Below are 144,179 nucleotides of genomic sequence, written 5' to 3'. Positions count from 1 at the left end.
TCTATACATACCGGCTCCCTGTATTAGGATTATTTTCAAATGACTTGGCTGCACACGTGGTTAAAGCAACCACATGCAGCATTGTTGTTTGTTTTTCTCATCCTGAAAAAATGTGTGGTTTTGTGGGACCATTAACTGCTTAAGAGAAGGAGACCTTTGGAAAGAGACAATGGTCTACTCCAGCAGCTGAGAACGAGCATCAATTTCACATCTTGAAACCCAGATTTTGAATCTCAAGCAAATATTTCCTACACAACCTTTTTTTAAAAAAAATACTTACCCTAAAGTCTGTTTTGGTTCTACTTTCAGAAGGACACATGTTTGGACCCTAATGATGCTAAGGGCCATAGCTCAGTGGTAGTGCAACTACTTCGCCTGCAGAAGGTCCCTGACATCTCTAGATAGGGCAGGGGGAAATGCCTTTCTGAACTCCAGGACAGCCACTTTCAGTCAGTGTGTAGACAATACTGAGTTAGATGTACAAATGGTCCGATTCAGTCAAAATCAGCTTCCATTGTGCCTGTGCTTCCTACATTATGCAAGTAAGGCTGGAATCCTCCACTTGCTTAGGGAGGAAGCCCAATGGGATGTATAAGATTGTGTTGTACCTTACACAGAGTTGTTTTGTAGCGCAGTTTTATACATGCCTACTTAGAAGTAAGCCCCATTGACTTCAATGGGACTCACTCTCTTGTAAGTATGTATAGGATTGTAGCCTAAGACATTTGACCATTACATGAAATATACAAATATGGAAGAGAATAAATACCACTTGATCTTTTGAATGTCTGAATGGCTAGACAGGAGTTTGACATCTACTCTACTACAGTACTGTCTTCTTGGTACTAGGTTTAGACTTTTCTGTTCTCCCAGACCTTTTTAACATCCTCCCATTCTTAATTAACATTCACTAATAGGCAAAAAATCCTTGCAGTTTAAGAATGTACCTATAGCCGACAGATATTTCTATCAAACTTTAAAAAGGAGGGAAATTGGGCAGCTATAGTGAATGCACCAGGGGAGCAGGAGACCTGACTTCCTTTCTGAGATATTGCTCTGCCCTACAATTTTGTAAAAATGCAAATACAAAGACTTTTTTATTCCGACAGGCTTTTGGACTAGAAGATATTTAAGATAGGGCCTCATAAGGTCTGTTGTATTGTTCTATGGTCCTATTCTTAATCTTTTAAATTGTCTTAGTATCTTAAGTGTATGCTTCATGGTTTTAATGTCACGAATAGTTTAATTCTATTTTAATTGTATATTTTTGTATGGTTTTTTTACCTATGTGTAGTTTTTATTTGTAAGCCGCCCTGAGTTCCAGTTTTGGAAAAAGGGTGGGGTAAAAATAAAGATTCATTCATTCATTCATTCAATTAGGCTTGGTTTTCACAGTCCAATCCACGTCCTGTGTAGCTTGGAAGAATTTGGTAACGTGCCTCTGAGCACATGTTTTCCCTCACAAAAAATATTTATATTTATATTTTAAAGCAAATATATCTTAATATGTCTTAAAGGAAATATCAATAATTTTAAAGAAAATGACAATATTTTTAAAGGAAATGTCAATAAAATTCTTAATATTGATCCTGAAGAGGCAGATTTAAAAAAAAAATTAAATAGCTGCAGAAAATGGCTACATAAAAATCCAGTCCACAGTGATAGAGAATAAGTGAATTAATGGAAAATTCAGTACCAAATCCAAATTGGGTGGAATTCCAGCACATGTGCATGTGAACGCACACACACAACAAATGCTGTTGCTGTCTAATAAGAGAGAACATTCCCCAGTACCAGGAAAAATATACAAAGTGGTCACATCACACATTCAGATCGCATTTCAAGCCAAATCAAATTCACACTTTCTGAATCAATGTGAGAAGTGAAACACAGGTATCCTTCAAAATTCACAGTTATTTGAAATTCGCAATGCAGTTTGCCAACCAAACAGTGTTTACAAGCATGCATATGTTAGGAGAAAGTATGCATTAAAATGAATATATTAGTGAAAATAACTTTAAAATGCATTATATGATGAGAAATTGTTTGCAAAAATGTATACATTTGTCAAAACTGCCTACAAAGTGTGTTTATCAGGAAAAATTTGCACTAAAACACTGGAGTATTTTTGTGAGGGTTTTTCTTTTAAAAAAATTGCAAATTGCTGCAGAAATGTGGAAAACTGAATTTGAGATTGGAAAAATGAGAAACGGAGAGAACTGAAATTGACGGATCTTTCCATCCCTACAATACACTCATCCTCCCTTGCATACGCAGCACATGCACATACTCACCACATGCAAACCACAGACACACATGCATCTCTCTCACACACACTCGTATACTTCATATATACACAGCAACACATACATATCTGCCTCATTCTGCCCAAGTGCCTCTCTCTCGCAGACCACACATAAAGACAGACCACACTTATACATCCCCCTCTCTCACACACATACCTTCTCTCTCTCTCTCTCTCTCTCTCTCTCTCTCTCTCTCTCTCTCTCTCATACCCACACACACACTCACACACTCTCACACACTCTCTCACACACACTCGCACACCCCTTCCACTCTCCCAAGTGTAGGGCTGGGTGTGGCATGGGGTAAGAAAATGTACTCTTTATATGTACATTGTTGGGTTATTTTTAAAGAATGCTAAATACTCAGTCTGGTGTTCTGGGAATCAAACAACAGAAAACAGACTAGCAAATTATTAATAAATTAGTATCAGTGGCTCCCCCAAATCCATGTTCAATGTAGCTCAAGCAAGGTGAGAACAATGCCTCAGATGCTTTCCAGACTTTACTACCTTTGGTGTGGAGGTGCATTCTTCTACTCTGACATACTTTTGCTTGTAGTAAGTCTTGTCCACCCTTACTGAATCTTGTCTTCTCTTGTGAAGCCATTACAAGTAGCACAGGAAAGCAGTAAAAAGTCACTGTCAAAATGGCCCTGCCACAAAAGCTCACTATTCTCACATGCAGCAAATTACAGGCATGCAAATAGTTGTGGTCTAAATATCAAGGGATGATCTAGTTGCTGAGTCAGCCAGAAACTACAGAGTCTCTGCAAAGTTTTAGTGCAAGTGGGCTTCCTCCTAAGAATTGGAATGGGTGATACATATATTATTATTTTTCTGCTTCCAGAAATTTGTGGAACACTATCTGCATTCTACTTTCAAATAATCAAAATAAATTTTAAAGGGTTTATTATTACTAAGATATATTTTTGTCCTCAATCGTCTGTTTTGAATTTTGGCACTCTTAAAATCAATTTTCTGCTTTAAATGGCAGCTGTAATTGCCAGACATTTTGCCTCCTGTAAGACAACATGGCAAAATATGTGGCCACTGTAGCATGCTAGATTTAGAATTTAATACCATATATTCCATCATGACAGCTCCATCATAATAAACAATAGACAGAAAGCTTGGAAAGAATTGGAAACTACATCTAGGCCAGTTGGGGGAGCGTGCAGCCTTACTGAACTCATGCCGTAAGTTTCCATAATGACCTTGGCTCTGCCAAAATGCAACACCTTTCTGGAGGCACTAATTCTCAGGATATACATCTGAAAGGAGATTAAAGTGGACTAGACTGCTACTTGGTTTGTGTGAAAGAGGGCATGTGGGGAAGCCAAGTGGAAAACTTGTTTGGATGCCGTTTGATGTTCTCTTGCCCTATGCAGAAAAGATGGTGCTTGTGTGGCATAACGGTTAGAGTGTTGAACTAGAAGTAGAGAGACCTGGGTTCAAATCCCCACTTAGCCATGAAGCTTACTGAGTGAACCTGGGCTGGCCACTTCCTCTCAGCCTCACCTACCTCACAGGGTTGTTGTGAAGACAAATCTGGGGTGGAGGGAAGAGAGTACCATGTATGCTGACTTGAAATCTGTGGAGGAAAGTTGGGATAGAAATGTTACACAATGGATCAGGCCAGAGTACTAGCACTGAAGCAAGCAGCCTGAAGCTTTGAGAAGGGAACATGGACACTGACTAGGAAAACCTAGTGCATCTGATTGCTGTCTTCAGCTAAAACTGAGGCAGGGAATGACCTGGCAAGCAAAGATATTCTAGGGAGCAAAACAAAAAGCAAGAGGGAAGGGAAAGCTGAATGCAGCACCTGCCCTGCTAGTGGCTTGGGATATAAAGGGGCAGACAAAGAGCTCAACAGTGGGGCGGGGGGGAGTGGTGAGAGGCACTGCTCTTTTGGAGCAATTTTGATCCCGGAGGTTGATCATAGGAACTGTTACTGAGGTCCTTAATTTGCCCTAGTGGGTGAGGGGGTTATGACCAGATGCAGAAATTAGTTTGATAAATGTATTTAAAATTTATCAGCAGAAAACTCCAGCTTTTGAGAGATGTAGGCATAATCCACGTAGAATCTCAAAGGAAAATCAAAAGTACATTATACATGAATTAATCTTAGGGAAGAGAAAATATAAGAACAGTGTAGGTGGAGGGATTAGGATACAATTAATACATGGGAAAATAAACTATGCCATAATTTGTATGAAAGCATCAGATAAAGTGGCAATTACAGGCAAGATTTACAGCATGCAAGTTTAAAATTATCTATGATTTAACCATTGCTAAACCTTACATTGGCCCACCCAATTCCACCAGCCCCCAAATTCCAAGCCAGCTAAATTTGCAATCCTAAACACACTACCAGAGAGTAATCTTCACTGAACACAGTAGAAGTTACTTCTGGGGAAGCCTTCAAAGGACTGCACTATAAATTCCCAATTAAACTAAAATGCTATACGTTTAGGTCCTAAACATCCTAAACTTTAGGACAAGAGAAGATTATACCTACCACTTCAGAGCGGAATTCTAGGAAATAGGCTCTGTTTTGGATATAGGATCCAGAAACATCCAAACAGAAAATTAAAGTTAAAGTGAGCATTAAAGAAAAATGTTTAACAATAAAACAGTGAACCGTGAGTCTTACCAGGGAATAAATAAAAAAAAAGTATAGGAGAAAGGAAAAGTAACATATAACAACTAAATCTGTTCAAAACTGTATGTAGGCAAACGTCCAAGAGAAGCTAGCTCTGTGTGTGTAACAATTGATCAGAATTGTTAAAAATCTAACACACAAAAAGCTAGCTTTGTTTAAAAATCACCGGGAACAGTTCTGATAAGAGAGACGAAAGGAATAATAAAGATTAATCAGAGATATTATTTATTTATTTATTTATTTAATTTGTATCCCGCCCTTCCTCCCAGCAGGAGCTCAGGGCAGCAAACAAGACACTGAAAACACTTTAAAACATAAAAATAAAAAATACATTAAGACGAAACAGCGTTAAAAGCATTTAAAAACTTTTTTAAAGGGTTAAAAACATTATTAAAAAACATATTAAGCAATTCTGACACAGACACAGATATACAAAAATTCTGTGGAAACCAAACCCAGTGTAAAATTACTACATGTAGAAAGAATGAAATCTAAAAGCAAAGTTTTCTTTATTGTGTGTATTCTCCAGAAAAGACATTAATTTGCAGCACAAAAAAGCATGGGGGGGGCCAAAGTTCTGTGAAAAAGAAATGAAGCTAAGAGGGAGTTCAGTGATGAAACTGAATCTTCTCTCCCAACACCCCAAAACATCTTCTTACTCACTGATTGTTTTTTCTCTCTCTCTCTGCCCCCAATCCCTGATAACTAAAATTTTGTTTTGCATTGGTCAGAGAGAAAAATGTTAATCACACCATTTTTCTTTATGGCCCAGAAACAGCTTCCTTTTGGCTTGGGGCAACTGACTTGATCCCAGGGTCTCTTCAGGACAGCCCAGAGCTATGGGAAGTATCCAGCTTCATACCTTCATCACACTATGGCCCACTGTGGCATACCTTGGCCAAGTCTTAGTCATGATAGAAACCACTTATCAGACTTTTTCCTCATTTCAGAATGCAGAGGTCCACCCGCCCACACACACACCCCTCTACCCTCTCTTGTAACAAGGAACAGATAGCCAAGTTGTGTATGAGCTACAGTTTTGACCCAAAGCTCCATTCCAGGCTGTTGCTCTGGAGGCCATGTCTTCAGTACTTTTGGGGGGCCCAAATAAGAGCAGAGCTCCAGGAATATAGGATGCTGTCTTATACTGAGGCCACATCCACACCACAGATTTTAAGCAGTATCACACCAACTTTAACACTCATGGCGTCTCCCCATGAATCCTTGGAACTAGTTTGTTAAGGGTGCTAAGAGTTGACTCCTGTTCTGCCCTGTAGCCAGCCAGTCTTGTTAGGTGGAGCAGCCACATTTCTAGATGGGCATTGTTGGGGGGAGGAGGGGGCATAGCGCCAGCCAATCCCCCCCTTCAGTGGTGGAGAGAATGTGAGGGCCAGCCAAGGGAAAGGAACGGCCTTTCCCCTCACTCCTCATCCATCCAGAGACTGTGTTAACTTACATAATGGGCTTTGTAAAGATCAAGTTAACAGAAAATTTACACCAGGAATTAAATGACTGGCATTTTTTTTTGTTTCATAAAGAAAAAGTATGTTAAGGGTACAGTGAACAAGGGAATACTAAAAGATGTTAACTTCTCCTTGGGGGTCCCTCCTTTTAGTCTTGTTCCTGACCTTAAGATTTTCCCTCCTGCTGGACAATCATGGGGGAAAAAATTAACTGGTTGCATTTGCTACCTAAAGGGCTAACTCAGCAACTAGAAACTAGTGTGGAAAGCATTTGGAACTTTTTTTACTGTTTGCTGGGTTGATTTTTTCTCTCTCCAGAAACCCTGAAAAGCCTTACACTGAGCTGCACACATTGGAAAAATCAGAAAATTAGTTACAGCCTAGGTGGTAGCCTGCCTGCCAGGTAACTGTAGTGGGCGCAGCAATGTTTCTATTCCTCAGGCTGTTTTCATCCTTCACCATCATGAAAAAGAAGAAAGAAGGAGCCACTATGATTGTGAGTATAAAAAGGTAAAGGTAAATGTGTCCCCACGCTTATAGTGCGAGTCGTTTCCGACTCTTAGGGTGACGTCTTGCAACGTTTACTAGGCAGACCGTATATATGGGGTGGGATTGCCAGTTCCTTCCCCTGCCTTTCTTTACCCCCCAGCATATGCCGGGTACTCATTTTACCGACCACGGATGGATGGAAGGCTGAGTGGACCTCGACCCCTTTTACCAGAGATTCGACTTCCTCCTTCCATTGGAATCGAACTCCGGCCATGAGCAGAGCTTCAGCTGCGTTACCACCACTTACCACTCTGCGCCACGGAGGAGTATAGTGAGTGCTTTAAAAGAGTAAAGGGTAACTTAGGGTAGATTTTTTTTCAGATCACTTTAAGTTATCTCTTTATTTCACAATTTAGCAATAAGCACTCAACCCTGCTCTACTCATCATAACTGCAGAATAAACAAAGTCTTACTTCTAACTGCAGGCAAACAAACCTTTTTTTATAGCTGTCTGGGGAAAGAACACAACTGAAACTGAAAAGCAGAGCAAAGAAAGTCCAAGGGTGGAGTCTAGATCTAGTTCTAATAATACAAAGTTCTGATATTTAACTCTTCAAGGGTCATGATGCTATACAGGCTGTTTTTTAAGGCTCACTTAGGTAATTATACGGTAATTGTGATTATGAAAAATCCACCCTCAGTCAGGGAAAGTTTTTGGGGGGCTGTTCTAGACAAAGCTTTTGTTGTACACTTGCCCTGCCTTGTTCACTGAATTTTTCAGAGAGTGCTATTCTTAAATTGCTCCTGTTCTTAAAACAAGCTGGCATTCTTTAAATGGAGGTTGTCATTGTCAGTTAAAAAGACAATTTTCCAAAAACAACAACAACAAGGGAGGAAGCACAGCTCTAAGGGGGACAGGGCACCCATTTGTGTCACCCTCACTATTCCCCTCACAGAACTACAATTCCCAGTGTAGTTTAACTGCATAAACTGACTCAGACATCAATCTGTTGAAGGGAACTCTGGAAACACTGACAAAGTTATGGCAATATCAAGAAATTTCCAAAATTTTAATAGAATAGTGATTGTTTTTTAGTGTGCACAGCTGTCTGTAAACTGTGGAAGGTTGGTTTCATGGATATGAAGCGGCGGCCACCTCTTAATTTTTGAAGTTACACTTAACTAATTAACAGTGCAATCTTATGCATGTTACTTGGAAATAAATTGCACTGCGTCTTATGGGGCTTGCTCCCTAGTAACTGACAGGATTGCTGCAGCCTTCACAAATATCAGGTTTGCACAATGCAAGTCCTAAGCACATATGATTAAAAAGAGGGTAGATCAACCTATGTGTTATGAGGTTGCAAGAGCTTTTATGAGGGGAAAGAGATCTGATTTGCCTTTTTAAAAAGTCTGTGAGAGTGTTAACCACACAGAAATATAAAACAGAATTTACTTTCTTACAATTGTATACATTGCTTCTCTTGTCAACTTTTGATTTATTGGAACTTATTATGGAGCTAAACTTTATTGTCTTTGCTTACGATACCACGGTAATCTTTTCCTAGGCTTTCACTTCATTTTGTTACACTTACCTAGCAAGCCAGATTCACACTCCCACAGTAACCATATGGAGAAAAAGCCACAAAAGCTGTTAAGTACATTTAATTGCTGTTTTGATGAGCTCATATTTTAATTATGTTTATTGACTGCATGTGTTGAAATGGTCTTAGCATTTCAAGGGGGGAATGGAATCAATATGCTGTAATTACTGGACAGTTTTATGATTCTCTCCCCCCTCCCATGTAATTAAAACTCTCATATAATATTTTAAAATACTTTAAAACTAATCTTTTGGTTTGGGTTGTCTATATTACCTACTGTGCTTAGGTAGAATTTCATTTTCATTCAAAAATGCTATACAGTTAAGCTTTGAAATTACATATTCATCCTTTCCCTCCCCCCCAGTAGAAGACTGAAGATAGCAAGCATACAATATTTACTAACACAATACTAATTGTGGTGCAAAGATAATAGTAGTTTAAGCTTTACTGCACATGCTCAACTGCCAACACAGGCTAGCATTCTGACTCAGACATCAATCTGTTGAAGGGTAACAGGTCTTCCTAAGAGATCTGTCACCATCTTATTTCACTCAGTTATAGGCATCTGGTACAGTGCAACAAGAAAGTGTTCTTAGCTGTAAGGAAACACACACAAAGAGGCACTGGTTTCCAAGCATATTTAAAGCCATATCTCAGTTCTTAAATCTTTTAACTGCTTCTTACCATAAAATCCAAATAGATGCGCTATGATGCAAACCCTATTCAAATGGGTGGTGGTGATGGTCAGGCTGCAGAATAGGATTGGTGTTACATACATACTAAATAGCCTGCTCTTTTGAGCTTGCTGAAAGAAAGGATCCTAAACTGGAACTGACATAATCACATGCCAACAAGGTGCTGAGTAACTGCTGAGGCACCACAAGTGCACTGCAGTAAATTGGTAAGTGGTGTTAAAACCGCTGTTATCAACACAGGTTCTCTAACACTTGAAATAGTTATTGAGTCCTTCAACTCAGTACTATTACATAGCCAGTTTTATTAAAAGTGCAAAGTGACCTCTGCACTGTTCATGTGTCTGTCACATATTTCCCTACTCTCCCCGCCAACACATGCTATGGGGGTGTGGAAGATGGGAAAACTCCCTTCATCACTTCAGTGGCTACCAATCCAAACAGTGTTTTGTAAAGCAATTTCATCCTGTCAACTGTAAATGGGAACAAAAATAGAGTAGGATAACAACTAGGGCTGTTTGCCAGTAAACGTTTTTGGGCTCCAATAAAATAAAATAAAAAGTGTATTTTTAGTTATACAAAAAATCCCTGAAAACCCCCTAAAGTTGTCTTGGGCGCAGTTTTTCACATCTGTAAGCAGTTGTTTCCTTCCTGATAGTCTGTTGTTTGGGCACCATTTCTGAAAACTTGATAGGACTTCTTTCTCCTTTATGACATATTTTCCAGCTGACATCACTAATGACAAGGGCAAATGAAACTAGTCACTTTGCCTTCATCCTGAATGGATAGTGGGGAGGGAACACTGATGAGGTAACTAGGCTGACTCTTCTACGTCTGAGGCAGTGCAAACCAGTGGCTTTAGCACAGTACAACAAAACAGGGAGGGCTGCTTCAATGGTGATGCCTATGTGACCATTTTTGCATCCACTGAAGCGCTCCACCCAAATTTGTTTGAAGGAATCTTCAAGAGATGCAGAAATGCATTCAGGAAAATCAGTTCCACATATCAGTTCAGCTCTAATTAAAACAGAAGCACAAATAAAATTTTAACAGAAATAATTATGCCATGTATATGATCATGGGGGGGAAGAAGAATGCAAGCTTACTTCACCTACTTGGAGTAAGTCAGAGAAAAATCTATGGAATTTTCTGAATTCTATTCTGAATTTTATTTTCTAAATTTTATGCAATATACATAAGGGCCAAAAAGTAGCTAAACATAATATGAAACTCATTTCCCACTGGCTGCTTATTGAATCTGAGCCAATCAATGTTAAAACAAATTATGTCTGCAATCCCATGCATACTTATTTAGGTGAAAGTCCCACTGACCTCAGGGAAACAAATTTCTGGACAAACATTCACAGTGTTGGGGTGCATGCCCTAAATTATTTTAATGGGTCTTTTGTTTCACAGTGGTTCCAGGCAACCTGTTTATTGAGCATTCGTTCTTATTTGTTTGCAGGGAGATTAGATGACATTGGCTATTTATAGAGCATTGATTCTGATTTGTATGCAGGGAGACTAGACCATGTTGTATCAAAGCAAATGTTATTCCACATTTTCCAGTGCATTTTTCCGTTACTTTCCTTACCACAGAAAGACCCACAAGACCTCCCAATCAACTAAAATTTCATAAACTGAATTTCCCAGAATGTGATTGAATCCCACCTGAAAATAGTGACAGTCTGGATGCACCCTTACATTCAAATACTCAAGCTTAGATGGCATGTCAGTTACAACCACAGTTACTTGTCTGCTTTGTTTTCTTCTGTGTATAGCTTGTGGCCTGAATTTAGCACCTCCTCATTTAATATAAGATGTGAAGCATTTTTCCTTAGCTTTCGCCCCCAGAAGAGCAGGCATAAAGTGAAATCAAATTAGCAACAATTAGAACAATCAGAGATGAACTAGTTAAATATTTCTGTCATCAGCTAAATTGCTGTTGGTAGACACAAATAACTATTAATATTACCTGGTGGTCACTCATCTCTTCCTCTTGATTCCGCCCCCACCCCCGTCAAGGCTCAGAGTAGGTCATTTAGAGGAAGGGGAAATAAGAGTGTTCATGATGATAGGAGGAAATCAGAGAGGTTACAAAGTTTCACTTAGCTGTAGATTAGTCTAAATTAAATAGAGTGGCCTGGTGAGGGGTCTCAGTCTTCAGGGCAACCTGATAGCATGTCTAGAATCGCAGTCTATCTGTGTACTAAATTGATGGCAATGAAAATAATACTCCCTAGACACAAAAGTACACTTGTTTTCAGATTAATGCATCCTGAATGTGAGCTTTTCAGCCCCTCTTTGAATGAGTCAACGTGTGCGTGCTCACCTGAGCTAAGAGCTGTCTTTGAGCCTCATTATTAGAAAATATCTTTGTCATGAAACTGGCTGTTTGGAAAGCTTTTCTGGAGGTTGGGGGAGAGGTTCTTTAAAGTATAAAGATACATGAAAAGTTGAATTCAGTGTTATAAAAAATCTGACATTGCTTACAGCCAATTCACACAACCACATTTAAAAGTGTCCCACCCCCAGTATGGGAAAGCATTTTTGTCTTCCTAGATTGAATGTGCTAGCGTGGCAAACAGGTAGGAATTTGGCTTATCCATTCAAATAGGGTATGCCAGTGCACTCATGATTTTAGGGTTAAGAAACAGCTGGTTCCTACCTTTTTTCTGTATAATTGCAGTTGTACTCATATTTGTTCCTAAAGCCTGGTTTGGGGTTGGTATTACATGAATTCTAAATGAGTCGCAATTTTCATATGAGAAACATTTCTGTTTTCTATTTAAGTGTTTTTAAATTTGGATATTTGTATATTTGTTTTTAATGATTTTAATTGTTGTAAACCGCTCAGAGAGCTTCAGCTATGGGGTGGTATACAAATGTAATAATAATAATAATAATAATAATAATAATGATGATGATGATGATGATGATGATGAGCCATGTGGAAAATAATAAGCAGAGATGTCTTTGCTCTTTCTCTTTGTAGCCATTCTCTGAAGGTGGATTCATGAAATGACTTGGGCCTGTGGGGCTTTTTTTTATATATAAAAAGGGTGTTGACACAAGGAAAATGGGGAACTTCTTCCCGCAGCTATTTGAGGAAGACATTCCCTTTGTCTACCACACGCTGTAAAAAAAAAAAAAACTGGATACAGGGGAACACAAATTAGAGGCAGACCAGAGTGAGAAATTGTGATGCATATTTGCCTCACAGGACAGCCAATTTAAGATACACTCTGAGGCAGAACTGTGGGGGAAGGCCACCTGAAAAAGCTGTTTGCCCACTCCACCTGACCTCACAGTAATTTAGGGTGGCCAGGTAGGTTTACACTGAGATATGGCTATCCATTTGTGTTCTGGTTTGGACTTAACTCAAAGGGAGAGATTATTACTGTTTGGTTATTAAAGATATGGCCTCTGGACCCATACTGATGTTTAATGCATTCTTTTCATTTGCATCTGCAATTCTACAATGAATAGTCCCCCAATATGGAAGAGAAATTAGCACCAATAAATGAAAAGTCTGTATGGTTTCACACCTTGCCTTAATCTGGTTTTAATAGGGATTTAATCAATATATTAGCTGCCGTGGCTCTACCAGATGCAGCTCTGTGACCTGTCATGTTTAAAACCATCCTAAATATTACAGCAGTCAAATTAAACTGTTTCAATATGCAGTGCAACAAAACTGGTGAAAGTGGATCCTGTGAGCCCTTATGGTTGCAAAAAGACTTATTTCAAGGCTGAAAGGATAAGTACCCACTATCCACTACTCAGTGTTCTGAAGATCTCAGTGACGTTTCTACATTTGAATATATATCCTATAATCGTTGATCTTGTTTGGATATCTATTTGGACATATGGACTGCATATATTAAAATATATGTTTAAATCAGGATTGATGGATTATTTTTATTGTAAATGTAAGCTGCTGATGTTTCTTTCTTATTTCTTTTAGTCCATCCATCTGTCCGTCCGTCCATTATCTATCTATCTATCTATCTATCTATCTATCTATCTATCTATCTATCTATCTATCTATCTATCTATCTATCTATCTATCTATCTATCTATCTATCTATCTATCTATCTATCTATCTATCTATCTATCTATCTATCTATCTATCTATCTATCTATCTATCTATCTATCTATCTATCTATCTATCTATCTATCTATCTATCTATCTATCTATCTATCTATCTATTTAGACCATAAGAACATAAGAAGAGCCTGCTAGATCAGGCCAGTGGCCATCTAGCCCAGCATCCTGTTCTCACAGTGGCTGACCGGGTGCCTGGGGGAAGCCCGCAAGCAGGACCTGAGTGCAAGAACACTCTCCCCTCCTGACGCTTCCGGCAACTGGTTTTCAGAAACATACTGCCTCTGACTAGGGTGGCAGAGCACAGCCATCATGGCTAGTAGCCATTGATAGCCCTGTCTGTCTGTCTGTCTATCTACACACACATACAGTCCCTTTCCATGTGTCCCTGATTACCTGGTCATCAAGGAAGGGTTTGGTTGTCACATTAGATTTTCATGGAGATTAGGATTGTGTGTGTGTAACTCGTGACAGAGATGTCATGATGATTGGATCACTATTGGAGTTGCAAATGGAACATACAGCTGAAACAGTATTTATGCAGAGATAGCCTGATTCATTTTAAATGATTATAGTGACTACTCTCAGTGTCTTGGTTGGGACATCACACAAAGCCACACTGTGTCTTAATATGTACACACAAGCATGCAGATTCCAGGAGAGGAAATAACAGCAGCTTAGCTCCTCTCCAGTTGTTTTGCTGCTGTGCCATTCTTAGTTAATACATAGTTTTGATTAGTGTGCCATAAACCATAAGACAAATCTTGGTTACAGCTCATGGTTCGTCTGGAGAGAACTGAACGACAAGCCTGAGTTCAGATGACATGCTAAGCCAAACAATGTCTTAGTTCAGCACAGCACAGCAGCAAAATAACAGGGGAAGGAATGAAGCAGCTGCAAGTTGCACCCCGGGAGCTCGTACACTTGTGTGTTTAGTTAGGTTAGCATGGCATGCAAACAAGGCCACTGACTATTTGTTAATTCATACTTGTAAAAGATACAGCATTGTGCATTGGGATGGCAGCAGAAGCTAAGCATTATAGAATGAAATAAGAAACCACACAGGGAATGTATATGAACCTCATGGAAGCAATCCCATTTGTAGTTCATTCATTTACTTTCTCTCTACTGTGATAAAGTCTATAAACATTTTCCCCCAGTTAATGAAAAAGTTTATTTCCCCAAAGCACTTGCTTCAGTTCTGTGCAAGGAACTTACAGGACATGCATGGGTTCATGGGCTTATGATCTTCCATGCATTAGATACTATTTAATTTTCCAGTCAGGTCCATTAAAATAATTACAACTGGATAATAATTACAACACTAAAGCCTTAAAATGCCATAATGATATGACATGCTATAATTATACAGGGTAGAGTCAGAGTATAAATATCCTAAACAAACGAATGTTTATCTGTCAGCCTGTAGACCATAGCCCTGAACTGATCCCATTTGGGAGACAGACCCTGAATAATGGGCCATTATATTTTCATAAGATACACAATTGCCTTGAACTTGCCAGGAGTTCAGGTGTGGGTATATCTGTACCTTGAGTGGCTACAAGAATGTCAGACTCTGCACCCTTGTGTTCATGCATCTGCCTAGCATAGCCCTTGTAGAGCCCCAGCTCTATTTCACTTGAATAACTTAGCTATTCATGAACAATGAGGTTCAAATTGTACTTTTCTTCAACACAACATTAACTCTCAAAGAGCTGGAAACTCAGTATTCTGTTCCTTGAGCGTAGATTCCAAATCAGTCACAGAGAACATTATATGAGCCGTAATCCCATTAAATATATCATCTTGCAAATATCTAAATCCAGTTAATTAACTTGTATTGCAAAAGAGCACCAAGATAGAGGGGTTTTGGTGAGTAGCCATAGTTTTTAGCTCTCAGGTTATACTCCAGGTAAAATGTCAGTGTGCCCCTCCTCCTTTATTTCATAACTGGAATAGGACAAAGTTACAAAACAATGATACTCTGTATATTATTTTAAGTAATGAAGCAGAGGTACTTAAAAAGCCTGCTCTAATTGATAAAATCTAAATGAGATAAACTGGAAAATCAGGACAATTGCGGTACAAGTCTATGGATGTCTACTCAAACATAACACTTATTGAGTTCAATGGGCCTTACTCTCAGGTAAGTATGTATGTAATTGCAGCCTTGTCTTTAAAAGCTTGTTATCATACTGGTAAGCCACAGTCTCTAGAAAGAATCTAAATACAACTTATAGGAGAGGGAACCATAATTATTTAATTATGGCACAATTATTTAATTAACAGCACAATTTAAACATTTCTGTGACTAATTGTTTTGGCCTTCTCTTCCAGATTTTAGTTTTATTTTTAGTCGCATTTGTGGCACTCTCTCTAAATTAGATAATAAAGCCCAGTGGGCAGGGCCTACTTTTGATGTGTGTTTGTATTAGGGTTGCCAGGTTCAGGGCCTGAGACTAATTCTGTATCTTTAGGAGAAGAGAAAGTCAGCCAAGTGCAGGTGTTCTTGCAATACAGTAATGGGAAAAACACAAGGTGGAATTCTCCCTTCCCCCTGCACAACTTTTAAAGATACAGAAGACAGAAGAACTCTTGGTTGCCAGGCCTGGTTTCAAGAACACCTGCAAGCTGGCAACCTTACTTGATACATCTTTGTAGTAGTAAAACTTAGGTTTCTTTATTTTTTCAACTACCAGTCTTAGTAGAACAGCTATTTCTGCATTCTGCTGAGATATATACATATACATACACTAATAGGCAAAAATCCTTGCGGTTTAAGAATGTACCTATAGCCCACAGATATTTCTATCAAACTTTAAAAAGCAGGGAAATTGGGCAGCTATAGTGAATGCACCAGGGGAGCAGGAGACCTGACCTCCTCTCTGAGATATTGGACTGCCCTACAAATTTGTCAGAATGCAAACACTATTTGGGTTGGTCTTTCACAGTCCAATCCACTTGCTGTGTAGCTTGCAAGAATTTGGTAACATGTGCCTCTGAGCATATGGTGAGTGGTGGCAACACCTACAATCAGCCCAAATAATAGAAAGAAGACATGTGCTGTGTGTGACATTCCCACCTTTGGCTCCCCCTGTCAGGTTCCCACCTGCTTGTGGCTACCACCTTTCACTAGGAACCACCTCAGGACACCACCAGTCAGGATTGTTGTTTTTATTTTTTCTCACTCTGCTCTAGCACAGATCTCACAAGATCCCACTGCTAGGCAGCACCACCAGTCACTCCCTGTAAACAATACTGCTAGAGACTTCACCTTAGTCTTCCTATGGCTTGCTACTTTGTGTCTGGGTGCCCTTGCTGTCAACAACCCCCTTGTATCTTTGCCTATAAAGCATACAATCCTGGGTTGCTCTGGATACTTGATGTTGTTACAATATCTCCCTTCACCGCTGCCACCATATGATACAGTTTCCCTTCAGCCTTGGTAATTACCCTGCCCTCCCTTCTGGTCTGTGTATTCCCAGCCAAGGATCAGACGTTTGGTAAACCAATAAAAGTATTTATTTGATAACACCAGGAAATAACAAGATTACTTTAGGAATGTTTAACAACTGTATGGTTTCATATAGTGTCACTCTTTATGTTTCTGGTCATATATACACTGTCTAAATATCAGCCAAATATAATCCAACCCTCCCTCAGAACTCTGCCAACCAACCCATCCAAATAACTCTCCACTAACGACTCTCCAGCAACTCTCACCAACTGCCCTCCTCTCAACTGCCCTCCTCTCAACTGTCATCCTCCCATTTATACCTTCAGCCATTCAAACACTCAGCCAATCATCATCCAGCATTCTCCAGCCTTCCAATCCATGCTCTCCTCCCTCTCATTCAATTCACTTACCACATATCCCTTAATAAACCCACACTTACCATATTTACAGGTTTTAACATATAAGGACATCACACTGTGCTGATCTTGTTTTAGCACAGAGGAAGCAACATTATTAAGACAGTTGATATAGTTCAGATGAGAGGGGGAGGGTGAGGGGGGGAGAGCGAGGGGGGAGGGGATTGGGTGGGTGGGTACTGGGCAGAAGGGAAGCCCCTTTCCTTTATTTATTTTTTAGTATTTGATTTATATCCCACCTTTCCTTCCAGCAGTAGCCCAGGGCGGCAAACAGAAACGATAAAAACACTTTAAAACATCATAAAATGACCTTAAAATACATTAAAACAAACCATTAAAAACATTTTTAAAAGCTTTAAAAACATCTTAAAAAGGGGGGGTTAAAAACATTATTAAAGAAAACATATTAAAAGCAATTCCAACACAGACGCAGACTGGGATAGGTGTCAACTTAAAAGGCTTGTTAAAAGAGGAAAAGTCTTCAAAAGGCGCCAAAAAGATAGCAGAGAGCAAAAGGAAAACATTGTGAACAGTATCATTGCTTTTCAGCGTTTCCCTCACCTTTTTATTCTACAGCAGGCACATGTAGCCTCCCACCCAAATTTAAACCAAAGCTGTCTGTGATGTTCCTATATTAATGTATATATGGTAAGTGTTGGTTGTTTAGAAGATACATGGTAAGTGGAGTGAAAGGGCAGTAGAATGTGAGATGATTGGCTGAGTGTTTAAAATGGCTGAATGTATAAAAGGAAGAGTGAGAGTGGAATCTGGGGGGGAGAAGAGAACTGAGTGGGTTGCTTGGTGGGGTTTAGAGAGTTGTTTGCCAGGAGGGAGGTGGAGTTCGGATTAGTATTGAGTAAAACCATATGCTTATGTGCCTTAAGAAGAAATCTTGTTAATCTTGTTAGCTTTGTTATCTGTAATAAATACTTAATTTGGTTTACCAAAGGCCTGATCTGTTGGCTATCATAGAGCCAGCAGTTGCCCTCACAAACAAGGTAGAAAAGGGTTAAGCTACTCTTGGGCAGAGCCAGGGAGATAATGAGACTCAGGTTACTGCTATCAGGCAGCTGTAACCACTAATGAGCCCAAGGCCCTATAAATCCAGCAGGAGGGAATGTGTTGAGTGTGGGGGGAAAGTTGGATGGAGTTAACAGTGAGCTACGTATAGGAAGACTGTATGCTGTCGGGGACTGATGCTGCTGCCGTGTATGCTGAATGCACAAGTAAAGTATTCTTGCACATAGACTGCTGTATATTATTGCTACCTCCCTCTGTGTCTTACACGACTACATTTTTGCCAGCTTCCAACAAAGGGTTATGGGCCCAGAGCTCACACTGTAGTCTGTGCATGCTCAGAGGTGAAAGTGTAAGCAAGTGCAGTGTGCTAGAACGAAGGCAGTAAGAAGCAATGATGTCATCATATGCATCTTTGTTGCCCCTGGAGAGGCTCAATGACTCCAATTATGCCACCTGGAAGGTCTGAATGGAGATGTACCTACGCAGAGAAAGAGTGTGGTGTGTTACAGAAAGTTTTCCTCCCACAGCTCCACCCTCCGCTGAATGGCTTCATATGGATGAGAAAGCCAAAGCCTGCGTTATCTTAGGACTACAGGACAGCCAGCTGCTCCACGTAAGAAATCAACAAACTGCGAAAAATGTTTGGGAAACCCTCAAGGACGTTCATGTTAAGAAAACAGCAGGGAGCAAGATAAGAATTGCTAGAAGGCTGTTTCAATTGCGTCTCGAGAAAGGGGTTTCAATGCATGAACATTTACATACCTTAAGTAGCCTGTTTTCGGAGTTGCAGGAGAGGGATGTTATTTACTCTCCCCAGCAACAGGTGTACTTATTATTGTCAACACTGAATGACTCCTGGAATTCGTTGGTCTGCACATTAGATACTATTGATGAGACTACTCTTACTCTAGAGTATGTAAAAGGAAAACTTCTTGAAGAATGGGAAAGGAGAGAAGAAAAGAACCAGAAGCAAGACACCAGCTATCCAGAGCCAAAAGAAGCAAGTGGGAAAGTGCCTGCTGTGAGACTATGCTACACATGCGGCTCAAGTCAACATCTACGTAAAGATTGCACCCGGAAGAAGAACAGACAGCCAAAGGAACTCAACCAAGTGCGTGTAGTAAGAGCAGGAAAGGACTCCAATCACGCTGAAGAAGAAACGTTATGGGCGATAGACTCTGGAGCAAGCCATTGTATTGCAACACGAAAGACTCTTTCAAACGTTAACTCCTGCAAGTGAAAGTGTCACCTTGGCAGATGGGAAAACTATAGAGGTAAAAGGGAGGGGCACATTGTATATGCCATGTCTAAATACTTTGTTAACAAACGTTCTATTCGTGCCTCAGCTTGACTCAAATATATTATCTGTTATAAGGTTAAACAACATGGGCTATGATGTAAACTTTTCTAAAGGGATTTGTGAAATAAGGAAATGTGGGAATATTGTTGCTAGAGGCACTATAAGAAATTCCTTGTATGTAATTGCTAAAACCCCAGAGAGAACTGCTAATGTTATAACTAACAAGCCACCCCATAATGGATGCATTCACATGTACCATAAAAGACTGGGGCATGCATGCTATGCAACCTTACAAGCAACGCCCAAGCACAGCTTAGACGTAACCTACAAAAGCTGTAACCATTATGTAGACTGCCATGTATGTAGAGAACATAAATTTGTTGCAGCGCCTGTAGAGAAAACAAGTAATATAAAAGTGTCAAGGGAGTTTGAGTTACTCCACATGGATTTAGCCGGTCCGTTCCGGAAATCAAAAGGCGGAGCCAGGTTTTATTTAATACTGGTTGACGCATATACAAGATATGGTTTTGTATATTTATTGAAAAACAAAGCAGAAGCTGCTGCTCAAATTAAATATTTCGTTAAATGGGTTGAAAACAAGTTTGGGAAAAAGATAGCACAGCTATACTCAGACCGAGGAGGTGAATTCTTATCTCAAGGGCTGCAAAACTTCTTTAAAGAACAAGGGATAAAACATTCCCTGACAGCCCCCTTTTCACCCTCTCAGAACGGCTTGGCGGAACGCCGAAATCGATACCTGCAGGACATGTCACGTGCTATGCTTAAAGACTCTGTATTACCCTCAATGTTCTGGGCAGAAAGCCTAATGTATGCGAACTATGTTCAGAATAGGCTTTATGCAAAGGCAGTAAATTGCAGCCCATATGAAATGTTGTATAAATGTAAGCCAAAGCTAAACCACATTCGAACATTTGGAACCACCTATTGGGCTAATATAGCTAAAGCGCAAAGGAAGGGTAAATTAGCTGCAAGAGCATTAAAGGGAAACCTTTTAGGTTATGAATGCGGTTCGTATAGAATATGGGTGCCTGGCAAACAAAGAGTTATTATCAGTAGGAGTGTTTATGCAAATGATAAAGCATGGGAAGACACAGAGCACGTTGACATGGTAGAGTTAGAAAGCACAGCTTCACAAGATAGCGCAGTGCTCAGTGATGCAGGAAAAGAAAGCAAACCTGCTGTCATTAAACAGAAATGTGCAGAGTCGGACTCAGCTGATAATAAAGAGCCGACAAACAGCACAGTAGCAAGAGCAGAACAGAGCAGTGAAGAGCCAGAAAGCTCAGAGCAAGAAACTGGACCACGCCGGTCACAAAGGTCCAATTTCGGACAACCACCAGAAAGATTTACTGTGTCTATTATTAAAGAGAGTGAGGGAAATATAGAACCCAAGACCTATGACGAAATGCTAACATTATCCGATACAGAAAAGAGGAAATGGTTTGCTGCCATGCAAGAAGAAATGGCTGCTATGCATAGAAACCACACTTGGGTGCTTACAGAACCACCAGTGCATAAAAGAGCCATTGGGTGTAAATGGGTCTATAAAATAAAAAGAGCAAACACAGGAGAAGTAAGATATAAAGCACGTCTGGTAGCGAAAGGGTTTCTCCAGCAACAGGGAGAGGATTATGACGCTGTTTTTGCACCAGTTGTGAGACATGAGTCAGTGAGGCTCATGTTAAAGGTTGCTGCCATGAAGCAACTGTTAGCCTTCCACTATGATATTAACACGGCATTCTTGTATGGGGACCTAGCCGAGGATATTTATATGGAGCAACCAAAGGGGTGCCAGGATACAACAGGACGTGTGTGTAAACTACAAAAATCGTTGTATGGGTTAAAACAGAGCGCTCGCTGCTGGAACACCAAACTGAATGATGTTTTATGTGCTATGGGCTTCAGTAGCGGGGCTGCTGACCCATGTCTGTATGTGAAAACAGTAGGCAGTACAACTATGTATTGTTTAGTTTTTGTAGATGACCTATTGTTTATATGTGAAAACAGAACGCAAGAGGAAGCATTCAGTAGAGAGTTGGAATGCTCTGTTGATATTAAGCGTATGGGGCCAGTGGCACAATACCTGGGCGTGGAGATTTGTAGACGTGATGATGGCAGTTTCTCGTTAAAGCAGGAAGGTATGATTAAACAACTGCTGTCTGAGCATGGCATGGCTGAGAGCAAACCAGCTAAAACTCCCATGGCTGTGGGGTTCCAAACGGAACACCATGGAAACGTGCCAATTGACCAACAACAATATAGGTGTATTATCGGCAAACTCCTGTATCACACCAACACAACGCGACCAGATATATGTAACGCTACTAGCATTCTCAGTAGATGTGTGTTGTGTCCAACCCAACAAGACTGGATGGGGTTAAAATGGACACTTAGGTATTTAAAGGGCTCAATGCAAAAGCAGCTGATACTATCATCCCAAAAGGATGGTGAGCTAGTCTGTTACACAGACGCAGACCATGCTTCTGATCCTACCACCCGAAAATCCACCTCAGGCGTGGTTATTATGTATCATGGGTCCCCCATAATATGGCACAGCAAGAAACAAAGTATGGTAGCTGTGTCTAGTACAGAGGTGGAATATATTAGCCTCTCACTAGCGTGTTCCGAACTAGAATGGCTTGAACACCTGTTCAAGGATGCATCCCTGCCTATACGCAAACCCTATACTGTCTACGAGGACAACCAGTCCTGTATACAGCTTGCCCTCTCAGAGGCACGTTCGAAGCGAACAAAACACATTAGTGTGCGTTACCAACATGTGTGCGACTGCGCAAAACGGGGCTTAATCCAGTTATATTATTGTGAGACTGAACGTATGGTAGCGGATGTGTTCACCAAACCCTTGCCTGAGGAAAGGTTCAAAATGCTTATAGAAAACCTAAGCATGACAATGTGAACGTAAGGAATTGGTTCATAATGTTGGATGGGGGAAGGGATTGGATTGACCACTTAGAATATGATGAAACCTAATGTACTTGAACCTGAATATATAGATATGTAAACCTGTATATTAATGTATGTGAAAATGTACCCCATGTTATAAAAATATATCATGTATTTTGTATAGCATAGTAACCACACCCTGCAAAAATATGGATTGTTATGTTTGTGATGCCAAGTGGGGAATGTTGGCTATCATAGAGCCAGCAGTTGCCCTCACAAACAAGGTAGAAAAGGGTTAAGCTACTCTTGGGCAGAGCCAGGGAGATAACGAGACTCAGGTTACTGCTATCAGGCAGCTGTAACCACTAATGAGCCCAAGGCCCTATAAATCCAGCAAGAGGGAATGTGTTGAGTGTGGGGGGAAAGTTGGATGGAGTTAACAGTGAGCTACGTATATCAAGACTGTATGCTGTCGGGGACTGATGCTGCTGCCGTGTATGCTGTAATCTGTAACCTGTATGCTGTATGCTGAATGCACAAGTAAAGTATTCTTGCACATAGACTGCTGTATATTATTGCTACCTCCCTCTGTGTCTTACACGACTACATCCTTGGCTGGGGTTTCACAGACCAGAAGGGAGGGTAAGGTAATGACCAAGGCTGAAGGGGAACTGTAACAAATGGTGGCAGCGGTGAAGAGAATAACAATACCAGTATTCAGAGTCTCTGGGAATACTAGTATTGGGATGTTACTGGTGGTTGCCTAGCAGGGGGATCTGTTGAGATCTGTGCTAGAGCGGGGAGAGAAACCATAAGAGAGAGCGGTCTGGACTGGTGGAGTCCCTGGTGGTGCCTAGTGACAGGCAGTAGCCACGCGCAGGTAGGAACCTGACAGGGAGAGCCAGAGAAGGGCGTCACACTGTCCCTGGCCACATCCACACCAGGCCTTTATTTCACTTTGGACAGTCATGGCTTCTCTCAAAGAATCCTGGGAAGTGTAGTTAGTGAAGGGTGCTGAGAGTTGCTAGGAGACGCCCTGTTCCTCTCACAGACTTTCAATCAGAGTGGCTGACTGTTAACCCTTCTCTCAGGGTAATATGAGTCTCCTCTCAGCACTCTTCACAAACTACACTTCTCAGGATTCTCTGAGGGAAGCCATGACTGTCTCAAGTGAAATCAAAGTCTGGTGTGGGTGTGGCCCCCTGATTAGCCAAGCCCAGCAGCTATGAGTCTGGCTTTTATAAAACTGACAGTTGGTTCTTACTGAGCATGCCCCGAGTTATCATTGGCTTCAAGCCAAAATTTCTTAAATTAATTAAAAATCAGCCAGGCATTTTTTTAACTTTTAAACTGCAGAAGATGAAGGTCAGAGTATGGGGCATGTCAGTAGTAGGATTACAGGTACTCTGTGAACATGGCTGATTTTTAATGAATTTCAACAGATTATGAGAACGCTCAGAGAAAGAAGTCCAAAAGAGCTCTCAGGTTTTTTTCTCTCTTTTTAGACTTTGAACTCTCGATTCTCTCTGACTGTTCTGTGTATCACTATGAAAATTGAGAGGGTTGTTAAGCAAGCATTTCTGAGTTCAGTATTATATGTTTTGTAAGGTTTTGTTTTGAAATGAGCTTATGGGAAACATCAGAATGGCATGGGGTATTTTCAATTTAACATTGCGGAATGTGAAAAATCCATGCTGGCTATAGTATACAGCCATTCTTGTGGCTGTATAATTAACAAACAGCTGTTGGGATCAGCACAAATTACGAGTCATAGCATGGAGGGTGTATTTGCTCCACCCTCTCAGATCTACTTGGCTTGAGGAACAGGGACCAGAAACCTCTTAGGTCCTCCAGTCTCACCTACTCAGGGCTTATTGGCTTGCGTGCGTGCGTGCGTGTGTGCGTGTGTGTGTGTGTGTGTGTGTGAGATAAATCAGTCAGGGTTCATCCTTATCTTACATCTGCTTATATCTGCTAGGGGCTCTCAGCTAGGGTGGGGATCACTCAAACGTTGGGATGAAGATTTTTACTGTTTACTGAACATAAGAGGCAAGAGAGTTACCCACACTGGCAGTAAGTAATAAATAAAATACATTTAAACAATCACAGATCCTTTGTTTCCATAAATAAAACTTGCGGGCCTCTGTTTATGAAAAATTTGTCATGAAAACCCTATTCATAGTCTCACTATAAGTCAGAATCGACTTGAAGGCAGTCAATTTCCATTTCATTCATTAGGCAAAGTGCATGGGTTATTGTGTAGCAATATTGTGTTGTATTTAGGCTCAGGACAGACAAACATTTGTTTTATGTTTTATGTAAGGAGCATATAGTGTGGTGGTGTTAGTGAGCAAGTCAAGTTACTCCAATGGGGTCTGGAAAAATGCTCCACCAAAATTGTTTTGAAATTGTAGCTCAAAAAATATTAGCTCCCTGTAGTCTGATATGTTATATGCATGTCTACATTTAGCTGTCCCAAATCAGAACCTATCTAATGTGGTACAACATCTCAGTTCCTCAAAATACTATTTGTAGAATTTCAGACTCAGTGCATATTCCACTCAATCCAGTTAAGAAAGCAGCATAACCTAATTTTAAAAGATGCAACATCAAACAAGAGCTAACTGGTTAGAATGGGCAGTCAGTTTGTTTACTACAAAACAGTTATTTTTTTTATTATTATTTATTTAAAACATTTCTATGCCGCTCTATCTTCCTGGAAAGCTCAGAGCGGCAGACAACTCTATAATAAAAGAACATAGACCGAGAATACCTTATAAAAGCAAGACATACACCATAGATACAAACTTATAAGATAAGATTAAAATAGTAAAAACTGTATACAATACAATAAACACATAATTACTCCATAATCTCTCATGGTCAAGAGATTTCCTATTCCTCAGTCCAGGTTAAATGCAAGACGGAAAAGGAATGTCTTGACCTAATACTTCTGCATGCTACATTCTGTCATGTTGTCTAAGAGAGCCGGCTATATGCACTGCAGTTGTGCCCCAATGACAGTATAATAAGGAGTATCATTGTGGTAATGGCATTTTTCATCTGGAAAAAAGACTGCAAAAGAAAAACGCCTCTTATTTGGCTAGTTTCATCTGCCTATCTCTGATACCTCAGCTTCATTCTGAGATCATAAAGGTAATGTGGGGTGTTTGACAAGGCCTCTGATTCAGTGGTCATCTAATTAAAGAGAAACGCATCCAAAATTCTAGTGAATTATTTTTCTTTTAAAAAATAGTGCCCATTCATCTTGCTTAAAGATTTACCTGCCTCTGTGAGTTCAATTAATGAAAGGGACAATGGGTCTCTTGTTAGCACAGTCTACAGTCACTTGGTTCAGGGTCAGCAGGCTCAGCGAGAGGCAGTGATGGCTAAATTTAGTCTCCCTCCCCTCCCCATTTTATTTAAAAATCCTAAAGAGTGACAAGTTTCTGATTGTTATCAGCTAGTCTTAGACTAGAAAGTAAAGACAAAACTTGTCTCGATTTGCAAACTTTATTCAGCAGTTATTGCTTTGTTTAAGTTAAATGCTACATGGCAAATGTCACATGATGTCGCAGCAAGAGATGAAGGAGAATAACAACCACCTATTTATTTATTTATTTAAAAGGGCTTTCCAAAATTTAAAGGTGCATTTTTAAAATGTTTTTACTGTGCAATCGCTTCAAGTTACGTTATGGGAAGAGTCTTATAAATGGAATCAAATTATACTAAAATGTTATTCATTGAAAACAGATTCATTGCAATGATGGCTGGGAAAAATAACACACTTGTGGAAAATATATTTCTACCAATATAGGACATAATCAGACCTGCTGCTTTTGAAAATCCAAATGGGGATGCTATGGATGTGTATCTCTGACCATGATGTCCCTACTTACTCAACCCATGATAAAAGTAAAGCAGTAAATATCAAGAGTACAGATTTTAATATCTGGGTTCTTTCAGGCTGTGTTTTTAAAGGTATGCTGAGAATAAAGATATTTTGTTTTTTCATACTGTGGGTTTTAAAACTAAACTGGAGATTTAAGTCCTTAATATTTTCTGAAGTCTGCTTGCAAAACCTTAGATCTGAGCTACCTAGTTGAGTTTTTAGGAAAAATGCATCTACTTAACTTTCAAATGGCCTCAGGTTTTGTAAAGGGTTTTTGCTTTGATCTGGCAGTTTTTATGATGATATATTTCAATTTACTCCTGCTCAAAATACTGTGCTTTGATCACACCAGTGCATCTCCTCACCTTATCTTCCAATAATATTCAGGAAATCTCATGGAACATGAAACAGATTACAATGAAGTCAACTTAGGTAGATTAAATTTCAAAACAGGTGAAAGGAAGGTGAGCCTCTAAACTGAATATCCTGCTGAAAGTTAGGAGGTTGTGGCAAAAAGGCAATTCTGTTTAACCATAAAAGCCCAACAATTTTTCTCCCCAAATGTGTGGGATCAATCATGCTATTGCTATAACTCAGCAGGGACATGACCACCTGTTCCCATTCCAGCCTTCTTTTTTTGCATAGGTTCTTATGCCTGTTTATAACCAGTTTTCCCCAACCATATCTATTATTAGGGGTGGGGGGAGAAAGATCACACGCACGCATACCTACAACTAGACCAATGTTCACTACCTTATCACACACAATACTAGCAGCTTCAAGACTTTTGCTCTGACCCAGCTTTCCTTAGGGTAGTTAGGGTGGAATGTGGATGAGGAAGCACATTCAACTGAAAGCAATGCAATATGGATGGACAACATCTACACTTGACTACACATTGGGGCAAGGATGTACGATCAGCTGATGTGCAAAGCCTGGTGCACAACAATTTGCAACCCCAATGGTCAACCGGTTATCAGGGCGTGAAATGTTTTGCTAGCCCTGATGTTCAGCCGATCATCAGAGCTTGCAAAGCCAGGTGTACAGTACTTTGCACAGCTGCTCACAACCTCCCATTTGGCTCAGCCGCATCTTTACCTGCCCCACAATTGATATATAGAGCATCATACATGATGTCAGGTGTAGGGAAGTGGACATGGCTTGGCTGACAGCTTTGTGGGCCAAATGGGGAGGGTTGGAGGGTCTATTTAGGCCTGTGGGCCAGAGGTTCACCACTGCTGACCTTGAGAAATAGCACAGTACCAAGACGGAAACTATCTATTTTAGTCTAAGTCCATAATAGTCAGATCGAGAGACATGTAATCTCATGTTTAATCGTATCAACAAAACTTTGTAGAAAAACATCCATTTGTTGGAAAATATATGAGAAGCCCATTATTGCTTATAAACAGCCTCAGAATACCAAGGACTGATTAGTTCAGAGCAACACACAAGTCCATTTGCCATCAGAACAACCAATGTTACTGGGGTTACATTATCACAAGATCTTTTCCCTTGTATGTTTCTTCTAAGTTAATTTTCACAATCCAACTGAGAACAGGAAAAATGCTTTAGACAATTTACCACTTGCAGCAGTTTTCACATTTTTTACATCATTGATTCCTGTGCAATAAATTGTATGCAGGTGAGGCCACAAGAAAAGCCTTTCAAAACAACAGAAGTTGGTGAATGGATGAGGATGTATAAACATATATGTTAACATATTTTAATATAACAGTCATAGAGGCTGCTTGGGATGTTTTAGGATGTTCTAGACATGCACAATCCAAGGTGTGAAAGTTAAATGAAGCAACAAACAATATATTACCATGTGTTCATTTTATTTGTTACTTTTAAATATTTTGATACTTACCTATGAGCAATATGTTACAGAAGTGCAGCCCTATCCTATTTTGATTTCAGTGGGCTTATTCCCATGTAAGTCTGAGAGAAAGTCACATTCAGCTACAGGTTCCAGGATTACTTCTCAGTAAACATGTATAAGGGTGTGCTCTCAGTCTGCAATGCTGGAATATATATAAGGATTGCAACAGATTGTATTTTAGTTTAAACAGTGTACACAGGAAGCTGCCTTATTCCACATGGAATAATTATTATTCATCCACCTGGGTTGGAATTCAGTGCTTTGACTGACAGCAGGTCTCCGGCAGAGGACTTTCCCATCACCTGCTAGCTGATTTTTTCAACTGGAGATTCCAGGGATTAAACCTGGGATTTAATACATGCAATGCCAACCTCTACCACTGAGCTACAACTTCTACCCACTGCATCTTAAGAATTACTGAATACATGTTTAATTTAGTTGCCCTTGAAGAAAGGTTTCATGTCTGAAAAGCACTGGGCTTACCACAATGAATTGTTTTCATACTAGCAGGGTTCCTCCTCTCTCCCACTCCCCTGCTTTTTGGTGCTGCCCTCTTCCCCCCCTCCCCCCAGTATAAAAATCTTCAACCTAATCCCAAGGAAACATTGTCAGCCTTTAAATCATTATTTTCCAAGGAACACGTTGTGCAAGGCCACATACTCTCAGGGCTGTCAAGGATGTTCACTTAATTGTTGCTAGAGGGCAGAACACAGCCTTGTAAGCACTGCACCTGGGACACCCAAACTTCATGAACAGTGTGTTCCAAAAGTCGGTTGGCAGAGACCATCCTGTCAAAAGAAATGATTCACTTAAACTGGATGGCAGATTGCGTGTGCAACCTTCCTAGAATTTATGGCTGTGTAAGAATAATTGACATGTCCCCTCCTTTATGACTAGCATCTATATGGCCACAGCCCGCTACTGTGCATCTGCAGCTACTGATACAACAGCTTCAGTTTTGGAAATACCCTAATGCAGAATTTGCTGCAGGTCTATCTGCTGATTTGTAAAGCACGCCAGATGCCTGAAGGACTACCTTTAGCCTTGCTTCACTTTCCTTCCTGAGGACTTCTGTGCCCCACCTGCCGTGATGCTGAAGAGCCGGTTTCTCTCTTTCCAGAGAAAGAAATCACAGATCTGAATTCTCTCCTGAACCTTCTCACCTCAGGGGCTATAATATTCCCCTCCATTATCTCTTGAAAGAAGCTGCCAGGTCAAGCTAGTGCTCCTCTGGGCACAACAGGGGGCCCTCGCAGGGAGTGTTTCATAGTTTGCCTGGCCGAGCTATGCAGGCAGGGCTGCAAGGGAATGAAGCATAGACTTTATTACCAAAATTAGGAAGGCCAGAAATCTTCACAATATGCTGGAGGACTGATCTCACATCTAATTGTCAATGTTTATTGCCTAAGAACAAGTTGGTATTTGGGTCCAAATCACAACTGAGGTTGTGCTCCATAGGATGCAGAAGTTGGTAGAAATCTATTAAGCATAGCCAGGAGACAGAACTGAAGGAGGAAGTTTCCTACTTCCTCTCTTACCTCTATGTGCTTTTCAAGGCTCAGGATGATTATTTGACCCTTGGAAAAGCGACGCATGAGTGTGTGTGTGCATGCACTTTTTCTCTTTCTGTCACTTGTGTGTGTGTGTCATTCAGGGGAGGGGGAGAGAAGAAATGAGAGGGGAGGCAGGGAAAGAATGCCCACGGCACTTGCTCAAACATCCATATGTGCCCACTGGTCTAAAAAACTTGGTGACCCCTGCATTGGAATATAGTTAGAGAAATGTAATCTTTGAAAGAGTGTCTTGGTGATGACAAAGTACGCTAACAGTCAACTGTTGTCTGCCTCTTGCCTACAGGGCACCTGCCCCATTGGTTGAGCAGTTGTGACATTATGGAATGTTCTCAAAGGATTCTAAATGGTCAGGGAAAAGGAGTCAGCAATAGAATCTTGACAATCCAGGGACCCATTGCATGGTCTGGGAGAACCTGTTACTGCAACATAACGGACAGAGCAGGAAAGATGGATGAGAGGTATCAAGTGGTGGGATGGTATGTGAGAATCCCCTCTAACAGAAATGAGAATACAAAACCTGATAGCTATAGATTGTTTTATGCCAGGGTGGCTAAGCTTTGGTTCTCTAGATGTGGATGGACTCCAAATCCCATCAGCCCCAACTTGCATGGCTAGGTATGATGGTAGCTGTAATCTGACAGCCACCCCTATGTGCAGGGGTGTAGTCGTCCATGGTCCTGGTGGGTCTTAGACCCCTTACTGAGCAGGGTCCCAGAAGGGTTTCTTTGTTTCCAGGATCCTGCGAGGCAATCTGCATAAAAGGGGAGTGTGTTAGCCATTGAGAAGAGGCTTCTGACATGCTTCCTTGTCCTTTCCTGAGGATTGGAGCCAATCAAGAGTGAAAGAAGGTGAGTCAGCCACTGAGAAGACTCTTCTCAATATCTAACACAGTCCTCTTTCATGCAGATTGGCCCCTAGGGATGTCTGTTGTTGTGGGAGAAGGCATTAACAAGGATCTCATTCTGAACCCAGCAGCAAAAAGCAGGACAGGGGAGTGGCTGTGACTATCATGAAAGGACCCTACACTTCTGAATTTGCCACTACGCTATTGCCTATGTGCCTTTCTCAGTAGTGCCTTCTCACTGTGCAACACTAGAAAAAGACAGCTACACTTCCTAGCTCCAACCTGCCTTTAATATTTAGAATTTTATGAAAGGCCCTCCACCCAACTTTTTTCCTTGAACTCATTTATGCTCCTGCTTAGCTTCAGAAAAGCGACTGTAACAAGCATCCTGAGACCAGTTGTGCCTGTCCCAATTTCTCCACTGGCTATTTTATAAAGCCCATGTGTGCCACTGAAACACACATGGGCCCGCAGGAAACCCAGAGGTACCTTTTTAGCTTTTTTTTTTAATGCACAGATAACATTTCAGTGAGAAAAAGAGAGGTGATTTCATCATCCTCATAATCATTTTTTTAAAAGAACATATTAGCAAAAGCACTTTCTCTTTTAAAGGTCTGCCCTGCTTCTGAGAGGTCAAAGACAGGAAGCACAGCCGATTAAAGAGAAAAGTGTGTGGCACATGTGTTTGGCATCGGGAGCACATGTGACTTGCACCCACACCGGAGCCGGCTTGGTGCAAGCAGCTGCTGCCCTTGCAAAGGGAAGCAAGCAAAGCAATGAAGCTCTGCCAGGCACCGTGCAAAAGGTGGCCTTGGGAGCAGCGTGTGCAGCCCCGGGCCCGCCAAACACCACAGCAGAGCTGCATGCAGCTGGCCGGGATCTGTTTGCTGCTGCTGCTGCTGTTGCGGCTGCTCTCGCTCTTTCTCCCACCCACTTTGCATCCTATTGCACATTCTTTCCTGGCGGCAGCGCTCTACTTTGCAGCTGCACAGCCGGCTAAGCAGGGAACATGGTGCCAGGCCCTGGGTGTCACCCCCTCTGATGGTGTCACCCGGTGCGGTCCGCACCCCCCTAGTGATACTGCTGCTGTGTAGTCTCTAGGAGGTGCTTCTGAATATAGGTAATATCTCAGTTAATGAAGTACATGCATTCCTGGACATTATATCTTTAACAGAAACTTGGTTCCAGAAGTAGGATTAACATGGAAATAATAGGGACACCACAAAAAAGAAGAGCAGTTCAACATACTTCAGCAAACTTTTTATTCAAAACTAACAATACTCATGTCTGAAATGAAACAACCAGGTCGGGTAAGCCTTGCATACAGACCACTTGAAGGCTTCTTCCAAAATGCATCCAGGGATGCCTGCTGTGCCGTTTTTATTTTTTATCATGTAGCATCTTGCTATAGCAATCTAAAGCTCTGAGCACAGTTCTCTCCGTACACCCAAGCAGGCAGACAAGGGGCAGCCATCACCACCACCCTGTGCTCTCTCTCTCTCTCTCTCTCTCTCTCTCTCTCTGCCTTCTTCCCCTACACTTGAGCAGATGTGTCTGCAGTAAACTGTGCTCCCAGGGGACCCGAAGCACTATTTACTGCGGAGGCACGTGCACCACCTAGCAAGGAGCACCATTGCAGCCATGAGTGAGAGAGCTGCCTGCAACAGCTGCAATACAGTAGAGAAGGAGCCAGAATGTGTGCCCACTCACGCCCCCTGCACCCTAAAAAGTCTTTGTTAAAAGGAGCTTCTTTTCGGAGGATTTGTTAACTGTGAGGTATTACTGTAAAACAACACTGTGTTGATCACTAGGGTGCCTCCCCCCATCTCCCCCTTACCAGTGGAAAAAAAGAAAAAAATAAGTTGAGTGTGCTGCTTTTCCACAGTGAACTGTGTCCAAAGCAGCTCACAACAAACATTAATTTATTATTCTTTCCCCCCTTTTGCTGTCCACAGCAACCTTTTTGTGCTAGCACCCATGGCATTTTTGTCAATACCAGCATACATAACATAACTAGTTCTGGTGTTACTGGACTTCAACGGCCATAGTTGTGGGGGGAGGCAGGATCTTTTCACCAACCTTGATGATTCACAGCTGGCTCCCTCATTTCTCACAGAACAATCAAAATTGCAAGTGGCACAGATACAGCTGTTATTGCACCTTCCCAGTACTTCAGTTTTTTACCTCCCCCCCCCGCACACATAACACCTAAGATGCATAGGAGAAACCTGCAGTCCATATATGGTCTTTAGAGATCTTCAGTGCAGCCTGCTAGAATACCCAAGCTACCCTCTACAGCAGATTTCCTCCGCCACTGAGTGCCATTGCCTCCTCCAAGACTGTCCACTGTCCTGGGCTCTCTGCAGTGCACCAGACAGCTTTTGGGTGGGCTGGGTGAATGGAATTGTGTCGGAAGAGCAGTGCAAGAGAGTCATCCCTGTGCACAGCCTCCCATACAGCTCTCCTAAGCCAGAGAGAAGGGGAAAAAGGAAACTCCACTGATACATACAGGGAGAGAGTCAGCTCAGTCCTTGCTAAAAAGGGCAGCTTGAGCCTTCCTGAAACACAACCACAAGCTCTGTTTCCCTAGGTTAAAGAAAGGTCAGGCTGTTCTAGGTGGGAAAACAACAAACAAAAAAGACTTGCCTGGAAGTCGCAGCCCCTTGCTTAGATTAAAAGCAGCCAAAAGCTTAAACAGCCCCGCCCCTCGCTCAGGAAGGAAGCCTGCCTTCCTGCCTTCAAAGGAAGGAAGCCTGAGATAATCCTAAAGAGTTAAGCCCCAGCTGATAGTTGAGCCATCAGCCTCAAGTAACACATCTTGGCTGGCAGCAGTAGCTGGGAGGAACCAGCCACACATATAAAGTCAGAGCACCCTAGCGAGGGAGCCTGCTCCTCGAGCTAGAGGGAGCCCCAGCTGACAAAGCGTCAAGGTCCCAGCTGACAAAGCATCAAGGCAAAGGTCCCAGCTGACAAAGCGTCAAGGCGAAGGTCCCAGCTGACAAAGCATCAAGGCGAAGGCCCCAGCTGACAAAGCGTCAAGGCGAGTTAAGCAGCAGAGCGAGTTCAGCAGTAGGGCGAGGAGGCCAGGGCCCCCCACTCTGCCTATCTGTTCCCTGACCTCAACTAAACTGCAGTCTCCAACCCATTGACGTAATAAACCTTAAACAAAACTATGCAGGTAAGAAGCCAGCAGGGGTGTGGGGGCTTTCCAGTGTTTTGCACCGCCTGCAGCACGTACAACTATCTGCCTGTTGGACAGAAGTCGTGGGTGTGCTCTCGGTGCAATGAGCTCCTGGCTCTCCGGGAACGACTTCATTTCCTTGAGGCCAAGGTGGCGGACCTGGAAAAGCTGAGAGAGGCAGAGAGGTGTGTGGAGGAGGCCTTCAGGGACGTTATAGCTGTGTCCCACTCCAATGATTATAGCTCTCCTGCTATCATGGAGAACGATGGTCTCGGGGAAGGACAGCATCCAGCTGAGGAAGAGGGAAACGTTCCCTTAGAAGGGACCCATTCCTTGGGGGATGAGCAGCTGTCCTCTCGTGCCGAGGATATATCTCCAGGGGGTGGAGGGATCCTTGTAGTGGGTGATTCGATCATTAGGAACATAGACAGTGGGGTGTGTGATGGGCGTGTAGACCACAAGGTGTTTTGCCTGCCTGGTGTGAAGGTTGCGGATATTGCCCGTCGTTTAGATAGTTTGGTAGACAGTGCTGGGGAGGAGTCAGTGGTCGTGGTGCATGTTGGCACCAACGACATGGGGAAATGTAGCCGTGAGGTCCTGGAAGCAAAATTTAGGTTGCTAGGTAGGATGCTGAAAGCCAGGACCTCCAAGGTGGCTTTCTCTGAAATGCTACCGGTTCCATGCGCAGGACCAGCCAGACAGGCCCAACTTTGCAGTCTCAATGTGTGGATGAGACGATGGTGTCGGGTGGAAGGGTTTGGATTTGTTAGGCACTGGGGAACATTTTGGGACAAGCTGGGCCTGTACAAAAGGGACGGGCTCCACTTGAACCAGAATGGAACCAGACTGCTGGCACTTAAAATTAAAAAGGTAGCAGAGCAGCTTTTAAACTGACTGAGGGGGGAAACCCGACAGGAGCTGAGGAAAGTCCGGTTTGGAATAAACCTCCCCCCTGGGATAAAAACCAAAGAAATGATGAAATTTTAAAAGGGGTAGGCCTAGAAGTAGGCATTGTGAGAGCAGGGGCACAGGATATAAATTCAGAAGAGCAAAATTACCACAGGCCAAACCACAAGTGCCAAAGACACTTGAAGAGAGACACTGCTTACAAGTGCCTGTACGCTAATGCTAGGAGCCTCCGAACCAAGATGGGAGAACTGGAGTGCTTGGTCTTAGAGGAGAGCATTGATATAGTGAGCATAACGGAGACCTGGTGGAATGGAGAAAACCAGTGGGATACGGTTATCCCTAGATATAAACTATATCAGAAGGACAGGGCAGGACGTATTGGTGGCGGAGTCGCTCTATACGTAAAAAAAGGCATTGAATCCAGCAAGCTTGAAACCCCAAAAGAGGCAGACTCCTGCACAGAATCGTGGGTGGTGATACCATGCCCCAGGAGGGACTTAATACTGGGAACGATCTATCGTCCCCCTGATCAAAATGCTCAGGGAGACCTTGAGATGAGATATGAAATTGAGGAAGCATCCAAACTAGGAAATGTGGTAGTAATGGGTGACTTCAACTACCCGGACATAGACTGGCCGCATATGTGTTCCAGTCATGACAAAGAAGCAAAGTTTCTAGATATTCTAAATGACTATTCCCTAGACCAGTTGGTCATGGAACCGAGCAGAGGGACGGCAACCCTGGACTTAATCCTCAGTGGGGACCAGGACCTGGTGCAAGATGTAAGTGTCATTGAACCGATTGGGAGCAGTGACCACAGTGCTATTAAATTAAACATACATGTAAATGGCCAATTGCCAAGAAAATCCAACACGGTCACATTTGACTTCAAAAGAGGAAACTTCACAAAAATGAGGGGATTGGTAAAAAGAAAGCTGAAAAACAAAGTCCAGAGGGTCACATCACTCGAAAATGCTTGGAAGTTGTTTAAAAACACTATATTAGAAGCTCAACTGGAGTGCATACCGCAGATCAGAAAAGGTACCGCCAGGGCCAAGAAGATGCCAGCATGGTTAACGAGCAAAGTCAAGGAAGCTCTTAGAGGCAAAAAGTCTTCCTTCAGAAAATGGAAGTCTTGTCCGAACGAAGAAAATAAAAAAGAACACAAACTCTGGCAAAAGAAATGCAAGAAGACAATAAGGGATGCTAAAAAAGAATTTGAGGAGCACATTGCTAAGAACATAAAAACCAACAACAAAAAATTCTATCAATACATTCAAAGCAGGAGACCATCTAGGGAGGCGATTGGACCCTTGGATGATAAGGGAGTCAAAGGTGTACTAAAGAACGATAAGGAGATTGCAGAGAAGCTAAATGAATTCTTTGCATCTGTCTTCACAGTGGAAGATATAGGGCAGATCCCTGAACCTGAACTAACATTTGCAGGAAGGGATTCTGAGGAACTGAGACAAATAGTGGTAACGAGAGAGGAAGTTCTAGGCTTAATGGACAATATAAAAACTGACAAATCACCAGGCCCGGATGGCATCCACCCGAGAGTTCTCAAAGAACTCAAATGTGAAATTGCTGATCTGCTAACTAAAATATGTAACTTGTCCCTCGGGTCCTCCTCCATGCCTGAGGACTGGAAAGTGGCAAATGTAACGCCAATATTCAAAAAGGGATCCAGAGGGGATCCCGGAAATTACAGGCCAGTTAGCTTAACTTCTGTCCCTGGAAAACTGGTAGAAAATATTATTAAAGCTAGATTAACTAAGCACATAGAAGAACAAGCCTTGCTGAAGCAGAGCCAGCATGGCTTCTGTAAGGGAAAGTCCTGTCTCAGTAACCTATTAGAATTCTTTGAGAGTGTCAACAAGCATATAGATAGAGGTGATCCAGTGGACATAGTGTACTTAGACTTTCAAAAAGCGTACCTCACCAAAGACTTCTGAGGAAGCTTAGCAGTCATGGAATAAGAGGAGAGGTCCTCTTGTGGATAAGGAATTGGTTAAGAAGCAGAAAGCAGAGAGTAGGAATAAACGGACAGTTCTCCCAATGGAGGGCTGTAGAAAGTGGAGTCCCTCAAGGATCGGTATTGGGACCTGTACTTTTCAACTTGTTCATTAATGACCTAGAATTAGGAGTGAGCAGTGAAGTGGCCAAGTTTGCTGACGACACTAAATTGTTCAGGGTTGTTAAAACAAAACGGGATTGCAAAGAGCTCCAAAAAGACCTCTCCAAACTGAGTGAATGGGCGGAAAAATGGCAAATGCAATTCAATATAAACAAGTGTAAAATTATGCATATTGGAGCAAAAAATCTGAATTTCACATATATGCTCATGGGGTCTGAACTGGCGGTGACTGACCAGGAGAGAGACCTCGGGGTTGTACTGGACAGCACGATGAAAATGTCGACCCAGTGTGCGGCAGCTGTGAAAAAGGCAAATTCCATGCTAGCGATAATTAGGAAAGGTATTGAAAATAAAACAGCCGATATCATAATGCCGTTGTATAAATCTATGGTGCGGCCGCATTTGGAATACTGTGTACAGTTCTGGTCGCCTCATCTCAAAAAGGATATTCTAGAGTTGGAAAAGGTTCAGAACAGGGCAACCAGAATGATCAAGGGGATGGAGCGACTCCCTTACGAGGAAAGGTTGCAGCATTTGGGGCTTTTTAGTTTAGAGAAAAGGCGGGTCAGAGGAGACATGATAGAAGTGTATAAAATTATGCATGGCATTGAGAAAGTGGATAGAGAAAAGTTCTTCTCCCTCTCTCATAATACTAGAACCCGTGGACATTCAAAGAAGCTGAATGTTGGAAGATTCAGGACAGACAAAAGGAAGTACTTCTTTACTCAGTGCATAGTTAAACTATGGAATTTGCTCCCACAAGATGCAGTAATGGCCACCAGCTTGGATGGCTTTAAAAGAAGATTAGACAAATTCATGGAGGACAGGGCTATCAATGGCTACTAGCCATGATGGCTGTGCTGTGCCACCCTAGTCAGAGGCAGGATGCTTCTGAAAACCAGTTGCCGGAAGCCTCAGGAGGGGAGAGTGTTCTTGCACTCGGGTCCTGCTTGCGGGCTTCCCCCAGGAAGTTGGTTGGCCACTGTGAGAACAGGATGCTGGACTAGATGGGCCACTGGCCTGATCCAGCAGGCTCTTCTTATGTTCTTATGTTCTTAAGCCATTCACACAAGTGATCATGCACATTAAACACATTTGTTTTGTTTTTGAGCATGTGATTAGTTTAACATCAAAACCCCTTGGTAGTTTCCATTCTAACTGATCTTTCTATTGACAGACCTACTAGCGCTCCTTTATCCATTCTAAGCCCTTTCAAGTTTGTTGGGACTTATCAGATCCGTAGCTGGAGCACTCTCCAGTTGCTCATCGTGGATGCCCATCTCCATTACTATTCACTAGCTGGACAGAGCTCTTGCCCCATTCAGACAAGTCTTTAAATGTTTTTCCCCACAAAGGATGTGCTCATATATGAAATAAGGACTGCTAAGGAGTATATCTCTAGACTCACTATATGCTATAGGTCTTCATTATATGCTAGAGATAAAATAGGAAGATAAGAGAGAGGAATTTTCTCTCTCTCTCCTCACTGAGCCGCCTAATAAAAAATATAGTGGGATATCCATCCAGTAGTGGAATGGACTTCCACTCATGCAACAAGACTTCCCCTTCCTCTCTTTTCCCTTGCAGCCCTCCTGTACACCTTCCAAATCTGTTTTTGAGGGTTGGGGGGCCTGTCTGGAACATATTTGAGGGGTCATGGGGGGCTATAGGGAGAACAGCAAGGGGAAATCCATTTATGTAGTGTTAGATGTCACCTATATATTTTTTTTATCGGGCCTGGAGTATAATAGTTTAAGATACTACATTTTGTGCCACTTGTTTGTTTTAACTCTTCTTTCCCAACCTCTAACATTCTTAATAAAGTCTTAAAATTAAGATATATCTTGCCTACAAAAACTTGCAGTGTTTCCAGACATTATTATTTTTTATGGAAACACAACTAAAACTCATGATCTCTGACTTAAAATACAATATTTGGTTTTTTACAACATTTATGTGCTATCCTGCTTGGGTTTGAAGTCATTGTGCAATCAAAGTATAACATTATAACAGAACATTATAACAGAACAGTAATTAAAACTCCTTTAAGGTAGAACTAGAAATCACAACAGTTTAAAATGTTTGGGTGAATAAAAATGTTTGCACCCAGACCCACCTAAAATGATGAGGCAGACACAAGCGTATGGGTTAAGAACGGGCAACATTTATTAATACCAATTAACGAATTAAACCACATTAGACCAATTAAAACAAATGATAGAAAATGAAAAGTGGATTAAGCCAAGCCTCGACATTGAGATCTGCGGAGGGGACCTGGATAATTTTAAAAGATCAGTGCGGGCCCCTATAAATCTGAGTGCTACGGAACATAATTCCAGCAGCTCAGATTTTTGAGCAAGTAACATTGGCTCTAGGCCGCAGAGTAGTGAGCTAGCTACTCCTGGCCTTTCATTGCCGGCACATTATCTGTGCCTAGGGAATCATGTCCATCTCATCCCCAACTCCAGCCTTGAGGCATTGAGTCTGTGATCTGGGCAGTCCTCAAGGAGGGCTCCTGTCCCCAGCATCTGGCCTTGAGGCTTTGATGGATAGGTCTGAGGAAGCCCCCTTTTCACCTTCTAGAAGGTGCCTCAAGGTTCTCACCGAATTATTTCCACTTACCCCCTTTTCCCCCTAATCCAACACTGGCACAAGGTGAGGGCATTTCATAATTCACACTTTCAGGGAAGGAAAACAGAACCCATCAACTTGGAGGTACCATGTTGGTCAATCAAAATACTAGCTAAAACAGAAGTTGCCAAGGAATGTTGATGCAACTGTTGTACAATTAAACAGTGTTGTTTTAATAATCATGATCGCTTGGATGTATGAGGAAAGCCCAATGAATGGAAGAAATGGAAAGTTGGGACAAGAGCAATGAGCACATTTTGGAAACAAGAATGCCAGAAACCAGATGTGCCCATGGCACTCCATGGCCAGGACATGGTAAATTGGAACCACTATATATGATGAGTGGAATTCTGATTGTCATCTCTCTCCATGTCTGCTATTTGCAATGGAAAGATGAATATTCCCCCCCCCCATGGTGAATAACAGGTGTGGAGAAAGGGATTCTGATCAAAACTCTATTTGCGAGGTGTGGCGGGTTGAAACTCACCTCTCTGCAGGCCATGGTCCCAGTCTGCCCCCCCCGCTAGCTATTTGTTTAACAAAATCAGCTCAGCAATGCCAAACTATGTGACATACTTCATATCTGGTTCGGTCCAACAGAAAGGAATATAGTAGCACAGTTGCTGTATCTTATCAAGGTAATTATAGGAAAAGTCAGCAATACAGCAAACTAAAGAAACTTTCAGCTAAAGCAACTCAAAACCACTAAGTTTCAAAATGTTATTCCATCATATGTACTAGTAATTCTCCATGTAAACGTCCCACATGCACACAATAGCGTCTTTCAGTAAAGGACATATTTGCTATTCAAAATGTCTCCTAATTATTAATTCAAAAATAACAGATTTGGGTAGTTTTAATTTTCAGCAATGATGTCACTTTTAGGGAATTGGTGGGCAAACCATAACCCTTTCCAGAAACCTGCAATTACCTCTCGGAATAAAGACATCAGTGTCGTGATTCAAGAAATAATGGTTAATGATATGTCTACCAGAAGGAAATGGTGTTATTAATTACCTCACTGTGAACACACCATTTATTGACAGCTTTGAGGGCCATTCGTCCAATTAAGGAGACTGAGTAAAGCTTCAATTAGCCCATCTGTACAGCCTTGCCAAGCAAAAACATGAGAGCATTGTCTCCCAACAGGTGCAAAAGTACATCTGAAGTATCACTATTGATTCTAATGATGTTACTCCATGTTACATGAGTAATATTAACTAACAACGATCAGAATTTGAACTGATATGAAAGATGAATTTCTTGCATTAATTTGAGCATTTTAAGAGAATCTGTCATGTTTGATTGCTACTAAATATTCTTTAAAATCATATATTTAATAAGTTCAAAAGAAAAGCGCAAATCTTGCTCCAGATGTGGACAACATCATGTTGGGCAGGATTTGGCAACACTGATCCAAGAAAAGCAAATCTGTGCCATCTTGGCTGAAGCTGATGGAAGATAAAGGCCAGATCAGGGTGTGGCATCCAATGGGGCTTGAAATAGAATAAAAGGAAGAACTTCTTCACACAGTGAATAATTAAACTATGGAATTTGCTCCCACAAGATGTGGTAATGGCCATCAACACAGATGGCTTTAAAAGAGAATCAGGCAAATTCATGGAGGACAGGATTATCAATGGCTGCCAGCCAGGATGGCTATGATTTACTTCCACTGTCAAAGACAGCATGCCTCTGGATACAAGTTGCTGAGAATCACAGGCAGGGAGAGTGCTTTTGTGCTCAGGTTATGCTTGTGGGCTTCTCATAAGTGTATGGTTGGCCATTGTGAGAAAAGGATGCTGGACTAGATGGGCCTTTGGGCCTGATCCAGGGGGGCTCTTCTTCTGTTCATAGCCTTCAGGAATGTAGTAGCATCAGGGGACTGTAGTATCATTTGACTACTGCTTGCCTATATTTTAAAAAAAGACCTGAAAGTTATCAAGGCAGCTTTCTCTTCATAAGAACAGTATTGTATATATACCTCTTGTCTATCACAAGACAACAGCAACAACAAGGCAAAGCCTCTACCAGTCTTTCTCTATGCGCTGCTGATGCCATTAAATTTGGCTTCTACACAGTGAGTTGGAATCTACTCTTAGAAATTCCTAACAAGGTTTGCTTGGTGCAAAGAGTATTTCCCCAGTACCTTATTATAATATATTCATATCAGTTTTCCAGAGGACATTATCAAGACATCATTTGCTCTTCAGATTTCTGTACATATCATAAGTCCCCATTTCAGATTAGATGTTGCTCCTTTTGTATAACATTGGAAGGCCTGGGATATGACTCCCCCTCGTGTGGCTGCTGCAATATTTTAGTAGTTTTTGTAGATCATTGGATATATTCAGGAATCTGGTTGCTGGTTAGGGTTGCCAGGTTAAGGGCCAGGCCTGGCAACCAAGAGGTCTTTAAAAGTTGTGCAAGGGGAAAGGAGAATTCCACCTTGTGGATTTTCCCATTACAGGGTTGCAAGAACACCTGCACTTGGCTGACTTTCTCTTCTAAAGATATAGGATCAGTCTCAGGTCCTGAACCTGGCAACCCTACTAGGGCATCATGTTAGCTGCCCTTGTGCTATTACGCCAAGAAACGTTCCCCATTCAGCTTGTCCTGGCTAGCTAATTAAAGCTCACTGCAGCTGCAAACTACAAACTAAAAGTGCAGTGGGCATAGTTGGAGAAGCAAAGTTGTCACTAGCAGGAATTTGAAACTTGAGCACCATTTACTGCAGTGAGGTGGCCAAGTTTACTGGTGTTCAGGATAATTAAAACAAAAAGGGAATGCAAAGAACTCCAAATGGACCTCTTCCAATTGAGTGAACGGGCAATAAAATGGCAAGTGCAATTCAATGTAAACAAATGTAAAGTGATGCATGTTGGGGCAAAAAAATCTAATTTTCACATATACGCTCATGGGATCTGAACTGGCAGTGAGTAACCAGGAATGGGATCTTGGAGTCATAGTGGATAGCTCAATGAAGATGTCACCCAGTGTGCAGCAGCTGTCAAAAAGGCAAAATTCCATTCTAGAAATCATTAGGAAAAGAACTAAAAAAAAAAGTGGTGATATCATGCTGTTACACAAATCTATGGTGTGGCAGCCACATTTGGAATACTGTGTACAATTCTGGTCTCCTCATCTCAAAAAAGATATTGTAGAGTTATAAAAGTTTTAGAAAAGGGCAACCAAAATGATCAAGGGAATGGAGCAACTCTACAAGGAAACATTGCAGCTCTTTAGTTTAGAGAAAAGGTGAGGAAGAGGCAACATGCTAGAAATGTTTAAATTTATCTATGGCATGGAGATAATGGACAGTGAAAAGTTTTTCTCTCTCTCTCATAACACTAGAACTTGTGAACATCCAGTGAAGCTGAACACTGGAGGATTCAGGACAGGCGAAAGATAGGCCAGTTGCCTGTTCTGGAAGGGGTTGCACTTCCTCTAAAGGAGCAGGTATATATATACCTTGGGTTACTCCTCAATACATCTTTGTCATTAGAGGCCCAAGTGTACCTTTTACAAACTTTGTTTGGCATGCCAGTTACGGCTGGATCTGGATTGGGAAACCTTGGCCACTCTAGTCCATACATTGGTAGCCTCAAGATTGGATTACTGCAAGGTACTTTATGTGGGGCTGCCCTTGGGCTTAGTCCAGAAGCTCCAGCTGATCCAGAATACAGTGGCTTATGGATGCCAGACCTCCGTTTTTCAGCTGGAGACTCAGGCATCTGAGGACCCTCTCCAGTCTCCGGTCAAATCACCACCAAATACCTGGATTTCCAGCTTTCCAGGCTCCCGCCCAGCCACACATGCGTGATTCACACATACCTTTCCCAGAGGAGCCATCCTTGCTCTCTGCTTGCTGGGAAGGGGTCTGGGCAGGCCACTCCTTCCTGCCCGCCTGTTTGCACGCTTACACTCACTCACTCACTCAGCAACCAGCCACCACAGCTGCATCCCTCCCTCCCTGGTAACGCTTCGCCCTGCCCCCTCTTCTTGCTCAGCACCTGACACAACCTTTAGTCTGGGAGTTTTCTTTCTCCCCAAAGCTCAAAGCTTTTGGTGAAGTGCAGCAGGCAGGAGGATCGTGGCCAAAAGGCAGGCAGTCAGGCTTCCTTACTCCTAAGGGGAGGGGGCCATGCAGGAGGGGCGCATCTTGGAAGGCTCCTCCTCGCTACAGACGCCGGGGAAGTGAGCGTGGTGCCCCCTAAGCTCACGGGGTGGCTGGTGAAGTGTGTGGCCTTTCCTGGGCACACTCAGCCCCTTATGTGGGGCAGGGAGGGATTGTGACAGGGTGGTGCAGGAGGGGGCAGCCCCATCGGGAGGTCCACCAGTCGCTGGAGCCGGGTGGGATGCAGCGCAAAGAGCAACATCGGGGTGGGAGCCCGGCAGGCAAGGGCCGGCAGTCCGAGGCCCGTGATGAGGCGTGCGAGGGCAAGCTCAGGTCCGTGGTGCAGCGCACACAGGTCCTGATTGCATAAAAGATAATTTTTGCAAATATATTTTGATGTGCCTTTCATCACTTTTAAAATATGGTTCCACAAAAGCCTTCTGTTTGATTTTATCTTGTTGTGGTTGGTATGGTATTGAATTTAGGAAAGCATCACTGTCTTTTGTTTTTCATTTTTTGTTTGCATTTCATTTACCTTTAACCTCTCTCCCTTATATCCATAGAAGCAACAGCAGTGGTTGCATGTGCTCAGCTCAACCCTCTAAAACCCACTGATGATGCACCTTGTTGGTTGCATGGCAGTTTGTTTCTTGCCCAACAGTGGTAACAGAGAATTCACGTACTGGGAAGTGTGGCTGCAATTGTTGTTCCCAAGCTGCTGCCTGTGAAGGTAGATCAAACCATGTGTGTTTTCTCTCTGTCAATTATTACTCAATGGCATTGGGTTGGCTGTCAAAGTGAGTTTATAGCAGCCTACAGGGTAGACAGAAAAGAGTAGAGAATCTTCTTACCCTTACTCATTTCTCAGACCTCTTTCTGAAGTGAAGGGTCAAATCTGTAAAGAAGTTTGGAGCAGCCACATTAATAAATAAGGGCAGGGCATTCCAGGCAGGGGGTTGCCAACCCTGCTTGGATATGGATGTCTTTGCAGAGGATCCCTAGTCAAGCTTTACCAACAGCACAATCCAAACTATATCTACTCAGATATCTACTCAGAAGTAAGTCCTGTTGAGTTCTGTGGGGCTTAGTCCCTTAGTAATTGTGTTTATAATTGCAGCCAGGGGCATCCATCTTTACTCCCGAATGCTCCCATCTAACACCAGAGCTTGGAAAAGTTACTTTTTTGAACTACAACTCCCATCAGCCCAATCCAGTGGCCATTCTGGCTAGGGCTGATGGGAGTTATAGTTCAAAAAAGTAACTTTTCCAAGCTCTGTCTAACACCTCCACAACACTAGGCTCCTTTCTTCCTGCAATGGCCTTCTGGTGACTGGCCTGGCCTGAAGGCACTTAAACCATTCTTGCTGAAAGCAAGTAGGCTAGATTAAATGTTCCCAGGCTCCATCTTTTAGCTAAGATTTCTATCTTAATTTCCAATCAGATTGTTTTTTAATTGTATGCTCCAAGCAACTGTGATTGATGCTTAATGTATCATGCTTAATGTCATCACTCGGGCCCACCCCGAAATCTCAGGTTTTGGGATGCTTCGGACCTGGCAACCCTACAGTGGCTAGACTGCTGATGGGGCAGATAGCCAAAGCTAGTGATACCTCTGCTTAAACATCTGCACTTGCTGCCCATATCCTACCAGGCCAGGTTCAAGGCTGTTGTGTTGATACACAAAGCCCTGAACAACTTGGGTCCAGGATGCCTGAAGGACTGTCTGAGCCCTTACATCCCAGCCTGATCACCCAGATCATCCAGAGGAGTGCTGTTAGTTGTCCTCCATGTTACAGAGGCCCCAATGGCCTCAAACAGAAGTTGGGCATTTAACGTCACTAGTCCCACACTTTCAGCAACGATTTGGCAGGCATCATCACTTTTGACTTTCAGACATTTCTTGAAAGCGTTTTTGTACCAACAGGCCTCTGCACCTATTTACAGTGTCTTCTGAGTAACCGGTCATTTTAATGAATGTTCTGTATTGCTTTTAAATGATTTTATGTTGCTGCTGTTTTGCAATTTATTTTATAAATGAATAAAAATAGATAAAAGTACTTCTTCACACAGGAGCACATAATTAAGCTGTGGAACTCATTCCCACAAGAGGCAGTGATGGTCACTGACTTGGATGGCTTTAAAAGAGGGTTAGACAAATTCATGGAGGAAAAGGCTATCAGTGGTTACCAACCGCAATGGTTATGCTCTTCCTCCATGGTTGGAGGCAGTATGCTTTTAAATACCAGATGCTGAAAACCATGGAGGAGAGTGTGCTCTTACACTTATATCCTGCTTGTGGCCTTCCCATAGGCATCTGGCTGGCCACTGTGAGAACAGGATGCTGGACTAATTGGGCCACTGGCCTGATCCAGCAGACTCTTCTTATGTTCTTAAGTGGATTGTGAAGTGAAAATGTCTGGCCTAATGCTATATTCCTTATTAGATCTGAGTACTGTAGATATTCACCTCGGAGCCAAAACAAACTGTGCACCATAGCTATAGAATGTGATGACTAACCAACCCCAAAACAAATACCATCCTGCCCTCTCCCAGTTCCCAATCTGTCTGAGGCAATATTGCGGCTGAAAAATTGCCTTTGTCACTTTTGTTGTTAAGGCCTTTTGTTTTGTTTGAACAGAAGCAGATCATTATTAACATGTCTTGAACCTTGAAAATCCTGCCGCATTTCAAACCCCAATGGGATAGAGAAAGAGCAGCAACATTTGCAAACACACTGAACGGCATCAAAAGGGTATGAACACTTTCGGCATGTGCCCCTGGGAACAAACTTTTTGCATTCACCTGCAACCTAAGGGTTGATCACACTCCGAAATTCAATATTATTGCCACATGAAATGTGAGAAACGCTTTCACTCCAGCAGAAAGTGACATTCCTGCCAAATGGCAGGTGATCACAAGGGCTCTCTTTCAACACAGCACCACATACCAACAGACTCTCAGCTGTGTAACATCCAAGACTGTAGAATATATTATAATTATTGCATCTAATTGCACATAAATACTACCAAGCGAAACATTTTCAAATGACAGCTTCTGCAGAACAGCAATGAGCACAAAGATTCCTCTTAATACAGAGGTCAGCCAAGATATAACTCACCCATGGAAGAATGGTCTTGGCAGTAATGGTTCATTTAAGCATTTCATATTAATAGCTATAAGAAGGCTAAGGGCCAAACCCGATAAGACACCATTCATGCAATTAGCAACTGCATCTTAAATTAGTAGTAGTAGTAGTAGTAGTAGTAGTAGTAGTAGTAGTAGTAGTCATCGTCATCATCATCGTCGTCATACTACCAGTCCCTGACCTGGACCAGGATCTTGGCTGGGAGAATAGGTGGATTTTAACCCTTTCTTCCATGTTTATGTCTCAGTCCAGACTGGTGCCTCTGCTAGTTGCATGGGAAGAAAAGCTTCCATTGGCACATATGGGAGCTTTAATTACAATGCAAATAGCAAGCATAAGGGGCCAACCCAGACTGGGACCATTGTGGGGAAGCAGAGGGTTAAAGTTCCCTTTTTCTCTTGCCAGAGTCCTGATCCAAGTCAGCTTCCCCACGGTTCCTATGTACCTTGGGGTGTGGGCATCCACATGGGTAATAGCATGAATGGCATCTCATGTAGCTTGGCCCTAAGGTCCTAAATACAATTGCACTGGATTTTAGCTTCACAAGTAGCATAAGGCTGCTGCTTCTGCATTCTTGGATCCCCATGCTGCAGCAGAACAGTTATATACCACACAAGTATCTTTGGCTCCTGAAAACGCAGTGCTGGAACACATGATAACGGAGTTTGTGTCAAAGAGCATTCAGACATGCAGACCCCGCAGTTTAAAGTAGTACAGGGCCAGGAAGTTTCTACCATATGAAAACTGTGAATGTGAAGTGTAGCTGTAATCATATCATGCAAAAAAACAGAAAGAAAGAAAACAGGGGGAGGGGGAAGGTTAAGCTAATCAACCTATAGAAGCCTTTATGAAGTTTATCTGACCATCTAATGATTTCCCGTTATCCATCTTTACATTTGTCCTTTTAAAAGTATCTCCACGTACACAACATTTTAGTTAGTTATTCTTTTTAACTGCCTATAGTTCTTATCTCTATAAAACTAAGATTGCATTGCATATTATCTTAGTTCTAATTCCATATATCTATTATTCAGAGCTAAGCAATACATATTATTGGGTCATATTACAAATCAGGCACTCACATCTGATTGTCTCCTCTCATATTTACCTGTCCAGACTCTTAAGAATATCTTCTGAGACCCCTCTCCTTTCCAGGTGTGGCTGCCAAATGAAGTGAGTGACTGGCTAACTTTTAAGTGTTGGTGTCTGGATTGTGGAATGCCCTTCCTAGAAATGATCGCCTGGCAAAGATGCTGTGGTCTTTGAAGCGCTGGGTGATGACCATTTTATTCCCCCTGGATTTTTGGAAGTGTTTTAATATTTCTTAGATCATTTCCACTGCTGTCATCCTCTGCTGTTCTGGCTTTGTATTGTGCTGTTTTATTCTGTTTTGGTTTTTAGGCATTGTTGTATTTCATGGTTTTAACCTTTATTGGAACCTGCACAGTTATTGGGTGATGTAACAGGGCAGTAAATAAATAAATATTCAGGTGTTCTCCTCCTCCTGCAATGAAGGGGGAAGAGGGACTCACTAACGATCTCTGCCCTTCCCCCCCCAGTTGCCACCCCATTGCCATCTATGAGTTGGAGGGTGACTCCTGCAACAGGAAGCCTGCTACAGCTGTAAGAGCTCCCCACACAGTTTAGGATCCTGCACCAACAGAATTCTAAATTGAACAGGGAGCCTCCTTGAGCATGACAGGCTTGTCATTGCAAATGTTTGCCCTCCGACATGTGGATGACAGGGCTGGAAGTCAGGGACGTGACAGAGCAGCAGAACTAGCTAGTGCGTCGCTGCTCTCCCTCATGTGATTCTAATCACGATGCCTGTATAGGACTATGGCAGCAGCGGGGAGCCTCTGACATGCCAATTAGGGCTGCCAGGCCTCCCCATTTTGGCCAAGCCACACTCATGTCAGGTGTGAGGCATGTAAAGACGCAGCTGGGGCATAAAGGGGTTACTTGGCAGGCACTGTTGATCAGCTGATCGACAGCATCTACAAAACTCTATACAAAGTGCTTTGCAAGTGCCAACAATCAAGCAGTCATTGGGGATTGTGAAATGCTGTGCACCAGTGTCACTGGAGGCAGGAAGGTATTTTACTACAGATGCAATCTATAAAAAAAATGTTTTAGCCAGGACACAAACACAAATATCTTCAGTATACTAACACGTGGAGTGCTTGACTTTTGTGTTTGTGATCACAAGGAGAATTTATGTGAAACAGAGCTGAATATTCTCTGTGGCATGATTTTAGAACTTCCTCTAAATATGATTAAGAAGCATGTTTCTCAGATGGCACTGCTTTCATCGTATCACATGCTGAGCTGCTAATGAAACCATGGAGACTGCAGAATTTTAATCATTCACTATGTCCTACATAGAGTTGTGTAATGCATCTCCTACATGAAAATGTTTGCATTGTACCTGTCTCAAAGAGAAAGTCAAAAGAATAGGCTTAAAATGGAAAACGTACATGTCAGTAAAAAAAAAAAAGCCATTTGCTACCCAAGCAATCTTACTTACAGTTTATTACGGTCATAGACCCGAAATACAAAATATCACAATACAACACTCAGTACACCTTACAAATCATTAAAAAGTTTTTCAAACATTTAGATTAAATTACTGTTACTGCAACAAAACCAGAATTCAATCTAAACTTAAACAGCATAACAATACATACAATCAATTGAACTGGAATATAAGCAAATTAAAAAACCCATAGAGCAGGTTTGAATTTGAATAAATCCTAAACTTTAAATCGACAACCTTTTACGAATGGACTGTAAAAGAATTTGGCTACATGCAGAGTTACATAATTGTGTTTATCAGATAAAAGGTAGTGCGTTTTCCAGGTTAAAGATCTACCTGGAAGACCAGTAAATAAAGGTAGAATAAGATTTTTTCTTGCATCAGAGTATAAGTCACAGAAAAAGAGAACATGGCAAATTGTTTCGGGTAGGTTCATCTTACAGATACAAAATCGGTTTTCTGTGGGAATACCATGAAAGCGACCCTCTAGGATAGCAGAAGGGAAGCAATTGAATCTTGCTCGGGTAAACAAGAATCTATATTGCGGGAAGGTTAAATCTTCTAACTATGAAGCTTGATTTGGAAAGCAAAAACTCAGGCCAAAATGCGATGGAGAACAAGAAGTTTTTGCTTTGGACATTAGAAACTGACGATCTAGATCTTTTATCCGTTGGCCAATTGTATGCATTGCAGCCTTAAGATCCCAAGAAGCCAGTAGCTCTTTAGATAAGCCTAAATAGTTTAACTTTTCGTTTAGAATTTTGGACCAGGAACTGACAAACGGATCCCCCCATAGTAGATGAAGGTAACCCAGGGAAGGACCCGTATACGCCATTTTAGTCCAAAAACTAAAAGTTTGCATCCAAGCTGAGCACTCTACAGAATTGATTCCAGCCTCTAAACGAAGATCAGCAGGAGAGGCGCAATTTGGTAACCCGAATATAGCCCTCAAGAAATCCCAAAGAACTTGTTCTATTTTGGGATTAACATTTGTAACCCAAACAGGTATACCATAGAGGAGGTGCGGTAATATTTTGATTTTAAAAATATTTAGGGCTGCAGGGATGTATCTGCCTCTTCTGGAGTAGAAGAATCTAATAATAGTTTTGGAAATATTTTGTGCAGATGCGGTGACCGCACAAATCTGGGAAGACCAAGATAGTGAAGAACTAAAAATTATACCGAGGTACTTAAATTTATTTACTTGACTAAAATGTTGGCCTTTAATTTTCCAATGATATTTCCGTTTGTTTCGCGAGAAAACCATTTTTTGGGATTTGGAAAAATTTATACTGAGAAAACTTTTTTTGCAATAAACCATGAAGATTCTCAGAAGACGCTTTAATCCTATTTCCGAAAAGGACAGTAAAACAGAGGCATCGGCATACAACAGAGGACAATTAACCTCTGCTATTTTAGGGGAGTGTAGATTGCTTGAGCAGCAATTTTCTTTTAGATCATTAAGGAAAAGATTGAATAAGGTTGGAGCCAACACACACCCTTGTCGGACACCTACTGTTGCTGGAATGGAATTTGTTAAGTTTCCATTTGGGTCATATCGTACCCTTATTGACGTAGATTGATATAAACGACTAATTAAGAACAAAAGACGTTTGTCGATCGAGGTTTCATATAATTTGGCCCATAGTAGTTTTCTAGGGACAGAATCAAAAGCCATCCTGAGATCCATAAAAGCTGCATAGAGGCCCCTGTTCAACCCATTCATATATTTTTCTGCTAGATGTCTGAGTACTAAGCAGTGAGCTAATGTAGATCTCTTTTTACAGAAGCCCGCTTGTTCTTGACCTATAATGGAGTTTTCTACTATCCAAGACTGTAATTTCACATTAAGATAGCTCGCATAGACCTTACCAACAACTGAAAGAAGGCTGATAGGCCTATCATTTGCTGGAGTTTCTTTATCTCCTTTTTTGAAAAGGGGAATAACTATTGCCTCCAACCATATTGCAGGGATGTTTCCAGACCGATTTATTCGGGTAAAAAGTGAGGATAGCAGTGGAGCCCACCATTCTACATTTGCTTTTAGCATTTCTGGTAGGATTAAATCAATTCCAGGGGCCTTACCATTTTTAAGATTTTGGATCAACGGAACTACTTCTGATTGATCAACTGGGGGCCATTCAGACACAGCGTTAAGACTCAGTTGGGAGAAAGACCCGGGGGACTCTTGATTATAATTTGGAAAAATAAGAGAAAAATGTTGCTCCCAAATAGCTGGGGGTATAGAGCATTTGGTGGAAGCGGGCGAACTTAGGGCATTGGTGACTAACGCCCAAAAAAGTTTAGAATCATTATTTAATGAGGCGTTTATTAGGATTTTCCAGTTTTCCTGACAGGCCAATTTCTTTTTCTGAACAATTAGTTTTTTGTAGGACTTCTTTGCTTGAAAGTAATTTAAGGGAAGAGTGAGTACCCCAGAGTTTCTATATGCGGAGTAAATTTCTAATAAATTTTGTTTAGACTCTCTGCATTCCTTATCAAACCATCTGGGATACAACTCTTTGGATTTGCAGTTAAGTTTCTGTTAGAGCAGAAGATAGAGAGTGATACTCCGATAAGGTTTCTAAAGTTTCCTTGGATTTGATAATACGGAGTCTAGAAGAAGACCCCGAATAAGAGCCAAGGAATTCGTTCACCTTTGCGTCAACTCGTTCATTCCAGCGAGGTCTCTTATAGTATGAATCCGATATAAAATTTGTGTATACGTACTTAGAGGCAGAGGAGATTGGTCTAAAAATAAATAAACTAAATAATAAGGGGAGATGATCACTCTCAGACCTAAGTCCAACTGAAAAATTTCAAAAATTGGAAAATAAGGAAGAAGATATCAAAACATAGTCAATCACACTGCATCCGAGCCCTGAAGCAAAAGTAAATTCCGCTTGATCATCGGCCTTGTTATGTCCATTAATGATTTCCAAACTTAGACGTGCCGCAAATTGAATCAAACATAAACCCGCAAAGTTAATCTTATGATCCTTAGATTTCCTAGCATAAATCCCCCCATAGATTAGATGAGGCCAATTCTTCATTATTTGGTCCTATTCTAGCATTTAGGTCCCCTGTAATTAAGAGTTTGGCCTTAGGATAGAGAATCTCTAATTTTATTACATAGTTTTCCAATTTTTCCCAGGTAGAAACTATACTGCTCCTTAAAGATAGAGGGGGGATATAAACATTTATTAGCACAATACATAAGGAGTTTATTTCTATTAAGGCTGAAATAGCCATAATATAGCCATAATATCACATGGTGTTAATTTTTTAACTTTCGCCCCCAATGTCTTTGAGATCAAAATTGCTAATGCCTGTTATTCCCATTTTGTGCCCCAAGGACATTTACTGAACAAGATTTGGGTATTTTCAATTGATATTTGCACCTAACACATATAAAATGGTGGGATTCTCACAAAAAGAGCATGGGCAATAAGTATAGAACCATTTCTCTCCCTCCCTTATCACCCCATCACTGTGCTCAATTCAGAGATAGGGATGGGGGAGAATTTCGATTCAGTTTGCATACCTAATTTGCACTTTCGGAAACAATACGCAAACTGGAACACAGACATCCTCTGAAATGTGCACTTCTCCAAATGTGGCAGTCCAGTTCTCCAGCTAAGTGATGTGAGCCAAAATGCATTTACTCAGATCAGGTGTTCATAGAAATGCATATATAGTGAAAATAACATACAAACATCCACTGTATTAGGGGAAATTGCTTCTAAAAGTGTGTATATTAGCGGAAATTCACACTGAAGCGCTGATGAATTTTCATGAGGACTTAAAAAAAAATATTGCAAACTGATGTGGAAATGTGGAGAACTGAAGTTAAGAGTGGAAAAATGAGAAACTGACAGAAGCCAAAATGGACAGATTTGGCCACTCCTAATCTGAGCCCAACAGTGCTGGTGGGGACAGCCTGCCAGGAGTTGGCTATGAGTGGGAGGAAGACTCAGCCATTTGATCTTAAAATTAGAACCCTCTGTCTGCTTTATATACATTGGGGCAGACCTGGGTTTAAAGACTGCTGCTGGGAGGAAGGGCGGGATATAAATCAAATTATAAATAAATAAAGACCCGAGTCTACTGTCCATCATGCATTGTTTGTGCCTCTGATGGCAAAATCTAATATCCTTCATAAAATATCAGAATTGTATAGCTATGTTGGCCTCATAGAACTGCACAATCATTGAAATTCTAGTTTTGGGGGCCAAGTATTTCTTTTAAAACTTTGCAAGCTTCCATACTGTGACACGGTATGTTTGAACTACCAGATATGTAGCAGCATCAAAAGCAGTAGACTATGCAATTCCAAGTTGAAAGATAAATGCAAGCAGATTGAAGCAGGATAATCGCCAGAGAGTTCCCATCTAGACTATCACACATACTCCCATATCCAATATTTTGTGCTTGCTCTTCTATACATTTTACACTTATTACTGAAAAGTAATTTATTAAAATGTGCACTGTGATTTATTTATTTATTTATTTATTTGCAGAAGTTCATGTGTAGCCCCTCGGCAGGCTTACAAAGTTTAAGCAAATGCAATGCTTGTTCTTGTCATCTTGACTTTTCCAGGTAGGATCTTCCATTTATTTAAATTTTTTGAACTGTACCACAAGAATGTTGCAGAACTTCACATTCAGGATGCTGATCCATATGTCCATGAATGGAAGATGACTTTCAGGAATGACACACTCAGTTCTGCAAACAAGCAGGCTCCAACAGCAACAAGAAATACAGGTGTAAAGATCCATTTTTCTCTCTCTCTGAAATGTACCGCTGCAGACAAGATGCCTGAAAGACAAATATACTGCATGCCAGATCATGCATATCACTGCTATAGAAACAGGGCTTCCCAAATTATGTTTCATGAGATCGTTGCCTAGCTGCCAAGCATACTGACACCTTGATGTGGGATTTTCAACACTGACATATACTGTCTTAATTCCTCCACAACATACACAGACAATCAGGCAGCCATGAACAATCACATCAGTTACTAAAGATCACACAACCAAGACTGGGTAAATTAATCAAATTTAGTGCAGGGGGTGGGAGAAAGTGACATTTATAAACATTTGTTTTGAAGAGTTTTGGCAGTGCAAGGGATATGAAGGTAACATTATTCAAATGTTTGGAGGCACCTTCTGCACTCAAAGCTAAGGTAAGTCTGGCAGACTATCATGAAAATCAGAATGAACCTTTAGGCATCACTCTTCAACACTAAACCTTTGTACAGGCAAGTTAAAATATCACATAAGTATATGGTGGTAGTGCCAGCCCCTGTAGGCAGCTTCACAACCATATGGCTGGGCAGAGGAGGAAAGTGGAGTGCAATTCATTGGAAAAGTCAAATTAACTTGGCCACAAGAGCTAAGACTTTTCCAGTCTATGTCGATTTTGCATGTGCTCATTTACAAATCCGTTCCAGCCTGCATTAATCTGCATATTGTTTTCAGAATTCTCATGAAAATTAGTATGCAAATGTGTACTTAGATACGTAGAGCTAGTGTGGTGCAGTGGTTTGAGTGTTGGACTAGGCCCTGAGAGGCCAAGGTTCAAATCCTAACCCAAACATGAAGCACACTGAGTGATCTTGAGAGTTACCATATCTTAGCCTCACCTGCCTCACAGGGCTGTTATGAGGATAAAATGGTGAGGGGAAAACCATGTATGCTGCCTTGAGCCCCTTGGAGGAAAGATAGGATAAGAATGTAATAATGAATATTGTATTACAAAATAGTTATTTAAATACATATTTTATTTCAATGTATAAATTTCTAAATGTATTTTATTCTAAATTACACATTTTAACACATTTTATATGTTTTTGAGCTGAGAACTATATTGTAAAGCTTGGAGAAGTTCTATCTCTGAAGGTTAATTACATTCTGATACGTACTATAGTCTGGAAATTGTGGAATTTTGCACTGTAATTCACAGAAATCAATTTTTGAAGCAAGAAAACATTTTTACATTCTATTACATTCAGAGATCTTCCCCAGTGACTAATCTTTAACTTGGCTTCACTTAGGCACTTTTGGATGCCAGCCGTATAATTATTTAATTGATGACTAGATCAAAAACATGCTTCAGCTCAACAGAGCAACATATTTCTTCCAGCATCTCAAAATGAAAGGAAGCGCTCCTGCAATCCTAGTCTTTTAACCCATACAGATGGCCAGAGCTTGGAAAAGTTACTTTTTTTGAACTACAACTCCCATCAGCCCCAGCCAGCATGGCCACTGGATTGGGCTGATGGGAGTTGTAGTTCAAAAAATTAACTTTTCCAAGCTTTGCAGATGGCCAAAGGACCTCAGGCTAAGTCCTCTCACTCCAGGATGGTTTGGCCATGTATCATCCTGCCAAAGACTAAGGAGAATGTTATTGTACACTAGGAGCAGATGCATGGAGAAATGAATGGGAAAAAATATCATCTGCATCCACTTGTTCTTCCGCTGCTCATCTCCATTTCTTTAAGCAATTTGGAAAGCAGTGAAGTCTCCAACTTTGATAGATAGCTTATAACCCGAGCCTTGATGGACCAGAGCAGCACCTAAAACTATGACTAGCCACTTTTCAAAGTTCCTTGTAGCTTGTTGCACACATATGCTGGAGCACCTTACAAACCATTTCACCTACTCAGTTGGTATAATCAAAACACATCATTTACAAACCCCGCAATAATAAACAAAATGCTTTATAGTTCTATTTAAAAACTTGATCTAATGTCAGCAGACCACACATTTCCAACCAACATCAGTGTCAACTATCTTGAGTGCTTGTTGCGAAATTGAACCATTTCCACAGTGAGGGACCTGAGTTTGTTCCTTTGACTCTCATTAAACTCCGCACTCCATTCCCTGCAAGTTTTCCTTTCAACAGCTGTATCAATTCAACTGCACATGATAAATTCCATACAAAAGAATGCATGTTGGAGATCAAATGGGAATCCCCAACCAGTTCCATTACCTTTCAAGCTGCAACATTAACTGTGGGAGGAACTCTAAGTGAACATCTGAGACAAAGTTCCAGCTGCTCCCAACTTTGTTCTTGATTATCTGGCAGGCCGAACTTTGGTTTTTGGTTCCCAAATATTCAGCAACATGCTCTATTGATAAAAGACTTCTATGATCCCAATTCCCTTCTTCTAACATTCTTACCATAATATATTTTTCAACTTGATATCCCCATGAGTAAGGCATGGTTTCAAAAGTTCCAGGAATGGGCTACTTAACTTAGGATATTGCATCCAGATCTGTTATTGAATTGTAGCAAGCTTTGCTCAGTATATTTCTTGGAAGCATCTAATGGTGGATGTTCTCTCAAAAAATAGCAAACAAAAAGATGCAGCTCTCTCCACAACTGTGTGATCAATCTTACGTGATAACGTAACCTTTTAAATATCTAAACAATACTTTTCCATATAGTTACTTCTACAAAGTTTGTTTTGTTTATTATGATTGTTTATTGTTTATTATTATTGTTATTGTTATTATTATTACTATATTTTATTTATACCCTGCCTTTCGGCCAAAAGCCCTCAAGGCAGCTTACAAAGAAAAATAAACACAGGTATAAAAGTACAATATAAAAATACAATAAGAGCAATACAATTTACAAAAATTAAATTAAATAACATTATAATAACAAATAAAATTAAATAACAAATAACATCATTATCAGCAGGGCCAGCTCCAGGAATGCCAGGGCCCTTGGGCATCAGCTTGCCCTGGGCCCCGGCGTGTGTGTGCGCACGCACACACACATGCATGCATGCAGCCCCCCATGCCCCCCACCTACCTGTCTGCCATCTTAACAAAGATTGCCCTTAACAAAGATGGTGGCTGCGGTTTCCCTAAGGGGATGACGCATCCACCACCATCTTTGTTGATGGCACGCGTGCGTGCTACATGCACGCATCTCTGCCATCAATTAAGATGGTGGCAGGGGCTTCAGTACCTTAGGGAAACCGTGGCCACCATCTTCGTTAAGGGCAATGGTAAAAGACAGCAGACAGGTAGGTGGGGGGGCCTGGGGGGCCCACGGATCATGGAAGGGGAGCAGAGGGGCGGCTGATGGGCCCCCTGTAGCTCCAGGGGCCATCGGACCAGTCCCTACCTGTGACTTTTTAAAGAATTTTGGCTCATTAAGTAATTTTTGGGCTGCTTAGGTTGCATTTATTTTAGTGTCTGCTGGATTTGTTAATTTGTATTCATCTATTGGACTTAGTTTGGAATGTTATTTGTTTTATATTGTATTATTATTTAATCTGTTTGCCACCTTGTGCTTCCTTGGAATTAAGGTGAGGTAGATTTTTCAAAAAAATTAATGAAGTAATAAGTGATTAGAATCAGCAATAATTTGGGAATTGTTAAAAGAACTGTGTTTTATAATGAGATATTAATTAGAAAGTAAACTTTGGAACCACCATAATTTCAAGGAGATGTACAAAAATTAAAGCACAGCAGATTTTTATTTAACAAAAACATCCATATACAGGGTTATAGTCAACTAAGACCTACTCAGAATAGACTCACTGAAATTAGCGAACCTAAGTTAGCCGTGGCTATTAACAGGGCCGGTTCTAAAGGGCAGCCAGGTTGGGCACTGGCCTGAGGGCCCCGGAGCTACAGCAGCCCCTGAGGGGGCCCTGAGGGGCCCTCCACTCCCCTTCCGTGATCCACACACCCCACGCCCCCCACTTACCTGTCAGCCGGCTTTTTAGCATTGCCTTTAATGAAGATGGTGGCTGCAGCTTCCCTAAGGTAGTGAAGCCGCTGCCGCCATCTTAGTTGATGGCAGAGATGTGCGCGCGTAGCATGCACATGTGCCATCAACAAAGATGGTGGCGGAGGCTTCATTCCCCTTAGGGAAACTGCAGCCGCCATCTTCATTAAGGGCAATGGTAAAGACTAGACAGGTGGGGGGGCGCACGGGGGACCTGCATGCATGTGCGTACACGTGTGCACACCCATCCACCCACTGGGGGACCAGGGCAAGCTGATGCCCAAGGGCCCCCACATGCCTGGAGCCGGCCCTGGCTATTAACTTCAGTGAGTCTATTCTGACTAGGCCTAGCGCTAAAAACCTGCCATTGCTTATATTTGAATTTGGTACATTGAGTTATTGTGCTTCCAACATCATAATTGTAGCAGTATTAATACACAATTTGTGATATGATTTGTTTAATATATAGCAGGAATGGTTTGTCAGTCTTACAACAATCAGCAATATTGGATAGAGGCCCTGGGTGGAATCTAGTTGATGTCCTTTTATTCAAGGAAGAGGCTTCCAGTACTGGAAGAAGAGGTGATTTTTGCTGATTTCCCCCTGCAGCCCCCAGTGCCCCCTCAAAGAAAGCAGTTCCAGAGAGTTAGGAGACCTTCCAGAACAGGGTAGAAGGTAGCATGAGGTGCTGCAGAGGGAAGAGCGAATGGGAAAAAATCACCTCCCTTCAATTAGTGAAGATATCTGCTCCATCAAATTCCCTTTCATGAATGCAAGAGCACCAATTGGATTCCACATCTTTTTTTCCAGGGAAAAAAATGGGGGAGTATGGATGGAGGAGAAATTTGATTCGGTTTGCATTTCAACATTTCTCTTTCTGAAACAACAGGAGAACTTAAAACACAGCCATCCTTTGACATTCACATTTCTCCAAATGTTGCAATGCAGTTTTCCAACCAATGTTTACAAAAAATGCTTATATAAAGGGAAAATGTGCTTAAAAATGAATATGCTAGTGAAAACAACATACAATGCATTATATTACAAGGAATTGCTTGCAAAAATGTGTGCATTATGCAAAACTACATATAAAATGTATTTATTAGAGGAAATTCACACTAAAATGCTGAAGAATTTTCATGAGGATTTATATAGATAGATAGATAGATAGATAGATAGATAGATAGATAGATAGATAGATAGATAGATAGATAGATAGATAGATAGATAGATAGATAGATAGATAGATAGATAGATAGATAGATAGATAGATAGATAGATAGATAGATAGATAGATAGATAGATAAAACCTCACAAATTGATGCAGAAATGTGGAGAACCAAATTTAAGACTGGAAAAATGAGAAACCAAGAGAACAAAAATGGACAGATCCTTCCATCCCTATTTGGGAGTCGGAATGACCCTGCCTTCCCTCTAAAGTGCATGCCCAGATTTTCCCGACAGAATCCTTCATTCATATTCTAAAGCAGGTGTGAGGAACGTCAGGCCTGAGGGCCAAACACAGCTCTCCAGGCCTCTCTATGTGGTCCCCCAGACTCTCCCGAAGTCATACGCCTTTCCCAGGCGACACCGCTCACTCTGTGCTTTTATTTGCCTGGAATGTATTATTGGACTGTGATCATTGATCTTGCATGTTTGAATGGGGAGTAAAGTACAGGAGGAGGTATTACCTGAGGGTGGCCTAGGGTGCTTAGATTGTTAAAGGTAAGAACAAGCACCTCAAAATGTATTTATTTACTTATTCATAAAAGTACTTACATATACTCCTCTCAGAAGCCACCAGGGTGGTGTACAGCAACATAAAAAGCCTTTAAAAGCAGTACAAAACAATCATTAAATTTTACTCAATAAAATTTTAAATGACTGCACAGGCCTGTTGGCATAAACAAGTATTTAAGAGACACCTGAAAGTCAAAAGCAAGTCTGCCAGCTGAATTTCTGCTAACACTAAATGCCCAACTTCTGGTTGAGGCCAGTCGGGCCTCTGTAACATTGAGGACAACTAACAACGGGCACTCCTCCAGCTGATCTCAGGGATCAGGCCAGAATACATGGGCTCAGGCAGTCCTTAAGGTATCCTAGACTCAAGTTGTTCAGGGGATTGGGGCCACAAGCAGATCAGAGTGAGTGCAGATGTGCTAAATGGGTGTGCTGTGCCCCTCCTATTGGTTAGTTCTGTGTTGGCTGGACAGAACATTTCAGTAATCCAGTCTGGAAGATATCAATGAGTGGACAACAATGGCTAGATTCAAAATCTGAGAGGAAGGGTCACAACCAGATCACTTATAGTGGAATCCTCTATATGTCTATTTAAAAGTAAGCTACACTGAGTTCAACTTGGCTTTTCCCCAGGTAAGTGTGCATAGGATTGCAGCCTTACTAAAGGCAATAGTATGCTATCTGAAAATCAAGGAGCAAAAGCATTCTTTTAGATAAAAATGACTGTTTTGCATCACACTCTTTTCTAGACATGAAACAAAAGATTTTAACCATGCACATATTTTGAACTATGTGAAAGTGAACAGTTATGCAAATTTCTCTTAATGAAAATGAAAGTGTAACTCACAGGTAGGATTCCTTTAGATATGGATATTTATGTTGTTTCCATAATTAAATCCAAATCCCGTTTTCTTTTTATGAAGTGGTCTTGAGAAGTTTCAAAAGTGGTTTGTTTTGTTTTTGTTGGGGGCATTGCTGAAAACAGTCCATTGTTGATGCCTATAAAGCCAAGTTGTTTGAAATCCACCTCTCTTTATTTCAGCATCTCCTTTACCCAGAGATATGCTATATATACTATATATATACAGAGAGGTTTACTATATAGAGATATATAGAGATATATCTAGATTTACTATATATATACAGAGAGAGTAGGGAGAGAGAGCATTATTTCAGCAGGGTTGGTGAGATTTACTTTGGTTTCAGCTTTCTAATCAAGGCTACAATTTGCTTTTAGACCGCTTGGTTTCCCCTTCAGATCTCTCAACTGCAGAGCTGCTCCTAACACTGAGCAGAATGAGGCTTATATCTGTTTTGACAGGGCTGTGCCATCTGTTTCTCCAGCCCCCCTCCCCAAAACATTTTGTAACTGTCATACTTCTCGTATTTCACTGGGCGGCAAGGATAGTATTACTATTAAATCCCTCATGTTCTCATATAACTGACTTAATGAGGTTATGATGTTTTAGCAACACCATTATGACATCATACCTTTCACTTGATGTAAGTCCTGGACCTTTGTAACTATGCTTGAGGGAAAGAAATGGAAGATATGTGTGCTAATGGGGGATGAGAGGAGCAGCCAGCATAGTCCAGATATATCCTTCCCTAGGACAAGGGCCTGCTTTCCTTATCAGCATAAATTTAAGGCAGCAAAATACATGTCATTAGTAAAGATCTGTAACAGTTAAAAATTGGCCAGCCAGAGCCCCAAAAAGAAAACTTTGCCTTGTGGAGCCTGATTTTTTATCTCCCTAGGGTGGGAGTCAACCCCTTTTCTCCTGTTTCCTACCGTAGCTCCTGGAGGTACACTCTGTGATCCTGTCGTAGCTTCCATTTTCCCTAGTCTATTTGGCATCCTTCCCTCTTCCTCACCAAAAAGTTTTTTAAAAAAACAGTTCTCACATGGGCAAAAAGTCAGAGCTTGGAAAAGTTACTTTTTTTGAACTACAACTCCCATCAGCCCAATCCAGTGGCCATGCTGGCTGGGGCTGATGGGAGTTGTAGTTCAAAAAAGTAACTTTTCCAAGCTCTGCAAAAAGTGGAACTGTTTCCTGTTTCTCCAAGTGTACCTCCAATTAACTGAGTAATTAAAATGGCAGTCCTTCTCTGTATGGCCCTAGTGTTTTCATTGGCAAAAGTATGGCTGTATTGGTATTGCTAAATGATTGTGTTATCCCTCTTTGGGAGAACTGTGGTGCTCATACATGTAGTTGCTGCTCTCCTAGCTAAAGTATTAATTAATTACATTTATATCCCACCTTTCCTCCAAGGAGTTAAAGGTGGTGTGCACAGTCCTTATCCCACACCAAGCCTGTGAGGTAGGTTGGGCTGAGAGATGGTAACTAGCTCAAAGTCATGGCTGGGTTGAGATCTGAACCCTGATCAACATCCTAGTTCAACACTCCAATAACTACACCATGCTGGTTTAGCTCCTATTTATATAGTATTAGCTAAAGTGGAGAAAGAACCAAAGACTTTTTCCTGGTGGTGTGCTTGTTGCTTGTGGGAGAAGGCCAGTTTAAGTAACATTATCATGGCGTTACTATAGTTGTCATGTATTGATTTGGGCCTTCCATATATAGCTAATAATGCGATGGAGCCAGGAGCCAGGATCTCGTGATTGTTCCTTGTTGATAATATTGCTTGGGACTCAGTGGAAGTGCCCATGCCTATTGGCATGATCACTCTCTTTTCCACTTGAATTATTGTTTGATTTGATGCTGCTGTTGAGAGTGCACAGGTTATACTGATGTAAGCACTGGCCATCTTAGCTGGACTATCAGCTTCTCCTGCTCTGTCGCTTCCACCACTCTAATGTCTGAAAGCAGGGTGTGTGCGCACATGTGTGTCTTTAAAACCATGCTTTAGACTTTTCTTTAAAATTTTGACATTCTAAGAATGTGTGCCCTATAATCCAATAACTGTTGAAATTGTACAAATCCCCTTTAATTTGTTGAAAAGCTTCATTGATGTAATGGTTTTATAAGTCACTTAACTAGAAAAGACTTTGCTCTTTAAGCCAGCTGTAACTTGCCCTGAGCATTGTATGAATTCTTCAGCAGAACAGAGAGCTTTTTATATGGTTGAAAGTGATGTTCAGTAGTTTTGTTTATCAATGGAGAAAAACATGTCTCAACACAGTCAGTACTGTACTTGTCTTCATGAAAACCAGCCTCCTGTTTACCATATTAATAATCCAGATAGACTGAAATTTCTCAAACTGTAATGCTCAAACCAATATTTAACTGGAACCGAAATACCGCCACTTCCTAAACATAAGTTTCTCTTGCAGTGCAGCATAGTGTGTGTGCGCGTGTGTGTGTATGTACAAAAACATTGTACTGCTTGTGGTTAGGGCTTTTATGCCATGTAGATAAAGCCATTAAGACAGGTGACATTCTAATTAATCCTAGGTTTTGCGATAGCTCTAGGTTTGTGGTTTTCTTTCAGCCTAGCTGCTCCTGGCATTTAATGGAAGCTCAGGGCAGAATCAAAAAAAGTGTTACAAGAAACACTGAGCTGCCAACAAAACAGATAATCCAAAGTCAGATGCTTCTTCCCGGCATTGTCACGTAACAAGACTTAGCTCTTTGTCAAACAGGATCATGCCCTTCCTTGCATGGTGCAGCTCTGCACTGCACGTCGGTATGCATATAGGGCCCCCACTCATGCATGGCGTAAGCATAGCCAATATAGCCCATGCTGACCCCACCTCAAATGTTCTTTTCATACATAGGGGGGGCTTGAGGGTTTCTTGTATAGAGGAAACACGTTACAGAGAAGCAGAATGTAAGTGCTTTCCCCTCACCACTACTGCCAGACACTTTTGGGGAGCGATCATGCATCATGCTGCTCGGACGTATTTCAGTCCAGGGAGGGGGAAGATGTGGCCCTCCAGATTGTATTTATTTATTAAATTTATATCCCATCCTTCCTCCCAAAGGGAGCCTAAGGCGGTAAACAGATGATAAAGCATTAAGGGCATCTTAAAAACAAAACATTTTATTTATTTATTATTTGATTTATATCCTGCCCTTCCTCCCAGTAGGAGCCCAGGTTTGGAATCTTCAAAACAATTCCAATATAGATGCAAACTGGGATAAGGTTAGGTATTGTTGGGCTCCATCAGCCCCAGCCAATATGGTCAATGGTCAGGTTCCCCACCCTTGCTCTCGTTTAACTGTTGCCCCATTTGGGAACCCCCCCTTATCCAAGTAACAGTCATGCAAGGAAGAGAATATGGCTATGCCTGCTTGCTCCATCCCTCACATCCCCTGCCAAACCCGCTGTTGAGACATTGTGGGAGAGTATCTGCAGAGAGAAGCCTACTCTAAACAAGCAGGCTCCCCCCCCCCAATGTGGAAGCCTGTGCAATCCAGGTTCCACATCACAGGAGGAACCTCCATGCATACAGCAGCCTCCCCGCATACAGCAGCCTCTCCTCTCCAGTCGTTATTCTATGATGGGAGGCAGAGCCAGGGACAATTGCTCCTCCCCATGTGTATTTGTTGATCCTGTAATGGTAACATCCAAACAGGGTTTGCGTGTCTCAAAGAGGCAGGAATTCTATAATAGGCTGCCATTTTTGGAAGAAGCCCCATGCTTTTTGTAACATATAGTCCCACCCATATAGAACTGTGTGCAATCTCAGTTTTCTTCTTGGGAGAGCCCATCATGTCCTTTCAAGCAGCCTTCCCCATTAAATTAGTGAGATCACAAGGTTTGCCGGGAGCCTAACAGATACACTCAAGTATATCCATATTAATCTGTGCTACAGAAAATAAGAGACCTGAGAATTGCATTGTGATCTTGGTTTGGAAGCCATAGCAGTGGCACTTCTCCCTGAGGCATCAGGGGAGGATGAGAAGCTCCAGACTGCACTGGAGAATATCCTATGGTTTCTGCTCATACCAGCATCAGCTCACTTTCGCAAGGAGTAATGCTTGTGCGAGAAGCCACAGTATGGTTGCCTACTGTGTATTCTGGGAAAGAATATGGGAAAAAAGGGAGCTGCTGTGACCTTCCACCTGCTGGCAGAACATGAGTAATGCATTAAAGAGTGCTAGGAAATTACATAACCCGAACATCTTGGGGAAGCAGCCTAGGAGAAAAGGGTGGATTCTTCCTCAACCCAGCACCTGGGGAGAAGCAAGAGAGGGCTATTAACCTTTCTGCCATGCTTATGGCCTTCTCAGACCATCTGCTTGGCCACTGTGAGAAATGGAGTACTGGACTAGCTGGACTTTTGGTCTGATCTGGTAGGCTCATCTTATGTTTACCCTAATAGCATCCATACATTGGTTTCCAAACTAGCCATAAGAAATGTGTGCTTTTATCATGAAGACTTAAATTTGCAAAGGCTTTTCCTGCTTACTGATGTGTCTTTAAATTACTTCATGTACTCTTTACTGGAGCAGAAAAACATCTATCAAATAATCCTTCAGAAGAATTAGAAATGAAATTATGTTCTTGCCTACAAACTACTTTGGAAAGTAGCCAGCCAGTCTCTGGGCAGTCCACACCAGACATTTAAAGCACATCCAACACACATTTAAAGCACAGACTTCCCCCAAAGAATCAGAGGAAATATAGTTTATTAAGGATGTTGGGAATTTGTAGTTCTGCGAGAAAACCACAGCTGCCAGAATTCATTGGGGGATGTCATGTGTTTTAATTGTGCGTCGGGTGTGCTTAAATGTTAAATGGGATGTTGTAAAGTGTTTTTAGTGTTTTTGTTTGCCACCCTGGGCTCCTACCGGGAGAAAGGATGGGATATAAATATAATAATAATATGGTGTTGCTCCTCCCTCCACGGTATGCTCTCTAGGTGAATTCTATCAACTAGCTGCTTGCTAATTGTGCTATTTTAGTAGTAAAAGATCACTGCCACAGAACAGCAAAACTACTGATCTGGCCCACATCTGGTTAAAGCAAATTTCTGCTTTCTATTTTCTATCTTGCTATGGAGCTAATACATTGACTTAACCAAAGAGCAAGGAGAACACAGGTTTTTCTAATGCTATTGTTGGCTCTCTTGTATAAATTGCATGATATTCATTAATGAGACTCTTTGAAGTTACCTCTAAAGGTGTCCTGGGGAGTCAATTTTCAAGGAATTCCTAATGGAAACCGCAGATATCTGAGAATGAGGCCCACATCACCTTAACAAGGCCTGCATGAATCATTTAGAGGAGGAGGTGACATGACACATTGCAGTGTTTTTCCTTGTTAAAGCTATTGGCACCATGTGACAGGCACCTACACTGGGCAACAACAGAAGCAATCTGGTCTGGCACAGTCAGCCTGTGACACCAGATTTCTTAAATCATTCCCTGCTGATATTGGTTAGTTTAATCCCTACAGATTTATAAAGGTGTCCTAGAGACCTAGAAAATGAAGGTGACAGCAGGCTGAAGCAATACACTTGCCCCTGACATATGTCTTATAGACAGCCCCTTAGTTACTAACCCATCTGCTAAACTTCCTAGCATTTGTCATCTTGCACTGGAAACCAGAGAAGCTCAGCACATGGCTTTCCCTCTTCTCTTCAACTAAGCAGATCTGTATTTAAAGTTTGGCTTGAGGTTGTGGTTAAGCCCTCTGCTCCTGAACCACAATCAGTAGCCAAGAACAAACCTTGTCTACAGACCGTGGTTAAGGAAGACAGAACTTAACCACAATCCCACTTTCAGACGACACACTAAAGCAAACCTTGGCTTAGCTGCTGTGCTGCACTGAATTAAAAGGAGCAGAAAGGTGCCAATCAGCTGCTATCTCCTCTCTGGGTGCCAGCACGTTCATGCTAAGATATTATTTGGCTTAACATTATGTGCAAATGTGGCCATTTGTTCTATTTTAACTGTCTTGAACCACTTTGGAAACTTCTATTTCAAAGTAAGGTGTGCTTAAATAAAGCACAGCATAGATTCAGAGAGAAAAAATGAATAAATGGTTACAACCCTGCTCATGATTATCTATGGGATACTGGTGCATTTCCAGGCCCAATTTAAAGTGCTGGTTGTTACCTTTTAAAGCCCTAACCCTGGTTTGGGACTAGAACATGTGAAAGAAGGCCTGCAACTGTACAAACCTGTCTGGGTCCTAAGATCAGCCCCAGAGGCCCTGCATGCAGGCCTGTCATCAAGGCCAATTAGATTGGCAAAGAGATAGTGCCTTTTGAGTAGTGGCCTTGTTGCACTTGGCCACCTTTCTAGGCAATGTATGTTTGGCCTCCTCTGTAGTCACTTTTTAAAAGTTAATTATATTTATATATCGCCTCAGAAAATCAGAGGCATCCCAAAAGTGATTTACAGTAAAATATGTAAGAAATTTGCTAAGACTACAGATATAAAACACTTTAAAGTGTTCATCCAAAGGAAAACAATGAATAGGCATTAAAGACTTTTTTATGTCAGCATGCTTTCAATTGCTGATGCTGGTCTGAAATTGTAAAATTGTTATGCTGTGTTTTATCTGTCCTGGCCGAGATTAGGATGTTTCTTATGCCGATTTTAAATGTTTTTCACATGTTTTATATTTTTAGATTTGTACGGTATTTATATTATATTTATATTGTTTGTATTATATTTATATTGGTTTGATTATAAGTCACAATGTGGAATTTGATTATAAGTCATCATGGAAGGATATAGATACTTGAAATGAATTTAAGTAATTAAACCCCAAGTGTATATTTTTACACCAAGGGCTGCAGCTGTGATGCAAGCCCTGTTGAGGTGTTTTTCGTGAACAGGAATATTAACCTGAGTAAGGGTCATAGGGCCATGCATGCCATCCCCAACATCACTGTCTCTCCTCGCTTAGCCCCCAAACCTTCCTGTGTTGAGCAGGGAAAGCCTGAAGGGGTTCCAATTCATTTTTGCTTGAATGGAAGAAGCCTCCATGTGATTGGGAACCTTGCTTTATCAATGTTCCTGATCACACAGAAGGTTCTGTAATTATTATTTCACTCACGCTCAAGTGAATGCGGGAAGATAGTCCCCTTCAGACCTTCCTTGCTAAACACAGGGAAGTCAAGAACAGAGAGGGTGGAATGAGCCACCTGTACTTTTCTGCATTTCATTTCTTTCTAACCTCCCTCACCCCAACCACAAATGCATATACCTGCAACTCAAGATAATACTTCATGCATCTGACAAACTGGACTGTAGTCCATGAAAACCTATGCCATAATAAATTTGGTATTCTTTTAAAATGCCACAAGACTTCTTCTGTGTTTTTTCTTGGAAGACACTAACATGGCTACCTCTCTGAGAATGTGTTGTGTGGTAGTCATGACAGGAGAAAATCCAGGGCTGGTGTAGGCTAGAGCTGAACTTACCACATCCAACACATTCTTAATGCAACTAAAGCACACTGTGCAATGAGGCACAGAGGAGCTATTGCTTGAAATGAAGTTGAAACATCTTTTGTGTTTGCCAGAGACTAAAAAAGGCCTTTGTTCCATTATAGCATAGACTCCAGTTTGACAGAACTATGCTGGTGTGGGAATTTCAACACAGAACTGCAAGCTGTACAAGTATTTCCTAGTAACACCTCAGCATTCATATTGTACTTTGGCAGTGGGCTGCTCCTGACACTGAAGTGAATGCTGAAGCCTGATTGCTTGGCAAATTAGTTTGTTTGCTGGAAGAAGAATCTTTTCTTGGGCATCCATTACAAAAGAGACATTTGAAAATACATTTTGAATTACTGTCAGAAGAAATGGACTTGCATAATCCATGGCTGTGATTTTCTTATAAAATTACTACTAATATTCATTTTTCAGGTTTACGATGGAAAAGACAAGTACAGATGTTACTCCCAAAGTTGGATGGCCAATTTATGCCATCCATTCGTGTAACTATGACAATTACAAATTACCATCAAACCTGTATGAGTTAATTTTTCACAGTATGGCCACCATATATTATAAACCTTGATGTGGATTTTAAATTCCTGCTGCGCTAAATATATTAGAATGACAAGACAAGTGGCTGGAGTGCACAGTGGCATTTTATTGGTGTTTGACATGCAACAATAACGGGTGAATATCAAATTAAGATTACAATTTTGATCAAATAAAAATGTTCACGTTTACAAATGCAATCAAAATCATAGTTCATGCATTTTATCACTATGCATACAGGTGTCACATAAGATGTGACTTTTCATTTTGGAGGGGACAATGGGTACAAATGATCAGTCATTACGCAAAAACAAATGAACCTTCTTTTCTCAAACACATGCGCACATCTTTTGTATAGTTGGTTTTAAGTCTCTATAATGTGCAGCATTCTATTGTACCAAATAAATCTAATCTGGAACCACCTGTGCTGAATGAAGAGGTTGCAACCATTTGCGACAGAATGAACTGTATATGCTGCAGATTCCCTGAACACAAACGCTCTTCAGTCGTTACTCGTGTGAAGAGGGGAAAATGTACAAATGGGCTGTAGGGATATGCATTTAGCCCCACCCCCATTGTTACACTACTCGTGACTGCTCACAAGTTCAGTTGTAACTAGAGCAGCAGAAGAGCAGACTTGTAAGTTGCATGAAGAGCCTCCATGAATAGAAAAAGTTATCTGTTGCAGAAGTTACAGCTCAATGTGAGGAGTCAGCGAGGCAACAACTGAAGAGGGCCATAATCTGGACCAAGTGAGGGCCAACAATGCTGCAAACAGAAGTACCTTAATTAACAGAAATAAAACTGAAAATCTTTTAAAAAAGGTCAATCAGTTAAAGTGCTATAATAGTTGCATAATACTGCTAGTAACTGTACCTAGATTTAGAGCCAATTTGGACACACACGAATGGGGATGGTGGAATGCAAGTCATGCTGCTGCACAACCTTAGAATGCCCTTAGAATGCCCGAAAAAAAATATTTTAACAGAACTTACAGCAGACTTTTTCAACTATCAGCGCTGTAATCCTTCATTGATTGCTTTGAGAAAGAGCAAGGAATCTGACATACAACAAACATATTTTGAAATACAAACATTAGTCAATTCTATCACTTTTGCAACTGTTAGGGATACACAGAGCTCAGCTTTGTGGGGAGGCCCTTAGCCTACATTACATTTTTAAAAGATATAGTTGTAAATAGTATTCCAGTACAGAAGTAAATACATTTTAAGACATATGTTTCATTTCTAATTAAGCAAAGAGCTTGGGGTGTGGTGGTGAAGGGGAATAACTGTTAAACAAATGCTTAATTGAGAATATGATCCCATTCATAAAGCGTTCAAATACAAGGCAAGATTTCATAGCTGGTACATTACAACTAGCCCTTGATTTACAGCAAACAACAATATATGTACCTAAGCATGATATATGGATAATTCTACATTCAGTGGTAAGTGGCAATCAAGTTTAACATAAACTTTTAAAATACAGCAACAAAAAGTAATATAGTATTAAACATTCTTTCTAGTAGTAACTTTTCACTTCATATTTACAATCCTAAGAATGATCTTCATATACCTTATACTAGGCATTCTGCTGTTAGCCGGTACAATTTGAAAAGGAGTAAGTATGATTACCAATAAGCCCTGAATGTTATTTTTTCACAGGATAGAGAAGAATGATTGAAATGTGTGCATTTCCAATATTGCCAGTTTTGGTGATGAATAATTTGTGGCATGGGAAGATGGATTTTGAAGCTCCTGAAACAACTCAGCAGAAACTATTTTATGCTGCAGGTAAATATGAAATATTCTTGGAGCAGTGTTTTATTCTAAAATGAATGTTGTATATACTTGAAAGAGAATCATAGAATCTGAAGACATACAAATACTGGAGTGTGCTCTCACCAAGGTTGTACTCAGGCCAGAGTTGCCTTGCATATTGCTGAGGTCATACAGTAACAACCACATAGGCAGTCTGTCTCAATTTCTACTACAGAACTGGGACTTGGTTGTTGCCCCTGGAAGCATATACTTGTACAGGGCAGTCCTATTCCTATCCTATGGTCTCAGTTGATTGCGTAGCTAGACTATGGCAATTGATGATTTAAAATGTTACTCAAGAGAATATAGATCAGCATTCAAAATTATATTTCCAGTAGCCATTTCTATACAGAAATTATGAAGATATTTACTTGCTTACAAACATTGCATTTTTCCTGTTTTAGCTACAATACTGTTACTAATGTGTCTGCCATTTTTCTGATATTTGCACTTAAATATTGGAAATAAAAGGGTGCTTGAATTCACTTAGAGATCAGATATAACAGGACTAAAGAGGATATGAAAACCCTTCATAAAATTTTAACTAAAGACCTTGTTAACTCTACTATGTATGTGAAAAGCATTGATTTTTCACATTAAAATTCTAATAGAAGTAATTTGAAAGGTGGTAGAGAATAAGAGTTAATAATTAACACGAGCTTAGAACTCTGAGGTTTATGCTCTTCAGCTTGTAGCTGAGGAATGTTCATTGTAGATGGATAATGAACTTGCATATAATGGAGGTTCAAACATCAATGGCCCAACAGTTTCCAGTATCATGGGTGGAAATCATTAAGTATGGTAATGTGAGACATCTGCAAGTTTTAAATGAGCAATAGAGTTTTAAAAAATACATTGTGGCATAAATAATGATGGTAAAACATCTACTTCAAATGCAGAAGTTAACCTTAAAACATAAAAAATAACTTAGAATATGTATCCTTTGGCACTCAATATGATTAATAAAATGAAAGTATACAGAATTACAGAAAAAGATCTTCATATTCTTCTGAGACACACTACCAGCATTAAGACTTGCTCATGTATTAGGAACAACGAAATTGCTGTAGAGAAAATGGATGGAGACCCAGTGAGGCAAAATGAATCTCTGCCCATGGCTTAATATTCTGCTTAATGTGGCTGAGTATATTCAAGAATATAAACACTATCTCCATACCATCTTCTGATGACAGCTCTGTCCTACTGTATTTTAATTACAAGAATGTTTTGATTAAGAAAAGGTTCTTGACATGTTAATGATAAAAAAATAGAACTATTTGAATTAGTATTCTTTATCATTCTAAAAAAAGGAACATACATCTTATTCTCAGGAAACTCCTTCTTATGTCCATGTTTGGAAAATGCACATGAAACAAGCAAGCAAAATGGAAAATCTGAAGATAAAAATCTTCTGAACACCCCATGTACCTTATGTTTAAATCTATTTTGCATTCCCCACTAACAAGCATTCTTCCTAAAAGTTTTGTATGAAGCAAATTAAAACAACACAACGTTTTGATTACTGGTATAATAAACAAGCTTTCTCTTCATGGCAGTGTTTTCCATTAGAAATTGCATTTTGCCACTTTGAAACAGACACACAAGACTATACACAAATGTCACCTAATCAGAGACATGCTTAATCAAATACATCTATCGCTCTTAAATAAAGGACAATATTTGATTTGGACACAGAATATAGCATTTAAAGAACAGTTACTCTCCAACCTATTTTTTAAAAAACAATCTCCTAGATCAAGAAAGACAAAGTATACAATTTCTATTTCCTGTCTCGCATTTGGCAAAAGCCAAGGAAAGGTGTAAATGCTGATGTTAACTCTTCAAAACATTATGTCCATCAGCTGTATCTCCCATTATTCATATAAACTTTTAGCAAATGAGGTATTCTTTCATCACTTTCTTATGCTTTATTTACTTAATCTTAATGTATACTTGTATGCTTAAACAAGTTGTATGCTGTATCCTTACATATTTAGCATCTGTTACATCCATAGATTTTAATAACTTGCTACTTGCCATTTCAAAAGCCCAAATTCCTTAAAGAGTACAAATGTAACTGCTTTGGATACATTCCATTCCAGAACCATTACTATCAACACCCTTATGCAAAAACATATGATACTTCCTCATTGTTCAGCATATACTGGTGATTCCTAGACATAAAATGCTAATAAAATCTTACATCATCAGATTTCCTTCATGTTTAGAGCTGCAAATCACTTCCTGCTTGTGCGCATCCACATTGACAGCATGCTGAAACATCAAAGAGATTGACTGAAGTGCAAAATAAATATTCAAGTATATGTTTGGGATCCTAGCAGTATACAAGTTAGCTATAATATTTAAAAAACAAAAGAAACCTGCATGTAAATGTTAAGGTAAGAGGAATGTTTTATAGCAAATGGAACATACATTTTGCTTTTGTAAAAATGTTATGCAGCTCATGTAGATTGCCAGTTTTGGCAATACCAAACAATATTTGGAATTAAACTCTCTCTTAGGATGTAAAGCGTGGAAAAAGGAAACTAAGATACCAAAACACTGCAGTAAGCAGTCCATTCTATTAAAGAAATACCATTGAATGTTGGCATTGGCTTAGCTTTTTGAAAATTTGCCAGCTCGTCGAGAAGGTTCATATGGCACGCGGAGAATACTAGGAGTTTCTTCCATTACTCGCACAAGAAGATTGTCAATATAGTCCTCAAGTTCACGAATATGGATGTCCTTCTTTTTAAGTTGTTCTTTATGTTTCACTAATTCCTGTAAGACCTCTTCATGCGTGAGATTACGATACCCTGCAGCAGTATCAAAAGGATTTCCATCCTAGAATAAAGAGGGTTAAAAAAAAAGGCTGTGGAACTCAAAACATTACATTAATACCAGTGCAGTACTAGAGGGTGTGAATCATATAGCAATTCTCTCCTGCTTTATCATAGTATCTGACTAACAGCATATTTACATAAAGAGGAACAGAGAAAAGCACTTGTGGTACCTTGAACAAGCTGTTTATCTGGTTCAGATAACATGCAGCTAGATGATTTATTGAGTTCAACAACTTTATATATGCTCTGTAAATGCATTTTTACAGTGCTCAAAATTCATTGCTGGCTCGTAAGTGTAGTGTGCCAAGTTCTTTAGAAATGTTAAAAGTATAGCTAAAAGCTTGCCTAAGCTAAATCCTCCTCCCATTCATGGAATACTGGACAGTAATACATCAAGCACTGATCCTGTGCAACTCTCATGTTCATGGAACATGAGGACAAAGTTCAGTGGGTCACAAACTTCATGAATTAGTGAGCATCTTGCTGTAACAGAATCCTGGACTCTCAATACCCCATGATAGCAAGAAATGCTGAAAGAGCATCAGGATATAGTAAAGTACATTTCCTTTCTGTCATATGGACTGATATAAACTAAGAAGCAATTCTTCATGTTGTCTCACATGAAGTACATATTGACTCACTAAACTACATTTCCTTTACACCATATAGACTAATATGAACTAAGGACTGATTCTTATGCTACACTTACAATGTGAAGCCGCTGGAAATATTTCTTCATAGTAGGTGGCCATAACATTTGAAAATGTTCACTACTTAGATCTTTCATTGTGTGCAGATTTTTCATGCAAGCTTTGCATAGTCGTCGTAAGCCATGTTAGCATGGAAACTACATGAAAGCTATTTCAAGTGTTTGCCTTATGTAAGCGACTGGTTTAATTGGAATAGACTGTTTTGGGCAGGATGGTTGACTACACCACCAGCACCTCCTATACTATTTTCCCCTAGGTCAGTTAGCCATTATGCAGGAAAACTGGAGTTGAACCACTGGCTGATATTTTTCCTTTTCCTAACATTTGTGCTATATAATGAAGTCAACCTTTAAAACATCTTTTCTGATTTGTGAGCATTTACTTATACATAGTCCAATTCATTAAGCAATCATCGTCCCAGGAGAATACCGCAACCATTAGAATGATTTTGCTGATTAATTCTGGCAGTACTTCTATAAGAAAGGAAAGAGAAGTTGTAGAAAAATATAAATACTGAGGAGTTTATAGTACACCAACTTTTCAAGCTCTCATTGTTGGTCTGTAGCAAAAGCAGGAGCAGATTGTAATTGAGATCTAAGGGAAACAGGCCTCCATCTGGGACCCACAGTACAGCGTTATTAAGTGAACATTTCTTTGGAACATTTCCCACTTTCCTGGCAGAAGATGCTGCAAGGGAACAGTCTATATTTGAAAAGAATCCAAAATGATTAAAATGGATAATAGATGTGGTTCAAAGACATTTCTTGGTTGCTTCCCAACAGTGACATAATTCTTCTGCACTCTTGCTTTTGAATGAATTTATACTCTATTTTAAGACGTCTGCATCTATCACTTTCTATATTTAAATAGCAAGTTACAGCTAATTCACACACGCACGTACCACTGATCACTCAGTAATCTGTGGCTTAATGAGTAAACTGTCTCCTTTGAGAAGTATTATGTTTGAGGTGATGCCTGATGCTTGTGAAAGCTCTGCCTTGTATGGTGACTGTGATGTCCATTTCACACATGTAAGTCATAATTTGATGTTGCAAGTCATCAAATGATGACTATGCATGAATATACTATTTTGCCTTTTGAAATCGGTCATAGTAACATGATCATAAAATATGGCATTTAAAAAATGATAATAGCTAGACTCATCAGCAGTGTCTGACAAATAGAATTAGACCGTGGTTATACAAAGATTTGCTAGATTCCATAGTTGCATCCCTAGCACTTTAGCAGCTGGCCAATGAAGAACTGAGAGTTAAAAATCCCCTGTATAGTCTGAAAGCTGGACAATCATTCTCAGCCCAATCTCACCCCAATATATTTATATATTGATCTCTTTAAATCAGACCTTTTGCCCTAAATCCTATGACTGGGAGAGAGAGAGATTTCTCCTTGCTCAGTTTTTTGGGGTGGCTCTTCTCTGCCACCTTACATGCCAAGCCTTGTCTACCATGGGGATGTGGAGAACAGCGTTGTGTAAACCACAGAATATCCAAAAACTACTGTTTGAACTGCCTTTCTTTCCAGATTCAACCTTTAGGAATGCAGCCAAGGATTTATGTAGCTTCTTAAGCCTTGTTTGTCTAATTACCCATTCTGGTCTTCCTGTGTCTGTGATACAAAAATCAGAGCACTTGGATTTAAGCAGATTTCAATGGAACTAAAAAGTCTATGGATCAGGCTGCTTATGTTCTTTTTCCAGACTGCTTAATGTGTGTTGCAATATTTGAACAAAGTAAGAAATAAGCTACAATTATGAGACAGCACTTAGCTGGAAAGAAGGACCTATTAAAACCAACCTACAGGATTGGTGATATTGCAGACTGAATATTAAGTTAGTCTACAAAATAGTCAGAAACCTACTACACTGATGGGCAAATATAACTGATTTACCGTGCAATCCTATAATATGTCTACTCAGAAGTAATCCCCACTGAGTTCAATAACTTACTCTCAGGTAAGCATGCACGGATGTAAAATCTATACCTGCTTTACTGCTTTAACAAGCTAAAACACATAATGTATAACTTAACACACAGAATTGTACAATTTGATATATTTATGAAACTTACAGAGCAATCCTATGCATGTTTATTCAGAAGCAAGACTTGCTCAATTTAGTGGTGCTTACTCCCACATAACCACTCATAGCCTTGCAGCCTCAAAAGCAGGCAAGAGTCAAAGGCCTTATTGATTTTTTTTGGGGGGGGAGGATCCTTGGGAAAAAGCAAACATTATCCCCACCACAAATTTCCCCAGGGTTTTCCCCAGACCCTCACATCTCTTGCTTGCAGGCTTAATAAAGTAACTGAAAGTAACTGCTTATGGGACTGGATAATACCTCAGAATGAAAATGTTTTAAATAGTGTAAAATTAGTGTGTGAAATTGTAATAATTGTAGCTGAGTAATAAATAATTATCATGTGGCAACCACAAAAAACAATTTACAAGGGGGTTCATAGTGGAAAGTAGGAACAAAAACTGTGCCAGGAGAACCATGCAAGAAATCAAATCCCAAAACACTTAAGGCACAAAATATTTTACTATTTATTATCCATACTCCGACTTTCAAACTTTAAACTTAGCTAAGGTGACAAACTGATGCCTTTTGTTTACACCTGAAGCCTATCATTAAGGAAGATAAACTCTGATTACTGTATTTAGGAAGCACACCCTATAAAATATGCAAAAAATCAGCTGCACTTCCTTTCATTTCAGCTATCCCTATCTATGCTTTGGCACCTCTCACATCATTAAAATGTGCAGGTGGCAAAGTTGGAATAAGGCTAATTAGAAAAAGCAAGCTAGCAAGCCAGTATAAATGCTATAAGTTAAGACATAATTCAACTGTTCAATTTTTCAGCTCTTGACTACAGCTGAAAGCAGAATTATTTTTAACTTATTTACATTTCAGTTAATTTGCTTTTATCAATTACCACAACTAAAAATATCCATGTCGATGGGTAATACTTTATAGATTTGTGCGTTTTGGAGAAATGTACAATGTGGTCAGTTTTTTTGTCTTTAAGAACTTAAATTTAAAGCCAATTCAATTTTATGTATATTCATATATACTTATTTTTTCTCTGCATTACAAAGGAAACAATTTTAATGATTAAAGATGTGTTTTTACGTATGTTCACAAACTCTAAAAATATTTTCATATCTGAAAGGAAGAAAATCAGTCAAATTGATAACCTATAAAAGAAAAGTTGACAACAGTCACAGCATCTTTAATTATATATTATACCCCTGATGGTTCTGTGTAACATATCTTTAAGATGTTCATTTATGATTACATAATCAGACCATATGCAAGTAAAATGGTAACATGCATGCAAATGCTGTAACTACTGAAAATGGTATTATTTTAACGCTTCAGATAAAATGAAAACATGCATTCAACAACTGAGGACAAATTTAGCTAGAAAACAAATACTCTGTTACTTTCTAAAACAAATAGCTACAATACCCATAATTCAGGAAAGATCAAGGAAAAAGTTAAGATTTCAAATATGTAAACATGAAGAGAAAGCCTTGATAACGAAATATTATTTGGGTACAAATTGATCGTCACAACTACTGGAAAAGGGAGAGATAAAATGACAAGTTGGCATACTTTGATCATCTGCTTATTGTTCTAATGAGGAACTTTGCTTTGGGAATATCATCTAAACCACTTTCACATCTCTTGTCCTACTTGCTTCATCTCCCTTTCAGTTCTTAATTAGGCTTTAAAGAGCTCTAGCTGCCCTTTCAACTGGCTACTGCTCCTGTTTAAATACTGTTCATTCAGAGACAGGTGTTGGCACTACCAGAGCACAAGGCATATAAACTTAATTACCAAGCACCACATCCAAGGCAAGAAAAGAAATAATTCATTGGAGGAACATCATTTAAATTACTTCAAACTGCTTACAGAGTAATCATACAACATTTGAATTTTTACAATAGTTGTGTTTCAAACTTTCTATATTAAAACATACTTTAATTGTATCATGTACAAAATGAACTGGGCTCCAATGTTCCAAGAAACACAGGATAGCTTATTCCAAGAGAAGAAATCCAGAACTGGATTATTTTATTACTTTTAATTTCTTTAAGTAAAACTAATTGCTTTCTTAAAAAATGCTTTTACTATCAATTTATTACATAATTCTGGATGTTACCATTAGAATACATAAAGCCAATTAAACATTTTTCAGACAGTCTACTGAATATCATAAGCAAGACTAGTCCTACACACGTCTACTGGCAGTAAGTGTAAGCCACAATGAATTCAGTGACTGATATTCAATGAAGCCATACTCAGAGCAGAACCATTTAAATAACTGATGTCAATTGGTCTATGTTGCGTATGACTAACATTGGACATAAAAAATATATACATAAGTTTGGGTTGCATACCTGTATAAAATCAATAGTTAAATGCCTATGGACTTAGTTGTGACTAAATTTCATTAGAATACACCCCAAAGCTAACAAGTTACAACATTTTTATTACATAATCCCTCTTAAAAAGAAAAAAAAGGACACCTTGGTTGCATTATTGGTTTTTTTATTATTATTATTGAAGACACCAGTTTGTTACATTATAAAATTGTGGGCATGCATTATGAAGCATTAATAAGAGGGTTTTTACATTCAGCAAAATAAAAATCCTGCTTACTTTAGCAATAAATTTGGCTGCAATCTTGCAGTAAGGCTATCTAAATCTCAGAGTCAATGAAGCCCAGAGAGCTTCGGCTATGGGGTGGTATACAAATGCAATCAATCAATCAATCAATCAATCAATCTGCATAAGTAAGCTCCAGTAGGATTTACTCCCCAAAAAGTGTTAATAGGATTTTAGCCTATACACAAGACTACAGCAACAGCATGTTTCTTAAACAAATAAAAAACCACTTTATATTTAAAGACCTACTCTAACACAACTATGTTTCTAATTGAATGGGAAGTTTTTGCTTTGTTTTTAAAGTTCTCACCACACTGGCCATTCTTCAGACTTCTCAGGGTCAGATGAACATTCCAAACAAAAACAAATCTAGCTTTTGTGAGCCTTTTTAGTCTTCATGAGAACTCATTTGTTATTTGTATTAGAAATCTTGCTATATTTACTCATCAACTTAGCATGCTCGCTAACCCCCCTAAAACATCTCATAAAGATTCATAGGATTTGGAATTTGGATTTGGAATTGTGAAAGACTAGTTGGGTTCATTCTCTTCCAACAAATCTTTTCATTAGAATATGTCTTCCACTGAACAAACTGAATAAAAGACAATTGCCATAGCTAATTTAATATCCATAATCCAGAACAAAGGACAAGTACGAGTAGCGCTGTGACTAATGATGCAACTGGATCAAAGCTGAAAGGAAGCCCAGAGGCTGATGCGCACAGATGCGAAAGGAGAGTCTGGAGCTGTACGACGCACACAATAGGAACATGGAACGTGAGAAGCATGAACCAGGGAAAGTTAGAAATTGTCAAGAAAGAAATGGAATGTATCAACATTACAATACTTGGCGTGAGTGAATTAAAATGGACGGGGATGGGACATTTTCAATCAGGCAACTACAAAATATTTTAAGCACAAGAAGAAGAAAACGGGGTTGCTTTAATAGTGGGAAGTGATGTAGCAGTTACAGTAGGGCCCCACTTTTTGGCATTCTGCTAATACGGCAGTACCAGCGGGGCGATCAGCTGTAGCGTGGGGAACTCCAGCCGCCGTGCTGCAGCTGACAGCGATCAGTAGGGCCCCACTTTCCAGCACTTTTCACTGGGGGCCTGGAATGTAACCTGCCGTATGAGTGGGGCCCTACTTTGTATCAATGAGCTTTAATGGGAAACCTATTAACATAACCATCAATCAAGTTTACGCTCCAACAGCAAATGCAGAAGAGGAATTGGAGAGAATTTATGCAGAAGTACAGGAAGAAAGATGTGATGATAATCATGGGAGACTGGAATGCAAAAGTAGGGAACAGAGAACTAGGAACTGTGGGAAAATGGGGTTTGGGAGATAGAAATAAAGTAGGAGAAAGACTTATCGAATTCTGTGAAGCCAATAATTTGTTGCCTGCAAAGAAATTTTTTGAGAAACCGAAAACACAACTGTACAAATGGACATCACCAAATGGTAAATATAGGAATCAAATTGATTATATCATTGGTAGCAGAAGATGGAGAAATTCCATACTTTCTGCAAAAACAAGACCAGGAGCAGACTGTGGTATAGATCATGAAATGGTCATATAAAAAATCACAGTAAAGCTAAAGAAGAACAACAAAGCAATCATAATGCCAAAATACAATTACAATACAATACAAAATACAATCCCAGAAGAATATAAAGATCAAATAAGGAACAGATTTGAGGCTTTAACCTTAGTTGACAGAGAACCAGAAGAACTATGGAATGAAGCCAGAGACATGATCAGGGAAGAATGCAAAAAGACAATACCTCTTGTTAAAAAGAGAGAAAGACCTTAATGGATGACTAACAAAACTCTTAAAATGGTTAAAGAGAGAAGGAAAGCACAAGCAAAAGGAGATAGAAACATGGTTAGAACCCTAAATGCAACAATACAGCGACTAGTACGTAGGGATAAAGAGAACTATTACAATAGTTATTGTATAGAAATGGAAGAGGACAACGAAAAGGGTAGAACAGGAGCCCTATTCCAAAAGATTGGAGAAATTAAAGGGAAATTTAAACCAAGAGTAGAGATGTTGAATTATCAACAAGGGAACACACTGACTGACCGAGATGAAAGAAAAGGCAGATGGAAGCAATACACTGAAGAACTCTATAAAAGAGATGCAAAGATGACAGATTCATTCACAGAGGAACCGTATGATGAAGAACCAGAAATTTTAGAATGAGGTGAAAGCTGCTCTTAAAATATTTGGAAGAAACAAATCACGAGGAACAGATGGCATACCAATAGAGTTGCTATAAGCTACTGAGACTGAATCTGTCCAAATTTTGGCAAAAATCTGTCAAGAAATATGGAAAACTAAACAATGGCCCACAGACTGGAAGCATTCAATATACATCCCAATTCCAAAGGAAGGGGATCCCAGGGAATGCAGTAATTATCGAACTAGTGCCTTAATATTCCATGCAAGTAAAGTAATGCTCACGATTCTAAAACAAAGGCTCTTACCATATATGGAGCGAGAAATGCCAGATGTCCAAGCTGGATTCAGAAAGGGAAGGGGCACCAGTGATCATATCGCAAACATACATTGGATAATGGAACGGACCAAGCAATTTCAGAAGAAAATCACCCTGTGCTTTATAGATGACAGCAAAGCCTTTGATTGTGTAGATCATGAAAAACTATGGAATGCTTTAAAAGAAATGGGGGTGCCACAGCATCTGATTGTCTTGATGCACAACCTATACTCTGGACAAGAGGCTACTGTAAGGACAGAATATGGAGAATGTGGGCTGTATTTTATCACCCTACTTGTTTAATCTATACACAGAACATATCATACGGAAAGCGGGTTGGACCAAGATGAAGGAGTGTGAAAATTGGAGGAAGAAATATCAATAATTTAAGATATGGAGATGATACCATACTACTAGCAGAAAGCAGTAATGATTTGAAACAAATGCTGATGAAAGTTAAAGAGGAAAGCACAAAAGCAGGACTACAGCTGAACGTCAAGAAGCTGAAAGTAATGACAACAGAAGATTTATGTCACTTTAAAGTTGACAATGAGGACATTGAACTTGTAAAGGATTATACCTTGGCACAATCATTAACCAAAATGGAGACAATAGTCAAGAAATCAGAAGGCCACTAGGACTGGGGAGGGCAGCTATGACAGAACTATAAAAGGTTCTCAAATGCAAAGATGTATCACTGAACACTAAAGTCAGGATCATTCATACCACGGTATTTCCGATCTCTATGTATGGATGTGAAAGTTGGACAGTGAAAAAAATGGATAAGAGAAAAATCAACTCATTTGAAATGTGGTGTTGGTGGAGAGCTTTGCGCATACCACGGACTGTGAAAAAGACAAATAATTGGGTGTTAAGAGCAAATTAAACCCAAACTAGAAACTAAAATGATAAAACTGAGGTTATCATACTTTGGACACATAATGAGAAGACATGATTCACTAGAAGAGACAATAATGCTGGGAAAAACAGAAGGGAGCAGAAAAAGAGGAAGGGCAAACAAGAAATGGATTGATTTCATAAAGGAAGCCAGAGACCTGAACTTGCAAGATCTGAACATGACAGATGCTATTGGAGGTCGCTGATTCATAGGGTCGCCATAAGTCGTGATCGACTTGGAGGCACGTAACAATAACAACAATGCCAATACGGTGCAGAGGTACTGTGTACTGACTGTTCTGGTTGACCAACCCAACAAGGGTATATCACCGGTCAGTTAACATGACTAAGATGTACCCTACAAGGGAAGGAAAGGCTTTTTAGAAAGTCGAGGGAAGGGTTAGAAGAGGGGTGGACATGGTAACTCTTTCTAAAATTATGAATGGAGAGAAAAGAATTTTATTTTCATGTAAAGAGTAGTCACTTACTAAAAGGGAAAGTGGAAACCAGTCACACACAATGCTGGCCACATGTTAAGCAACTATGAGAAGACTTTTACATTAATACCAACATGTATGTGTACAACTCCTCTAGATAAAAGGGGATCCTAGGCTAATCATGATTCCCCCCCCCCGAGGAGGAACTCTATGCATGTATATCAGTATACACATAGAGCCCCTTCTGTCAATAACCTTAGGGGGGGAGGGCGGTAGCCGATGCAGCGCCCTTACTCATGCTTTGCATACATAAAGGGGTTTGTCTAAACTCCTCTTCATAGTAACAGAACTATGGTTCATATTAAATTGATTGACAGTCAATTTAGGACAGACAAGATAAACACTTGTACAATATAAATATGTCAATATTATAATGCCTTTATACAAATTTATGGTTCAACCACACTTAAAATAATATGTACAGTTCTGTTTACTGCACTTCAAAAAAGATGTAGAACTGGAAAGGTGCAGAAAGGAGAGCCAAAATGGTCAAGGGGCTGGAATAACTCCCCTGTGAGGAAATTTAACAACATTTGGGGCTTTTTAGTCTGGAACATTGGTTCCCAAACTCCCCCCTCCTCTGCACCCATAGAATACTTGAAAATTGCTGATGGTCTTGGTGGACCAACTTAATGATTTTTTTTGTTACAATTGTTGTAGCAATTGTAATCCGCGAAAGTAGATGCTGTATAATTTTTAATAGTAGTTTTATTGCTTTTTTATTTCTGATATTGTGTTTTATAGTGTTACAATTTGCATTCCATGGAATGGGCTTCTGCTGGGAGGAAGGGTGGGATATAAATAAATAAATAAAAGAAGCAACAATACAATTAAAATCAATATGAATATTTAATGTGAACATGCTGCAGACCAACTAAATGAAACTTGCAGACAACTCGTGGTCCATGGGCCACAGTTGGGGAACTTCTGGTCTAGAAAAAAAGTTGAGTAACGGAGGGACATGATAGAGGTGCGTACGATTATGCAAGATGTGAAGAAAATTGATAGAGATTAAGTTTCCCATGCCCCTCTTATAATACTAGAATTCCAAAGTGGCCACAATCATTACTCTGGGAACCCACATGCTTGTTTGTTCATGCTAAGCCATGATTTGGTTTAGTGTTATGTGCGAACCAGGTCAATGGCCATATATTACGTCCAATATTATAGACTGTATGCCTCTGAATACCAGTTGCTGGGGCTCATGAGCTGATATGATCTATTGTGGTCTTGTCTTCTTTTTCTGGGCTTCTTATAGGCATCTGACAGGCTGAGCGTGAGAACAGAATGCTGGACAATGGGCTTTTGATGATCCAGCAAGCAGGGATCTTCTTTTGTTCTTATATAATTATCTGAAACTCACTAGCGAACTAGCTTTGATGGCCTTAACAAAGAATTATGAATTCATGGAAGACAGCTGTATTAACAACAAGCTAAATTGAGTCCACATCTTCAGAAGTAGTAGACCTGCCAATACCAGGTGCTGGGACAAATGACAATGAAAGGCTTGCCTTGCTTATGAGCTTCTCAGAAGCATCTGGCTAGCCACCATTAAGACACAAAATGTTGGACAAGATGAACCCTTGGCCTAATTCAGCAAGGTAATTCTTATGTTCATACGTTTGTTGTTATGTGCCTTCAAGTCGACTACGACTTATGCGACCCTATGAATCATGATACAACTAAGTAAATATTTTAACACCCTTAAATAGGATTGCGTGAGAGCCAGTGTGGTGTAGTGGTTAAGATGTTGGACTATGACCTGGGAGACCAGAGTTCGAATCCCCACACAGCCATGAAGCTCACTGGGTGACCTTGGGCCAGTCACTGCCTTTCAGCCTCAGAGGGAGGCAATGGTAAACCCCCTCTGAATACCGCTTACCATGAAAACCCTACTCATTGGGTCGCCATAAGTTGGAATTGACTTGAAGGCAGTCCATTTCCATTTCAAATAGGATTGCATCAATCAATAAAAAACCACACCGCTTTTAAAAACAAACTCTCTCAGGCATCAAGTGGAGTATTGATTAAACACAGTTACTTACCACTGTTTTCCTGAGGTCTTCAATGTGTGCAGGATTCACATTAAAACTAGGAAAGAAACCAAAAATGCATTATGTAATAAATATACATTACCAGCCTGCCTATAAATACATGCTTTTTTACTTTTTCATATACAGGTAGAACAGATGCACCCTCATTCCCCACCACCAGTCTTTTCACCCACAAAATAACCTAGGAGGAGTAGATTTCTCCTAACTGTGTCCATCTAGGTTCTTCGTTCAGCACCAAGCTCAATAGTCAGGGGAGAGGGCTGTTATGATCTATCAAGTCTTGTTCTTCTTTTCCAGACTTGTCTCCATAGGACTCATTTTCAACTGTATTTGGTGTTGAACAGTTAGGACTGAGAATTCTGTTAGTGTATCAGTCACCACATTGCCCAATAATGTCCCTGCCTGAGCTAATAGAAGTGGTATTATCTGGTTTGGTGTTGAGGACATCCAGGATGTGGGTCCTGAAGGACTTCAATATCCTTGCCAAGACTACCTTCATGGCTACCATGACAACCATGGGGCTGTCCCTGTGGATAATCAGTCCAACACAATGAAAGCTAGAGTGCAGATGGTGAGAAACTCAACTAGACACACAAAAGAACTAATTTTCAAGCCAACCCTTTTGGCAGTGAAGAAGCAATTCTTTCCTACCACTCTTGGATTCTCACAGTACCATCCAATAGAGCTATTCTGGGGGATCCTGGATCTCCTCCATCAGGGCTACCAAGATGATATACAGGAACCACTGAAATCTCATGACTTATTTGTGGAATACTGTGAAAATAAAATTGCTTAGATTAATGGGGGATATTCTTGTAACACTATTGGTACAGTAAAAATTTATTGGATGAATTTATGTTATTGGGGCCTGAGCACATGGACAAGATGCTTGAATAGGTTCAGCCCAACTATCTCTGTATTCAAACCTCACCTATTTTGGAGGTTATAAATGCCTTCTAGAGTGAGAAGATATCTCAACCACACATATATTTATAAAAAATAAATTATATAAATATAACATATAATTTTTTTTAAGTACTCTTGGATTAAACAGGTTATCTTGACCCATTCTAGTCTGGGTTCAGACCTGGTTATGGGACTGAATTGGCATTGGCTGCCCTGATGGATTACCTTTATCGGGAGAAGGATGGGGGAGTGTGACCCTGTTATTCTTACTTGATCTCTCAGCAGCTTTTGATACCATTGACCATGGTATCCTTCTGAGCCAACCTGGTGAGATGGGTGTTGGAGGCCCTGCTTTACAGTAGTTCTGATCCTATCTCTGGGGTCATTTTCAGAAAATAGCATTGGGTGTCTGGTGACCCCCTGGCAGTTGTGCTGTGCAATGCCACAGGGTACCCTCTTGTCCCCAATGCTGTTTAACTTCTATATGAAGCCCTTGGGAGTGGTCATCAGATTTGGGGCAAGGTGTCAGCAGTACACTGATGATACTTGGCTCTATTTCTCTGTAACATCTGAATTGGACGAGGTCGTGCAAGCCCTGGATCACTGCCTGGACTCGGTGGTGGGCTGGATGAGGGCCAATAAACTGACTCTGAATCCTAGCAAGATGGAGATATTCTGGGTTGGTGATTCCCGAGTTTGGATAATTGGTCAATTGCCTGCTTTGGATGGAGTCATACTCCCTCTGAAAGAGCAGGTTTGTAGTCTAGGGATGCTTCTGGATCCATCTGTCACTAGAGGCCCAGGTGCCCTCAGTGGCTAGGAGTGCCTTTTACCAGCTTCATCTGGTAAGACAACTGCAGCCATTTCTGGACCAGGATAGCCTGACCACTGTTGTCCATGCACTGGTAACCTCCAGGCTGGATTACTGTAATGCACTCTATGTGGGGCTGTCCTTGAGGTTGGTCCAGAAACTGCAGCTGGTGCAAAATGTGGCACTGCGACTGCTCACTGGAGTATGGTATTGCCAACAATTGCACTGGGTGCACATTAGCTACCAGGCAAGTTCAAGGTTCTGGTTTTGGTGTACAAAGCCCTTTGCAGTTTGGGATCAAGATACTTGAAATATCGTCTTACACCTTCTATACCCAGTCAATCACTGCACTCTGCATGTGAGGGCCTCTTGCAGATACCATCTTATCAGGAGGTCTGTTCTGCGCAACATAGGAAGTGGACCTTTAGCACTGTGGCACCTACACTTTTCCTTCCCCTTAAATATTAGACAGGCATCACCTCTGTTATCTTTTTGGCGCTTACTGAAGACCTTTTTCTTTCAACAAGCCTTTTAAGTAGAGACTTTAACCCAGTCTGTGTCGGAATTGTAAAGTAAAGTAAAAAAGTAAAATTTAATTTTTGTGTCACCTATCTGGCCGAAGCCACTCTAGGCAACGTACACATTGAAATTCAATAAAATACAATATAAATACAGCATAAAATACAATGCAGTCAACAATAACCATTTTAAATAGCAGCAGTATAGAACAATGTAGGGCAATCAATAAACAATTATAAACAATCACAAAAAGCTTTAGCCCACCCCGGAGATCCCGAAGGCCTGTCCAAAGAGCCAAGTTTTTAAGGCTCGGCGAAATATATCCAGGGAAGGGGCATGGTGAAGATCGAACGGGAGGGAATTCCACAGAGTGGGGGCCGCCACTGAAAATGCCCTCTCTCTAGTCCCCACCAACCTAGCTGTTTTCATTGGTGGGACTGAGAGGAGGCCCTGCGTGGCTGATCTAGTCGGGCGGCTTAATTGGTGGTACTGGAGGCGCTCCTTCAGGTAAACTGGGCCGAGACAGTATAGGGATTTAAAGGTTAACACCAACACCTTGAATTGGGCTCAGAAAACAACTGGAAGCCAATGTAGATGAAATAACACTGGTGTAATGTGATCACGGCGACGGCTGTTTGTAAGCAGACGAGCCGCCGCATTCTGCACCAGTTGTAGTTTCCGGACCATTTTCAAGGGTAACCCCACGTAGAGCGCATTGCAGTAGTCTAATCGAGAGGTGACCAGGGCATGTACTACCAGTGGGAGCTGATGAATAGGGAGGTAGGGTTGCAGCCTCCGTATAAGGTGTAGTTGATACCAAGCTGCCCGGCTCACTGCCGAAATCTGAGCCTCCATGGACAGCTTGGAATCAAGAACAATCCCGAGGCTGCGGACCTGATCCTTCAGGGGTAGACTCACCCCATTAAGCTTCAGGTCGACAACACCCAACCTTCCCCTGTCACCCACAAGCAGCACCTCAGTTTTATCAGGATTAAGCTTCAGCCTAATTGCTTTAAAATTGCTTTTTATGATGTTTTTAATACTTTAAAAAATATTTTAAAAGATGTTTTGTATTAATATGTTTTAATCTCTGTTTGTATGATATTTTAGAGTGTTTCAATGTTTTTATTTGCCACCCATGGCTCCTATTGGGAGGAAGGGCAGGATATAAATTTAACAATAAACAAACAAACATGCATATGAGTTGGCCATAAAAGTCAGGCTATAATCCTAAACATGCTTATTGGAATTAAGTAGCTTTCTATCTTTCCTACTTATAGACATGGCTGTTGTTTGTAAGAGAGAATATATCTAGGTAAATTCTTTATGTGCTGGAACTGCTTTTTAGTTTGTTTTTAAAGTTGTTTTTTAAATATGTTTTTAAGATGTTTTGTGTTAATGTTTTTAAAGATGTTTTGTTTTAATATGTTTTAAAGTATTTTGTTTTTAAGATGTTTTAAATTGCTTTAGTGATCATTTGCCACCCTGAGTCCTTCTGAGAGGAAGGGCGGGATATAAATTTAATGATTAATTAATTAATTACTTATGGGTCACATTTAAGGACAAAAAGCCACTCAGAGCAGCTTATAATCTAATCATTAATAACAGCCAGCAATAAAATTAAAAAAGCCAAGTTTTTTTAAAAAGCTAAAATTGAATACATAAATCAGCAATCAAAGAAATAACCTTCAAGAAAAAGCTAATGAAAATAAATGAGTTTTGGGGGAGTTCCTAAAGGCCTGTAATAATGGAGTCTAACAGAGTCAGATGCTAAGGCATTCCAAAGGCATGGTTGCCAGTATAACCTCATGTAGGTAGGTGGCTGCTGAATAATAACTCCAGACACTCAGTGCTGAGTAACTCCAGACACCCAATGACACTTATTATCTAGATCAGAGGTTGTTAACGTTTGGGGTTTTTTGCCCAAAGGCAGCATTCAACCTTGGCTAACCGTCTGGGGACTCAAGCCAGTAGTGGATGTGGCCAAAAGTAGGTGTGCCACCCCACACTCTCACTCATACATCCAGCCACTCTCCTCAGCTAATCTATGCAGATCCTCTGAGGAGGGGGGTTATCTTCCCCTTTCTGTTCATCAAACAATCAATCTGATGATGGTAAAGGGGGGACTTTTTATCCCCAACTGGGCCCCCATTCTCCCCAGGATCTTTTCTCTGCTCTTATTTATTTATTTATTTACATTTATACCCTACCTTTCTTTCATCATGGAAACCAAGGTGCCATACATATGGTTCCCAGGTGGTCTCCCATCCAGGCACTGACCAGACCCACACCTGCTTAGCTTCAGCAAGGTGGTGGTCTCATGTGCATTCAGACCATACCTTGGAACCTGCTCTTTTTGCTGCTACCAAGTTCAGTGGACTCAGGGGGTGGGGAAAAATTTGATTGTGGGGGGTGTCGGATCAGGTTCCTGAAATGTGGGTTTGCCACCCCTGATCTAGGCCTTTATCAATCTGGTTTCAGGCCAGAGTTTGGCACAAAAAGAGCTTTGCCACCCTAAAAGATTATACAAGGAGAGACACAGAGGCAGTGTAACTCTGTTGAATCTCCTGGTTTCTCCTGCAGCTTTTGATACTATCTATCACAGTACCCCTCTGGACCAAGCATTTGGGGTGATTCCATTCCTACTTCAATGGTCATTTCCAGAAGGTTAACCTCGGGGATTATTGCTCCAGGACAGTTTTGCTTTGATGTTCCAAAGGGCTCTATTTTACCCCTGCGCCAATGCTGTTTAACATCTATATGAAGCCAATGAATGAGGTCATTTTAAGGTTCAGGGTAAGGTGTTATCCATATGTGTATGATAACCAGCTATATTTTTATTTTTCATGAAATTCAGGTGAAGCTGTGGAAGTGCTAAGTTGCTGTCTGCAACTGGCGATAGACTTGATAGAGGCCACGAAAATGAAGTTCAATCCATACATGACAAAGGTGCTATGTGTGTGGGAATCATCTATACTCGAAGGTAGTTTTCAGCTAATTCTGGATAAGGCTATGCTCCTTGTTTAAAGATTAGGTTTGCTGTTCAGGACCATTATTAGATGTGATCTTATCGTTTGAGGCTCAAATGACCTCTATAGCTTGAATATAGATGAGCCTGGTGCACCAACTATGACTCCTCCTGGAGAGAAATTGCCTGGTCACAGTTACCCGTGCACTGGTAACATAGACTACTGATCCAGACCTATAAAGTTTTAAATAGCTTGGGACCAGGGCACTCAAGAACCACCTTCTTTCAAATGAACCTGTCTTGCTATTACGATCCACTTCAAAGACCTTGCTCCATGTCAAGTAAGGCATGTGGTGACTGGAGACCAGGGCCTTTTCAGCTGTAGCATCACTGTTATGGAACTCCATTATAATGAGGTTCCTCTGGTTCTACCTTTCCAGCCACAGATTTTTTTTAAAAATTGCTTAGGACTTTTAATCCTTACGCTGGATTTGAAAAAACCCTTGATTGAAATGTCAAAGACTACAGAAGACAAAAAATATGTTTTACCAAGCCTCAACTGGTGATCCCTGCAGGACACGAAAGAGGCAGCGCCTATATTGAAATTCAGGAGTGCTTCCTTGGAGGAGTCAATTAACAAGCTGGCCTTTCTTTTTACTGTGTAGGAGGGGCAATCATGGACTGCCTTCAAGTCGATCCCGACTTATGGAGACCCTATGTATAGGGTTTTCATGGTAAGCAGTATTCCAAGGTGGTTTACCATTGCCTTTCTCTGAGGCTGAGAGGCAGTGACTGGCCCCAGGTCACCCAGTGAGCTTCATGGCTGTGTGGATTCAAACCCTGGTCTCCCAGGTCATAGTCCAATACTCTGCAAAATTCCTCTCTCTACTTGCCAAAGAAAAAGGCTTCATGAATCAATATTATTATGATTATAGAACTGCATGAAGTCCACAAAGGGTTGACATTTCTAAATTCCTTGAATTCAAGGCACCATCAATTCTAAATTGCAAGACACAATTTAAGAGCTAGCAAACAAGGAACTGTAGATAATTTTTCCTAGTTCTCTCAGAATGACTATGGGAAAATTCACAGGGACAACTCTAAATATAAAAGCCTTAAGATACGTTTTGGCACTTCAGATACACTCCTTGGTATAATTACCACTACCTCTGTATTGCTATTAATTGTGCAACTGCAATAATTATAAGATAACTTACATGCCTTTTTGAATCTCAAAAATAAAGATGCCCTTGTAGAACATAATTTCCTGTAACAGTTCATACAAGAAGCAAAAAGTTGCTTTTATTAAAGACAAGATTTTAATTGTACAATTTTAAAAAATAAGGATTAAAAGATTAGAAATTTAGTTGTCACAGACTGAGAATCACTACAGTGTGGATTAAGTTAGCAGATCCATTTCAACATTTGCTGTTCATAAGATCTAAATAGATTGAATACAAGATATTCATTTAACTTTGTACTTGCAATCTAAAAGCCAAGATGAATTCACTGCCAGTTCCTAAAACCAATACATTTTAAATCCTTTTGGAAGGAGGGGATGGGAACAGTCTCAGTACTTACCTAGTTTTATTGAGTGACGTGCAGTCCTGACTTATGCAAGTTTATTCAGAAGTATATCCCACTGAAATATATGGATGTGCTTCTGAATGATCATACTGAGGATTGGCTGTTAACACACAAAATACATTTTCACTATCCCACCCGCCCATCGTAATGGAAGCAATACCATGTGCACAATCACTATATTTTAAGTAAAGCAGGTGTAGACAGGTCAGTGCCTAGATGGGAAGCCACACAGAAATCCCACATGTAGTGCGTTGGGTTCCATATGAGAGCGAGAGAGCATGCACATATATTATACACATAAACACGCTAAATAAATCACATCAGATTTAGCTTGCCTTTAAAACAATTGTGAAAGTCTGAAAAATGCCAAGTTCCCTTTATCTCATGAAGGTACAATGTAGTAAACTCTGCAAATTTTATTATCCATCTTGTCACTCTCCTAGTGCCTCTATCTAGACCCACATCTGCCTGGATCTAGCCCAACCACATATTCATAACCCTGCTGAAGAAGAGATTGTGCACATTGTTGTTACTGGGAGAATTACACATGCATATGTAATAGACAATGTGAGACAATATGAAAATACCTATACATAAAAGCACACATGCAAACTATAATTTGTATTGGCTGCTTTTTATTTGAATACATTTAGCGAAGAATTTTTCTTTAAAAGTGGGTTATAAATTTATTAAACTTAAATTTGAGAATAAACATGCAGGTGCATATCTTGGTCAGTGATACCAAACGATATGGCCAACTTTGCTACTGCCATTGTGTGCTCACGTAATTATCCAGCTGTGCTCTGCAGGGTAGTAAATAGACTAACTAAGGGTCCAGATTTGAGATCATCTCACTGGTTATTGCCTCGCTGAGGGAGAGGGCAATACCATCTGCTGTAAAGGAGGTGATGGTCTGCCCCCTTTTTAGGACGCCCTCTCTAGAGTTCCAGACAGTGGACAACTACTACCTGGTTACAAATGTCCCTTTTAGGGGCAAGGTGATTGTTTCCACGCACACACACACACCCATCACTGGCTACACTAAGATTAAATCAGATACATGGTATCTGTGGTGGCAGCAAGTACCTGAGGGAAGTAAACAGTATCAGGTTATAGGGGCTCAAGTCATAGCTGTGAGCTTTAAAGATACAAAATGTCACAGGGGAGTTGGCTTGCATGCTTATTTGAGCCATTATAGCAACAGGGCTGGGAAGAATATAGAAAGGAATACCTAATACAGCACTGCTATAGTTGGTGGTATATAAGAAGTAGAAACCATGTCCCCCTCTGCTAATAAAGAAGTGGGTTAGCAAGGTGTGGGGACACGACAATTCCCACCTTTCCTTAAACAACCAGTTACTTTGTTACTATGTTTGTTTTTAATGGATGTGGAAAATAACTGTCACCACTCAAATTAAAACAAAACAGCAAGAAAACATGCTGCTGGAATAAAAACTAAACTGAGATAATGAAACTATAGAGGCTTCATATCATCTTATAAAATGCCTGTCAAAGACAAAGGGCTGGCATCCCACTGATTTTAGTGAAAAGGGATAGCTTCCTATGAGATCATAACATCCGTTATTGGTTCATATATATCTGTTTCTCATACTATCCATTAACTGCAAGATTGTAGCAACTGAAAAACTGATGTCCAAAAGAAACAGGCAGTTTAACAGAATACATGTTTCTGCTTGCATAAAGTTTAAGAAGAAAATGTTTTAAATTAATAGTACTTATATATACCATAGTAAGTGTTTACATATAAATATTGGGGTTGTATCCAATGGTTGAGCAAACAGAAGATAGCTTTTCCTCTCTGCCCCCATGAAGCCCCTTGTACTCTCCAAACATTCTGTTCAGAAGATCAAGGGGCCCTGCTAACAGTGGGTGCTGGGTCCCATGGAGCTGCAGTGCCAGGGAAAAAATTCTTGAAACTGGGCAGAGGGATCTTGCTTGAAGGAGTGTGTCCTGATAACTGCTCAGTGCAACTATCAGCAGCTGTGTGTGCTGGGAAGTTCATTCTATTTCCTGACTCCTAATTGAGCACAGCAGAGAAAGCTGCCTCAGCTGGTCTAGAGGATGTACAAGTGCACCAGCTTTCAGAAAGCGGGCAAACAAGGGAGCTAACAGGAGTTTGGCAGCAGAGGTCCCTAACAATAATTTTCCTTGTAGCATGCATTATATATCAATGGGACTCTCCTATTAACCTTCAAGGAGGACAAGACAAAACACAGGCTATTCCAATACAAACAGAAAGACAGAAACAAAAAGGTAATAGAGACTATGGATGGAAAGGACACTCCAGTCATCGTGACCTGCAAGGTGTGTGAAATGTTTGTTTTCTTGCCTGAAAACAACATGGTGTACATTTGTAACAAGTGCAAGCTGGTCGAGCTATTGGAAGAAGAAGTGAGAGACCTGGAGTGGCTAGTGGCCACATTAGAGTATAAGAGAAGACAAAGAAGTTCTTAGAAGAAACGTTGGAAAAACATCAGCAAAGAGAAGTACAGGAGATACAACAATAGCAAGTTGAAGCAGAACAGGAGAGCTCAGAGAAGAGGAAAAACAAGGTGGAGGAAACTCTGTGGAAAAGGGTAACAGGAACAGAGGAGATAGAAGATACTCTGCACTGGTGGAACTATGGAACTGCTTAAAGGTACTTGTGGATGAGACTGGAGGACAGCCTGCAGAAGAATTACAGGAGACTCCGCAAGACAGCTAGAGAGAGGCTGAAGCTCAGTCAAGCAGAAACAAAGAAACCACCACCTACAACAAGAAGAGTAGTAGTAAGTGGGAGACTCCCTAGTGTGTGAGACTGAAACCTAAGTATGCTGAGAATTCGCCAGGTATTGTCTCCTTGGAGGATGGATTAGAAATCACATGGTCTATAATGTCTATATGCTAATGCCCAGAGTATGGGAAACAAACAGGTAAACTTGAACTCTTAATACAGGAGGGTAAATACAACTTGATATGTGTAACTGAAACTTGGTGGGATGACTCCCATGACTGGACTACAGCAACTGAAGGATATAACTTGTTCAAAAAGAACAGAAGGAATAGAAAGGGAGGTGGAATTGCATTATATGCTACAAATACATACCCCTGCACAGAAATACAGGAGGATGAGCTTGATAGCCCCATCAAGAGCATATGGATTAAAATTAATGGGGCAGGGAATAAAAGAAGCATGGTGGTTGGAGTCTATTACCAACCACTCAAACAAGGAGAAGACAAGGATGAAACTTTTAAAAAGCAAATTTGCCAATGTTTCAAGGAGGCATGATGTAGTAATAACGAGGACTTCAATTACCCCAATATCTGTTATGAGACAAATTCTGCCAAAAACAGCCCCTCTAAGAGATTCCTGACTTGTGTTGCTGATAACTTTCTCGAACAGACCATGGAGGAAGGAACTAGAGGATCAGTTATCCTTGACTTGATTCTAGCCAATAGAAATGACTTAGTGAATGAAATGGCAGCTATGGGAACTCTGGGGGAAAGTGACCAGATAAGTGCAAAGAAACCAAATGCACAGTTATAAGATGGGGGATACTTAGTTCAGCAATACTACAAGTGAGAAGCATCTTGGAATTGTTGCTGATCACAAACTGAATAGGTGCCAACAGTGTGATGTGGCTACAAAAAAGGCAAATGCTATTGCAGGCTGCATTAACAGAAGTATAGTTTCCAAATCACGTGAAGTATTAGTTTCTTTCTATTTGGCACTGGTCAGGCCTCATCTTTACTGCATCCAGTTCAGGACACCACACATTAAGACAAACTGGAACAGACTCAGAGGAGGGCAACAAGGATTATCAGGGAACTGGAAACAAAGCTCTTTGAGGAGAGACTGAAAGAACTGGGCATGCTGAGCCTTGAAAAGAGAAGACTGAGGGGAGATAAGATAGCACTTGTCAACTACTTGAAAGGTTGTCACACAGAGGAGGGCCAATTTGCTTTTCAAAAGTTTGTATTTATTGATTGGTAAGGGCTTTTTTTTTTTAACTAACCACAACTTACTCTCTTCTTTTTGCAGCACCTTTCTGCAAAAGAAAGGTGATATAAATAACTCCTAGATTACCTGAGTAATGTTTGGTAAATATGCCAATTGAAACTGAACTAATAAAGCACATTTACTTATTATATAATTTTTCTTTTAGACAAACTAGCCCTTACTACAAAGCTATTCTTGCATTATTCTACTTTTATTTCCTAGTAGTTGCCTTATGATTTAAGGAAAGGCTTTAATTAATTTAAAGAACTTCTAACTCCTAAAAAGGCAACTACATTAGAGGCCAAACTAACATTCAAGAATGAAAATAGGGGATTTTAAGCACAATGAAATACTTTTCAGTGTGTTGTATTATGGCAAATGGCAGCAAGTATCTTGTAGTCTATATTGACAGCTTGTTTTTTGAAATGTTCTTTTTCTACTTCAAACATTTTAATAAAAATCACAGCTTAAAGAAGAATTTAATGTTTTAAGTAATCTCCATCTGTTATGTTTATCTTTCTGCTTTCTTGTCTGCCTATCTCAGCTGCAACATTATTTGCCTCATCTGTGCATTTTTATTCTTCTGCACGCTGATGAGATTTAATGTTCAACCTTGGCTGCTTTAGGGTGTCGGGCATAAACTTGGAATACCTGTTGCAGGCAACACACGTATTTGTAAACTTTCAAACAACCTTAATATTTGCATTGTTTTCTGTCTTGGCACTCGCTGTTTTCCATATTTGCAAAGCGTGGTTCTTTCCACTTTTCATAAACTGTTTTTTTTTTACTTGGTTTTTTTAAATCATTTTGAATATTGCTTTATACAGGAAGAGTACTGGAAACACTGCACAAAATTGGAGAGGAGAGGGGAGGTTATGTTCATATTGTCATAAAAGCAGTCCTAGAAGGTTATCATTTTGGAGCGGGGGAGATGACTTTTAAACCCCACCCACCGCAGTTCATTTTCAACTCAAATGCAATGCCAGGTTAAAATGCATGATGCCCCTTAAAGCACTCACCAATGTTTTCCTCCGTCTACTTACCTCATAATGTAGCCTAACCCCACCCCCTCCCACCCAGCACACACTCGTCTTCACTGGGCTGTTTTGGGGAAACCGTTCAAGTGGTCTGCAAAAGTTTCAAAATGTTTTTGCTTACCCATGCAAGGCTTACCCAACCTAATTATTTCATTTCAGACATGTGTATTATTACTTTTGAATAAAAAGACTGCTGAAACATGTTGAACTGCTTTTCTTTTTTGTGGTGTAGGAACCTATCGCTATTCTTTCCATATTATTCCTACCTCTGGTAGCAGAGTCGCTGCTAAACAAGTAGTGTCCAGGAACGCATCTACTTCATTAACTAAAGTATTACTGTATTGGGACTGTATCCATGGTTAGGTGGGGCTGCAAGGGGGAGTTACCTAAAATTTGGAAGAGGGGTGTTACATCAGTGACCCTAGGGAGGTGGTGGGTTCTCCATTACTGGAGACATTCAAGAGGCAAATGGACACCCATCCAGGTATGCTTTATGTTGGAATCCTGCACTAAGCATGTGGTTGGACTCGACGGCCTTATAGGCCCCTTCCAACTCTACTATGATCCTATAATTCTATGTGCAGTTTTACTTCAAAAATCTTTGACTGAGGGCTGCTGTTCTGACTAAACTACAGGAATACCCCGCTATACGGACCTTCACTTTACGGACACTCGCGAGTACGGACATACTTACAATAGCATCATTCCCGTTTACGTACTTCGCTTCGCAAGAACGGACACTGGGAGGCGTGATTGCGATCAGCTGAGAGGCGCGCAGCGCAGTAGCAGAGGCTTTAGCGCGGGGCTTTCAGGCTCCGCGTGAAGGAAAGTGGCACAGTGGCGGAGCAAGTGAAAAAAGGTAGTGCTTCACTTTAAGTACATTTTCGGTTTACGTACTCGCTCTGGACCCATTGCGTACGTTAATGCGGGGTATTCCTGTAGACATGCAGCATTTATAGCTGTAACTTTGTAACACAGTAATCTCTGTTTTCTGTTCTGCTGCTCCCAATATGCAACATACTACAGCTGTGCTTTGGGGTTAATCTATATCACCTTAACTGGTACATCCCCAGCAGTACCACCCTAAAACTTTCATATCATTAGGATTCATGCCATGGTAATTCTTTGAGAGCACTACTGCAACACATTATATGTGTGGCTGTCTGACAACTTCTTGGAAACAAAATACAGGTACTGTACTAAGTTACTGACTGGGACTGGCTACACAGAATACATTTTGCCAGTGCTGAAACAGCAACACTGTTTTCCAACCCAGTTCAACACGCTGGTTGTTACCCTCTGAAACCCTAAAGAGCTTGAGGCCTGGCTACTTCAAGTTCTATGTACATTACCCAAAATGGCCTAGGATATAGTCCAAAGGCACATATGGCCATCAGGTCTGGTAAGTATCCAGATGGGAGATAACCTGGGAACTACATGTATGCTATCTTGCGTTCCATGATGGAGGAAAGGCAGGATATAAATCTAAGAAAATAAAAATAAGTAAATCCTTTCCACAAGAGCCTACCCAAATCCTTCATCCTTCACCTAAGTTCTTCTGCCATTTAAAGTTAAGTAGATGCTGCCTAAATGGTTTTCTCAGCTATGGTGGCTTGGATAGGATGCCCTTTCTAGAGAAGCTTGCCTGACACTAATTTTAATGTCTTTTTAACACCAGCCAAAGACTTTAATTGCCTGGGCATTCTAGTTTCAGAATTGCTTTATCAGCAGGTTTCAGAATTGCTTTATATTTTCACTAGATTTTAGTGACTTTTTATTTTATTTGTTGTGATGTCATTGTTTTTAGAAGCACAGCTGGGTCATCTTCTGTGAAAGAATATAACCAGAACGAAGGAAGGAGCAGATGCCTGGGAAGTGACTACTAAATGCACTAACTTTTCTAGAAATGCATGAAAAGGTGGCAAAAGATATCTAAAAGACAAAGATTGCAACTGGTTGCATCCAGAAGAGGTTGCTTCCACTTAGTGGAACAGAAGCCAAATACATAACATTACATGCTATAGTGAACAGCAGCTACAGAATATGGAGAATAAAACTGTAGCTATTCCAGCAACAGCTTTTTAGCAACAATCTTAATACAGAATATTTCAAAATACAGTGCCTTGCAGAAGAAATCAGACCCCTGACCAATGCTCTCATATTACTGAATTACAAATGGTACATTGTAATTTTGTTCTGTATGGTATTTTATTTTGAAACACTGAAACTCAAAATCAATTACTGTAAGGTGACATTGGTTTTATGTTGGGAAATGTTTGTAAGAAACATAAAAAACATGTTGCTTGCGTAAGTATTCAACCCCTGTGCTGTGGAAGCTCCCAGTTTGTCGAGGACACAGTTACCTTACCATTGGCCTCCTCCTGTGAACAATTAAAGTTGCTGTCACATTGTCAAGATGAAAACCCCACTGCTGAAGGATCATTGGCCAGGCTGTGGATATGAAGGAAAATGAAGACCAAAGGACATTCTATAGAAGTGAGAGATAATGTAATACAAATACATAGATTGGAAAAAGGGTTCAAAATAATATCCAAGTGTTTGCATATCCCAGTAAGCACAGTTGGATCAATAACCAGGAAGTGGAAGCTGCATCACACCACCCAGGCACAGCCAAGAAAAGGCCGTCCTTCAAAACTCAGCACTCGAACAAGAAAGAAACTTATGACTGAAGCCATGGAGAGGCCAACAATCACTTTGAAGGAGCTACAGAATTCAGTGGCTGAAAGTGGACTAATGGTGCGCCAGTCAACCATATCAAGAGCTCTGCATAACACTGGCCTGTATGGGAGGGTGGCAAGAAAGAAGCCATTACTCAAAAAGTACCATCTGAAAGCACGTCTGGAGTTTGCCAGAAAGCAGGAGAGTGTCCCAGCTGCGATGTGGGAAAAGGTTTTGTGGTTGGATGAGACCAAGATAGAGCTTTTGGGCCAAAACTCAAAATGCTATGTGTGGCGCTAGCCTAACACTGCCCATGCCTCAAGACACACCATCCCTACAGTGAAGCATGGTCATAGCAGAGGGGATGCTTCTCATCAGCAGGGACTGGGCATCTTGTTAAAATCAAAAGAAAAATGGATGGAGCAAAATACAGGGAATTACTGCAAGAGAACCTGCTTCAGTACACTAAAAAACTGAAGCTTGGGAAAAAATTCACTTTTCAGCAGGACAATGATCCCAAGCACAAGGTCAAAGCAACATTAGAGTGGCTCAAGAACAAAAAGGTGAATGTCCTACAGTGGCCCAGTCAAAATCCTGATCTCAAACCTATTCAGGATCTGTGGCGCTCTTTGAAAATTGTGGTCCACAAGCAACGTCCAATCAACCTGAACGACCTAGAGCAAATCTGCCAAGAAGAATGGGCCAAAATCCCTCCGACACTGTGTGCAAAGCTGGTACATACCTCCCCCAAAAGCCTTAAAGCTGTTATTGCAGCGAAAGTTTGCTCTACCAAATATTAATGTGAATACTTATGCAAGCAACATGTTTCAGTTTTTTGTTTCTTACAAATATTTCCCAACATAAAACCAATGTCACCTTACAATAATTGATTTTAAGTTTCAGTGTTTCAAAATACCATACAGAATGAAATTGCAATGTACCATTTGTAATTCATTAATATGAGAGCATTGGTCAGGGGTCTGATTACCTTTGCAAGGCAGTGTAGATACAGAAAGGTTATAATGAAACCTGACTGTGCAATGCCAGGTCTGTTGCCCAAAAAACATCCTCATCCATGATATGATATTGGATGAGGGCGTGGACCTGGCATGCATTACGGAAACCTGGCTGGATGAGGCTGCTGCTCCTATTCTTGCGGCCATGTGTCCGGCTGGGTTCTCGTATGCACAGCAGTCGAGGGTCGGTAGTCGGGGAGGGGGAGTGGCGGTTATTTACCGAAGGTCCCTGGTTCTCACCAGACCTCCTCTCTGTGAGACCAAGGTGGCAGACTGCATGTACTGGAGGTTGGGCCCAAAGGGCAGTCTAGGGATTCTGCTTGTGTACCGCCCACCCCGCTGCACGACGGACTCCCTGGCCGATGTGCTGGAGGTGGTCTCGGCTGTACATGTACAGTCCCCAAACCTGTTGGTATTGGGGGACTTCAGTGTACATTCAGAGGCCATCCTTACTGGGGCGCCTCGGGACTTCATGGAAACCATGGCTTCCTTATTACAATGGGGCCCACCCATGTAGCCGGTCATGCACTCGACCTTGTATTTGTCTCGGGAGAGGAGGGGAGTGATCTGAAAATTGGGGGTACATCCATCATCCCCTTGTCATGGTCAGACCACTACTTGGTGAGGATAGACTTTTCGGTGCCACAAACCCTCCGTGGGGGTGGAGGACCTATTAAAATGGTCCGCCCCAGGCGTCTGATGGATCCTGATGGATTCCTGAATGCGCTTGGGGACTCTTTGGAGCATGCACACAGCCACTCGGCTGAGACCCTGGTGGAGGAGTGGAATACCGCAATCGCCAGGGCATTAGACTGAGTGGCTCCGAAACGCCCTCTCCCCCTGAATAGAGCTCAGACGGCACTGTGGTTCACCCCACGGTTGCAAACTCTGAGGCGGGAGGTGAGACGGCTAGAGCGCCGGTGGCGGAAATCTCGCTCTGACGACGATCGGACACATGTTAGAGCGGCTGCGGCAGCCTATCATGTGGCAATAAGGGCAGCAAAAAAAGATTTTTATGCTGCCTCTATTGCATCTGCAGAGTGTTGTCCCAGGAGACTGTTCCAAGTGGTCCGGAGCCTGGTCGGTCCAATTGCTCCGGAACCAATGGAACATGCTAAGGTCTCCTGTGATGAGTTTGCTAAACACTTTGCGGAGAAAATCAATAGTATTAAGAGTGTTATTCTGTGCGCTGTGGACACAGTGAGCGAGCCAGAGGTGACCAGTGGTGCTCTGGTGGCGTGGGATCGGTTCCAGCTTCTTCCATCTGATGAAGTGGACAAGGTGCTTTCAACCTTAAAGCCAACCACTTGCTTACTCGATCCTTGCCCATCGTGGCTCATTATGAGCTGCAAAGATAGACTGGGTGAGGGGATCAAGATGGTGGTAAATGCATCCCTCGAAGAGCGAGTAATGCCATCACCGCTCAAGGAGGCAGTAATAAAACCAATCTTAAAGAAGCCCTCCTTGGATCCCCAAGATCTGAACAACTTTCGCCCAGTCTCAAATTTGCCATTCTTAGGCAAGGCGATTGAGCGGGTGGTGGCAAAACAGTTGCAAGCGCACTTGGAGGAAGCGGATTATCTGGATCCATTTCAATCGGGCTTCAGGCCTGGACATGGGACTGAAACAGCCCTGGTCACCTTGGTAGATGATATGAGGAGGACGTGGGATAGGGGCGAATGCACCTTCCTTGTCCTCCTTGATCTCTCAGCGGCTTTCGATACCGTTGACCACGTTATCCTCTTGGACCGCCTGGAGAGGTTAGGTATGGGGGGCACTGTATTGCAGTGGTTCCATTCCTTCCTCTCTGGTAGGTACCAAAGAGTGGCATTGGAGGATGAGGTTTCGGATCCTTGGCCTCTCACTTGTGGGGTGCCACAGGGTTCCATCCTCTCCCCGATGCTGTTTAACATCTATATAAAGCCACTGGGGGCAATCATCAGGAGATTTGGGCTGCAATGTCATCAGTATGCGGATGACACGCAGCTCTATCTCTCATTTAAATCTGTACCGAGGTTGGCTGTAGAAACCCTGTCCAAGTGCCTGGAGTCGGTGAGTGGCTGGATGGGAAGGAATAAACTGAAGCTGAACCTGACAAAACTGAGGTACTGTTTGTGGGAGACAAGGGAAGGCTGGGGGATGTGGACCTGGTGCTCAATGGGGTACGATTGCCCCTGAAAGACCAGGTCCGCAGCCTGGGGGTCATTCTTGACTCCCAGCTGACCATGGAAGCTCAAGTCTCAGCTGTGAGCCGGGCGGCGCTGTATCAACTCCATCTGATACGGAGGCTGCGCCCCTACCTTCCCAACCATCTGCTCCCACCGGTAGTACATGCCCTGGTCACCTCTCGCCTAGATTACTGTAATGCGCTCTACGTGGGGTTACCCTTGAAAACGGTCCGGAAGCTGCAACTGGTACAGAATGTGGCGGCTCGTCTGATTAAAGGCAGCCGCCGGCAAGATCACATCTCTCCAGTGCTGAAGGAGTTGCACTGGCTACCGGTTGTTTACCGGGCCCAATTCAAGGTGTTGGTTTTGACCTCTAAAACCCTATACGGTTTTAGCCCAGTCTATATGAAGGAGCGCCTCCAGCATCGTCAGGGATGCCGCTCAACAAGATCAGCCTCAGAAGACCTTCTCTCGATCCCACCGGTTAAAACAGCTAGACTGGTGAGGACTAGAGAGAGGGCTTTTTCAATAGTGGCCCCCACCCTGTGGAACTCTCTCCCAAATGATCTCCGCCATGCCCCTTCTATGATGAGCTTCCGCCGGGCCTTGAAGACCTGGCTCTTCAGGCAGGCTTTTGGGGTGGGTTAGGTTTTTATTGTTATGGTTTTAAATGTTAACGTTTTAATGTATTGTTTTTATCTTGTACGTCGCCCAGAGTGGCTGGACATCCAGCCAGATGGGCGACTAATAAATTTAATATTATTATTATTATTATTATTATTATTATTATTATTATTATTATTATTATTATTATTATTATTATTATTATTATTATGACTGTACTCCATCTTCAAAGGAGGTAAAAAAAGAAAAAAGTTTTCAGTAGAGAACAACTAATATTTTGTTTAATTTTTATTTATCTAATAGTAGAAGGGATACAGCTTAGATGGCTATCGCAACTATATTTTCATCATATTCACTTGCTGCCTCCACCAGAGGATGAATAGTAGCAACATGTTAGCAGCACTTCTACTCTATTTATTATAAGTTTAATATAAATTACAATAATTAAAACCTTGTAATCTATTAAGAATTACAATTTAATATAAAATTGCACTAAATCCTTTCCCACCCTTTATGGCAATGGAAAAGGGATATAAACAACAGCTGATGAGAAAAAAATGAGACTGGATCTCTTCTAAATTTAATCATCCATAATTTGCATTTTGATTTTCAGATATGTCATAAGGTAAGGGATACCTACATTGGACATACTGTATATTTGTATTCTGGAGAGTCAACAATGTGATGTAAGGATCTATAGTATTTTTCTCATTCTCACCAGATTCTACACTAAATATACTGTAGCAGAGAAACATCAGAAAAATGCCAAATATTTCCTAGTCAAAGCAATAGACAGTGATTTTACTCTCTCTGACAGGCATTATTTACAGTAAGTTATATTTATAATTGAACTTTACTTATTACCTTTGGGAACACATCTAAATCCTAAATCCAATTGTGTCATGGCTAATGAACCTGTGGCCCCCTAGACATTGTTGAATTACACCTCCCATATACTCTGACCACTGGTTATGCTGGCTAGGGTTGATGGAAGTTGGAATCTAACAAGATATGGAGGGCCACAGTTTCTCCACCTCTGATTTATTTGGACTCAGGGTGGATAGATGGATTTAAAAAATAAATAATTAATTTTTAGAAAGCAGATTTAAAATAAAAATTGTAAATTATTTCTTTTAAATAATAGCTAGGTTAATATTAAATGATATGTATTTAAGCATGTTAGTCCTATAGTTAGGCTGCAATGCTGTGGTCTCTGGAAGGACATGTCAGAGGCAGGCATCCAATGTCAGAGCCTCTATAACCAACACTGTGACCCAATCAACATTGCTGGAAAAGAAGTGTTTCTGGGGCAGTGACTGGGATCTGAAGGAGCCAGTGTGGTGTAGTGATTAAGGCGTTGGACTACAACCTGGGAGACCAGGGTTCAAATCCTCACATAGCCATGAAACTCACTGGGTGACCTTGGGCCAGTCACTGCCTCTCAGCCTCATGAAAACCCTATTCATAGGGCCTCCATAAGTCGGAATCGACTTGAAGGCAGTACATTTACATTTTAGACCCTCCTAGTCAGCCCTGGGAGGAATTTAGGCATGCTTCTGAAAGTGTCTAATGTTTATCTCCCTTTTAAGAGAGAAAAAATCTTTTACAAAATTAAAAATTCAGCAAGAAATAGACAAAAGAAAACAAAAACATTTTGGCTCAAGCCTGGCAGGGGTTTGGATAAGTTGGGAAAACTGCCTTCAGATCCATCCCCCACAATTTTAGGATTGCAGCCTTAATCTCTAAACTGAATCAACACCTCTATCAGATGATACATTAAGTTAAAGGAAGTTTTTCTATGTAAATGAAAAATGGATTTGATCATTTCTCAGATATGACTATTTACACTCTACCTACCATAGGCATTTCATTTTCACCTGATAATAAACTGCTCTTGTCTGCCCTGCTACTATCAGATCTGGCTTCAACCTATTCACCATGGACATTTCATTTTTGTTTGCTACTTTTTTGTGAGGGTGGGGCTAGCGCAAAGCAGAGTGAAGCAAAGAGGAGCAAAGAAGACAAAATTGTCCAGTATGCATGTACTTACATTCCCACAGTTAAGAGACCAATCCAAACCCAAGATCCGTTGGGATGAGTGGAGTTTGAAAGAGGTGTGGCTGGGGTTGGGCTCAACCAGCTGAACTCCCTAATTCCAGTTCAGCCAGTGATACACTGGCGTACGTCCTCCATCTTGGCTCAGCCAGAGTCAAGGCAAGTCCTGAAAAAGGCGTTCTAGGGAAGTGGCAGGAGTAGGATGGGGCAAGGGAAAACTTACTCCTAGTCCAAACTCTATTCAGTTTGGTCATGTGACCTAGCAACCCAGCAGATGTTACACTGGCAAAATGCGTGGTGTAAGTCAAATTCTATTTTAAAGGCTTATTTTCTCTCTGCCAGGCTGGGGCTGGCTCAGCAGCAGTAGTCCCAATTCCTGAATGGAATTTTAAATAGGGGTAAATTACACTGGCATAAATTTACCTTCGCATAAATTACGCTGGCTTTCTATAGTTTCGATTGCTCAACTCAGCTCCAAGCTTATACCCACTTGTCTGGGACCTCAATGGGACTCGGTTCTAAGTAAATATGTAGATATTGCACTCCTAACCTCACAACCATCATGAGTGCTGTTTGAAAGAAAGACCTATATGGAAATATTTTAAGTATGTTCCTTCTACATGTAAAAAAGGAAAGCATGCAAAATGAATATCAGTGTGGCAAAGAGATGCAAGACCTGGTTGAAAGAATAAGCAGTATAAATAATATCCTTATTTAGTTGTAAATGAATATGATTTAGCGGTCAGATCTGCAGCAGCATTTAGGAAATATGCAGTGTCAATTGGAAACTTGATTAAAATCAATCATTTAAACTGGCCTTTTTTCTTGCTGATTTAAACCACTGACTTAAAATGTATTGATTTAAATTTTAAATAAATCTACCTTGCCACAACATAAATCCCATTTATTACAATGGGACCATATGATCCAAGTTCCACCCAGACCTCTCTTCAAGTTAGGGACCATCACTTTCAGGATCGCTTGAGACACAGAAAGTCGCTGAGTCCTGCTCTCCTACTAGCTAATCCCCACTATGAAAGGACCTTGAGTGTTAGCTGGGGCAGGAACAAGCATGACTTTCCTAAGTTGAAAGGAAAAGGGCTGCCCCTCTGGGATGCAACCTTTTAAGTACCCCAGAATTTGCACAGAATAAAGTTATTACCCATTCTGGAGGACAAAGGCCAACTAAGCTTTCAAGCCTGATCCTATCACCTACATTCAACTTACAACTAACTCAAACTTGCCACATTTAGTCATACTGTTATCTGAGAGAGAATTGTGCATGTGTCTCTCTCATTCAAAGATAATTTAGCACATTAAAGCACTATTTTCCTAATATGCCATATTCATTTTTCTCTTTTCTTTCTAGTAATCATTGTAAAGGACACTGCATTTATCACCAATTTTTAAATGAAATTTCAGTCTTAAAAGGGACCTCATGGGTGTGTTATTACCCTGACTGTTATATTGCAGAAATGTAATCTAAAGAGTTTATATATAATAAAAAAATACTAATTAGACACCTCACTGAGACACCTATCTATTCACATTCTCAAATCTGGCATTTGATCATGCTAGTAACAACCTGCCGCCTTTAACTACTGGACTATTTGTTACCCTGTGTCCAGTGCCTAAGAGCTTGTTAATTACCCAAACTCTCTTTCTGTAGGTCTTGTTAATTACCCGTCTCCTGTCTCAAAGGACCTTGTTAATAACTTGCACAATCCCTCTAAAGAGGGCCTAACAACACATTAAAATTAAAGATGCTTTTCTTTTAGCACCTGTCAAGTGCTGTAAATTGAGAAATTTTCACATCAGTGTATTAGCCTACTGTAGTATAGCTTTAAAAAACAAACAATTTTTATAGAAATGTTGCGCATAGTACTAGTTATTTTATGGCAGACTTTTATATTTAAGGTGGCATTTGTACTTTGCTATGTTCAGTGTACGAGATTGCCCTGACAGAGAGCTGCAGATTAACCCCTTGAAAGCCACTACAATGAATGTGTGCAATTAGACAAATGAAAGCCATCAAACAGCTTGCAAATGCAAGCGTTCTAATATATGGACTGGGATTAAAAAGCACAACATAACCCTATTACTACCAAAGGAGAATGGGCACTACGGGGCCTAATACAGGATTGTCATTCACAGACAGGCTGGTCACCACTGGTGACTAGAAATTGCCTGCCATCCCAGATAACTAGACTATAATTCAGATTCCCTGATGTAATACACATTCCCTACTGGCATGAAGGGGAAATCCACTGAACACTGCCAGTTCAGCTCAGGCTAACCTCTTAGTTACAGATCCAAGAAGTAGCATCTTCCTATGCCTTCTGCAAAGACATTTGCCCTCTGAATCCTTTTTGTGGCCAGTCAAGGCTCAGTAAATTGCAATAGGCATTCAGTCAGCTGGATTATCCATGCTCTCAAAATACAGTCCATATTTTATTTACCTTTTTCTTGCCCTGAAGATGAATCATAGAGAAGGTGTGAAGTGAATTCCAATGAGGTAATTGTAGAGCCTGCAGCTGCCTTTGAATGGGGTCTGAGGAGTATGCAAGACTGCTTATGGTTATACTGAGCAAAAGGGACACTTTACTACTGCTCAGAGACCATCTATTGTTTCACACATTCTTGCACTGAGCTCTAGCTGTAAAAACAAGTTCAGGTCTGATTCTAGGTGAGGACCTGAGGAGAAAGGGAACCTTATTTACACCATTTTGTATATTCATCCAGTTCTGGAAGTGGTTGCCTTCTCTCTAAGATAGGTATGAAGTTGGGGGCAGGGGGGTTGCTCCTTAATTTATCTTTTCACATGGATCATCTTTTCCACCTTAAGAAGGTTCAACTACAACCCTACCTGGGCAGGGATGGTCTGCCTTCAGTTATCAATGCCATGGTAACTTCCTGTGTGGACTTCTGCCAAAGCGGTTCACTCAGTGGGGTGGAGCCATAGCAATAGCCTCCTGCCAGGGCATCACTTTACTTACTGGGAGGGGGAAGGATGAGGCAGTGGGAAGGTTGGGGCTGCACCAGATTGTCACTACCTTGCTCCTCCTGGTAATTGGTAGGGAGACTCCCTCCCCCCGCTTGACAAGCTAATCCTAGACTACTGCAATGTTGGACTGCCTTTGAAGACTCTCTGGAAGTGTTAATTAGCTTATTTCTTCCTACATAATATTTTTCTAAGTGTCACACTACACATGATGCTGGGAGGCAAGGCAGGGAGCAATGGTGTTTGAGTTGCCTGGCAGTGGTGGCACACAAGTTGTGCACCAGCAGTGGCAGTACACGGGCAGCACATGAATTGTCCGGTGGTGTCAGCATGCTAGTTGTGCGGTGGTGGCGAGCAGGTGAGTGAGCAAGTGGGGCACCTTGCGGCAGCTGGGCCCCACTCTTAGTGGGTGGGTAGATAGGTGACCCGGGAGGAGGGCCAGTGACCTGTGGGGGGAGGGAGGGGGAAGCACCAGTGACCCATGGGGGAGGGGGGAAGTGTCAATGACCTGTGGCGGAGGGAGAGAGGGACAGTGCTGGTGACCCATGTGCAGGGAGAGAGGTAGGAATGCTGGCAAATTGTGGGGGGGAGGAGAAGTGCTGGCAACCCATGTGGGGGGGATGCTGGTGACAGTAGGCGAGGTTGGCAAGCAAAGTGAGCAGAGGAGGAGCTCCTAATATTTAAATACTTATAGACCTCATTTCACAAAACTATAGCAAGGTGGTGTACAACAAGTTAGCAATCTTGCAGTTCTGAATTGGGACTGGGAGTTATGAGCAAATCACAAAGGTAGTCTGCCAACTTCATTGACTACCAGCACATTTGCAGGCTCTAGTTTTATCTTGAAAGCCCTTCATGGCTTGGGACCAGGACACCTAAAGAATCAACTGTCCATACATAACTGCCACCTTTTCCTAAGTTTCTAAGGTGTGGCAGGTGGCTACTGAGAAAATAGTCTTTTCACTTGGCACTCTGGCTATGGAATGCCATGACTAAAGAGGCTTGCCTGCAGGGTTGATTTGATTTAAATCAAACTGATTTAAATCACTTCTCTGAAGGATGCAATTTTAATTATTTAAATCACAGTTTAAATCCAGTGTGGTGTAGTGGTTAAGGTGGTGGACTACAACCTGGGGACCTGGTAGACCAGGGATCAAATTCCCACACAGCCATGAAGCTCACTGGGTGACCTTGGGCCAGTCACTGCCTCTCAGCCTCAGAGGAAGGCAATGGTAAAACCATCTCTGAATACCGCTTACCATGAAAACCCTATTCATAGGGTCACCATAAGTAGAAATCGACTTGAAGGCAGTCCATTTCCTCACTAGTGAGGAAGAGTCTATTTAATCATTTTTAGTAGAAGTACATTATTGTTTAACATAACCTTAATACATATTCAGAGATGTAGGTTTCAACAGAAGGTAGGTACACATTAAGCAATTATTCTGAATCGTTTTCATATTGATGATAATTTGGTCATTTTAGTAATAAAGCAGAATGAACTTGTGAAGTCATTCACAAATAAACCAGCTCCAACTGTTCAATTAATCATATTTTTGTCATGTGCCAGAATCACCACCCCCAAACAGGCTTTTAAATTGTACTACTAAGATTGTTGAAGAAAAAAATGAACCAGAAGAATAAACAGATAATATTGACAAAGCATGCACATGGATTTTTGCATGATTAACTATTTCAGTTTTTAGATAAGTGTAAAGTTCTTTTAAAAATAAAATTTAGGAAATTTCAATCAAGTCAACATGAGAAATGTATAGTATTGGGTGTCATTTTTGTCTTCCTCATTGTCTGGAAAAGAAATACGAGCGTTGCAGCTTTTTCAGGTTCCAAATTATTTCTCGATTTAGAACACAATCCAACTGCTATTTACGCCAGGCTGAGGTGAGTTAGATATGGCGGACCTCCAGCTGAGCCAGCTGGGTCCTGGCTATGCCGGCAGAAGCCCCTACTCCCGGGCCATGGCTCAGCTGGAGGTCTGCTGGGAAGCCCAGCCTGGCATAAAGGGAGCTGGCAGAAGGTCTGCAAAGGGGCATTCCGGGGGCATGTTGGGAGGAGGAGACGAGGTGGAGAACTTATATGTTATTCATGTCCCGTTCTACTCCCTCCTGCAGCCCTCCGTTGTGTCAGCAGGTGCACCAGAAAAGGGGTGTTGGAAGGAACCATGTATTTTCTTTCCTTTCGCTGCACCCTGCCAGAGCTGCCAGCATCTTCTCTTACAAGAGGCTTCTGAGTGGCAGCTGGATGTGGCAGCCCCTTCCACCAACTCTGCTCCTGCCGGCCTCCAACAAATTAGATTGCTCTGCCTGAATGAATTAGTCCAAAAGAAGAAAACATTCTCTCTATACCTGCAGAAAAGGCAACCGCTGTTAATAACTGGATTGTCATTTCAGTGGTCTCCTCCTTGCTCAGATCTACTCCATCTCCCCAAATTCTCTGTTCATTGACCTTCTCTATTTTTGCATTTAGAAAGATTGAAAGCCAGAGAGTGCACTTCATGTACACCACCTGCAGAATAGGACTGATCAGGTTATCTTCCATCTCCATAAACTGCTGTTAACATATTCATAGAATATAAATAGAAGTTGTATAATTAGTAGTCATGATGATATCTTTGACCTAGGCTCATTTTTTACTATTTGTTTTAAGAAAATTTTGAAATCCAATGTAAATTTTAAAAAAGCAGATTTTTTTATTTTTTTTAAAAAACAGTCATTAATTTTTATCAACCCTGCTTGCCTGGCACCTATCCTGATGCAATTTTGGTTCCAGGTATAGATAAAAAAAATTACCAGGCCTTTTTCTGTTCCTGCTTTAAATTTGTTTTATGTAGGGTATGATTTTGTTTAATCCATTTATTGAATTTTATTTTTATTCTTGCTCTGCGCTGCTCTGTGAACATAGTTATAATGCAGCATATTAATATTTTAAATACATATATAAATAAAGTTGTTACAAATAGGTGCTAGCTTGGGATATACGACTCATCTTTTACTAGAGTCTGAAGGTGAACAGACAACCAAGATTTTTCTATGATGTTTCTTTGAGGGAGGAGGAGTCACACTTCCAAATCATTCTTTTTGAAAAAATTAAAACTACCATAAACAGTGGAATATCTTAAACTGTTTTTCCCCAACTGTGGAGATAAAATAACATTTTTTAAAAACAAGCTGTTGTTTAAGTTCACATATAGCAGGGTAATAGGTTTTCTGTACACTAGTATCTTTTGTGAGCTTATTTACTAGGCCAACCTAACTTCAGTACATCATCAATATACCACAAATGACTAAGCACAAATATGTATGGCTAGGCAGCCTAATCTCTCTCAGAGTTTGGTCCGATATATCCTTAGTACTTATGCATGTACTATGCTAGTGGTTCTCAATCATTTCACAATCATGACGTTGAGGTGGGTTACTAAACTAAGTGCATTCTTGGGATACAGCACCTACAAATTTCAGGTTTTAATATTCACCATGGGTCACATCTACTTTTTAACACTTTATTACTTTTCTAACTATATAATATTTTTCTAAGCTGTCACGGTTTCACACAGCATGATGTGGAGGTGGGGCATGGAGGCAGGGTGGCAAGTGAGGCAAGGGCATGAGAAAAGCAAGGATGGCTGGTGGGGGAGTGAGCACAGCAACCGGTGTAGGGTAGGCAGGCGGCTGTGGGGCAGGCAGGCAAGTAGGTGAGCAGATGTGGAATAAGCAGGCAAGCAGCCAGGGGGCAGGACAAGCGCCTGAGGGGTAAGTGGCAGTGGCACCAACAGCCTGGGCGGGATGCAGGTAAACAACCTAGGTGAGGAGGCAGCCTAGGTGTGTTGCATGGAGCTGCATAGCAGTGCCGTTTGTCAAGGGACAGTGGCAGGGCAGCAATGCAGCACAGGAAAAGGCAAGGAGCATTAGCGGGCCCATGGTGGTTGGTGTAAGCACTGTAGGCACTGGGAGGAATTGTGAGGGGGGGTTGGTGAAGGGAGTAAAGTGCCTAGGGGAGTGTTTGTGAGTCCCTGAGTTTGTGTGTGTTTGGGGGTGCCTGGTGTGTGTGTTGGGGGGGTTGGCGAGCAAAGCAGAGTCCCCCTAGTATTAGAATACAAAAACAAGTCAGTTCAGATCTAATGCCAAAATCTGCTTTAGTGCTGCTAACCAGTTCACAAGCTTTATGCATAGTACTCACACACACTGTAATAGCAAATTATAGTTTGCCAATAAATTGAATGTGAGAGAAAATTAGAACACACAGAGGGAGCGAGAAAGGGAATGTGTTGTATAAACACAGAGTTCATTCATGTAACACCCAAACATATGGGTCAGCACTACATCTCTAGAGTCTGCTACTCTTAAAAGGTCCACCTGCAAAGCAAGGAGTATTTTAAGGACAATAACAGATCAATGCAAATCAAGAGGGGCTGGCGGAGGAGGAGCCAGCCAGAGAGCCCTGAGACATCCACTCCCTGTTCAGGAGCCACAGAGCCAGCTAAACACTGGCTCAGTTGGGAGCCATGCACATGAACAGAAAAGCAAAAGCCGACTCCGACGGATACCCCTACCCCTACAAGCCAGCCAGACTCCTGGCTGAGGTGGCAGGGTCCCGTTGCTGCTGCAGCTCAGTCGGGATGAGGGGCTTCTGCCAGCAGAGCCGGGGGTCCACCACATCCAACTCCCCCCAGCCCGGCAGACATACAAGTTGGACTGTGCCCTAAGAGGGTTTGTGGGTGTTTTTTGGTTTTTATTTCTTAAGACTTATGCATTCTTAGCCCCAAGTCTTTCTAAGTAGCTAAAAATATGAAATCATTTAAAAAACCCACAACATAAAAGTTACAGTAAAAATTTAAAAACTCACAAACAAGTCACTTATTCCTAAAACAAATCTCACACAGGGTGGCCAAAAGGCTTTCCGAAGTAAGTTTTTGTCATTTTTTTTAAAATAAAAGAAGAAGAACTGAGGAATGAATTCAGCAGCTGAGTTTCCCTGGGCAGAGATCACACTGCAAACTACACTTGATCTCATAGGCACTGTCCACTCCAAAATTTGTATAATAAGGGCACACAGAGCAGGGCATCTCCTACTTATATTAAGGCATTGGGGGGTGATGTGGGACATGTTCACAGAATTCTGTCCAATTAGTTAAGGGCGGAATTGGCCTTTGCATGCCAAGAAGTTATTGGGGGAAGGAGAGGACAGAGCTTCCTACGCAAAGCTGACCTACCTCCTTTATAGCATAGCAGTATCCATCTGGGGTTAAATATTACTTCTGAAATATACTTTTAATAAAAATATAAATGATAGCCTTGAGGAAATAAAGCACAAAAAGATTTGCTCAAACTCTGTTTTCATTCTTGTCAAACTGACTCCAAGACATAATTTTTAAATACAGTAAAGCTTACCTAGAAGATGGCAGACCTCTTGGTGGCTTGAAGCTTGCTGTAAAGGGATTAGTTGAATCAAAATCAAAACTGCCCCGATGATTTTCACCAAATGCAGAAGGTGATTTCAAATCAGTAGAACCATCTGATCCTCCATTACTAAGTCTATCAGACCGTTTACTATCTTTTTTTCCAGTCACTCTTTCAAAGAGACTAACCTTCTCCTTTTTCTCTTTCTTAATGTCTTTTTTTATTTCAGCAGGTTTTGAAAACAGACCTATGTTTTGGTCCCAAGATATAGGGCTTTCTTCAAATGGATTCTTCTGTCTTGGCAATGTAGCAAATTTTTGAGGCAATGAAGCACTCACATTTGTAAAAGGGTCATTTTGTGCTCCAAAAGCTGAGTCACTGTCATCAACTGTGCTGTCAGGTTGACTCACTTTAGTTGTATCTGCACTTAATGTTCGTCTGTGTGGAGATTTTAGATTTCCTGCAAATCATTTTGTCATTAGTATACAACCAGAGACATCACATCAAATTTGGCAGTACACACAAAAAAACCTGGTGTTACTATTAGAACAGGGATGGAAAAACATGTGGCCCTCTAGACATTGTTAGACCATAATTTCCTTCACCCTAACCACTGGCCTTGCTGGCTGAGATTCCCCATCCCTATTTTAGCAAGTCTTCAATTAATCCTTATCACAAAAAAACCCAATTCAATTAAATAGTTGTTAAATGATTTTTAAAATATGGGGCATGATCTAGCCAAACATATGTACATTCAGGTCCCACTGATTCAGTGAGGGAGGTCTGTGCACTTACTTAACTCTCCCAATGAAATTCAATTTCTGTATTGAGGATTTCTTGTTCTATCCTATATATTAACTGCAATAGGCTGTGGAATGCTGCCATGATTTAAGAGAAAGGTGGATGTAATTAACTTTTGTTTTTTAATAAAATAGCAAAACAATGTGGATTACTATTCTTTATTTCCTACCATTCCTCCAAGAAGCACAGGGATGTATAGGAAAAATAGAAAGCATAGGATGGCATAAGATTTCCCTGTGAGCTTTAAAGTTGAGTGGAAATCTGAATCCAGTGCTCCTCAGTCCTAGCATGACATTCAAACCCAGTGATGGAGAACCTTCAGCCCACAGGCAAATTTGGCCCACCAGTCCCCCCCCCCAATTTGGCACATGAAAGTTTCCCCTAAACCACACCCACCCATCCCACACCTGTCATTGTATCCGATGTCAGGTGTGGGGCAGGTACTGACATGGCTACAAAGGAACAATCAAAAGTTTAAAGTGAGGTTTAGATTTTAACTGTATTTCACTAAGGGAAATTACAGTGTTAGTAACTTTGCCGGAGCAAGGCATGTCCCCCCTCCCTCCCAAAATCAGCTGATAGGGAAGGCGGAGAGAGCATTGCTCTAATAGCACCAAGCAGTTAGCAATGAAACTGCTTCTAAAACAAAGGAGGAAAGCTGTCTTAGTAGATGTTCCAATGAAAATTGCTTGGTACTACTGAAGCAGCAAAGCAGCACCAAGCAGTTAGCAATGAAACTGCTTCTACAACAAAGGAGGAAAGCTGTCTTAGTAGATGTTTCAATGAAAATTGCTTGGTACTACTGAAGCAGCAAAGCCCCTTAATGCTGCAGTTCCTAAGTACCTGACAACTGGCTAGCTATTGGGTGCTTGGGAAGCTCTGTGCAACAACTTTGACAGGGGAATGAGACAACTCACCTGTCAGTCACCTAACATCATAATGATGCAAAGTGATTGGCAACTGGGTTTTCCCACCCATCAGTCAAAGTTGGCCCTCAGGGTGATAAGGATCTGGCCCATCAGGCCAAAAAGATTCTCCACTCCAGCTCTAATCACTATGGTAATCTTGATATATTTTCAATCAGCTTCAGCATCTACTTCAGGATTACTGTTTTGAAATTAAGAAGACAACATAGCAAGCTCCTAAGACCCAGTGAACCATCAAATCAGTGTCCAAAATGAGGCAAAATGATCAGCACAGTATCATAATCCACTATGTTGCATTGGCCTCACAAGCTAACCTATATGACATCAGCAGAACTGAACAAGTTAGCATCAGTTTCATTGGGAACAACCAATATTAATATTAACAACTCTGAGGCACAGTGCTCTAAAGCTTTATTATTTTCCCAAGTCTTTCAACCACTAACTTTGTTTTATGTCTGCCCTGGGCTCCTTTTGGGAGGATGGGTGAAATATACATTTCATCACCATGATGGCTGGTTATTTTAATGTGCTGATGCTGCTGGTAATTAATGTTTTATTGTTTGTTGTTTTATTGTTACTGTAGTTTGATGACAATTTATGAGCCACTCTGAAGATTTTTAACCAAAGGACAGTATATAAACCTTTAAATTCCATAAATAAATGTGGAGCAAAATTGAGAATAGACATGATGTGGCTTAGCTGAAATTATTAATCTACGCAGCTTCCTAAAAGCATTTCACCTACCAGTCAGTTATGTTGTCAGAAACGTATGTACCCAATATTTGGTGATAAGCCACTTGAAACAGGATTCCTGATACAAGACTGATCTGCCCCATTTGCCTTTCCTTGCACTGTAGTCAATATACAGTGCTTTGTGAGCTTTTGTAATAACCACACACTTCTTTACAGTAAGAGTGAAAAGTGATCAGGTTGGAGGAAGGGCGCAAAAGTCTGTCAAAGTCTCTCACATCAAACTCCAACAACAATGTTGACTTACCACTTTCATCGACAGAACCAACAGACTCAAGCTGACGTCTGAAGAGGTATGCGTTGCCAACTGTGCCCGATTTAATTTTTTCTGAAGTCACCTGTGGACCGGTTAAATCAGACATTGAATGAGCTGAAGATAGTCGCTGAGGCGCCAACAGGAAAGGCTTTTTTGGTTTAGATTTTAACTGTATTTCACTAAGGGAAGTTACAGTGTTAGTTTGTGGCATGTGACTACTTGGAATGATTGCAGAGGATGTATCCAAGACTGTTCCATCAGTCTTACGACCCTTCATTTTGTCCTTTAGTTTCGCAAAAGGAGATTTAGTTTTGTCCTTCATTGAGAGGTCAAACATACTTGCTGTCATATTGTTCCTCATAAACTGAATATTGACTTTTATTTCTCCTCTGTCTTTAGTTCTCTTTCCTTGTTTGGACTCCAGGCTAAACCACCTTAAATAGAAGATTACACAATGTAAGTTTGCATCAAACATTGTAAGATTGCATCAAAAATCCTATTTATTTAAGCTACATCTTATTTTATCTCCATTCAATCCTACTAGAGAAAACACGTAATTATTAGCACAAATAATTCAAGAAAGAAAAATAACCTACAAATATTGGTGGCTTCGGATAATATTTTAAAATATATTACAATAAACCCTTGGCTTAAAATGTTTAAAGTTAATAATTTCTACTACTTCTATAGTCCAAAGACTTAATTAAACTTGATGAATACTAGCATATTCCAAAAAATGTTAGTTTAATATGTAGTACTTGTGTGTCCAAAGCACTCCACATACATGACAAATAAATAAATAATAAAGAGTACCATAGGTTGCAACACTATACACACTTACCTGGGAGCAAGTTCCAGGAAGCTTATTTCTTAGCAGATTTGTATAACAAAAAGCACTGATTCAATGAACGTTTTATTAGACAGGGGAGCACTTAGCAAATAGTGAAAGGACAGGGAAACAACACACATAGCCTGAAAAGAATTTGGAAGACATACTCTGTAGTCTTGAAATAATACATATCAATCTTATTTCCAATTTTTTCATTGCAGTGTACTAGAATCATAGACATAAAAATCAGGTTATGTAATTTTTATATAATTATATTTCTAAGCTTCAAGAAATGTGCCAACACTTTGAAATATTCACACCATTGTAGCCTGCATCATTTAGGAAAGCAATGCTGGAGAAAAACTGCATTAAATCATCTGTCTGTTTAGCCCAGTATTGTCTACATATCTAAGAGACTATCTCCTTTCCTCCAGACCCTCTTGGATGCTAAGATCAAAAGAGGGAGCCTTCTTAGTAATTCCACCATCCTCAGAGATTCGGGGTGGTGGTGGCCCAAGAGAGGATATCCTCTGTGGCAGTCCCTAAGTTGTGGAATTCCCTCTCCACAGATGTGTGCATGGCACCTTCGTTGTACAGTTTTCAGTGAATGCTAAAGATACACACATTTACCCTGGTCTTTGACACTTGAGATATATGTTTTCAGGATCCACTCTATTCTTGTTTTAACTGCTTTTAATATGGAATGTTAGACTCCTGTAACCCACCCTGGGACCTGCTGGTAAACGGCAAATACTACTACTAATGATAATAATACACTGACTGGCAGTAATTCTCTGGGCTTCAAAGCATTATCTTTCCCATTACCTACTACCTGATCCTTTTGTAAACTGGAGACACCAAGGACTGAATCTCAGACCTTCTGAATGAAAAGCATGAGCTGTATTGTCGAGCCTCCTACAAAATGCCCAATTAAAATGATACCAACGCATAGGAGCACAGAACACAAACATTCACTTGTCTACAACCTTGTTTTTAAAAAGGAACACACAAGAAATAATTAAGACTTTTTTTTTTTATATATAGTTTTTATTCAAATTTTTCCAAAAAACAAACAAAACAAAGTAAGAAGAAACATAACACTACAACAAAAAATAAAAATAAAATGGTTGACTTCCGATTTGTCACAGATCAGCTATAAGTATATAATATACATCAAACCTGTCCCTTAATATGTACATACAGAATCCCTTTTCTCCATAAGCTGTCTTAATTAATCATCAAATCCCAGTATCATCATTTTATTTTGATCTTTCGACAAAAAGTCTAAGAGAGGCTTCCAATCCTTAAGGAATGTATCTGTCGATTTTTCTCTAAGTAAACACGTCAATTTATCCATTTCTACTAAGTCCATTAATTTCAGTAGCCATTCTTCCATTGTTGGTATTGATTCCATTTTCCACTTTTGTGCATATAATAATCTTGCTGCCGTAATCATATATAATAATATTCTTCCATATTTCTTTTCTATTTGTTTATCCATAAAACCCAGTAAAAAAAATTCTGGTTTTGACTGAATATTTATCTTTAAAATTTTTTGCATCTTCCTACCTATCTGTGCCCAGAATAATTTCGCCTTTTTACATGACCACCACATATGATAAAAAGATCCTTCTTGTTGTTTACATTTCCAACAAACATTAGAGACATTACTATACATTTTTGACAGCTTTTCTGGAGTCATATACCAACGGTACATCATTTTATAAAAATTTTCTTTAAGATTATAACATAATGTAAATTTCAAGCCTTTTTTCCACATATTTTCCCATTGATCCATTTGTATGTTATGACCAAAATTTTTTGCCCACTTTACCATGCACTCTTTTACTTGTTCTTCCTCCATATCCATTTTCAATAAAAGTTTATACATTTTTGCAATTATGTTTTCATCATTTGTATACAAACCTATTTCAAAATCAGATTTACTTATTTCAAACCCATACATTTTCTTGTCCATTTTATATCTTTCTAACAATTGTAAATAGGCAAACCAATGAAAACTATATCCTTCCTTTATCAATTGTTCTCTCTCTTTCATTGTGTATTCTCCATGTACATTTTCTAATAGTTCTTGATAAGTTAACCATTTCTCTTTTCCAGACATTTCTCTTCTATAAAACGCTTCTTGACTTGAGACACATAATGGTATTTTCGAATAAAACCTTGGTTTGTATCTATTCCATATTTTCAACAGAGAACGTCTTATAAAATGATTGTTAAAGTCTACGTTTACTTTTACTTTGTCATACCATAGATATCCATGCCATCCCCACTTCAGATTGTGGCCCTCCAAATCCAATAGTCTTTTATTCCTCAATAAGATCCATTCCTTTATCCAGACTAAACAGCAGGCAGCAAAATAAAGTCTCAAATTTGGTAATCCCAGTCCTCCTCTTTCTTTAGCGTCTTGAAGTAATTTAAATTTAACTCTTGGTTTTTTTCCTTGCCATACAAATTTAGAAATATCTTTTTGCCATTGTTTAAAAGGTAAATCAGAGGATATTACAGGTATTGTTTGAAACAAAAACATCATTCTCGGTAATACATTCATTTTTATCACAGATATTCTACCCATTAATGACAGTTGTAGTTTATCCCATCTTAGCAAGTCTTTCTTAATCTCTGTCCATAATTTTTCGTAATTATTATGAAACAGCTTTGAGTTTTTATTTGTCATGATGATGCCTAGATATTTCAACTTTTTTTCTATTGTAAAATCTGTCTTGTCCATTAACTCTTTCTGTTCCCTTAAAGTTAAATTTTTCACCAACATCTTTGTTTTTTGATTGTTGATCTTAAATCCTGCTAACGGTCCAAATTCTTTTAATTTGTCCATCAATATATGAATTCCTTCCAAAGGGTTTTCTAGTACAATTATCAAATCATCAGCAAATGCTCTCAATTTATATTCTTCTTTTTTTATTTTTAATCCCGAAATCCTTTTATCTTGCCTTATATCTCTAAGCAGCACTTCTAAAACCAGAATAAATAAATTAAGACTTTTTAAAAAACTGTACAATTTTATCAACAAATAAACATTCCCTTTCAAAAAAAGTTTTGCAATTAGATACTACTGTTGCAAAAGAGCCATACTTAAGAAAAACATTTTAAGGAAATTTCACATTATATTTATAATGTGGGGGGGAAAGTGATGAAAGTTGTTTCCTTTATACCTTTTATACAACACACAAGTGATAATATCAATATTCAATCCTAAAGCCAGCCAGAAGCCATCTGAAAGTGATGCTAAGTGCTGCTTTGCTAATGGAGAGGGAGGTTTGCCAGCAGGACGGCACCTGTAGTTCTGGAGGCCCCCCAGTGCACCCATGGAAACCTCTTCAGGCACAGATGTTCCGCTGCACTGAGTATCCAAACAGGACTTGTCAGGAGTCAGTGAGAATTCACAGGATCCTTTTTCAGTTGTCTTTCCCCTGACATCATCCAAAGAAGAGCCCTGGAACTGGCATAGTTAATTCCTTCCCACTAACTACAATGAGAGGGGGGAAAGGAAGAAGAACCGGGGGGGGGAGTATAATAAAAACTGCCCCCAACTCCCACCCTGGCTGCAGTGAATTGGCAGGGCTTAGAGCTTATCCTGCTGTGATACTGATCAAAGTGACAGTGGATGTCTCAGTATTGTTCCAAATAACAACAACAGTTATCATCATCATCAACATCATCATCATCTCGGACTGCTGTGAAAAAGCCTCCATAATTTCTGGGAACAGACTGAATGTGGTATCTCCCTGATCACTTAACAAACATGATACAGCCTTATTCATTCTTTAATTCTCTGACAAGAAGAATGTCCAAGACCTACAGCAGGTTAAGCTTTCTTTCCAGGAAGTAACTAGGAAACAGGCCTTATGCCAGCACATATTGCCATGCTCAGCGTCTAATCATGAAAGAGGCAATATGACTAGCTCGGGTGTTCTTGGTGTAACAACACTAGAACTGTAAATATAGCCTTGAAGACAACCACCTGCTCCAAATCTCAACTAGCAGTTCTAATAACTCCTTATTCTTTTTCTTTAAAAAACAAATGATTTTTCACACTCATGAAAGGCAGAGAGATTCTGGAATAAAAATATTTATGTGCTAAGCTATATTAGCTACTGTTTTGATTTCTTAAATCTTGTGCCAGAAAGAAGATATTAAAATATACGATAGAGGCCCTCTCACAACACCACTGCTTCAAGAAACTTCACCACTCAGTGTATTTTTAGAGGTATGTGTTTGTTTTAAGGTGCAACCACCAGCAACTTAAGAAGTGTTATGTTCAGGAGGCGATTAGACTGTGGCTTAGTACATGGTTAAAGCCACAATGTGCTGGCAAACACACTTCTCCCTGATATATATATATATATATTTTTTAAGACTGCATATTGCATGCTCTGAAGCCTTCCTAGAAATTCTAGATCAGCTGGTAGCCTTCATTTTTCTTACAAGAAAAAACACACATGGGGGAATTGCTGACAAGGTTTAGCATTGTGCAGAATATTAAATATCTTTTTTGTAATACTCTAGTGACTCTCACGTCTGTCTCTTAGAGAACCATATGTACAGCTGTGTTGGAAGGAGGAAGCTATTAAATATATTAAAAACTAGAAATATTACCAATAAAGACACTTCATCAAATATGTGGATCTCATTTACCCCCAACCTAAGCAACGTTAAGGTCAACTTGAGAAAGTCACTTTGGATATAATGCTCCAGGTCTGTTACATACATCTGAAAGCAAAACAAAACAAAACAAAAACCCACTATTTAATAAAATTTGTATTTATCAGCAGTTTTGAAAGAAATCACAATTATATTGTTAGGTATCAACTTTTGTTTTAAAACTAGGGGTTCACAGCTGTGTGTTCTTAATTTTAAAAACTGAAATTTTACTGCATTTTCCCATAACTGTGTTTTCCATGGGCTTTATATATACAACACTGCCATATACCAGAGGTATTTGAAAAAACAATATACTACCTGCCTCCCAGTTGTCCAAATTTCTTTAATGCACAGTAGTAACATTTCCCTGATTTTTGCACCTCTGAACACAGAGAAGCTTACATTTCTACAGTGCATTCTTCATAGTAATTTCACACAACTATTACATTTTCCTATTTCAAGATTATATATATATACATACAGCATACAGACTGAAATTACATAAGCATATAGGTAGATTTCTGTGTCCACATACAGCCCCTTCCATTTTGCAAAAGTTAGAACTAGGGCATTGCAGCAGTTCCAAAACACGATTCTCTCTCTCACACACATACACACACAATTACAGCAGCTATCGTCCAGATCTTACACTAGCAATGTTAGTCCCTATGCTGATGTCCCTAAAGTATGCGCAGTCAGGGGCGAGGATTGCACTGCCCTATTCCAGGGTGCTGGATTTCACATTTGCTTAGGGAGCTTACTCAAGCAGATGGTAACACATAGCTTAGAAATGTGCAATCTGTACACCACAATATCAAGCTACATATATTGAGAAGTTGAGGCCTACAGCCAGAGTTCTATGTATATAGACCCTTATGCAAATATGGCATCCACTATGCAAACAACAGATGTCGGAGATGCAATCCCAATCCTTAACACAAGATAGCAGAGATACCCTTGATGAAAACAGAAGAGACTGCTGGCTTTTTTCTCCATCTCTTTTTGTCCTTTTTGCTTTGTTATTTTATGAGTGCTCCAGTGCCACAGAGCAGAAATGAAGAACTAAGACTAAGAACTTTTTTAAAAACAGAGAGGAATGCCGCAAAATGGATTGGGATTGTATGAGAAGGGGATACGTAGCCTTGGGGTTTTCACTAGCACATGGAAATGCAAGGGGGGGTAACAGTAAAATATTACATGATTGGAGTGGTACAGTGGAGAGCAGTCTGCCACTAATAGCAAAAAAATGAAAATATTTTCAAAATGGCAGAGACATTAAAGGAAGAAATGGTGGAACAGGTTATCATAGGTCACAAATTATGTCACAGATACTAGCAAAAAGATGCTTCTAACACTGCTGCAACTGTGGAACAAACAGAACTCCGAACTGCAATGTATATGTGCCCAGGGGAGTGGTAAGTAGAGAGGTGGTACCTTTGCCCAACAACAAAATATTGTTTGGCAAATGCAGTTTCTCTTTAACAGATGGACTACTTGGAACACAAAAGTAAAAGGCATTCAACTACTAGTAACAAATTCATATTTATTGTGTAATAAGCACTTAACTGATAAAGCGTTATGATTTTAGCAGCCAGCTTGTACACTTGGACTGAATTCCTAAATTTACATACCTCAGAGTAAGTTCCAATGAACTCAATAGAATTTAGTTCTGAGTAGAAATGTACAGTATAGGATTGCACTGCAAAAGTTGCAAGGCTGGGACTCTCAATCTCTCTGACAATAAAAAGGTTCACATATAACACAAGCAGAATCAAAATGTAAATTATAAATATATGGTTCAAACACTATACTACACGCCTATAAATTATTTCAGATGATGCTCTATCAGGTATCATGGTGGCAACACATTTTGGTGGTGGTGAGGAGACACATTGCAGTGACAGAAATGTACTATTTTTAAACTATTTTCTGTTGAGGAAACCCCTGCACATTTGCCACAGAACCCACCTGTGTTGCCGAGGCCACCTTCATGTAGGACACTGGGAAAACCAGTTAGGTTCCCTCGCTGTCTGATGTAAACACAATATGATTAGCTCCTGCGGCTGCATGCTGCAGGGGAAGATTGGTAATGGTAGGCAAGCTGTCTTTTTATTGCTACCTATCTTCTCAATAAGGAGCTCTAATTAATCATAGTATCCCATTTCATCCAAACTGTAAAGCTATGGTTAACAGTTTTGGAATAAACCAGGATCCTAAAACCAACTTCAAACTATGGTTTAGGCTCCTGGCTTGTTCCAAAGTTAGTAACCATAGTTTCCCAGTTTGGATAAAAAAAAGAAACTTTAATTAATTAGGGACTTCTCCTTTGAACCTAGGCACAGAAAGAAGAAAAGATATGATCACCCACAAGGTCACTGTCTTCCTTGAATAATGAGATATCTGAGTGGAACTCAATATCAGGGAACAATTTCAGACAGTACTATGATCCTTTTATACATTTTCAAGGAGGGTAGAAAAGATAATGTAGAATTTCCCTTGAGCATTAAGGTATCAAAATGAGGCTCAACACATACATTTATAACGTAATTCTCCATTTGAAGTTTAATACCAATTTGACTCTCACTCCTTTTTTAAGGGAGTGTCACAAAAAGATGAAGTATACTTTGTAAAGTGAGGTCTCAAATATCATGCTTACTAGTCAGTTCATTTCAACACATGTGTAAAATAGAACTGAAGATGTCGCAATCAGTGAATTACATCCCTATAATTTATTGGCTTGGTTTTCATAATCATTCCAGTTTGCTTTATTATAGTTTACATTTCATGATTTCTTGAATTTTCATTCGATTATTTTCCCATTAACTATTTTCAGCAATGATCTGTGGATAAGAAACTCTTTAATGATCAGACAGGTTATCTTATTTTATCTCAAACTTCTGAAGTGGAGGACATTTCAACCAGACTTTCTATTTTGTTGTGCTGTTATGTTATACCATTACAAAACAGAATTGTCTGGTTGAAATGCTGTCCACTTTAGAAGACTGAGATTTGAACAGTAAACATAAATAAAATTGAATTTTATGAACAATTTCTGATACCTCTGTGCTTCTCTCCCAAGGCATCAATTAGTCTCAAAACCCTATCCTGGAAAGAACATAATTACTATTGAGAGTCTTAGACACAAGTCATTGCCTGTTAAATAATAAATAAGATAAATATGGGCAGTTTCATTACATTTAAAGCATGAATGAGAATGATGCTAGATATGTAATAGCGTTATGGGGACAGATATCTAATAGCAACAGTTAAGTGAAAAAATGTGAAATAGTAATATTTCCGAGTGTTGCTTGTACTTTACAGTTTGGGGTCCAGGGTTAAACAGCTATGAAAATCAGATATTCCAGGATGTTATACTATCCCATTAAAGCAGAAGCTGTATGAATGGCAAAAGTAGATGCCACACACTCATACTGTGTCAATTATTATAAATTACACTACCGAAGGATCATCTGTAAATGGTAATGAAATTGATGAATTACCTTCCTAAAGGATCACACACAATACCAATGCATATAACTATTCAGACATTCATGTGTTATGGGACAACAGAAGCACAGAAGGAATAGAGAACCTACACATCTGAGAAGTAGGCCAAAATAGTGTATTTAGTGGTCTTTCAAACTGCTATTTTTTATAGCACACCAGTAATTTCTTTGTTCTGTGTTTGAGACTTGCATTTTAGTTCCAACCAAGTTATCAGAAGTTAAACTCCTGCACTGATTGTTCTGCATCATCCAAATACCCTTCACTGACAGGCTAGTGATTCATAGTCCCACAATCCACAGGTGGAACCGTACTTACCATTTGGGAATAATTACTGTGCATGACCACACATCAATAATGAACTGTGTGCATATGTGTAAACTTTCAAAATTCTGAAAGGCTAGAAGGCCATGGATAAGCACAAAATGATATACAGTCATACACCTGTCAATTTTGCTCTGCTTATAAATTTGTATTGAACATTCTGATAGCTTGTGGAGCGTATGAGTAAACCTTAAGGCAAAAAAGTTATTTAAAAATTTTCAATATAAGAAAATTACACTTACTCTGTTTTCCTTCTCAGCTTGTCCTCAAAGATATCATTCAGATTTATTGCCACTTGTCCCAGAAATTTATCAAGCCCAACAAGCGACCTGTGCATGACTATCAGGTAGAGGATGTATTTCTCTGAATTCCCTTCCATCAGCAATCCAGGCAACTCAAATGAGGCCTCTTCTTTCCAAACAGGATCCAAGGTCTTCTCCGCCACTGAGGTGGAGTACTTCTCCTTTCCCAATTGTATGATAGTGTATGTATCATTAGTGCCACTTTTGCCCTTAGGCTTCAGGTCTTTGGCATGAAGGACTGTAACTTGCACATGAGTTGGGAACCATTTCTGGGCTTGCTCTGCCAACATAGTGCCAGGACAGGACAGAGGGAGCAGCAACAGTGGCAAAGATAATCTATATACGCAATAGGTACACTTAATCGTGAGGCAGCTCACTTTACTCTGACAGACCTTTGATATAGGCACAAGGGTCTCAACTATTTCTTGGTCAGCTGCCTAAAAACAGAAGGGGCAGGTTTCTAAATCTAGCTTTGAGTATGCCCTCAATACTCAATTGCACTGATTTTTCCTTTCTGGCACAGCCCAGTAAACTTATACACCATTCTGTTCCTCCACGATCGTGCTTAGGAGAGCTTTATTTTAAACCCAGCCCTTTGACTCTGTGAACATGGCTTCCATTCCCCATCAGCCTTTTTGAAAGAGGCGGGCAGAGAGGGGAGAAACTAGGACTGCAGGGTTTAAATAGCAGACAAACCTCCCTAACTGAAACGTCAGTCTCCCTTACTTCCTAACACCCACTGAGCTTCCACACATCCTCAGAGGCCGCACAGAGTCCATACTTCGTTCCGAGGGTGGGGTAACAACAGAGAATGACATTTAAAATAAACCCGTCTGCCGAAGGTGGGGAGGGGAGTTCCTGCTGAAGTAAGCTTGTCCTGAACGCTACATGCACCTAAGCGGGGCTCCGCCAGGCCTCCCTACACTGTTACAGTTCTCTAGGCGCCTTACTAAAGCAGCTGGGGGACCTAAAGGGCTTGGAAGACCGAGAGGCAAAGCCGCCGTTTCCCGCCCACTAAGGCGGGTTTTGTGGGGGTCGAAACCAGCGCGGTCTCCTACCGCGGGGCCTGCAGAACGAGCGAGCGAGCGCGTCGCAGGCAGGGACTCAGCATTGCCCAGCCGTCTCCCATAGGCAGAGACGCCAAGACCGCCGGGCCAAAGCCACCACTTCCGCCTTCCCCATTGTTGCCTTGAGTTGGTGTTGCCGAGTGGGAGAGAACGAGCGGCGCCGCCTCTTTCCTTGGGCGGTCAGAGGGCGAAGGGCAGGGTTCACGCGGGCGCCGCCGCGCCTCTTCCCTCCCCTGCCCAGCCGCTGTGGAGCGCCTTGCTTTTCCCTGCCCAGATCGCAGTTGGCGTTGCCTTTCCAAAAGGGGTACGAAAAAGGAAGGATGCGGCTGCCGGGAAAACCGAGCAGTCACCGAAAGACACAGTCACGCCAGGAATATTCGTGTTAAAGTAGCGAGGATGAGCACTGTCTGTCTCAGTGCCATGTGTGGGGGAAGCATTTCAGTCAGCGTTCAACAGTTGTCGGCCCTTTTTAGGTGGTGTCTTTACTTAACTTAAGTCGCATTTTCCTAGAACTGAGCCCTGCCTGACATGGAAAACTGGGTTCTGAACTGTACATATTCCTTTTGAGCACTGACTTGAATAAACCCTGGCCTGGTCACTGAAGTCGATGGATGATATCCAATGTTCATCATACTCGGAGTAGACAAATTGGGGGGCATCCAACTAACTAATAATGTAATTCTGTCACTGCAGGGATTTATTTTAATTAATTAATTAAACGGCACTGGACCGCAATATCTGATGGAACGCCTCTCTCGCTATGTACCTACCCGTTCACTCCGCTCGACTTCCAAGGCCCTTCTCCGGGTCCCAACTCATAGAGAGGCCCGGAGAACAGTAACTAGATCTAGGGCCTTTTCGGTGGCGGCCCCCGAATTATGGAATGCCCTCCCAGATGAGATACGCCTGGCGCCTTCTCTGTCATCTTTTCGGTGCCAGGTAAAAACCCACCTCTTCGCCCAGGCATTTTAAGCTTATTTTAATTTTATTTTATTTTTATTTTATTTCTGTTTTAAATATGTTTATAATTGTATGGCGCAATACTCACCTGCTTGTATTTTAAATATTGTGATTTTATCTTGTACACCGCCCTGGGAGCTGTTAGCTATAGGGCGGTTTAGAAATGCAACTAAATAAATAAATAATAATAATAATTGTTACATTTATGTTCCACCTTTCCTCCAGGGAGCTCAAGGTGCCAGACAAACATGGTTTCTCTTATGTTTTTATGTTAACAACATTCCTGTGAGGCAGGTTAGGCTGAGAGGCAGTGACTGGCCCAAGGTCACCCAGTGAGCTCTGTGGCCAAGTGTGGATTTGAACCCTGGTCTCCCAGATCCCAGTCCAACACCCAAACCACTACACCACCACTGGCATTCACAATTTATGCTTGTGCAGCAACCCACCCACCCATCCATGCGCCCTGCCTCCTTCCCAAATCTACTCCTGATGATTGTGAGAGCCTGGTTGAGGCCGATGCCCGTTGAGACTGGTAAGGCAGATGGCAGGAAGACCCACAGTAGGTGGAGGCAGAGCCAATGACAGGCAGAACCAACTAATTCTAGTTTTGCCTTCATCCTCCTCCTTGCTGAGTTCTGCAAGGGCAACCCTGACACTAAGGAGGTGGAAGCTGGCAGTCAGTGCCAACCTCTAGGCCAGCTGTCAGTAAGAAGGCAGGCAGATGGGGATGGCTGACTGAAGACAGCCTGAGGTTGGTGAGGAAGTGCCCCATTTGCTCTAATGGAATAGTCTCCACTGGAGAAACCACTAGAACAGATTTAGGGGGCATGCAGGGGGAGGGGGGAATTGGGTTGCACAAGCTTAAATCCTTGTACTGATGGGACACATTAGCCCATTGAAATGAACGGTTTTATATCATTTAAGTCCATTTATTTCAATAGGTCTACTCTGAGTATGTCTAAAGTTGGGTAGCATCCTATAGGCGTTAATGCATTTGTGTCAAGATAGTCATCATTTTTTGATACGTTAAAAATATTTATAACTTGCTTTTTGCCTCATTAGAACTTCAGTTCCAAAGAAACTAGAATTCAATAGCCCATAAATTAAAAAATAAATAATAAATAAATGTATGGCCTGAGAAATTATGATGAAAGTGCGAGCTATATTGGGATTGAAAAGCAAAGGAACTCCAAAGAGGGTTCCCAGGGAATTGATATAATGATATGCAGTGACCATAGGGGAATAGCCAAAATAAAAAAATAAAAGTTAAAAATCCCTGAAGTAGAAAAACACAATACAAAGCAAAATGATTATTCTCATTTATACAGAGAATATAAACAGAATGAATGTACAGTTATGAAGCAAATTACAGTGCAACAATAATTCCACAAATGGAATAACAACAGTGAAGAATGATAAATCCACAGTGAAAACCTAGTCCTAGTACACTATAATTTCCTAAACTATGAAACTTGATGATGGTATTGTTTGTACAGTGTTATGGTTGCTACATACTCCTTTTTCTCTTCCTTAATCAGCACCTGAAAAAACTGGAAAGTGCAAGCTGAGCTACAAGACTTTGAATGATTTGTACTGTGTATTACAGGGATAGTTCTGGGATAAATGTGCTGCTAAGAGTGAGGTGCTGGTGGCATAATCTTAACTTTTTAATGTTAGACACAGAAGTGGAATGGCATTTTCTGGAACAGTATGACCATGGAATGGCAGTCCATAACACAATATAATAATAAAGCCTATTAATGTGTGTCGGTATAGACAGGCTGGTATGACATTGTACAGAGAACAGGAATGTCAGCTGACTAGAGAAAGTCTTAGGTGATTAATCATCTAAAAGTATTGTTCAGTTAAAACAGTATGACTCTGTATCTGAGTAAAAGCAACGATACTGAAGAAAAAAGCATACTTTGTTTTTATTTGATGCATGTGATGTTACAGGAGGCACCATCATTGGAGAAGTAGCCCTGCTTTGTGAAAGTGAAGGCAGAATATGTCTTCTAAAATGTTCCATTTATTTTCAAGATTTATCTTTCTAAATAAAGTATGCAACATAACTAATAGCATCATAAAAAAATTAATGGTACAACATACCAGTGATTCCCAAACTTTTCCTCCCATGGACCACTTGCAAATTACTGAGGGTCTTGGCGGACCACTTACAGCAATTGTAATGTGTTGTGCTAGATGCTGTATGATTTTTAATTGCATTTTTATTGCTTCTTTTATTTCTTATATTGTATTTTTATTGTGCTACAATTTGAATTCCATAGATATCTATAGAATTCAAATTCCAAGTGTTCTTCACAGATATGCTGTGGACCACCTTTTTGAAGCTTACTGACCACTGGTGGTCCAAAGACCGTAGTCTGGGAACCCCTGCTCCAAACTAATGTTTTTGTAAGCCTTGAACCCATCATGCTGCAGTTCACCCCGCAAAGAGCACATTATAGTAATCCATCCTGTAAGTATCTATACACAAATGCTAGAAGCCTCTGAGCCAAGAAGGGAGTGCTTTGTTTTAAGAGGACAACATTGATATAGTGAGCAAAACGAAACCTGGTAGAACAGAGAAAACCAGTGGGACAAAGTTATCCCTGGATATAAACTATATAAGAAGGACAGGGAAGGACCTATTGGAGACGGTGTTGCTCTTTACATGCATTGAATCCAGCAAGTTGAAACCTCAACAGAGGCAGACTCCTTCACACTCCTCGTGGGTGATACTGGACCCCAAGAGTAACTGAGTACTGGGGACATTCTATTGTCCCCTTGACCAAAATGCTGAGGGAGATCGTGAGATGAAAAATGAAATTGAGGAAGCATCCAAACAATAAAATGTTGTAGTAATGAGTGACTTCAACTACCCTACCACCCTGGGCTCCTGCTGGGAGGAAGGGCAGATATAAATCAAATAAAAATACCCTGACATAGATTGCTACGTATGTGTTCCAGTCATAACAAAGAGGTAAAATTTCTAGATATCCTAAATCAGTGGTTCCCAACCTGGGAGCCAGGACCCCCAATGTAATCCAGGGGGGCCTCAAACAGTAAAGTAATTAATTAATTAATTAATTTTAAGTCTTCACTCCCTGGATGCTGTCTGCTCCCCACTGCCGCTTTGCATCTTGAATTATTTGCATCTGTCTTCACGGTGGAGGATATGGGGAGGATCCTTGTGCCTGAACTAACCTTTGCAGGAAGGGAGTCTGAGGAACTGAGGCAAATATTGGCGACGAGAGATGACATTCTACACTTAACAGACAAAATAAGAACTGACAAATTGCCAGGCCTGGATGGCATCCACACGAGAATTCTGAAAGAAATGTGAGATTGCTGATCTTCTAACAAAAATATGTAATTTGTTGCTCAGATCTGCCTCCATACCTGAGGACTGGAAAGTGGCCAATGTAACACCAATCTTTAAAAAGGGGTCTGGGGAGGGGGATCCTGGAAATTTAGCCTAATGTCTGTCCCACTAAAACTGGTAGAAAGTATTGTTAAAGATAAAATAAGCATAAAGAAGAGTGAGCCCAGGTGAAGCAGAACCAACATTGCTTCTGCAAGGATAAGTCCTGTCTCACTAACCTGTTAAGAGTTCTTTGATAGTGTCAACAAGCATATAGATAGAGATGATCCAGTGGACATAGTGTACTTGGACTTTCAAAATGGTTTTGACAAGGTACTTCACCAAAGATGCCTGAGTAAGTTTAGCAGTCATGGAATAAGTGGAGAGATCCTCTTGTGGATCAGGAACTGGCTAAGAAACAAAAGCAGAGAGTAGGAATAAATGGACAGTTTTCCCAATGGAAGGATGTAGAAAGTGGATTCCTCCAAGGATCAGTATTGGGACCTGTGCTTTTTAACTTGTTTATAAAGGATCTCAAATTAGGGGTGAGCAGTGAGGTGGCCATGTTTTCTGATGTTACTAAATTGTTCAGGGTAGTTGAGACAAAAAGGGATTGCAAAGAGTTCCAAAAGGTCTTCTCCAAACTGAGTGAATGGTTGGTAAAATGGCAAATGCAATTTAATGTAAACAACCATGAAGTTATGCATATTGGAGCAAAAAAATCTTAATTTCACATATATGCTCTTGGGGTCTGAACTGGTGACTGACCAGGAATGAGACATTGGGGTCATAGTGGATAGCTTGATGAAGATGTCGACCCAGTGTGTGGCACCTGTGAAAAGGGCAAATTCCATGCTAGGGATAATTAGGTAAGGTATTGAAAATAAAACTGCCAATATAATAATGCAATTATATAAATCTATGGTGTGGCCACATTTGGAATACTGTGTACAGTTTTGGTCACTTCAAAAATTGTTTAATATGTTTTTTAATAATGTTTTTAACCCTTTTTAAAAGTTTTTTAATGTTTTTAATGCTGTTTTGTTTTAATGTATGTTAAGATCTGTTTTTATGTTTTAAAGTGTTTTAGTGCTTTGTTTGCCGCCCTGGGCTCCTGCTGGGAGGAAGGGCGGGATACAAATTAAATAAATAAATAAAAAGGACATTGTAGAGTTGGAAAAGGTTCAGAAAACCGCCCTGGGCTCCTGCTGGGAGGAAGGGCGGGATATAAATCAAATAATAAATAATAATAATAAAAGGTCAACCAAAATGATCAAGGGGATGGAGTGACTCCCCTATGACAAAAAGTTGCAGCATTTGGCGCTCTTTAGTGAAAAGGAGAGTAAGAGGTGATGTGATAGAAGTGTATAAAATTATCCATGGCATGGAGAAAGTGGATCGAGAAATGTTTTTCTCCCTCTCTAATAATACTAGAATTCATGGGCATCCAATGAAGCTGAATGTTGGACAGACAAAAGAAAGTACTTCTTCATGCAGTGCAAAGTTAAACTATGGAATTTGCTCCCACAAGAGGCAGTGATGGCCATCAACTTGGATGGTTTTTAAAAATTAAGCAAATTCATGGAGAATAAGGCTATCAATGGCTATTAGCCATGGTGACTATGCTCTGCTTCAATAGTCAGAGTAGAGCTTGGAAAAGTTACTTTTTTTGAACTACAACTCCCATCAGCCCCAGCCAGGCTGGCTGGGGCTGATGGGAGTTGTAGTTCAAAAAAAGTAACTTTTCCAAGCTCTGAGTCAGAGGCAGTATGGTTATGAATACCAGTTGCTGGAAACCACAGGAAGGGAGAGTGCTCTGTACTCAGGTGCTGTTTGCAGGCTTCCCTTGGGCATCTGGTTGATCATTGTGTGAACAGGATGCTGGATAAGATGTCCCAGATCCATTAGGCTCTTCCTATGTTCTAGTTCACTTTTGTGGTTTACATGCTATTCATTTCAATGGGAGATTACACAGAAAACATGAACAATCTCTGTTGAAACAAATAGATCTTGTCCAACCGTGGTGCTTGGTGGATTTCATCCCAGAAAATCAAGGTAGTGTTACCGTCTTGATACTTCAAAATAAAACACACAAATTAGTCTATATTTTTCCCAAACACCCAAAGCAATGAACCTTTACTTAACCTAAAATGAAGATGGAAAAGTCCTATTTAAAAATAATTAATGGTTAATTAATTAATAGCAAAATTAACAGCACAATACTATGCGTGTACTCAGAATAAATTTCAGTCTTATACCCACTTACTAGGAATCAGCTTCATCAAACCCAGTGGGACTTTCTTCTAAGAAGACATGTACGGGATTCTGCTATAAGATTTACTTTTTTCTTATTATTTTTCCTAATTTTTATGCTTTTTTCCTGAAGAAAAGCTAGATAAAGCTCAAAAATTTATCACCTTGTTTTCCTGTTTCCATCAACACGTAACTAACTATTCAAGGATATCATCTTAACCATTGGAGCAATGATCCTTTATTTATTGTATTTCATGAATCTACAATTGAAATGTAAAATCAACATTGTTCAGAATTTACATCCAATAAGGAAATGATTCCCCTTGTTTCACTTTAACATTCACAATCAACACATCCCAGAGGTAAAGGTGTTCTTGGGATCACTTAAGAAAATTAATTATATTATAATAATAATAACAACACATATTTTTACTATGGAGAAAACTTTGCATAAGGAAACATCCACCAAATGCATGAATTAGTGGTTAAATATTTTCATTAATAATTTTTATCTGTACAAGTAGGAATCAAGATTAAAACATTATAATTCTGCACACACGCACGAACACCAAATGTGAAATTAAATCGTTTTGAAATCCACCTCATTCAGCTGAAAGATCATAATTTTTCAGAATTTTCCCCCCAAGCCTGGATCTCATTATGATTTTCAAAGGAGCTCCAGTTTGTAAGAGAGGGCAATTCCTGGCATATCATCTCCAAGAGTTGACCCAGCTACCATTGAAACCTCTCCCCTGAAGATATCTAATAACTTCAATGTGAATGTCTTTCCCTTGTCCCCAATATGGGCACAATCAAAAGACATTCAAGCCATCTGTAAATCTATTTAAAGCAGCAACGGATAAGTTTAGTTTACTGGAGATATATATGTGTATATATATCTCCAGAGCACATATATATGTTTACATATCTGCCTCAATATAGACTTACAGTAGGGCCCAGCTTATACGGCGGGTTAGGGACCAGGCCCCTGCCATAAAGCAGAAATCGCCATAAAGCGGAACCCATTGACTTTAATGGGTTGCGCCGTGCGAAAATGCCGCAAAATGGCAAAATCGGCTTTAAAACGGGGAATTTCCCCGATTGAAAGCCACCGCATCAGCGGAACCCTGTAAAGTGGGGCCGTACTGTATTTATGTATGTAAGAGTCCACATCTTCCTATTAACAAGGCTACTATTTCTGCAGTCCTCAAATCATCTAAAACTAATCCTTTGTTTATACTTTGGGGATTGTTGGTTTATTGTTTTGGAGTTAGAGGCAAAATATATGCAAGGACAACCACAAACATCAGCCTAACAATGGTTGGGGGAACAGTTTGGTGAAGTGATGGAATTTAATCATCCTAACTGTGTGTCAAACTATGGAATTAGCCTACAAAAATGGTATGAAAAAAGCTAGCAGCAACAAACCATCTTATGCACATAATGGGATGAAGGCCCATGGGTTTAAAACCCATGCACCAAGCTAATGAGTGCAAGGATTCTTCTTCATCATAATTTACCAGATCTGAGTCTTATGAAAGTTCAGGCCAAAAGTCAAATAAAAATGAATCTTTAGATGCAGCCAGCTAGATTACCATTAATGGATGCACAGTTTCATGGATTTGGAACAACAAAGGTTATTTATTTATTTATTAAATTTATTTATTTATTTATTTATTGAATTTCTAGCCCACCCTTTCTCCCAAAAGAAGCCCAGGGCAGCAAGCAGCAAGTGATAAAACTATTGAAACATCTAAAACCAATTGCAATACAGATGCAGACTGGGAAGGATCTGTACTTAAAAGGCTTGTTGGAAGAGGAAAATCTTCAGTAGGCACCAAAAGATAATAGAGATGGTACCTGGTTAATATTTTATTTATTTATTTATTTATTTATTTATTAGATTTTTATACCGCCCGACTAGCAATAGCTCTCTTCGGCGGTGAACAACAGAAATACAATAAAATTTTGTTGTTATATGCCTTCAAGTCGATTATGACTTATGGCAACCTATGAAATTTTTTTTGATATATTCATAGGGTTTTCATGGTAAGAAATATTCAGAGGTGGTTTACCATTGCCTTCCTCTAAGCCTACGGCACCCTGTATTCCCAGGTGATCTCACATCCAAGTACTAAACAGGACTGACCCTTCCGAGATCAAGCGTGTTCAGGGTAGTATGGCTGTAGATAGCTAATATTTAACAGGAGGGAATTCCAAAGGGTATGTGCCACAACACTAAAGGCCCAATTCCTATATTGTGCACAACAGACCTCCTGATAAAACAGTATCTGCAGGAGGCCCTCACCTGCAGAGCAGAGTGATTGATATATAAGGGGTGAGGCAATGTTTCATATATCCTGGTCCCAAACTGTATAGGGCTTTATATACCTAAACCAGCACTGTGAACTTAACCCAGTAGCTAATTGGCAGCCAGAGTGAGAACCATTGTCCTCCTACTACAGTGTAATTCAACCCCTCTCTAGCAACAGCACAAACTAGCCAGTTGAGCTGAGCTACCAACTCATCCAGCGGCCCTGCAACAACTACTAATGCTACTGTGAGTGGCCTGAGTAGTGCAGCAGCTTTTTAGGTACAGGCCTAGTTGGGACCAGCAGCAACTATTCAGATTAGGGTTGCCAGTTCAGAAGCATCCCAAAACCTGAGATTTTAAGGGTGGGCCCGAGTAAATGTCACGGGGCAGGCCCGAGTAAATGTCATGGGGCAGGCCCAAGTGATGTCACGGGGTGGGCCCAAGTGATGTCATTAAGCATGATACATTAAGCATCAATCACAGTTGCTTGGAGCGTACAATTCAAAAAAATATCTGACTGGTAATTAAGCTAGACATCTTAGCTAAAAGATGGAGCCTGGGTAGGGAACATTTAATCTAGCCTACTTACTTTCGGCAAGAAGGGTTTAAGTGCCTTCAGGCCAGGCCAGTCACCAGAAGGTCACTGTAGGAAGAAAGGAGCCTAGTGTTGTGGAGATGTTAGATGGGAGCATTCGGGAGTAAAGATGGATGCCCCTGAAGGCTGCAATTCTAAACACACGTACTAAGGGACTACGCCCCCATAGAACTCAACAGGACTTACTTCTGAGTAGATATAGTTTGGATTGTGCTGTTGGTAAAGCTTGACTAGGGATCCTCTGCAAAGACATCCATATCCAAGCAGGGTTGGCAACCCCCTGCCTGGAATGCCCTGCCTTTATCTTTTAATGTGGCTGCTTCAAACTTCTTTACAGATTTGACCCTTCACTTCAGAAAGAGGCCTGAGAAATGAGTAAGAGTAAGAAGATTCTCTACCCTTTCTGTCTGCATGGATGCCCTCATCCTTCCCCTGCACCCAGCAGAAGCTCTGGGCCAGGCGGGACACAGTGGCATCTCATAGAGGACACCCTTCCCTTTCATGGGGTGTATGATTTGTCCTGGCCCAGAGCAGATTTTGGGGTGGGCACCCCCAATTACTTATTTTTCCAGTATGTCTTTTTCTGCTTTGATTTTGTATAGATGCCCTCTTCTGTGCCCTGCGCCCAGCAGAAGCTCTGGGCCAGGTGGGATGCAGTGGCATCTCGTAGAGGACACCCTCCCCTTTCATGAGGTGTATGATTTGTCCTGTCCCAGAGCAGAGTTTGGGGTGGGCACCCCCAGTTACTTATTTTTTTCTACGTGTTTTTGTCCATTTTGATTTTGCATAGATGCTCTCCGTGCCCTGTGCCCAGCAGAAGCTCTGGGCAAGGCGGGACGCAGTGGCATCTCATAGAGGACACCCTCCCCTTTCCTGGGGTATATGATTTGTCCTGTCCCAGAGCAGAGTTTGGGGTGGGCACCCCCAGTTACTTATTTTTTATGATTTTATGACATCATTATGTATTTATGATAATATCAGAAGCCTGATGATTTTGATTGCATAAATGTATTGTTATTCTTGACGGAGAGAGTCCCCCAATCACAGTGATATATCATGCGGGGTACCCCAACATATATTGTGGGGTTCAGAGACATGTTAAGTTTGGTTTGAAGTTGCTGTAGTTGTCGACTCTTGTTTTTTAGTGTTTTGAACTTTCAAGCAAATAAGGAACTGGGAACTAGGAACAAACTTCAGCGTCGTATCAGTTAAATAGATTAAACAGTTGCGGGGGGCGGCTGATGTTTTGGTGTATATCTGGGGAACCAGACCACCTAGAAACTTATTTTTTTAAAAAATTGAAGCTGAGAGTCCGGAGATTAAGGGGTGCTAGCTGGAGAGCCAGAGGTCCCCAAAAAAACCGGAGACTCCGGCTGAAAACCAGAGATCTGGTAACTCTAATTCAGATGAGTCACACAACATTGGAAATTGCTGCTATCCCAGTTCCACTAAGGCATGACTGAGTTTTGTCCAACTCTAATCCTCTCCACAACTTCAAGAGAGAAGGCATTCTTGAGGATGGTCCGGAAGCTGTAGTTGGTGCAAAATGCGGCAGTGCAACTGGAAAAAAAATTGACTTCCCGGTTACGGAGAATTTCAAAATACTAGTATAAGAATGAGCAAACATACTTTAACACAGTATGGTAAGAGATAGAGGGAAGAGTGGCACCTCTGTATCTTCTGCCTCTGGACGTTGTGCCTGTGTGAGTGCAAGCTGAGGAGGCAGAGGGATACATGAGTCATAAAGAGATAAAGCTTCACTGTGTGGTTCAGCTCCAGTAGTGGCTGGTGCCCACTGGGGCTGGTGGGGCAGAGGGCAAGGAGCCCAAACAGTAGGTGGATCCAGAGCCAACTGATTCTAAGTTTGCCCTTGTCCTCCCCCCTGCTGAGTTCTGCAATGGCAGCACTGAGACTAAGGAGGAGGAAGCTGACAAGGCAGTGGCACTTCTTGGACTGAACATAAGTAAGAAGGCACACAAGTGACAGCTGTTTAAGGGCAGACTGAAGTTGGTGGTGCAGCACCCCATTTGCCCTAATGGGCCAGTTTCCACTGTTCCGTTTGAAACTACATCTCAACACCTGCTAATAAAATGAAGTTAGAGGGGCAGAAAACACTTGCAAATAGAAATTCACAGGTGTAAATTCTTAAGTCTTCAGTAGACCTAGGATCCTCTTGTTTCCTTGTTTTATTTTTAAAAAGCTTCAGTTTTAGGAACTTTGTAAGGAATGAATAAGCCAATTTGTAATTTATTTACTATCATTTGATTAATTGATTTCACAGAATTATTAGTCTTATTACTAATAATAGTCATAATAATAATTAGAAATAGTAAGTATTCTGCTGATGTATTTGCTCAAAAATAGAGAATATCTACATTAGGTATATTGTGTATAGAAAACTAAACACTGTGAATAATAACATATTATTATTATACTGTCCCTGTTAAGAGTAATCCATATTTTCCAAAACCAGTCTCTGGTAAATACCATCCTTCTTTTGTCTTATGGGGAGATCCTGAAGATGTCTATTTTTTAAAAAAATGTGTGTTGTGTGTGTATGCTTATGTACAAGAGTCTACACATGTTGTCCTTTTATTCCACTACATACTACATTACATAACTCCCTATCTGGATAGTAAATGTTACTGAATGTGTTTTGGGTTGCTACTCTTCTATAACAAGTAGATCCACTGTGAAATTAAACGTAATGTATTATTAGTAGTAGTAGTAGTATTAGAATTAGTAGTAGTATTAAAAATGTGTTTGTCATCTGAGGCCCTTCTTTGTGTGCCCTCTCCGAGGTAGGCGCAGAGGATGGCAGCAAGAAAACAGGCATTTTCAGTGGTGGCTTCCCAACTGTGGAATGCTCTCCTCAGAGAGATTATTTGTTTGTCTGCCTGTTTGTTTGTTTGTTTATATCCCACCCTTTCTGCCAGTAGGAGCCCAGTGCTGCAGAGATGTGCCAGGTGGCATCATTATCAACTTTTAGACTCCAGGCAAAGATGTTGATGTTCACCCAGTATTTGGCTCTCAACTGGGGTCATGGGGTATGATGATAGCAAAGGCTATATTGGTGTACATCTTTTAGTAGTGAGTGGTAGGATTTGTCCTTTTTATGTTATTTCAGGATTTATTTATTTATTTTATATCCCAGACTGTTGGAAGTGGGGCAAGAGCAACTCCTGTTTTGTTCTTTTGTTTATGTTCCAGAAAGAAGATAGAGCTAGGGTCCTCCAGATGGATAGGCTTGTTTACCTTTGCCTGTGATGCTCTGACTGACTTCCTTCTGTTGCTAGACTGTTATGTCTTTAGGGAAGCTTACCTGCCCCTCCTCCTTCTGCCTTTTCCACTTCTTCTCCGACTGTCCGGGAGAGAGGAGACATCCCTTTTGTCTCTGCTCTCTCCTAGCCATGGGGCTGACTCCCACACCTGGGCATTACGCCTCCAACTTAGTTAGTTAGAACTAGGTTTGCCTTTCTATCTACTATAAATAAAGTAGCTTTTCTTATTTTACTAAGTCTCCAGTCTCAGTGATCCTGATGCAGGGTAAAAGCCTGCTTTCTTAGGTAAATGCACACACATGCTGGCACACTCACATGTCAACATCCACTGTTACTCTCTGCTGCTGTTGTACTGCTTTAAACAAATTTAGCAACACAAACACACAACAACACAGACTTTCTACCAGTAGGAGCCCAGAGCAGCAAACAAAAACACTCTAAAACATCTTATAAACAGACTTTAAAACATATTAAAACAAAATATCTTTAAAAATATATTTTAAAATGCCTTAAAAACATCTTTAAAAGCAATTCCAACACAGACGCAGACTGGGATAAGGTCTCAACTTAAAAGGCTTGTTGAAAGAGGAAGGTCTTCAGTAGGTGCTGAAAAGATAACAAGAGATGGTGCTTTCTAATATTCAACGGGAGGGAATTCCAAAGGGTAGGTGCCACAACACTAAAGTTCCGCTTCCTATGTGTGTGGAATGGACCGCCTGATAAGATGGTATCTGAGGGAGGCCCTCAGCTGCAGAGTGCAGTGATCGACTGGGTATATAAGGGGTAAGACGGTCTTTCTGGTCCCAAGCTGTATAGGGCTTTGTACACCAAAACCAGAACCTTGAACTTAGCCCTGTAGCTAATGAGCAGCCAGTGCAATTCTTTCAGCAGAGGGGTGACATGGCAATACCCTGCCCCAGTGAGCAGTCGCACCGCTGCATTTTGCACCAGCTACAGCTTCCGGACCATCCTCAAGGACAGTTCCACATAGAGCACATTACAGCAGTCCAAGATGAACACTGTTAGTCAGTTTATGTTCTTTTTTTTAATGTATCTTAAATTTTCTACCATGTGTGTTTTTATAATTCTAAGTCCCTTTGAGACATTTTTGTAGTAAGCAATGAATATATGCAATCATCATCATATCTAGAGGGTCAAAAAGCAGATATAAATGTAAACATCAAATCAGTTGAAGCTGCAATAGTCTTTTCTGCATGCGCTTCTAAAGCTGGTGTGCATCTGAACTGTTAGCACCTTCAGAAGTGAGTACAAAAGAAGCTGTTGCACAGTAGAGAATTCTGGGTACAGGAGATGAAGATCCTTCAGCAAACTGCAAGTGCATTCAACCAGGGATACTAACTCTTGAAAATAGGAATGACCTTTAAAGTACCTGACCGTGGGTTGTATTCAGCTGCAGCATAGTGCTAAGTAGATTGTTCCATCAGCCCAAAGACTTTTCTTTGCATAACAGAACAATCTCTTCCCCCTGCACACACCCAAAATCTGTTTGGGGTTTCCCCAGCCCTCCAAAGCAGACTTGGGGACAGCGTGGGGCATGCACGGGGGATGAAAGGAGGGAAAACCCATAGCACAAAAAGTTAGTTGAATACTGCCCCTTGTTTTCAGCTGTGAAATGTTGGAGAGTATGTAATAAAAGAGTCATTCAAATGTACCAAAATAATGAAACAAATTAGAATGTTACTGTGGATTCAAAGATAGCATGTTTGGACCATGGTGAGATTTCAGATATGCCGAGGAATCCCTACAATTTTGCTCCTCATATCTAACAATTGGGATAGAAAAATTCCAATTTATTATGTGACAGAAAAAAATGCTTCTTGAATTTGTGCATAAAATGGATAATGTAGTCTGACTGCATGCAAATATTATCCCATTCTTTGCCTGGACAAGAATGATTCAGTGCTTCATTCATTCCAAATAGATTGCTGAGCATCTTCTTTCTGACCCCCAAATCAAAAATGATTGCAAAGGCCATGGGAATCATCTGAATTTACTTTGGCGCTCACAAGTATTAGAAGAATATTGGAAAAGAGTCTTGGATATGTTCTCATCAAATGAATATAAATTAGCTCTAGGCAGATTAGTTGGAGATTGAACTGCAAAACTCTGAGGCCTGAGGCCAATAAATTGCTACATTAGGGCCAAATCCTCATCATTCACATTATCATAAATCCTGAGGACTTCTATTGCTAGTGATGGAGTTACCATAGATTTGGACCACAGAGACTGAGAAAAATCTGGCCTTTGGTTGGTGTATGTGGTTTTAAAGACCATAATTTAGTATTAGAAATCCATTAACCCTTACTAGCTTAGTATGGGTCAAGATAATAGGGCTAGGTTCAATTTGTATGTTATTGGCATGGTTTCCTTGCATGACAAAAATCAGCCTAAATGAAATGGGTGTTGTTTCACACAAGTGGTTAATAATGTGAAGAGGTGCATACTAGTTCAACTATTCCATCCTGATACCATTTGTTATGTTATGTTATGCTATTTTATGTTATGTTGATATGTTATGCAGGGCCAGATTATCCATTAGGCTTAGTAGGCTGAAGCCTAGGGGCCCGGAGCTCTTGGGGGCCCGTGATCCGCGGAAGCAGGACAGGAGCCGCAGATCTCCGGACAAGAGCTTCCGAACCTCCCGCCATTCCCCCGCTTCACTTACCTTTTTCTCCACTGTTTTTTGCGGTTTGCCATCAATCAGGATGGCAGCCGAGGTTTCCCTAAGGGGCTGAAGCCTCTGCCACCATCTTGGTTGATGGCACACCTGCTACATGTGCGCATTGCTGCCATGAACCAAGATGGCAGCAGAGGCTTCAGCCCCTTAGGGAAACCTCGGCCGCCATCTTGATTGATGGCAAACCTCTGTGCGCAGCCGCAATAAAAGCAGAAAGGTAGGTGAAGCGGGAGGGGATGGGATGGGATGGGATGGGACGGGACAGTGGGCGGCTCAATCAGCCTAGGGGCCCTCCTCAGCTTAATCCAGTCCTGATGTTATGTTATGTTATGGCTTATTTCTGTGCCACCTTTTGCCTAAAAAGGCTCCCAAGGTCGCTCACAAAGAATACGCAAAAATACAAAATACAAGTAAAAAAGAAAAGACCAATACAATTTATAAAAAAATTAAGACAACAAAATCTTAACATTTTTTAACAAGCAACAATGACTATATATATATATATATATATTTCTGGTAAAGGGCAGTTGCCAGAAAGATGTCAGAAAAAGCTGGGGGAAGGGGGCAAGGCAGGTGGAAAAGCTTGCCCCTTGATGGCAGCAATGCCTCTCAGACAGCAGCTCTTCCTTATAAGGGTCTAGACAGAGGGGTGGGGCAAGGAAGGTGGGAAAAGCAGTCTGGCCCTTGTGTTTGACATAAAGGAGAGTTATATAGTCTGAATTTTGGGACTTTTTACAATGGCTACCAGTTTGGTGTAGTGGTTAGAGTGTTGGACTATGACCTGGGAGACCAGGGTTCGAATCCCCACACAGCCATGAAGCTCACTGGATGACCTTGGACCAGGCACTGCCTCTCGGCAATGGTAAACCACCTCTGAGTACTGCTTACCATGAAAACCCTATTCATAGGGTCACCGTAAGCTGGGACTTGAAGGCAGTCTATTTCATTTTTTTCACAAGGGAAAGACCTTCTCTGTTGTGGTACCTTGTTTGTGGAATGCTTTCAGTTGCGTGCTGCTTCATTTATCGGTCTTTAGCATTTAAATCTTTGGATTATATGGTTTTATTAAGTTGTTGTTTTGTTTGTTGGTCAGATAACATTGTTACAGAGCAACACATATAGTAAATGATTTTATATATTAGAAACAAAGGACTACTATTGAACTACATTGCCTGTACATTCTCACTTCATCGATCAACAATGACTTGCTCCTGTGTGCTTGCAACAAGAGGGGGCAGTAACATCTTTAGAGAGCTGCTGTGCTGAGCAGCCTCTTTTCCCACAGCATTTGGAAATGAGACAGAGAAGGGAAACAAGCTGCTAGCCAAACTTCTTCACCCTTTAAGAACATAAAACATAAGAACGGTCTGGCTGGATCAGATCAAAAGCCCATCTACTCCAGCATCCTGTTCTCACAGTGGCCAACCAGATGGCTCTAGGAAGTCCACAAGCAGAATCTGTGTGCAACAGCACTCTTCTCACTTCTGATTCCCAGCCACTGGTATTTCGAGGCATCCTGCCACCGACAGTGGCGATCGTGCATAGCTGTAATGGCTTATCGTCCATGAACTTGTCTAATCCCCTTTTAATGCCGTTCAAGATGGTGGTTATCACGACATCTTGTGGAAGCAAGTTCCATAATTCAGCTGTGCTGTGTGAAGATGTCCCTCCTTTTGTCTGTCCTGAGCCCTCCAGCATTCAACTTCATTGGATGGTGCCGAGTTCTAGTATTATGAAAGAAAGACATAAACTTCTTTCTATCCACTTTC

At 40.7% G+C, this 144,179-nt stretch overlaps 1 protein-coding gene across 3 annotated transcripts; it reads right to left on the bottom strand.

The window, feature by feature from the left end:
- Positions 1-68,795: 68,795 nt before the first annotated feature.
- Positions 68,796-127,222, bottom strand: RAB11FIP2 (RAB11 family interacting protein 2). Of its 3 annotated transcripts, XM_061635871.1 has the most exons (7): positions 125,819-127,222; positions 116,228-116,670; positions 113,495-113,963; positions 85,370-85,492; positions 84,710-84,755; positions 73,120-73,367; positions 68,796-72,797 (listed from the first exon to the last, which is right to left on the bottom strand). In XM_061635871.1, the coding sequence occupies exons 1-6, from the start codon at positions 126,166-126,168 to the stop codon at positions 73,140-73,142; spliced, it is 1,659 nt and encodes a 552-aa protein (XP_061491855.1). In that variant the 5' UTR covers positions 126,169-127,222; the 3' UTR covers positions 68,796-72,797; positions 73,120-73,139. The 3 variants fall into 3 exon arrangements, with proteins under 3 accessions (XP_061491855.1, XP_061491854.1, XP_061491856.1); XM_061635870.1 differs by having other exon boundaries at positions 68,796-73,367; positions 125,819-127,221; XM_061635872.1 differs by lacking the exon at positions 85,370-85,492 and having other exon boundaries at positions 68,796-73,367; positions 125,819-127,217.
- Between the last annotated feature and the right edge of the window lie 16,957 nt (positions 127,223-144,179).

The sequence above is a fragment of the Rhineura floridana genome, chromosome 7 (assembly GCF_030035675.1).
Source record: "Rhineura floridana isolate rRhiFlo1 chromosome 7, rRhiFlo1.hap2, whole genome shotgun sequence".
Classification (NCBI taxonomy): Eukaryota; Metazoa; Chordata; class Lepidosauria; order Squamata; family Rhineuridae; genus Rhineura; species Rhineura floridana.
Note: the sequence above shows the minus strand (reverse complement) of the source record. Positions and strands in the feature narration are given on the sequence as shown.

Excerpts from the sequence above, each read along its gene's own strand:
- RAB11FIP2 (XM_061635871.1), bottom strand. The coding sequence starts at position 126,168 with ATGTTGGCAGAGCAAGCCCAGAAATGGTTCCCAACTCATGTGCAAGTT. Across the intron at positions 116,671-125,818 it reads AAGCTGAGAAGGAAAACAGA|GTGGTTTAGCCTGGAGTCCA; the intron begins GTAAGTGTAATT and ends CTTCTATTTAAG. Across the intron at positions 73,368-84,709 it reads AAGACCTCAGGAAAACAGTG|GATGGAAATCCTTTTGATAC; the intron begins GTAAGTAACTGT and ends TCTTTATTCTAG.